The 144,179-nt window shown below is 42.2% G+C and overlaps 2 protein-coding genes and 1 long non-coding RNA gene across 6 annotated transcripts; 1 reads left to right on the top strand and 2 right to left on the bottom strand.

The window, feature by feature from the left end:
- Nucleotides 1-25,567: 25,567 nt before the first annotated feature.
- On the bottom strand, nucleotides 25,568-29,178 carry LOC112545482 (uncharacterized). Of its 3 annotated transcripts, none has more exons than XR_012906725.2 (3): nucleotides 29,104-29,178; nucleotides 27,736-27,948; nucleotides 25,568-26,134 (listed from the first exon to the last, which is right to left on the bottom strand). It is a non-coding gene; the product is annotated as an uncharacterized LOC112545482 (long non-coding RNA). The 3 variants fall into 3 exon arrangements; XR_012906724.2 differs by lacking the exon at nucleotides 29,104-29,178 and adding an exon at nucleotides 28,209-28,314; XR_003088953.3 differs by lacking the exon at nucleotides 29,104-29,178 and adding an exon at nucleotides 28,282-28,314 and having other exon boundaries at nucleotides 25,569-26,134.
- C12H16orf78 (chromosome 12 C16orf78 homolog) lies at nucleotides 28,419-48,351 on the top strand. 2 transcript variants are annotated; one of them, XM_025183676.3, is made up of 5 exons: nucleotides 28,419-28,919; nucleotides 35,769-35,915; nucleotides 40,577-40,727; nucleotides 47,059-47,452; nucleotides 48,095-48,351. In XM_025183676.3, the coding sequence occupies exons 2-5, from the start codon at nucleotides 35,799-35,801 to the stop codon at nucleotides 48,240-48,242; spliced, it is 810 nt and encodes a 269-aa protein (XP_025039461.1). In that variant the 5' UTR covers nucleotides 28,419-28,919; nucleotides 35,769-35,798; the 3' UTR covers nucleotides 48,243-48,351. The 2 variants fall into 2 exon arrangements, with proteins under 2 accessions (XP_025039461.1, XP_025039460.1); XM_025183675.3 differs by lacking the exon at nucleotides 28,419-28,919 and adding an exon at nucleotides 35,167-35,442 and having other exon boundaries at nucleotides 48,095-48,350.
- Nucleotides 48,352-51,416: 3,065 nt separating this feature from the next.
- On the bottom strand, nucleotides 51,417-137,833 carry LOC102453654 (plasmanylethanolamine desaturase 1-like). The gene is made up of 6 exons (XM_075940231.2): nucleotides 137,563-137,833; nucleotides 98,861-98,980; nucleotides 86,455-86,546; nucleotides 71,196-71,340; nucleotides 53,593-53,805; nucleotides 51,417-52,444 (listed from the first exon to the last, which is right to left on the bottom strand). Exons 1-6 carry the CDS (start codon nucleotides 137,711-137,713, stop codon nucleotides 52,323-52,325), a joined length of 843 nt encoding a protein of 280 aa, XP_075796346.2. The 5' UTR covers nucleotides 137,714-137,833; the 3' UTR covers nucleotides 51,417-52,322.
- Nucleotides 137,834-144,179: the final 6,346 nt, after the last annotated feature.

Below are 144,179 nucleotides of genomic sequence, written 5' to 3'. Positions count from 1 at the left end.
TGAGATCCGGGGCAGGCTGCTCCTTTCCCTCCTCCGCAGTAGTAACAGGAGCCTGTGGCACACTGCTGCGGGAGTCATCACCATCCCTCTCCCCTTGGCTGGGCCCCTGCCCTGGTTACCCCCCACCTGGTGTCTGAGCCAAGTTGTTGCTGTTTGCACGGGGCAGCAGAGCAGCAGCAGGACAAGCGGCAGGTAGCACTGTGTGGGCTGCTGTGGGCCCAGGTGCTGAGCAGGCCACATGTCCCTTCCCCTCAGGAAAGCTCTGCACCACCTCCCGCCCCCAGGCCGAAGGGAAAGGCCACTCACTCGAGGGCTGGGGTGAAGGCCTCATGTTTCCAGTGCCGCTCTGCTGGTGACGACGGCAGAAGAACGGCAGCCTGATCCCCCACTGCAGCAGTTACCTGGCAACCCTATGCCGCACCATGGCCCAGCCCCCGGAGTAACCACACCGCAGCCCCATGGACTGCCCTGGGAACAGCTACCAGCCTCTCCCCAGGCTCCACACAGTCCCAGCCCCAACCACCGGAAGAGCAGCCCCCGTAGCCACATGGTCCCGATTCCAGCTGCCAGAGGAGCAGCCACCACATCCATGTGGTCCCAACCCCACCATATACCATGTGGCCCTAGCCCCGATCCTTAGAGCAGCTGGACAGTTATTACGTGGCCCTGGCTGCAGCCCTAGGGAGTCAGGGACAGCAAAGAGCTGCCCCACTGAGCTTCCCCCACCCTCCACCAGCAGCACAGCAGTGGAAGCACCTCTCCTTCCATCAGTACTTTGCTGCGCAGCTCTGCAAAGGAGGTGGGTGGACGGAGAATGTTTTGTGCCTAGCTGCGCAGGTGCACACTTTAGGGGGAACGATGGTCCCACCCCTTCTGGGAGCTGCTCCCCCACCTTGCCATGGGCCCCTCAGAGGCATACCGAATTTGGTGGTCCTAGCTCTTACCATTTAGGATGAGTTCTTGAACAGACAGAGGCTACATCTAGACTTCAAGACTCTTTCGAAAAGCTTCTTTCGAAAGAGAGCATCTAGACTACAAGCAGATTTTTCGAAAAAGTGAGCCGCTCTTTCAAAAGAGAGTCTAGATGCTCTCTTTGGAAAAAGCACAGTTTGCATTCAACAGCGCCTTTTCAAAAGAGTACTTTAAAAAAAAGACGTTATTCCTCGTAAAATGAGGTTCACTGCGATCAAAAAATCTGCTGCATTTTTTCGAAAGAATACACTTTCGAAAGAATGTGGCTGCAATCTAGACACAGGTGAAGTTTTTTCAAAAAAGGCTACTTTTATGAAAAAACCCTGTAGTCTAGGCATACCCAGATAGACAGACAAACTAATTCTCTTAAACATATTTGTTCATTTTTTTTAATTGTATCCTTTGGTATATATGGTTGTGACTACTTTCTTCCACTATTTGATCTGAGGAAGTGGGTCTGGCCCACGAAAGCTCATCATCTAATAAACCATCTTGTTAGTCTTTAAAGTGCTACATTGTCCTGCATTTTTCTTAAATACATAGTAGACAATGTATCTGAATAATATCACAACATTCCTGAAATAAGTTATTTGATTATTTGAACACTTTTTATTAGCAAGAGCTTTGATAAGGCCATACTGCCATTCCATAGGAGCCTGAGTACCTGTGCCTTCATTTTCTGACCATCTGATAAAAGAAGGAAATTATATGCAAAAAGAGCTTTCTCCCTGTACTGTTTTTCATAGCCTGCTTCTGTGTGCAACCTCCACAACTCCCCTTATTCATCCTGCATTAGAAATAAAGAACCCAAACATTGTTTTATGTGAGTGGGCAAAATACATAATGTCTGGTCCAGCATGTTAACAATCTCACATCGTCGGTGCACAAACATGTGTCTAAATGCCTTCATTTATAAGCACCAAAACCTGCCATGTCCTTAACCATCTTGGACAGTGCATCAAAATAAAGACTGCGCTGGCAGGTGTGCCCTGTGCAAAAAGAACCCTACTGGCCCAGGGAAGATGTCTAAAGGGAAATCTGGGGATGATCACCATTGGGCACCGTTTGCTACTTCTCTGAGCAGAAGCAACATATACCCACTATTTGCTACCTAGTACTCCCTGAGGACATCAGCTTGCATAATCCCCCAGGGCTGTGACATGTGGACTAGGCGTCTTGCCCAGCAGCCTCTCGATTATTATGAGATTATTTGGCCCAGCATCTAAAAACTCTCACACTGCTGTCGACACAGGACTTTGTGGCTGCCTAAATCCTTTATTTCCTTCTGCATCAGTTCAAAGGTAAGATATTAAGCCCTGTATAATTTCACTGGATCTGTGTACGAGCCACTGCATAATGAATGTCCTATGGATAGATAACAGTGCTGGGAGGAACACAGCTTGATGAGCATGCTGCGTGACTGGGTATACTAATGCATAGTAATTGGGCAACAAGTGTTATTCTGCTCATCCCAAATTCCAAAGAAGATCTTTAGAAACAGTTAGCAACATATTTTTACTGTACTAATATATCAGTTTTGATTTCTTTGCATATTCCATGCTGGGCAAACTGATGCCCACTGTATTTGCGATCACAGATCGCTTGCAATTCTGTAAAGCAAGTAATACAACTCCATAGCCACCCCCTACCCAATCCATGTGTACAACCCTCCCAATCACATCTCACCTTGCCCACATAGGAAAATATTTTGAGCCATCTGTCTGAAAAGTGGAGCAGAAATGCAAATTGTTGTTAGCATCCTTTATAAGGAATGATTCACAGTTCATTGACTAGAAGAGCAGTCAATGGTATCAAATAGAGCCTAGGAAAGTGCTCTCCCTTCATTTTATGTCCTGATGTGCACTGACTGGAAACTGCCCATATAATCTAAGGGTAAATCCCAGCAGCATCCTAAAACCATGTTAGGCAACATGCAGTTGAAAATAAAACCTCTATTGTATCAGTATATGGGCCTGCAATGTAAAATAGGGGAGGCATTAAACAAACACAGTGAAGCAACACAAACCCCTCATTGTGTTGGCCTATTTTTGATTGCATGTATCTCACCAAAACTGAACAACCCAGACTAACATAACCTCCACCCAAAATCATAACAATTCCATGCCTCTGTGAGGCCTGGTTTAACCTACGCCAGGCAGGTCAATTTAAGGTACACAGCTACACCTACACAAAATGCAGAACTGGAGTTGGGTTACCTTAAACCAAACTATGGTAGCGTCTACACAGCTGGATGCCAATGGGCGCATATTACCATCAGCGTCCCTCACTCCTCAAAGGAGGAGGACTACTGGATGCCAGCAAGGGCTGCCCCTAGTGTTCAATTTACGGGTTTACATTAGCTAAATCGAATGCAAGAAGATCGACCTCTTGTCCCTAGTGTAAACATGCCCAGTGTTCCCTCACCTGTCTACCTAGCACTTCAACAAATGCTCAGGAAAACAGATGAGCTTTGCAGTGGGGCCCATTAATTAACTGAGGGACAAGCACCCCACCCCCAGCCAGTCATCTCTGTGCGTGGCAGTCCTAAGCCCCTGGGCAGGGTTCATTAAGCAGCTGTGGGACCATGCAGCAGTGCATCTTAGAGGAAATCTTGCTTAACAGGATTAAGCCATTGCTTGCTAGACAATAAAAAGTCCTAAAACCCAAAGCATCTTTCAGAGTCACCATCACTTCACCATAACTGCACACAGCAATTCAAGATCAAGAGCAGTGGATGGATGGTAGAGTCAGAGAGAATATTTCCCATAAAAAGACCTGGTGATAGGGCTACAGTGCTAACTAGACTTTGAGGGTCACATTTTCTAACATCAGTGGCTAAGTTGTACTGGAAACTCAACACACATCAGTGTACAAACCTCTGGCTTAGCATGTGTAAATGCAATTAGTTATTAACTGTCAGTGGAAACACTTATTTGGCAGCCACAAATTAGGCTCCTGATTTGGAGATGTTGCCCCTATCATTGAAAGTGGATATTATTTTTCTACATCCTAGAAGCAGCTAGTAGCATCAGGAGACTATGGGCATTTATTCTCTTTGCCACCAAATCACCCTTACAAAATGACTAATGCTGTGCTCATTGATAGTACTCAATATAGAACCAGTTCTCACAGGGCCGCATTGTGACAGGTGAGAACGTGTAACTGCTCTTCCACCCTGTCGTGCAGTCCAAGTATGACCTCTCAGATGGCAGTCTCCTGGTGCACCCCAAGGAACTGCGGGGGTGGGGTGACATCACAACCCCAAACATTGACCTGAAAAGTCCTCATGGGAAGCAGGTTAATTGTGTCTCCTCAAGAACTTTCTCTCCCTGGAGTGCCCGTAGTGCATGGCAGCTCTGAACACACTGATCTCCAAATAGCTGACCAGAATCAGGCACCCAGTTTGGGAGACTGCCCTGGAATCCTTAAAACAGAGGAACATTATAATATGGACAATGTCATGTCAGACTGCCAGTTGGCTGAGTTCCCAGGCAAGCTCTTTTGAAGTGAACACGAAGAGCAAGTAGTTGTATGTTCAAATTGAAATTTTGTATTAAACTATCAGCTCATGTTCCATGGCCTGAGAGTGTGTCACTGCAAACCCAGGGAGTGTCTGATATACTTCATCACATTCAACCACGTGGAAAGAACTTAAGAAAAACGCTTAGCACAAGATAAAGGAAAATTGGTGCTTCAGTTGCAGTTGCTAAACAACACACAAACCAAGTCAAGTCAACATGTCCTTATCACATCTCCTTTAGTAGATAAATATAAACATACTTGTTGGCTAAAAGTCTGCCTGTGTCATGTAGGGTGGAGCCTTCCAGCTCTTGTGTAATGTGCATGCTACACTTTATTACACCCCAACAATCCCTTCTGATCAAGAGCTGTCGGCAATGAGTTCCTTTAGCAGAGCTGTTTCTGAAATCTCACAAAGATTGAAGTACTTTCAAACAGGAGGCACACGCTGACCCAAAATGAGCTAGGTTCGTACTTTGCTTCCACTGTCACTGCCGCAGGAGTAACACCATGTCCCCAGCTGTATCAAATCCCAGGTCTCAAAGCACCAATTCCTTCAAAAAGGGGCTTCCAGACATGATTTTTCTGTGCCAATTTTAGCGTGCTCAGGCATCCTCTCTGGAAATACAGCCTTCCTGCTGCAGTTCTGCGCACCCGAAGAAGTAATTTTACAACCTGTTGCATCTCTTGCATAGTTATATTATAGCTTAACATATCTATTTATCAGCAGTAGCGTGGTCCAGTGGACAGAGCATTGGATTGGCTCTCTGAAGACTTGTGCACTGTTCACAGCTCTCTCTGCCACCCGCCTATGTGACTGAGTAGTCAAATGCCCCCTCTGTTTCCCCTCCCATCCTTTCTCAGTCCTGTCTAAGTAGTTTGTAAGTTCTTGAGGGCAGGGGCTGTCTTTTTCTGTATGATCGGACAGTGCCTAGCACAACAGAGTCCTGATTACAGCCGGGATCTCTAGGCACTACTGTAATACAAATACTAGAAAAAAAATTTACCCATCATATAGTTGCTGAGGAGAGTTCAACAGGCCCAATGGGGTGGCATCTAGGACTCCACTTGATACATACAGAGAATCTTTGCTCCCTAAGGTAGCTCCAAGACATCATCTCCAGGCTGGGCTTGTGTTCCAGTGGGCAAGAGAAAGTGAGACCGCACTGGATGTTCACAGCATGATCATCTTGCATCAGTTTGTACAGTAGTCTGCTAAAGCAACTTCCCAGTCAGAGATGGAGGGCCATGTTTCCAGTTGCCTAGAATAAAACAGGGGAAAAGCTATGGTCAATGAATGAAGAAGTAGAGCTCCACAGGCCCCATCCTAAAAGATGGCCCTGGAGCCAATGACCAAGCACTCTCACAATCCTGGAGGAGAGTGGTCTTACCCCTAAAACACCAGGAATACATTCACAAAGTTAATGCCTGTGTGCTAAGAGCGGCGTCCTCACCACAAGGTTTCTCTTCCACCTACAAAGAGGCCAACACATTTGTCTTGGTCTCAGATATGAATCACCGTGTATAGAAAAATTGCTCAATACTTGTCTGAATCATGCTCTCATCAGTAAAACAGGTGAGAAACGGAGTAGTTTGCATTTCTGAAGACAAACACTTGAGCTATGTAGGTGCTTGTGCACACATGAAGGTCCATTCAAGAAGCTAAACAACAGATGACGAAATCAGCCAGTGGGAAGATGGACTGACACATTGATTTATTTATCTACAAATTAATTAAAAGCAGGTGAACAATGAGCTACCACTTTTCTTCCCTACACATTTTTTCTGAGAAATAATAATTACCAGCATCAGTTCAGCAATTGCCTGCACACAGCAGGTAGTTCAATGAATTATTTGGCACATTGCACATTCAGTGACACACAATCTCTTTTAGGCTGGGATTTTCAAAACAGCCTTAGGGCACTAGGCACCCAGAAATCTATTGAATATCCAGTCAGAGTTTTCCTTAGGATGTTTTGGAAACCCCAGCCTTAGCTGGTAGAAGGAGTATTTTCACAATGGCTGTGCCTACACTGGCCCCTTTTCCGAAAGGGGCATGCTAATTTTAAACTTTGTAATAGGGAAATCCACGGGGCATTTAAATAAAGATGTCCGCCGCTTTTTTCCAGCTTGTAGAAAAGCCGGAAAAGAGCGTCTAGACTGGCCCGATCCTCCGGAATAAAGCCCTTTTCCGGAGGATCTCTTATACCTACCTTCAGGTAGGATGCTCTTTTCCGGCTTTTCTACAAGCCAGAAAAAGGCGGTGGACATCTTTATTTAAATCCTGCGGGGGATATTTAAATCCCCCGCGGATTTCCCTATTACGAAGTTTAAAATTAGCATGCTCCTTTCAGAAAAGGGGCCAGTGTAGACACAGCCAATGAATGGTACCGTAAGTACCCACCTTCTCACATGGGAAGAGTCAGGCTCTGCCTAGCTGTGTCATTTATATGCAGCTGATGATATAATTTGCAAAAAACACATCTGACCTGTTCATACCATAGGAACTGTTCATGATTCTCCTTCAGTGGATAGGAAATCTTTTTGCTCATGTTCTGCCCTCAGATACATCTCAGTTAGTCCTTTGTATTGCTTTAGCATAAATAAAAAATTGAAACCTATTTTGTTTTTGTTTTTCCATTTGACAATATATTAAATTCTGTCAGCATATTAAAAGGACAAACACCAATGTGGTGGTAGCAAAAAAGAAAATTTTTAATTGTTATTTATTTTGGTGCTACAGGACACTAACAAGCACGTGCTACACTGGAAAGGTGATGAAAGCAACCCTGCTTTTAAGCCATTTCCATTTGCTTTAATTTCCTAATTCTTTTTACAGGATTTGTTATACGTTTCAAATGTTCCCTGTGTGACCAGGGCCCCTCTTACACAAGACACTGCTCAGCCCAGCCTTTCGCCCCTTTCCTCAGGGGTTGGGGCTTGCAGCTGGTTTTTTCGAGTGGGAATCCCTAGCTACTCCTCCTGGGAATCCCTCCTCTGCTATTTCTGTTCTAGAGCTGTTCTGGTTTACTGACAAGCTCCGGCTCTCTGACTCTCCTCTACCTCTGCTTCCGTCCTCTCACTCTCTCTCTCACCTTCCAATTGTGGCAGCTTTTAAAGGCCTCCTGCAAGTCAGCAGTGGAGTCAGCTAGCCCCAATCTGCCTGAGCCAGCTCCCTATGGCTACGGCTACGCGGCTGTTTTGTTGCAGAAGATATGCAAATTGCACTCACATTTGCATATCTTCTTCCGATTCTTTTTGCAGAAGAGGTTTTGCCGCTATTTTGCCCCATGTAGAATATTGGGGAAAAAACCCTCTTTCACAAGACCCTGTAAACATCAATATACAAGGAATAAGGGATCTTGTGAAAGACTTCCCAGCATTTTTTCTATTTAGTTTTGCTCCTAAATTATTTTGATGAATACTATAAACAGAGAAGAATGTCATGCCCAGCTACATCTCACACTGTAAGTACTTAAGAAAATAGTTTACTGTCTTTGGGAGAGTAAATGAGAAATAAAAGTATTCAAATAATGTTCAAAGAGAAAAAAATTAGAGATTGGCTCAAGCCACAAAGTTCAGATCATGATCCAGACATTCCCAAAGTTCAGAGACATTCAGATCTACACCATATGGACTTGGGTCTATCTAGGAAAAAAAAGAAGAAACAATTTCACTACCAGGGATGGGTAATGTAGGCTAGCAAGTGGGCTGCATGCATGGCCCTTCATCTCAGTAGGCCACAAGATTGTCGTAATCAAGATGTTCTCCTGGGATAGGGTAGTTTTGCCACTGTGCATGGTAACCTAGAATTTGTGGGGTGTGCTGATTGAACCATAGCAGAGATTTGATTGGATGCAGAGGGAGCGCACAGCTCCCACAGCCAATATTGTGTGCAATCAGCATGCACTTCACTTCATGTGCCCTTGTTTTACATGCCCCTTTAATGTCACTTTAATAATAACAGAGGGGAAAAAAACTAGCTAGACAGAAACTAATGGAATCTGGCAACTCTGCATGTGGGCAATGGCAAACAAGATATCTCACGGGCCACACACAGAATGCAGGCCACCCATTATTGCAATACACTGAAACACTCTTCAAAACATAACATGAAAGCATTTTATATTTAGAAATCTATAAACCAGATTCACTGCCCATTGAAGGAAACCCTCCACTGATTTCAATGGGCTTTGGTTCAAGACATGGTCTTCCCCAACCTCTAACTCCTTCCCCCAACTAACAGACACAGAAAATTATATGAATTGGTTCCTCCTTCCCTGCAATACCCCTCTCCAGGCTCCAGGCCAAAGCAATATCCACCAAAGTCTCCTTGCATCTTCTCCCATGTTCTTCTCTGATGGGCACTCTATTAAACCTTCCTCACTGATATTGCACATGGTGAGTTCAGGCAGATTTGATTTTATGGGTCTGATTATCGACAGTTTAATAACAGTGTTTACTTTCAAGCACTTTTCAGTTTTTCTAGGTTTTTTTATTTATATGATGAAGTAGAAAAAAAATAAATAAAAAGGCTTGAATGTTCCTTTTTAATCCATAAATCTACAAAAAGTGAGCTGTCAAAATTTACAGCAGTTTTGAAATAAAGCCATAATATTGAATGACCCTGTCTCAGAATATCAGTTTAATAACTGAGCACCAGATAGAACTGAGCATGAAAGAGTGTAATGGTTTTCCTGTATTCATCATCATAAAGATGATAAATATCACAGCGGCTGCCCTTACATTTTTAAAAGTTTCAGTAAACAGTGCAAGAAGTTGATGACTATCGCATGGGACAATTAAAAGCAACTCCTTCCCAAACCTATCTGTGTGATACTGTGGGGAAAATCTGCACACGGGGGATCATTTTGAGGCATGAGAACCCAAATATGTGAGATTAAATGTATAACTCTGGGAGAAGTTTTCAATACAGATTTCCTGTGTCACCATGGATTCATTTTGTTTGATCAGATCCATAGCAAAATGTCTCAACAGTGTCTTCTAATGTATTTGCCAGGCAGGCTGGATGAAAACAAGAAATGATGTTTTTTAGGAATAGAGAATAGAAAAATCATGTAAGGGTTTTAAAAGCTATGGAGGGATAGGCAGGGAAATTATCCATTCCTGCGGCAATTTTCCTTCTTTAACTCTGCAAGGCTTTGTCCCTTTGGATAACGACAACCAGTAAAAATGGAGGCAGTCATCCATGATGACACAGTGGCCTTTGTTTTCTTTAAAACACTTGGGCATTTCCAGAATTCTAAATTGGTAGAAGCCAAAGTTTATCACGCTGTCATATTTGTACAGAAGGCGCAAAGAAACTGCTCTTTGTTTTCCTGCTACCAGAAAAACTTTAGTATGATTAAAATATAAAATGGTGCCTGGAATAGCCCTATAAAAAAGTCCACTCTCATCAGCATTAGACATGTTTTCAGATCAAATTTATTTGATCAACTGGAACAACTGCGTCAAACCAGGCTTTCACTGATCTTTTCTCATCATCATGGGACTTACCACTAGCTCCATTTCCATGCTTTGGCCATTTCTGTAACACTAATCCAACCCTCTGTTGCTTGAAATACCTCCCTTCCCAACTGCTCAGCCAAATGCTCCATTCTCTCTCTTTTGCACCATTTCACCTGTAAGTGCGTCCAGCCCTTTGCTTTTCTTTAGGACTGCTACTGCAGCTGCTAACATATTTGAGGAGCAGTGTCACTGCATTTTGCAGGAGAGAAGAGAGTGCAGAGTGGTCAGCTATTACTGATTAAACTTTGGTTGGTTTCTTAAGAGACTGTGTACTGTTACGTGCTTTACAGACAGCCCCTTATTACTAGAATTTCTAAACAGGGAGGCAAATACACAGACAGCATGCGAATTTGTAAAAAGATAGGCTTTTTCTGGTAAACAAATGTACCAGGCAGATAATTCAAGCATATACAGCTTAAGCAGCTGGGTGGAACAGGATGGTACTTGATGGTACTTTAGGCAAAAAATACTGGAGACCTTCACACAATTTAAAAAATAAATCTGCTTTGGAAACTGTGGAATGTTACACGGCATTTCTCTTACCTCCCACCAATACTGCACTATTTACGATGATACATTTCAATGAACTGAAATCTTTTCCATTCTTCAGCATTAGAGAAACCTGGCTCTTTGATGAAGAGTGGAGGCTTTCCTTTAATGTCAGTGTTCATTGGATCAGGTCCTAAAGGATTAGCTGGATTTTTATTTGGTGGAGTACAGCAAGAAAGGAAAACTCTGCCCTCAGTTACACTGAAGTGAATGGAGCTATTCTGCATTTACACTGCAGCATAACTGAGAAGAGACTGCCTCTCCCATTTAGAAAGTAGTCACAGAAGGAAGTTATGGATTGTTTTTGAAGCTTGTGCTAACTCGTAAGAAGGGCGTCACACACAGAGGTGGGCAGGAAACTTCTCTCATGAAATTAGGAGATTTCAAAAATTGCCCCGTTCTGCAGGAAGAACTCAAGACCTCACAGAACATATTAGAAAAACAGAGTGTGCCTGAGACCCACCTGACAACTGGGTAGCGCTTAGGGGAGGGGAGCCCTGCTGCAAGTTCCTGCTCTGCCTGGTTTAGAACAGGACTTGCCCCCAGACCTACAGTCAAGAAAAGCACCAGAACCACTGCCCTATTGGCTAATCTAGGAGGGTGAAGTAGGAGGGTCTCTCTCTCTCTCCTCCTCCTTCTGCACTTTCCTAATGAACATTTTATTTCAACTGACCTTGTGGACAGGTGCAATTTGAAAAATTTGAAAAATTATGCAACCCTTAATAAAATTGCCAGGATTCTGTCCTATTTCCTCTGGGGAAATGTGCAGGAAACGTCACTGTATTGACCATGAATTGTTCTCTTGTTGCCAATTATTTCCTAACAGGCTATTTTATTATTAGATACATCACCTTCATTGAACACTATTTTATATTTGCCCTTTTCACACATGAAGCCCTGGACCGCACTAACATGAAGACGGAACCATGCGTTCTCTTTTCGAATCCTCACTAAGTTCCGCCATAGGGCAAGCACAGATACAGTTTACTCTGCATCTGACTTGCTTGCATATACAGTACCTGGTGGCATGCATTAACAAAACTGACATGTCCTAATATCTCTTAGCTAAAACACTGCAGTTACTGCCACCTAAGGGAACTAAATAAGAATAGGACTGGAAAATAAGAGATTGTACAAAGCAAGCTACGATGTTGCGAACATTTGAATGAAACTTTCCCATTTGCCATTTTGAAATAACTTGTTTTGAAATACTTAAAAAGCAACAAATAGACTAGTAGCAACCTGAAAGACTAACAAAACATGTAGATGGTTTCATGAGCTTTTGTGGGCACAGCCCACGATGTCAGATGGCTGTGCCCATGAAAGCTCATGATACCATCTACATGTTTTGTTAGTCTTTAAGGTGCTATTAGCCTAGTTGTTGTTTTTTAAGTTTTTCCTGTTACAGATTAACTCGGCTACCCCTCTGAAGCTCCTTTTGAAATGTATTTTATTTTATATCATTTTATAAAAGATACGATCAAAATAAAATAAATAAGAAGTTAAAATCCTAACAAAACCTGCATTTATTTGACCTAATAAGAATTGTATTTATTTTTTGAAATGTCATTTAGTAGGAAATCTCAACTGTGTTTTGATTCAGAAGAATTTTTTTAAATGTCAAAATTGCCTCAGAATGGAAATTCCCAGTTTTCGACCAGCTCTAATTGTGTGACACAAACCTTCTTTGATTTCTATTGAGGCGGTAGCACATGGGGTCTCACGTGGTGCTGTACAGCTCAGTTCAGTTTCAATAACTGTATCAGAATGGCACTTGTTGCTAAAGATGCTACATCATGGATGGCCACAATGTAGCCCCCTCTCATGCTTTTTACATGTTTGGGGCCAGATGCTCCCATGTTAGGACAACTTTACACAACTCTGATGACCCAAAGCTACATTAAAGCTGGGTGAAGCTGCCAATGACAGGATTGCCTCATAGCAGTTCCTACACCACTACAGAGTTGCAGTTTTGGTTGGATGTACATCAGTGAAATGTTTCAGTTGGCAGAAATCTTCATTTCTGGTTAAAAAAAAAGTTGCAGCTGAAAAATTTCAAACATCCCATGTCCAAGACAATTCTAACTCATCATGCCGAAACCCTGGCTCTGCTCCTCATAGTCTACATCTGCTTTACAGTCCCTGAGAAGCAGGCTATGTACTGGGTTTTATGCACTTCACTTTCCTTTGGCATCAAAGGAAAGGAGATTTAAATTTGCAGAATGCTTACATTAGTAAACAAGCTCTTTGCCAAAGTCAACAGCAGGGGGCCTTTGCAACTGATAAATCTGCAATCACAGTTCATTGTTACATCAGAAAAAACAAATTTCAGTGCATAGTCTGGACACAGAAAATATATTCCCCTTAATGATTGCTTAACATCAGAGAGGCCTCTAGATTAGCGTTAAGATCCAGAGATAAATCTCTCATCATCAGCCACTGAAATACTGTCAACATATAGAAGTGCATGGCTTATTTAAATAAGGTAGCATACATGTTAATATTACTATATGACACAAGGATGAACAGGCCCATTTCATATATATTTGACCTAATCCTTTTTCCACCTCTTTTGGTGTAGCTCAACAAACTTTATTTAAATCATTTGAATCACATTGATGTAAATCAGATATTTAGTTAGGAAGGGAAGAATCATGCTCACTGTATGTGATCACTGACGATAAGGTATCCAAATTAAACTTACCTTCTACCATGTGTCTAGATTTTTCCCCGGCAATTTTTTTCAGGCCCCTGTAGTTTTATTAATTTAGCAGGTAAAATCTAACTTTGTATGTCACCATTAGGTATGAGAAAAATGCATGGAAAGGAGTATTCAAATTCAGCTGAATCACAGCTGCTCAAGTCCACAAGCTACACATATATGCTGCAAAGATCAGATGCAACGTTAGCTGTCAAAGATAATTAAGCATCATGGGTGGGCTAATTCATGCAGGTCAAGTACTGCATCAAAGAAGCCTCAATTGAAAATGAAGCCTGAAGTTACAATAGACAGAGAAGCGTACAAAGGTCTGTGAATGAAGATATCAGTCATCTATGGAGAAAGTTCTTGAAACTTTTTAGCATGTAGTTAAAAGAAGCCAAAAGTTTAATACAGACGTAACCATTAGGGTCCTCCCCAGGACTGTTCGCATCCACAGTCATTGTACCTGCCAGCTCAAAATAGGCAAATACCACCCTGTGGGTGAAATTTACAGTTTCTGTGACCAGTCTATAATCTCTTAAATCCTAGTATTTTAAGATATTATGCAGAGCATATGCCTCTTATTGGATGAATTCACACTAGAGTGAATTTTACACTTTGTATGTTCAGATTGGTATATCTAGATGGTGTGTGGTCCTGCCATAGGTGCAGGGGACTTAATGACCTCTCAAAGTCCCTTCGAGTTTTAGCATTCTGTGATTACTGGCATTAAAACTGTATGCTCTTTCAGAGGTGGGAATGATATTCTTTAGAGGCACTGGAATGTATAGTGTTTTTCCCAATGGAATAAGCACAGGGGAGAATATATGTCTAGCTAATGTGCACACCTGCCAAACCTCTTTCAATTCAGGTTGTAACTGTTTTTCACAGATGTGACTGACATAATATTCCATATGGTTTATGAAAATATGCTTATGACTGACATAACTGAGATACACTTTGTGCAAAATGGCTCAAACAAAATAGCGTTGGAAGGATGGTGACTTACTGCATATGATTATCCCATTCGTATGCATGCCTCCTTTCTGAGGAAGATAAGAATATTGACTTGTGTAGCTTTAATTTCATATTTACTGTTTTGTGTTATACGCCCTGCTGACACTTCACAGACTACAATGGGAAATCCAGATAGGGCTTTGTGGCCCATCAATGGGGATAATGATTGTAAATAGGCTGGGCCTTCCGGCAGACATGCCATCCTGCTACTGACTCAAGGACTCAGGGGTGCTACAGAGTCAGGTGATCGGATCACCTGATACTGGAACCCATCTGGAATTCTGCACTTTTCCAGAAAGCGTTGAGGAATCACACAAAGGTTTCCCGCCTTATGTAAATTCTATATAAGGCAGAGGAAGAGAACAATAATGGTCTTCAGCTTGCTACACCTCAGAGAGACACTTGGAATCACCTGGAAACAAAAGAACTGTAACTGAAAGGGGTAAAAGGAAGAAAACTAATAGGCCCAGATCAGAAGACACACCTCTGGTCTGTGAAGGATTTTACCGGAAATAATATCTAAGGTGAGAAATTATTAATTGTAACCAATTTTTTAGAGAATCTAGCAAAGATAGTATGTTTTGTACTTTCTTAGCAACCTACTTTGCTGTGTTTGTTACCACTTCGACAAGTTAAAAATACACTTTATTTAGTTAATAAAATTATTTTTGGTTTATAGTAAAGTCCTGTTTATGTAATTGCTAACTGTGTGGGAGGAGGGGAGAGGCTGTGCATACCTTCCTCCACATTGAGGAAGGAGGCAAACTTCATTTAACTTTGGGTTTGTACCCCCAGGAGTAAAGAGTGAAAATCTGGGTGCTGGAGTAAATCCCTTAAGCTGAATCTTCCCAGTACTGATCTCAGGGTCTGTATATACAGCTGGAAGTGTATATACACTTCCTGTGGGTTTTGCTAAATGTGGTTGGAGAGCCCGGCTCAGCAAGGCCAGATAAAAGGAGTCAGTGGTGTCTAAGAACCTCAGGTGACATCCGAGGGGTCTGACCCATCAGTGATCTCATCAAGGAATTTTGCTTTACTAAAGACCCTGGAATCAGGCCCTTTGCTGAGATTCAAATTGACAATCCAAAAGTTACTTACATATTTATAGTAATTAAAAAAAACTCCACTCACATCTACAAATACCTTATTAAAGCTTGTCCACATTCAGTAGGCTCTCTTCTCTCCCAGCCTCTTGAAAACCATTTGACAAACTGATTGCTAGAGAACAGTACCTTTCACATACCTTTCCTCTAAAAAAAAAAAATAGAGGAAACCCCATATAACAAGCAGATACTCCAAAACAATTGAGGATCAGAATTCTACATGACGCAAAGATGCTGTCCACACAGATTGAAGACCAAGTCACATTCATATTTTTAAAAAAATAAGACTTACACAACTCAAAATATTGTTAAATAATTTTAAGCTAAGCATATTGAGTTTGGATTTTTAAAGAGCTAAGAGAATCCATGGAATGAAGAGAATTCGAGCCATGTGGTGGAAAGTACAGCTAAAGTGCAATTGAAGGTTGGCATTCCCTCCCCACCCTGGGCTCCATTTGAGTGGCTTTTCTTTTAAGCTGTCCCTTCTGCTCGCCTCTCAAATCCTTTTGAAGAAGTGGGGGAGGGAGGAGTACTTGACAGTGCTATTAAGGAGCACAGCTCATGCTTCCTTCCCTTCTCTTTGTGTCTGAATAACCTGGCTTGGAGAAAAACAAACACACACACACACACACACACACACACACACACACACAGAGAGAGAGAGAGAGAGAGAGAACACACACACACACACACACACACACACACACACACACACACACACACACAGAGAGAGAGAGAGAGAGAGAGAGAGAGAGAGAGAAAGAACAAGGTTTCAGTGTGTGCTCCCCTCATAGTAGGTACTTCTGTCTATAGGCTAGCCCCCATCACTGTAATACCTGAGTGCCTTACAGTCATTCATGCAGTCATCTTCACGATAGCCCTAGTAGGTAGGGAAGTACTTTAATACTAGATGTTAGGCATGAAATGATGGCAGAATGAATGGAGTGAGGAGGAGGAAAAAATGAGGCTCAATGTGTCTTGCCTTAGATTTATATTGTAAGGGGAATGGTCTGTATGGTACAGCACCTATCACATTGGGGTCCCTACCTGCTAGGGTATGCTACTAAATAATAATAATGATGAAACAAAAATGATAATTTATAAGAAGTGTCAATATTTCAGACCAGAACTGGTCTAGACAGATGAAAAGTATGATACACTCAAGAGACACTCCTCAGAATAACAAATAATGGAGATAGACATTTACTGAATGTCCCTCATGTGACCATAGACTTATAGGCTGTGTCTAGACTGGCCAGTTTTTCCGGAAAATCAGCCAGTTTTCCAGAAAAACTTGCCAGCTGTCTACACTGGCTGCTTGAATTTCCGCAAAAGCACTGACTTCCTACTATAAGAAATCAGTGCATTTTGCGGAAATACTATGCTGCTCCCGTTCGGGCAAAAGTCCTTTTGCGCAAAAGGGCCAGTGTAGACAGCTCAGATTTGTTTTCCACAAAAAAGCCCCGATCGCGAAAATGGCGATTGGGGCTATTTTGCGCAAAAGCGCGTCTAGATTGGCACGGATGCTTTTCTGCAAAAAGTGCTTTTGCGGAAAAGTGTCCATGCCAATCTAGATGCTCTTTTCCAAAAGTGCTTTTAACGGAAAACTTTTCTGTTAAAAGCATTTCCGGAAAATCATGCCACTATAGACATAGACATAGACTTTAAGGTCAGAAGGGACCATTATGATCATCTAGTCTGACCCCCTGCACAATGCAGGCCACAGAATCTCACCCACCCACTCCTGGAATAATCCTCTCAACTATATCTCAGATATTTAAGTCCTCAAATGATGGTTTAAACACCCCAAGATGCAGAGAATCCTCCAGTAAGTGATCCGTGCCCCATGCTACAGAGGAAGGCGAAAAACCTCCAGGGCCTCAGCCAATCTACCCTGGAGGAAAATTTCTTCCCAACCCCAAATATGGCGATCAGCTGAACCCTGAGCATGTGGGCAAGACCAGAAATGCTATTGTCAAAATAATTGTCACATCATTATACACCCTGGTTAATATTAAATGGATTTTTTTCCAACCAACTCAGAGGTTTTCTTTTAGTTCTGTGTGTAATTATTTAATTACTTATGTAATAAATTAGTGAAAATCCAAAAAACTGCCTGTACTTAGAAAACCAGCTTAATTTGGCATGCTCTGCTGAATGCTTCCAAATGCTCCAGTTCTTTCAGGCCCTGCTTCAACCAGCAGCCTCCTTCCTCTTTGTGCAAGTAATCTTTATAAATTGCAAATTGAATTTAGTATTAAGCGAGATGTGAAATTCTTAAGTAAGACCCTAAAAAAGAAGCATCAGGGTCATGCAGGATCTACCATCATGTATCCTACAAGCACAGGAACCGTATTTGGGAAAGAAGTCAATTACACAAGAACACAGCACCACACAAATCCCTGATCTCTGTACTGGCCACAGTATGTTTTTTTAACTGTTGTTTTAAAATCAATCCATAATGTAGATTATGCTGGTTCTATCTGGCTATTTTGGCTCATCAATGTCATGTGACAGATCCATTCTTTAGCATGGCACCAATGGAGCTATGCTGATTTACACCCGGTGAGGATCTGGCCTGGTGATTTGTTTACCATTGCCCAGAAGATCATTCTACAATGCTCTCAAAATGTCAATTCTGGAAACAGAGAACATTTTCCATTCTGAACTCTCCACTGGTTTAATTTTACTAAATATTTCCCACATACTCCTCCTCCAATTCTATAGCCATTAAAGGAGACTCAAGTATGGAACTTCCAACCCCTTGGTCTATCACCTGTATCTCCTGTATGCTTTACTGGCATACAGGATATGCTATAAGGCCATTATGCTTTCTCAGGCTTTTCCAGGCCAGGAGGTAGATGTTGAGTGGGATTCCTTTGACAGTTATCCTGACTGCTAGGAGAATCCTTTGTAAACAAGGAGCCAGTTGGCAAATGGTACATTTGTTTCGTATTTTGTTAATATTCTAGAATATGATTCATTAGTATCTTTTAATTTTTGAAGTAAATATTCAGAGTCTGTTGGTTCTTAAAGCATTTGCTGCATACATCTCAAGACCAATGTAGGAAAACGAAAACAGTTAAAGCTTTTTTGGATGCTCAAAGCCTAATGAAATATTGCAGTTATAGTTAAAGTCTGCACTGCCATTTTTTTCCCGCAAAAGATATGCAAATTGCACTCTCATTTGCATATCTTCTGCCCATCCTTTTTGCGGAAGAGGTTTTACTGCTAAAAAGCCCTGTGTAGATGGGGCCATTTGTCAGGAAAAAAAAACATTTTTTGCAAGATCCTGCAAACCTCATTTTTTGAGGAATAAAGGATCTTGTGAAAAAGGATTTTTTTCCCCAACAAATTGGCCCATATTGACTGACATTTCAGACCACGATGAATATCTCCTTGGAGCCTGGAATCAGCCATCTGTCTCCCCAGAGGTTTTCTCATTTGGTTTTGGTTTTGCTTACAGTAGTTAAGTACATGAAAACTAGTGTCTGGGTCAGCATGTCCACTGCATTTTTGAAGGAGTCTGACAGAGGAGTATCAGGGTATGTCTACACTGCATTCCTCTTTCGAGAGAGGAATGCAAATGCAGGTGAACGAAATTGCAAATGAAGCGCGGATTTGAATTTCCCGTGCTTCATTTACATAATCTCATCCAGGCGCTATTTCGAAATACCCTATTTTGAAAAAAGAAATGCTGTGTAGATGCGGTTATTTTGAAAGAAAACCCTGCTTTCGAAATTACCTTTACTCGTTATAAAATGAGGTTTAAGGGTAATTTTAAAAGAAGGTTTTTCTTTTGAAATAACTGCATCTACACAGCGTTTCTTTTTTTGAAATAGGGTATTTTGAAATAGCGCCCGGACGGGATTAAGCAAATGAAGCATGGGAAATTCAAATCTGCGCTTCATTTGCAATTTCGTTCTTCTGCATTTGCATTCCTCTCTGGAAAGAGGAATGTAGTGTAGACATACCCTCCATTAAATAATGGAACACACATCTGGCAGGCAACTGCTGACGTTGGCTAAGTTTATACCAGGTCAATTCCAGCTCTACATTTCTTTGTTATTTTAAAAATTAAGTAATAAGATTACATTTCATGTAACTGGAAACATCTCAGGGGGGTTGTTTCAATCAGAGTGACCTTTTTTGGAGTTTTTTAGTATTGAAAAAGTAAGCACGTTTTAATGATATCAATTGAGATACTTTCACTTCAGAACATGCCATTAGCTGGTGTGTGTTTACTGTAGAATATGGTGACATTTCTTTTATAAAGAGGATGGATACACTGTAAGATAACATATAATGGAAAACAAAGTAATGTTCCCTCCTTTAAAAAGGTACATCCAGTTCTGTGTCTCTCAAATTAAGGGCCTGATTATTCAAGTCCTCTATGTGGAAGATTCCCTAATGGGACTACTGTAGGATTAGGATATATATATGGGGGTTTTCTACTTAGTTCCTTCCTGTCACTTGATTTTATGAAAGGACAATACTTTACAATGTTGAAAACAATGTCCAGGCCTTGAGTGCTCCATTATCTTCTTCCCAAATACAATTGCTTTTAGTAGGATTAAAAGCCCATATCTTACTTGATAGGTACAGCTACACGTTAAAATAATTGCATGATAATATTTTTATAAGCAGACACCCTGAGAAATGTCATGATAAATCAGAATGATTTAGTGAAAATTTCATTTATGAAGTTCCAAAATCAGCTTAATCCATAGTATGAAAAAGTAACAGCAGGGGGAAATCCCAAAATCCTAAATCTGCTTCATTCAAATGAGGCATACCTTTGTCAGTTTTCATACATCTATCCAAAATATATTTTCTGTGGCAGAGTTGGAAATCAACACCAGATATCCCTAGTCCTGGTTCAGTGCTTTCAGTACAAGACAATTTTCCTTTCCTTTGAGTCTTCAGAATTTAAAAGGGAAACTCAAATACTTTTTACAATTTATTTTATTCTCCATTGTTAAAAGATTTAAGCTATAAATATCCTTTTGCTGCTACTTGGGTGGTTTTCAGTTTCTCCACTTGGCAAACATTGATTTTCTATTAGTGTTTCTTTCAGAACACAAGCCAGCTGCTATGTCTGATGAAGTGAGTAGAGCAAAAAAGAAAGACGCAGCACTCAGAAGGATGGAAAAACAAACACACAATCATCAGCAGGAACAGCAGCCCACGTTCAGACTCTCAGCTCCTGCTAGTTCATCCCACTTCAGATAGTCCTATCGGACCCCTTTAGTTAATAGCTATTTGACACTGTCATAGCTCTGTTGTGTTTTTGTTCCATAGTTGGGAATTAACTTCATCAATGATCATGCAAGCGGAGATCAAGGAGAGAACAAGTTTTGCTAGTTAAGTAATGCTCTTTTGGCCAGCTGGGTGGGTACTTCCCCAGCAGAGCATGAAACATTTTAGTTACCACAGACAGGGCCCTCGGTTCTCATTGTTTATTGGCATCAAAGTGGTGGAAGCCTTTTGTGGCATGGTTGGGTTTTGTTTTTTTAAAAAGAGACTTAAAATCCATCCAGAGGACAATCCTAATAGATATCAACATTAAAGTACAGGGAAATCCAAATGGAGACCAACCAAAACTTTACTTGACAGAATCCATTGTTTTGCTCTTCCCACATCAACAGTGCATCTCATCAGCCAATTTACAGTTCTACCGTGGAGGAAGATCAGTCTCCTTTGTGCCTTTGAGGCAGTCTCCTTTGTGCCTTTGGGGCATCTGGCATTGGCCACTGTTGGCAGACAGGGTACTGGGCTGGATGGACCTTTGGTCTGACCCAGTATGGCCCTTCTTATGTGCCAATGATACCGTAATGAGGAATCTAGTTCCTCCCTTCACCAATAATAACTGTTGGTCTCTGCACCAATCAGCAACTGCCCAGATAACTGCCTCCAACCCAGCCCTTTTGTCCTCTGATTTAATTACTCTTTAACAATGTAAAGACCAAAGTAAACACACCTTTGTAGACGCAGTGGAAAACACTGCTAGACTTGAAATAAGATTAGTTACCAAGTATTGAAATAGAACCTGTATGTTCTCAGAATAAAGAAAACAATTCTCTCACATATAATCTGAACTAAAGTGACCTCTCTCTGTGTTCAGTCACACCTCCCGAGATGTGCATTGAGAGTCAGGGAAGACCCAGCTTTCATGTGGGAACTTGAGAACATTCGGGACATCTCATAACAGAAACGTTTTCCACGATTCAAACAATATGTTGCCATGGAGAACAATCACCTTCACGCATTGTTCACCTTACACTTCTTCCATTTGTGTGTCTGGCCTTGAGGCATTCTTCTGCATTTGGAAAGCACTAGGATATTCATTTATAAGTATCACTTTTCAGGAAATTTCTTCTGTTCTAAATGTAAGAGAATATTCTCTAGCAGTACCAACCAGTTCATCACATTTGCACCAACACTTAGCCACTGCCCTTCGAACTCAGCCAGTCAGTGGGTCCAAAACTTTAAGGCTGCTCCCTAAGGCTGAGAGGCATAACTTAATCCACCTTGTTCTATGCTGGCTCTCTGCAGACCAACTGCTGCCAGGCCCATAATGCAGGCTTCCTTACAGAATCCTCCAGCCTATAAGCAGGATGAAGGAAAAAAACCCATTGCATTTAAAGTCACAGTTTACTATTTTAAAACAGTTTTCAGTACACAACAGAAAGCGAATTTCAAGCTTAGAACAGCAATGTGTGTAACATGGAATCAAAGATTTTCTTAGCGTTATATTTTAATTTACAAGATGTTCTGAATATAACCTGAGGTGGTAACAGACAGGCAACTCCCTTCTGTGGATACCTCAGGTCAAGTGCAGCTGGCCTCCTGTCCCTAGAAACAGCTGCCTTGCTCCTCACTCTCTCTCCTGGGTTTCTCATAAAAACCTGCTGTTTACAGCACAGCCTCTTCTTCCTACCCCCATCCCAGAATGTTACACCCGAGAAACTCATAGTCCAAGGTTGCTCACTGAGCTCACATGGTCTGGAACGGAGAGCCTGGAGAGCTTCCCTTCTTTTATGTAGCGGCTTTGCTGTACAAAGCAAGCTGAAAGCCTTCACTGCAAGGGCTCTTTAACTCACACAATATCCTTAACAACTCGCTGGCAGTCGGTACCACATGACATCTTGAGTATTTACGAAGAGTTTAATCCTTCGTGCCTACAGATCAATGACCCCCTAGTGGACAAGAAAAAATGTGGCAAGTAGAATTAGAACGTGAAAACTGGACCTGCCTGTACAGGCCCTTTAATTATAATTATTTTAAAAACAAAAATGATATTTCAGTCTGGGGTAGCTCCCAAAACACTGCTTTTATATACTTACAAAGAGACTGAGGAGAGCACACCTGCAGGTTATCAGTGTGTGATCAGAAGGATGAAGATAAACAATAACCCAAGGGACAATGTATATGCTGAATTTATTAAGCTTACCTAAAGTCAGTCTGACTAGCTCTCTGAAGCAGCAGTTGTCCAATAAATGCTGCATCAGACGTAGACGCCAAGAGCAAGGGATGAAGCCACAGATCCTAATCTAGTTTCTGATCGGAGTTATTTCAGTAAAAAAGTCCTTTCACTGGCACAACCAGGCACACTGGGCGTGTGCACCTGCAGGCATGTGCACAAAGGAAATATAACCATTGCACTACAACCTCCATCCTGGAACGCTCATGCAGACAAAATTCTCCTAGCAATCAATAAGAGCTTTGCCTGGATTGGGGCTACCCAGGCAAACCGAGGCTCACCATGTTACCAAAATCACTATGGATCTATCTTCATGACCTCGCCACAATGTCATGGCCCTGCTGCCACTTGGAGGAGCAGTGGCAGGGGTCTCCCTCCCTTCCCCATGCTGCAGTGGCAGTGACATTGGGTCCCAAAGGAGTGGCAGCAAAGACCCTGTACTGAAAGTAAGAACAGTGCTTTACACCCCTCTATCACCTTCTCTCAGCTTTTCCTTGGAAATACTTCCAGGCTGTGTCTACACCGGGCCATTTATTCTGGAAAAGCAGCCGCTTTTCTGGAATAACTTGCCAGCTGTCTACACTGGCTACTTGCTTTTCCGGAAAAGCAATGACGATCTACTGTAAAATTGTCAGTGTTATTCCTGAAAAACTATGCTGCTCCTGTTCGGGCAAAAGTCCTTTTCCGGAAAAACTGTTCCGGAAAGGGGCCAGTGTAGACAGCACAGTAGTCTTTTCCACAAAAAAGCCCCGATTGCGAAAATGATCGGGGCTTTTTTCCGGAAAAGCGCATCTACATTGGCCACGGACGCTTTTCCGGAAAAAGTGCTTTTCCAGAAAAGCATCCTGCCAATGTAGACGCGCTTTTCCCAGAAATACTTATAATGGAAAACTGTTCCGTTTTAAGCATTTCCGGAAAAGGGTGCCAGTGTAGATGTAGCCCCATAAGTTTTAGCTTCTCCAAGCAAATGCACCTTAGAATGCATACCTGCAGGAGCAAAAAGATCCCTTCTTCTTTGGAGAAGTCAGACCCTGCACTCTCTTCTGCACCCATGTCTCCTGCCCCAGGTGACAACCTCCTCCTTCACCCAAACTCCGTCCTAGATCCTGCACCCCAGTGTCTTACTCCAAGCTCCCTTCTGCACCCAACCTCCATCACAGACCCCAGCCTCTTCCACTAGTATCATGGAAGAGCGCAGCCCTCAACCACATACTGAATTCTTGGTGTGGTCCCCCAACAAAAATTATTGCCCACCACTGCTGAGTTAGGGTGACACTGACCATGAGAAACTCACCTAGTTGAGCTGCAGGATGGTTACCAAAAGCATCTCAGGTGCTATATGAGTTGCACAGGGCCATATGTCATACCCAGAATGTGGCACCACAACTCTGCTGAATCTAGTTAGAGCGCTGTGACCATCAGGCACAACAGAACAAACGTCATTCTATCTGCAACAGAGTCAGCAAATTACACTAATAGCAAACAGACACAAGAAATAAACCCCTCTCCTCCACTGTCAGGCTATTTTGGACAGACCTAAAAAGACTGGAACGTTATTGTACATTGCTTCTCATACTAATATTGACAAATAGAATCATTATCCAGCTGGTCACGTTAGGTTTCGAATATGACACTGCAATTAGGTGGCATGGAGGGTCTATCCCTGCGTGGGTATTTCAGGGGGATGCTGGCTGGATGAGAATTGCTTTTCCAGCTCATCTCTCAGGAGAGCAAGAATGAGCAGAGCCATGGGTCTCAACCCACGACCCAATCAGGACACAGCCACAGCCCACACAGCAGTCTCAGGGCCATACAGGTAGCCCAGATATTGTGTGGCTGCAGCCCACATAACACACAGAATGCTCCACATGTGACCCACAATGGTAAATAGGTAGAGAAGCTCTGGAGCAGAGGAACAAAAGGAAGTGCAGGGGATTAGCAAGTGTGGATGAAGGCATCATCATGCTGTTATATAGGGAAGCATGCAGAATGCAGACCACCACCACAGGGACTTTCGCCAGCACTGCAGTTCTCGCTTTCAGAAGCACAGCATTCATATTTTTCTCTCTTCCTTCCAGGAAAGTGCCATTTAACAAAAAGCTCATTTTACACAGAGATTCAGTGTGGGCAGCCCAGCTGGCCATGACAATACTGCTAAAGGAGGTAATAGATGCTATTTCTCCAAAATTGGACTTGTCTACCTGAAGGGAATAATTTTTTTAAAATGTAGCAGAACAATAGGCATTATAGCCTGCATCTGGAGGTTTGGTTTAGAATGATAGGCTGCTCCATCCAAGGAGTTCTAAGTACTTTACCAATAGGAGTTAATTATTCCTTACCTGACAGCCCTGACAAACAGGTGTTTTCCCCATGTATCAAACTGGGAAACTGAGGGGGCCTACAGACTTTCTGGGCCCCTAGGTAAGGTGGCCCAGGGGTCAGTTCTACACTCCTGAAAGGGGCAGAGCCTTGGGAATAAGGGGTGGGGCTGGTGCAGCCAGCCCTCCGTGCTGCCTGGAGCATGCTACACTGTCCCCCCACCACCACCAGCCAGCCCTGAGAGACACCCAGAGCATCTTTTCAATTGCCCAGCCCAAGAGCAACTGCCCCCTTTGCTCCTCCCCATCCATGGGCCTTCTAGAGACTGAGAATCAGAAGACTCTGCTATGCCATAGATGCATATGAATATGAATTTAAGCAAGCAATTTAGCCTGTCTGAATTTACTCACTGGCACAATGAAAACATTCACATAACTCATCTGTATAGCTTAATTAAATGTCTGTAAAGTGCTTTGAAATCCTTGTAAGGAAGATTTTACTGAAGGGCTATGGATTGTCATTCTAAAGGACAAACATTCTGGTATTTATGGCTCATAGTTGACTCATCCTTCCCATTTTTAAAGTTTTAACTAAGCAATGGTTAATGAAAATTGCTAGACTAACTGCTTGTGTTGTCTCTGCTGGTAATGCAAAAGCAAACTGCTGTAAGTACGGTACCCTGAAGGCACACATTAGGAGTTTCTCTGTTGAATCCAGCAGAGAAGTTTCTTGCATCTCTGTTGAATGCCATCATGCTGTGATTAGTTAATCATTAAGTACATGGTGCTTTTAATTAACTGCCAATGCTGCTTGGGCATCTGTTCTAAAAATCACATCCGATGATGCATTTCCCATTCTGTGGTTATAGAGCTCTTCAGTAACACAATTGTTGCACTGTTCTTCAGCTCTCCCTGCTGCAAGAGATCTCATGGCCAGAGAACACTGCATGGAATTAAAATGGAAATTAGTAATAGCAAAAAGGTTTCTTTGACAGGAAAAAACAGTAAATTAAAATATTTTTTTCAATAAATACGAGAAAATAATTTTAAAAATTGGAAAGGTTCAAATTTTTGCTGTTGGAAAATAAAGGAATGAATGAAACAACACCTTTATATTTTACTCTCATTAATTAACTTTTGTAAAGACTAGACTTTTTTTAAATTAGAGGAAATCTCTGTTTTTTCAGAGAAAACTGATCACAGCTAACAACCTCTGAGCCATTTCACTGGACTCAAAGCAAAGAATCGATATATGAGTTCCACACACATACACCGTTTACTCCTCATGGTTCAGCTGATTTAGCTGAATTCGGCAACCACACTTCTCCTGCAGCTTCAGTTACATATTTGTACACTTCACTCTTTTAAAAGAGATACATTTTGAGGGTATATTTTAAAATGACGAGACTGTTTCTAACAAACACCACAACAAACCTGGTGTAAACACCAAGAAGAATTTTTTTTAAAAGAAAGAATGTTTTAGTTTAAAGGTAATGTGAAAACTGCAAAACTTGAAGAATGAAAAAGCATTAGGTTTGGGAAAAATAACAAGAGTTTCACTGCTAGTGTAGGTTTGGTTCAAATCTGTCCCCAAGTAATAATGTAAGAGCTGGCTGTGGCTAGTTAGTGGCATTTCTGAAATGGGCAAGGGGTTAGTCCATTTTTGTGTGAGCTGGCACCCAGATTACAACTGGTCCTTAATAGAAGTTGCAAAGGCTATGTCTACACAGCTGCATGATTTCAGAATAATGTCGAGCTAGAGAACATCTTACTCTAACTCCCATAACCCTCATTTTACACGGAGTAAGGGAAGTCGAAAGAAGAGTTTTCTTCCTTCGACTTCCTGCTGTGTAGATAGCATCAAAAGTCTTTGGAGCTATTTCACTTCAGCTACGCACTTGGGCTACGTCTACACTGGCCCCATAAAACGGAATAGTCATGCAAAGCAGGTAAGTCGGAATAGGGAAATCCGCGGGGGATTTAAATATCCCCCGCAGATTTAAATAAACATGTCCGCCACTTTTTTTCCAGCTTGGGGAAAAGCCGGAAAAAAGCGTCTAGACTGGAGCGATCCTCCGGAATAAAGCCTACTTTCAAGTAGGAATAAGAGATCCTTCAGAAAAGGGCTTTATTCCGGAGGATCGCGCCAGTCTAGACGCTTTTTTCCGGCTTTTCCCCAAGCCGGAAAAAAAGCGGCGGACATGTTTATTTAAATCCGCGGGGGATATTTAAATCCCCCACGGATTTCCCTATTCTGACTTACCTGCTTTGCATGACTATTCCATTTTATGGGGCCAGTGTAGACGTAGCCTTGATGTAGCTGAAGTTGCGTAGCTTAATTCGACTTTTGCCCTGCTGTGTAGGTGTGACCAAAGGGATTTGTGTGAACATAATCTAAAGTCTCCCTCTCTCCCCTAGAAATAATGGGCCACGTACAGGTGGTGAAAAGGCAGCAGAAATTGTTCCCACCTGCCTTGCTGAGGGATTCCCTCAGTGTGGGTCATGGTTAGTGCAGAACCAGCCAGAAAATCTGTAGGTGCCTACCTGCTGTCACTGGACTCCTCCCATGACTCCCTCCCTCCAGCTCATAGTTGATACAGCTCTGCTCTGAACTTGGTCTGATAAGAAGTGTAATTCCATTAAGCACCACTTTCTCCAGCGCTGAGCTTGGCCCAAAGAAAGGGCTCACAATCTCCATTGTTGCTTCTCCCCATATTTATCAGAGGCACAAGACAGATTGATATGGCATCCCAAGCACTAAGAACAGGCAGAAGGGAAAACATTATTAAGCTTTAAAGAAGAGATATTTAAGGAGTGGAGTTTCACTGGGTCTATCTGCTGCAACATATAGTAAAACAGGTAATTAGGGCCCTGTGTAAAGGCAACATTTTGGATACTGTGACTTAAATGATTGCATTTGAAGCTATTTTTACAGAAATTGAGAACGGCCCTTGAGAACAGCAGTTCAAAGAATTCTATCTTTTTTAAATTCTTTTTAAAAAGGGTGAAAGTGTTACATTTCACAGAGAAAAGTCTTTAGGAATTGCATTGCCAACATGGTTTTCTCATTGTTTCCCATCTGAACTATACCAGGACGCAGCACTTTCATACACGGAGTTCAAGATGTTTACTGGAACTGATTGTTTGCTGATGACATCATAAGAATATTGTCACTTAGGCAACTGAAAGTGTTACTATAGTAACTACATCTTTTACAGCTCTGAAGGACGCTAACTGAGATGTTAAAAACGTGAGCTGTAGCTTTGCTAGTTAAATGTTTGCTGGTACTGAGCAAACAGAAGTAACAAGCCCATTTCAGATATACAGGGGAGAAAACCACATTAGACCTTCTGGAGAGTTTGAAAATAGTTACCCTTGAATGGATAACACAGTGCTGCCTTCAAAAACTGTAATGTTCTCAGAATATGCCAGGACGTCCAGCAGTGGCATTATACACTACAGCGATTTGAGATAGGACTAAGTCTTGACCTTTCCCACTGCACAAGGTTGCTAGGATCTGGGAGATTGCTTCAGAAAAAGAAAAGAACAACTATGTGTGCAACAAGATTTCCCCAACACGTTCAAGTTGTGAGATCTAGAATTTTGATTCTCTCATAGCTAGGGAGAGCCCATTGGCATGTGAGGACAGCAATTTACATTCAGCTTGGTAGCATACCAGGATAAAGCTTTGGAAAAGAAGAGTGTCTGATGTGAAGAGTTATTGGGAGGTAAAAGGGGTGTAGAAGGGAAGCTTCTGGCTTTGGCACCAATAGAGCTGTCCACACTGGGATTGGGTAAAACCCTGCAGTTTCATACTACATATAGTTCAATTAAACCAAAAGTGCTAGATTTGGGGCAAATGGGTTTACACTTCTTACTAGGTCCAATCAAATCTCAAATCTACAAAAGAACCTGAGAATGAAGCCACTGAGTTTCACCACCTCCTTTCCTCTGCAGGACCCGAAATCATTTGCTAACATTTGCTATTCTAATTATTCTGGTTAGCTGTGTAAGCCATATGGCAATGTTTCTGATACCTGATTGGCTGACATCTGCAACTAGCCAACACAGCATGTACTGTAAAGTTTGTACAGTCAAGAGCGCAGTCAGACAGCTCTTCTTTGGCAAGTATCCAGGCTTAAAATTTGCCATTTGTGGATATTTGTGCTAATAAAACCTGAGTGCTCAAATATTAGAGGAAAATATATGGGAAAGGTCACGAACACAGTCAGATGAAAAGTCACTCCTGAATCTGAATGAACGCTGGCATTATATTTCTCTTCACAGTGCCATTGCACTATAAGCTAGTGTTATGGGTGATCTACTGGACACAACATATGGTGATTAAGAATTGGGAGAAACTATGCAGAGTAGTTTGTGGAATTCTTGTTAATGGCCATGTGGTGGGGTTATTCTGAGGCCAGTTGAATTAAATTGTGTAGTAAAAAGTTAATGTGAGTGTGAATGTACAAGATGAGGAATGAAATTCTTCATAGTGAATCTGCTGCCATGTTTTGCACTAATTAACCTACTTGTTGGCAGTCTCAGCAGAGAGGTTAGAACCAAATTACACACTTACCTCTGGAGGTGGTCTCTCAACAACAGGACAATGAGATGCAATGTTATAATAAGCCTATGTTGTGCCTTTCTGGGGACAATGAAAAACTCCTTTTTCCAGGGCTATAAATCTGCCACCTTGCCAAAGCACCCATTTAGCTACATTGATCTGAAAGAGCTTTCTTTTAAATGTATCCTGATAGGTATTTCACAAGGCTCAGGTCATTTTCTTTTTATTGCCAAAAAAGAAGAAGAAGAGAGATTAAGGCCAATGCTAATTTTCATTTCTCCATATTACACTGCAAATCTATCTCCTGTTGGCAGCACTGTGCCTTCCTCAGCAAAAATCTACAACTACCCCCATCATCAGTAAGAACAGGGATGTAGAAAAGGCCAATTACTTTTTGGAGAAAAGGAAATTACATGCTTATAATTGAGTTCTCTGAATATTGTGTCCGCTATTAAGAGCCACACTCATCCTCCCACCAGCCCTTGAGAGTTAGGGTTTTATTCCTATTTAAGTTATAATTATTATAATTAGTCTGAAAAGGATCTGGGAGTTGGGGGCTATCATATACCATATAGACCCCTCAAGGCATCTTTTTGCACTAACTCATTATGACCAGTTCTAAACTTTACCATTTAATCTAGTTATTCAGTACCCAAGGTCACACCACTTTGACCCATGAGCACAAATCCTTAGAGGCTCCCACCTTCAGAGAACTACAATTAAAAGGTAAATAATTCCCAAGTTGCGCTCTCAGGGAAGCAATGAGACAAGTCAGGGAACGAGATCTAACCACATCCTAATTATTACTCTAGTAACGTGCCTAATTGCAATGGTTACAATTTACCAAAACAGAAATGCAGGAGAAGTTACCATTAATTTAGAACTGGAGTTGGCAAGATTCAGTCTTCAGTTAACTGGAGGGGGGTGGGTAAGTATGGGTGGGGTGTCACACAAACTCCAAAGCAAATCTAAAGAGCTAAACCCTAAGAAATCAAATTAATCGCCATTTCACGGTTTGCACTGAAACTAGGTCACTGTCTTATCCATAATATAGCCCATTTGTTTGTCAGTTTCATAAGATGTTATATTGATTCAATAATGATTTTAAGTTTCAAAGTATTCCAAACAAAGCTTGGGGTATGTCTAGACTGCAAGCTTCTTTCGGAAGAAGCTTTAAAAGAGCTCTTTCAAAAAGCTTCTCTCGAAAGAGAGTATCCACACATCAAAACCGGACCCGAAAAGCAATCTGCTTTTTTGGACCTGCTCTCGAAAGAAAGCCCTGATTCCTATTCATAGAATGGCCACCAGGGCACCTGTGCTTTTTTCAATTGACTCTTCTTTTGAAAAATGTCCCTGCTGTGCGTCCACACGCACCTTTTTTCGAAAGAACTCTTTCGAAAAAGGTATTCTTCCTTTTAATTTGAGGTTTACCAATGTTGAAAAAACCCCTGCATTCTTTTAATTTTAAAAGAACACGATTGCAGTGTGGACGCAGGTTAAGTTTTTTTGATACAGGGCAGTTTTTTGAAAAAACAATGTAGTCTAGACATACCGTTGGAGTCAAAGTGGATAGTTATCTGAAAACATCCACTCAATGTGCAGCAGCAGTCAAAGAAGCAAATAGAATGTTAGGAATCATTTAAAAAGGGATAGAGAATAAGACAGAAAATATCTTAATGCCTCTATATAAAAGCATGGTATGTCCACATCTTGAATACTGTGTACAGATGTGATCACCTCATCTCAAAAAAGATATATTGGCATTGGAAAAGGTTCAACAAAAATTATTAGGGGTTTGGAACGAGTCCTATGTGAAGATAGATTAAAAAGACTTGGATTTTTCATTTTAGGAAAGAGCAGACTAAGGGGGGGATATGCTAGAGGTCTATAAAATCATAACTGATGTGGAAAAAGTGAATAAGGAAAAGTTATTCTTATTCCCACAATATAAGAACTTGGTCACCAAATGAAATTAATAGGCAGCAGGTTTTAAACAAACAAAAGGAAGTTTTTCTTCATTTAGCGCACAGTCAACCTCTGGAACTCCTTGCCAGAGGATGTAATGAAGGCTAGGACTTTAACAGGGTTCAAAACAAAACTAAATAGATTCATAGAGGTTAGGTCCATCAATGGCTATGATCCATGATGGGTAGGAATGGTGTCCCTAGCCTCTGTTACTCTGCAGGTGGGTGACAAGGGAGAGAATCACGTGAGGAATATCTGTTGTGTTCCTTCCATCTGGGGCATCTGATATTGGCCACTGTCAGCAGACAGAATACTGGGCTAGATGGACCATTGGTCTGACCTAGTGTGGCCATTCTTATGTTAAAAAGGGGTTCAGACAATCGTATAGTCTGTTAGCAGTTACATAAACTCAGTTTCTATGGGTATGTCTACACTAGCCCCCTAGATGGTTCTAGGGAGGCTAATGAGGGTGACCGAAATTGCAAATGAAGCATGGGATTTAAATATCCCTCGCTTGATTTGCATGTTCCTGGCCGGTCGCCATTTTAGAAATTGACTAGCCCGAAGTAACTGCCCGTGTCTACATGCGGCAGTGAAACGGGATTCTGAAATAAAGCCCTAAATCGAATTAGCTGGTAAACCTCATTCCAGGAGGAATACCAGCTAATTCGGTTTAGGGCTTTATTTCGGAGGGTGTGTCAGTCTGGCTGGAAGCGAAATGGTCCCGTGAATTGGAGAGAGCTCCATGTGGCAGCAGGACAGGCAAGAGGGAGGGGTCCAGCTGGGGATTGAGGGGGCGCAAATTTTGCCTTTGCCCCATGTGCATAACACCCTCGCTATGCCACTGCTCTCGAGTGGCCACACAAATGCTCAGCTTGCAGGGGACTGTGATGGGGGGAGAGGGGAGAAGCAATAATTTCAGATATTGGAGTCTTAATTTGAACACTTAAGTGCTGATCTGAATGTAGAGGCTTGGGATATGGGTATGTGATGGGTTCTCAGGGGTTCAGACTATGTGCAGAGATGCAGAGCTATTCTGAGGATTCACCCTGGTAGTCAGATCAGGTGAATCTCAAAGTTAATGTCTTAAGCTCTTGTCCATGGCCATTAAGCTTTTCTCACAAGATCCATTGACTTGTGGCCCTGAGAGTAACACCATGTATGGGAGAAGACTACTTAGTCTTTACCCTTTTGATAGACTCTTAAGGATGCACTGTCCACACAAGGTTCCTTCATTACCTATTAGAAGTTGTTTCATTACCAGGCAGTTCAAGTGGTTTAATTATCAGGCAGATTTATTAAGGTGCCAGATACCAGTACAGATACTATTTGTGTTCATTCCGGCAAATGGTCAATAGCACATCTACATGGCAATTTGAGAGTAACAGTATGGAATTGTGAATACAACTGTAACTGAATCTTCAGCTCTTCTAGATGTTTTTTACAAATCAGAAAATATTGTAGGCATATTTCATACTGAAATTTCCTTATGGTGAGTTTCCTCAAGATGATCTATGCTTATATTTAAAGCCAGACCTACAGAAATTCATGTGTAGATCTTCTCACTCATACTACCTAGAAAAAGTGATACCATCTTATATTCTGAAACACTGAGCATCTTCGAAAATGTGATTAAATCCTTACTTAAATCCTTACATTACTTAATGTCCTAGTCTAGCACATCCTCTAATTGTAAAAAAGTTTCTCCATTAAGCCTGCTTTCAGTAAACTGCATCACCAACCATTAGTTAATTTCTTCATCTAATAGTTTTAATTCAGGCAGTTGCTATCAATATCCATCTCTCGATGGAAACACTTTTCTTTGAGTACCATGTTTCATCAAACTATTAGATGTCCTAAAACCCCTTGGAGTCGTAGATTAGTGAATGAGAATTTCTTTGGGTGGGAGCTTAGTCTTGACTTTCACCCTTCTCTGAGGTGTTAGCAGGCGAATGATTTCTCTGTAGTTTTCAAAGATGTATTGGAGCTCGGAAAGCAGACTTGGACTCTTTCCTTTCCTAAAACAGTTACCATGTATGAACATGACTTAAGTTCCTACCTTTCTCTTGTTACCCACATTCCCCTCTCTCGCCTCCTCCCGGTCAAATCTCACACACAGTATAATCAATTTGTAGCTATGAATTCAACACTGAAGGGTAGAAGGTTAGAATTTTGTAGGACTAACTGCAGATGCATCTTTCCTGTACTTTGTCATTACAACAATAAAAGTGACTGTGCTCTAGTGATTGGAGCAGGTGGCTGGGTTCTGTTCCAGGATCTACTGCTGCCTCGCTCTGTGGCCTTCCACAAATCATTTAACGTCTCAGTCTGCTCTTCTGGAGTACTACCTGCCTCATTCACAGGGATATTTTGGAACAGGTTAGAGTTCTTGAAGTTCCATAAAAAGTGACATGTGCAAACACAGTGAGCATAATACATTGGAATCTAGACAGGCTGGATCTAGATTAATCTGGGGGCATTTAGACCTGAGATTTTTATTCAGGCCCATTTCCATTGACAGCAATACAATTTCTCCCCTCTCCCCAGCATGTGTGTACTCAGGTACTCACCCCTACCTTTTTCCAATGAATACATCATACAATTGGGTTAATTTCACTATTCTTGCCAATAAGAATTCATTTCTGATGCAATAGTTTCTCTAGTTTGGATTTTGGTCCCAACATCAACATTTGAAATGGGTCTCCAAAGCTGCACCTGGAAACTTGGCATTCACAGCCAACTGCATATGTTCAGCTCTTTGGCTAAGCAAATGCCCATATAAGTGCCCAGATGTGCAATTTTTAAAACCTCTCCAAAAACTGGACCTGAAAAATGCAGAAAGTAGCATATTTATCACATCCAATGGACAAATGGACAAGCTATAGGAAAGAAAGCATATATGTCAGATTCCCATGGAGGGAGATAATACTCTTCTGCCAAAATGATGATTTATAGTAATTCAGCTGCATGTAGGGACTAAATGCTTCTAATTTTGTGTATACATTGGGAAGAAATGTTTTCCAGACTTACAGTGACTCAGCAAGAGATGAGAGGTAAGAGAAAGGATCCACAGTGTTAATGCTTTTTGAAAAAAAATGTTATGATGATATAAACACACTGATGTCCTTAATAGTGCCTCAAGTTTTCAGTCTGTAAAACACATACTAATGCCCTTTATCAAACAATAGAGTCAGTATTGTTCTACAAAATATTCCCTTTTTTAGAATGCTTGTCTTGAACTGCCTTCAGCGTTTATGACAATACCAATCAAATGAACAAGAATACATTACAAAATTCTAATTGAGCAAGCCAGCTTTGCTTTTTGATTGAGGTCAGTGTCCATTTCATGTTTTCCTTATGGTTGCCAGGACATCATTCCAACGCATTGTGCAAGAAAACCCACATTGTCACCTCACAGTTCTGTTCCTGTTATTCTGCATACTCATTAATGTGGGCCAGCAGGAGGTTCATTTACATAGACTTACTGATATAATAAAATGTAGGGCAGAAATGTAAACTTTTGCCATTAAAAGTAGGAGTCTCTTTGCATTAGCAAGCCCAGTTCCTTTGAAACTACATTAGGGAGCTCCTTCCTCCCACCAACAAGATAAAAAATGGCTGATTCAAGCTGGAAGACCATGGACAGTGGTATTATGGATTGGCTAGACAACAAAAGAGCTAAGACCTTGAGGGTCTCCAATGACAGGGAGTCATTTCAGGTACGTAGAAAGAAAATAAAATACTTATTTCCCATAAATGCCCAGGCAGTTTGTGGTACAAATTTATAACAGAAAAAATATTAAGGAAGAGTGCTCTCTAAAGTAGAGCCATCGCAGGAATTCAACAACAATATTCTTATTCTCCTAGACACCTAAGAAAGCTACTGTGGATTCCTTACCTCTATGAAATAAAATAAAATATTTAACCTCTCCAGTGAGTCATACAATTTTGCAGTGGTTCAGCTCTTCTCCCTAAATGTACATAAACTGCTAATTGTAGAAAACAAACTTGTTAAGGGTTGTGCAATTTTTCTCTTGTCATTCAGCTGAAAAAGATTCGGCGATCACTTGAGACTATGAAGAGCATGAATGAAAATCTCATGAAACAAGAAGAAAGAAAAGTGAAGCGGTGGCTAGCAAAACAAGCCGAATTATCACCATCACCATCATTATCATATAAGAACTTATACAAGGTAATGACTTCTTTTCCAATGGACATCATGCAGTACAGGGGAAAAAAAAACTATACAACAAGATTTGTGGTTTCTTTATGCTGCAGATGTAAGCAGGGCATGATGTTGAGAGGGGGTATTTCATGCCTGGGAAAAGAGTAGGACAAGTTAGATCTCGCTTCCAACTCCAAAAATTCTATCCCACCACAGCAACTTGAGTACCCACCACCAAAAATCTTTTGGGCCCCTGGGCTTGGCCACTGTCAATTATCATGGCTCCATCAATGTAACTTCTTTCAATATAGCCCCATAACAATTGGCACCAGCTGAGCATCGCCTCTCTGAAAACAGCCAGTCCTCGAGACATGACCACATTTGGGCATTTCACCAATTTCCAAATAAATGGAAATTCCATGAGCATATGCCTCCAAATTCATAGTTGCTAAAACACTGTAAAAAAACTGCCACACTTGGAGAAAGCCAACGCTAATGAATTTTGGCTTCCCATAAGCTTGGCTTGGACATACATTTCTGGCAATTGTCACAATTTTTGGTATTCCACCACATGAGAGAAATGTTTCTTAAATTTTACAGTATTAACATGACCATTTGGCAGAAAAAGCAAGACCTGAAACCAGAAAACGTTTGCAAATGTTAAAAAGAAAAACAGAACACACCCCTTGGCCTCGTAGGAGTTGCTCATTCATCATTGATGAGGGCGCAACTGGGGCTGTGCTAAGTAAAGAAGGTTTACAAGAGATGTTGTTATTTTGTGGAGGGACACTTGGAGGAATTATTTATATGCACCTATAGCCAATTGGCTGTGTTTTGGTAGCATTTGTGAGGGGTTTTGTGGTGTTTATTGTAAGACACCTGAAAAATAAGACTGGTGCATGAAAACTGGATATAAATCATCAACCGCCCCTTTGGCATCTGAAGATATGCACAAGAACTACTGATGATTACCTGTTCTGTTCATTCCCTCTGGGGCACCTGGTATTGGCCACTATTGGCAGACATGATACTGGGCTAGATGGACCTTTAGTCTGCCCCAGTGTGGCCGTTCTTATGTTCTTAAGAAAGGTTGGAGAAGACTATTTTAAAAGCAAAATCTATCATTCACTAGCTTCACCATCAGCCAATAGGGGGGCTAAGGCAGGTTATTAAAAGTATCAATTAAAATAAATTGACACTTCTTTTTTCTTCATATCCCTAATCTTCCACCCCCAACTGTAACTAGGTCCATCCTTCTTGGGAAAGAGTTAAAGAAACAGCTTTTTGGCCACTTCATTCCAATTTGTAAGTTGGATTTCATCTGGCTCTAGAGTTTCTCACACTTCAGACCCTGGTGTCCTTACACAGTAGCTTGGCATCCCTTGGGAATGGTTCTGGCATCTGTCTCCTGCACTCTCTTGTGAACACAGAAGCAAAGAACTTTGTGGTGGTTGTTAAGCAATATGCTTACCCACCTTCTGTCAATGAAAGGAAGAACATGCCAATAAGCTACATAGCTTTGCAGGGCCTATTTATTCTGCTTTTCAATTTAAAATGCATACTAATAAGGATTATACATCTGTTACACTTCTGTTTCTCTTAGTTGATATTGGCAAGTTTAGCACAATCACTGTGTACCAGATTGTATATTATAGATACCCACTGTATACATTATATCATCATTTAAACCAGCCCCATTATTAAGCTGTGTCTGCCTGGGATGAGTTTTCATTAAGGAAAAAATAAGTAGCCTAATCAGAGACAGGCTATCCCTAGTCCTGAAAAATTACAACTTCAACTGGGTACCATATAAATCTCCTGTGGAGCCCAACCCCTTTGCCACACACAGGGCTGCATGTAGCATTATAAAAATAGTGCCAGATAACACTGCATTAAATTGGAGTTCAGGCTGAGCACATATCTGTAATTTAAGAATGAAGGCTATAGGGATGTTATAATTATGTAATAAACCAAACATTAAGATAAGCTTAAAGTTAAAACAAAAATCCAAACATCTTACATAAGGGAATGTTCAATGTAGGCAACCAGTCATCCTTATTTCTACCTTGGAGTGACATCATACACGAACCATACAGTTATGATTTAGTACATAATAATATCAGCATACGGGATGAGGCAGCTTCTTTCCACTGGCAGTAGCAACAGTAGGAGGGACTGATCATTCAGAAAGAAGGCATCTTTGCTGGTCATTAGTCTCACTCCCAATGAGGACAATAGGAGATGGCAGAAAGAGGGTACCTCTTCATGGAATTTTGAAAGAGGGTAATTCTTCATGGAATTCTGCATGGAAGAAAATTATTTGCCAACCTCTGAAGGAAAAAAAATCTTTTAGTTATTAAGAATAATGGCAAAATACTTTTTAACACACACCTTACAATGTTGCCAGTGAGTTTGCCAATATTGAAAGATCTTAGTGAGTTTTAGCTGCATGGAAGATTTGAAGTTTCTATATTAGACTACTATTAAGACCATTAGAAACAAAAAAAATGATCTGACATACAGTGCTACTTTTCTTAAAGGAACCATTTGAAATTAATTTTAACTTATAAACTACATTCACGTTATGCTCAAGAGTAAGTGCTGTAATGTGCGGCAGGAAGCACTGTAAGCTTTATACATAACAATGGGTTGAGAATCCCTGTTTTAAGTGCAGAACTCAACCCACCCTTAACTAAGGGCCAGCTTTTCCATAAGAAAATTTTTAAAAGTAGGTTACACCCCTCAAAAATTGGCTTCTACTTGAGATTCCTCCTTGGTAGGCGAAAGTGAACCACTCTTTGTTTGGCAATTAAAATGTGGTTATCACTCAAATACCACAGTAATGAAGATACATACAGGCAGTCCCCGGGTTACGTACAAGATAGGGACTATAGGTTTGTTCTTAGGTTGAATTTGTATGTAAGTCGGAACTGGCTCCAGATTCAGCCGCTGCTGCTGAAACTGACCAGGGGCTGACTACAGGAAGCTGGAGGCAGAATTGCTCTGCCCGCAGCTTCCTGGAATCAGCCACTGATCAGTTTCAACAGCGGCTGAATCTCGAGCCTGGGACAGAACAGCTGGGCTGCCAGGTAGGTCCCTGCAGGACCAACCTGGCAGCACCCCAGCTGCTCTACCCCAGGGTCCACAACAAAAGCCTGGTCTGCTGGGGGGAGGGTGGGGGCGCACTAGCTGCGCCCCCCCCCCCCCAGCAGTCCAGGGACACCGGGAGCAAAGCCGCAGCGGCGGCGGGGTGCCGTGCCTCTGAGGCTTTGCCAGAGCAAAGCCTCAGAGGCACGGGACCCCTCCGCCTCCCCGGCTTTGCTCCAGGTGTCCCTGGTCTGCTGGGGACCGTCTCCAGCAGACCAGGGACACCTGGAGGAAAGCCGGGGAGGCGGAGGGGTCCCGCGCCTCTGAGGCTTTGCTCTGGCGCGGGACCCCTCCGCCTCCCCGGCGCGTCTGGTCTGCTGGGGACCATCTCCAGCAGACCAGGGACACCGGGAGCAAAGCCGCAGCGGCGGCGGAGTCCCGCGCCTCCCTGGCTTTGCCAGAGCAAAGCCTCAGAGGCGCGGGACCCCTCCGCCTCCCCGGCGCGTCTGGTCTGCTGGGGACCATCTCCAGCAGACCAGGGACACCGGGAGCAAAGCCGCAGCGGCGGCGGAGTCCCGCGCCTCCCTGGCTTTGCCAGAGCAAAGCCTCAGAGGCGCGGGACCCCTCCGCCTCCCCGGCTTTGCTCCAGGTGTCCTTGGTCTGCTGGAGACGGTCCCCAGCAGACCAGGGGCACCCGGAGCAGCTTTTCTCGCCCCAGAGGTCGAGGTGGCAGGACCGCTGCACACTGGGCGGTCCCGCTGCCTGCGAGCTCCGGGGTGAGAAAGCCCCGTTCGTAAGTGCGGATCCGACATAAGTCGGATCCGCGTAACTTGGGGACTGCCTGTATATTAAAGATACACATAAAGAAAATAGCATATATTGCATCTCTGGTTTGTCCTGAACATAAGCTATAGAGATGCCTATAATTTGGCTAATCATTCAGGGTATGTCTACACTACCCCGCTAGTTCGAACTAGCGGGGTAATGTATGCATACCGCACTTGCTAATGAAGCCCGGGATTTGAATTTCCCGGGCTTCATTAGCATAAGCGGGGAGCCGCCATTTTTAAATCCCCGCTGCTTCGAACCCCGTGTAGCGCGGCTACACGGGGCTCGAACTAGGTAGTTCGGACTAGGGTCCTATTCCGAACTACCGGTACTCCTCGTGAAACGAGGTGTACCGGTAGTTCGGAATAGGCACCCTAGTCCGAACTACCTAGTTCGAGCCCCGTGTAGCCGCGCTACACGGGGTTCGAAGCAGCGGGGATTTAAAAATGGCGGCTCCCCGCTTATGCTAATGAAGCCCGGGAAATTCAAATCCCGGGCTTCATTAGCAAGTGCGGTATGCATACATTACCCCGCTAGTTCGAACTAGCGGGGTAGTGTAGACATACCCTCAGCACCTCTGGTCTACACCAGTGTGCTTGACAGAAATCCAAAATTGTTTCCAATCTGCTTTTTAATTCCTTTGAACAGCAGTATCCAAAGCGCTTGTGTTGGGTTTGTAACTCCATGCTTTGGTAAAACACAACCACCTTTTACATATATACATATTACTTGTACCAGCAATTAATATGAATAGTGAACATTTATTTTACAAGGTACCATCCAGTGAAGTGAACCAAGCGGCAAACCAAGAAGTGCAACAAGTCTGTGAGAGAGGCTCCATTGAAACTCCCTGGAGCCAGTTTGGTGACCATTTGCCCAACTTTGTCAGCTTTCTGCGACTACCAACAAAAAGACCAGGTTGTGGTAAGGGAGAGAACATTCATACCTTTTTTAACGAGGATTGATTTACTTTCCAGGTTTTAAACAGCATACTCTGTTTTTCTTATTGCAATAATTAATGTTTCTCTGAGTCTGCTAAAAAGAGAACACCGTCCCTGCTTTATTGAAACAGCAAATGGCTGTTTTAGAAATACATTCCTGAGCAGTAGAGTATTAGTTTTTCTTCTTTCTGTCATTTAATATATTGAAGAGATAATGTCAATGGAATAGTACCTGGTCACAGGAGAATGATTTCCTGCAGATAAACAAATGGCAAAGTGAAAAGGCATGTAGTAAAAATTATATTTTATATATATATTGTATGAATTAAATTACTATTATACCTACTGATTATCATCCACCCCATAACAGACAGGTGCAGCAAAGTCAAAGCTGCTGCCAGTAAGCAGTGTTCAAAGAGAAAAATGACACTTTCTTTGTCTTTGAAAATAAGCTTCCTTGATGCTCTAGCCAATGAGAAATCTTTCCCCATAAATGTAGTGCTTTACTTTTATTAATAAACAGGCCAATGGTTTGAAATTGCACTTAGTTAACATCTAAACATCAAGCAAATCCCAATTGTGTGTGTTCTATAATCCGAAAGGAGAGAGAGACATCAAGACGATAGGTGCCTGAGGCCTTGTCTACACAGGGAAGTAGACATATCACATGCTGAATGACTAACCTGTTAACTGTATTTGCAGGATCACAATCTTTATACAACATTCACAAGTAACTGAAGCAGCACGGATCTGAACGCTTCTGAAATCCATTTTTTTCTTTCTAAGTTTGTATCTATTTTTTGCCCTTGAGTTTTGCTGAAAATTATGAGGCCTTCTATTCACATGTTGTTTGGATGCCCCTTTTATTATTCAATACACCTAAGCACATCTGACAGCTGATTTTGTCACAAACTCATTTCATTCACCATGTACCATCACTCCAACTGCTGTATTCAACTTGTAAAGAACTTCCCGTACTCTTATAAAAGCTGTTCAGTATGTGTGTTCCAATTGTGTTCTCTCTCTCTTACTGGATTACCCACCTGTGAGTACAGTACAAAATGCTGCAGGTCCCTTGATGAAACCTGCCATTCAAACCCAATAAAGGAACTCCTACCCTGTTGTTCACTGTCACTTAAGTCAGTGCTCTCAGACGGTCTGATCCTGCAAGATGACAAGTGCTCTTAATACTTCGTGTTTGTGTGTTCCAATATCTGAATGGAGAAAAGATTCCCACAGTGATAGGAGCTGTAGACATGTCACAGCAGGATTGAACCTATAGTGCTCATATTCAAATGCCATTCAGTGGAATCAACTGGATCAGGCCCAATGGGGCACTAGGGGGACAAAAGGAGCAACTGACCCGGGGCTCCTGACCACAACAGTGGCACCCAAGCTCCTGACCTTTAGATTGCCACTAGAGCGCTACGCTGCACGCTCCAGGCAGCGCTGAGGGCAGGGATGGGCCACTATGGTAAGGGCAGCACTGAGAGCCGGCTGCCTTCGGCCCTGCCCCTGCTGCCCAAGGCCCCGCCCCTTCTGAGAGTGCAGAGCCTGCACCTGCCGTTCCTCCTCTTGCCCAGGGGCTCAGTGAGGCTGTCAGCTCCCCTGCACCGGATTAAAAAAAGGATTTATGAGCAAGGCTCACCTTCTTCATCTGGCCGCCTTTTGTGCCCTTGTAATGTAGCTCATACTTACATCTGCACATACATGTTTCAAGCAGTAACACCAGAGAAAGCAGTAGAAATAGTTAACACCTCCCTGCAGGGTTTATATATGCAAGTTTCCTCACTTGCATTTTTCAGCTGCCTGTGGGTGACAGCATCCACCACACAGGTAATTTCTGACAACTGGCTCAGAGTGTCCATCTTATAGCTAAATGGAGCAGAGGTATCTTCTGCAGACTGCATATTTATTGGGCATATTATTTTTATGGTGGTTATCATCAACCACCCAGCAGGTAATACACAGTCAACCATGGTCAAGCTGGCCAGACGCCTAAATCTGAGGGCTAGCCAAATCACTGGAGAGCATACCAAACAGCAAAGGGACGTGTTAAGTCAAGAATTGTGTGCAGTAAGCAACAAGCTGAAACTCTATTTAAAATAGAAGTTACAGCTTTAAGGAGTGGAACTTGTGCAGCAGTGGAAGGTTCTGATAAAGGCAACAATAAAAGTCTGATGATAGATTATAGATGGCAAATTTAGAATTTACAACATAATATCAGTGGGCTAGGGGTGGAGCCAGTGCAGATCTTGGATGACTATATTGGGGAATTGAATGCAGATCTTGGATGACTATATTGGGGAATTGAATGCAGATCTTGGATGACTATATTGGGGAACTGAATGTAAAGTAGGGTGATAATACAATGAGGAGTCCTATGGCACCTTAGAGACTAACATTAATTAGGGCATAAGCTTTTGTGGGCAAAACCCAATTTACCTGCTTCTCTATGTGGTGCTCTAGGATCTAGACCCTGTATTTGATTCAGATAATTGAGGGTTTCGGAGAGACAATTCAAAGGGCAACAAAAGTGATAGAAGAATTATACAATAAGAGATATGAGAGACAGCAGGAACTAAACTTATATGGTCTCAAAAAGGGAAGACTCAGGGGAACTTGATCACAGTCTATAAATACCTTCAAGATAGTAATATAAATGAAGGAAGGGAATTCTCCAGTCTCAGAAGATAGCAGGACAAGGAGCAATGGCCTGAAGCTAAGGAAGGAAAAGTGTAAGAGATTAAAGCAAAGAGTTCTTAACTCTGGCCTCAGCCTCAGTAGATGAATTCATTTTGGTAGGGAGCAAATGTTCTCTTTCTGTCGACCGAAATGCACGTTACCCCCCATTCTCACATGCCTCTCAATTTGTCAAGGGAGGGAATAAACACTGCAAAGTGCTCTCTGACTTTACCCGTTGCCAGAGTGCAGAGCCCGGTTCATCTTTTACATAATGTTGACTAATTTTTCTCCAGATGAGCAAGCAAATATTTGATTTTTACTAAGAACTAAAAGAATGAAGGCATTGTCTATAGAGTATCACTGCCTCCTCCCTGCTAGCATCCTTGTCCCCAACTTTTCCCCTTCTCACACATGCTTATATTTCTCTCCTCCTAACAGTATTATTTCATAGGATATTTTTGCATTCTCTCAAAAAATGAAGACCCATCCCACAGATTTAGCCAGTGCACTTGGTTGTTTGTCTTCCATACATTTGCTTGATTCAACAGGGAATGAAAACTAAGGGGAGCTGCTCCAAATGAAACTCCTTGTCACATGAGCACTCATTTGCTATCTGTTTCAGAAGGCTTATCCTCAGGTAATATCAATGAGAATATATTCCACCTCCTTACATTAGTTATAATTTTACAAGGGAAAGTTCTTTGACATAAAATCAGCCCTTTGTCCTGAAAAAAACCTAGATGAGAAGGATTCTATTCATGCTGCACTACAGATCAAATATCACATTTCAGGCACTTGTGCCATCTTTTTGTCTTTGTAAAGACCTGGCAATGGATCTGCTGGAGAGATCTCAGTGGAAAAGGGAACCTGGGGGCACTAGTAAAGGCAATCCTCCCCCCCCCTGCTCTCCCCGTTAATGATGGGGAAAAGCAAGGGAGGGTTACCTGCACTGTATATGTTATTTCTGGAGTAGTCTCAGACATCTAATAAAGTTGTGGCCTGATTAAACCCATATCAAATGCCTCCTCTCCTTCTTTCAGCATAGCCTGACAAAAGCACCCTCTTTTGCTAATGAGATCATTCTAGCTTGCCAAAGTCTGTATGATCCTTTAAAAGCCCATCACATTTCCACTTGTCTCACCTCAGTCACCTGCTTAAGCCCCTCATTCTGCTCAGGTTACAAGGCTCTGTTCCAGTATTCTGCCAGGTCACAGGCAAGATTTTAAGTAGACAAACTGGAATTTGACCAGGACATTGGGGGAGATAACAATGTGTAAATGTGGCCTGCAATCTTTACTGAAGAGTGGTTTTGCAATTCTTCCAAAATTCCACCTGCAGGATCATTGATGCTGGTTAGCCCACTAACATGCCCATTCAGAGAACAAGTTGCCACCTACTGAAATACCATTGTTTCAAACTGTACAGATGTCTTCCAGACCAATCCTGCTTAAATTAGAGTAAATCACCGCAGAACGTGGTTTTGTTGCAGGCTATCTGTGTCACGGCTTTAGATTTACACTTTAACTGAAGTTTGATTTCTTGCTGTATTTTGGGACTTTTTAAAAAAAAAAAAAAAAATCCTCCACTGTTAGGCCTCAACCAAGAAAATGGCTGGAATTGTTAAATAATAATAATTTTTTTAAAACACTATCCAAACTGGTTAAGATACAATAGCCTAAAATTGTTAAAAATAAGGCCAGAAATTACATATTTGAGAGCTCTTAAAATCAGACTTTTTATTGAGGTCATGGAATCAAGGTGTGTGTTTATAGGCAGACAAGTTTGAAATTGTTGATCTATTTAAGACTCACCACCTTGTAAATTTTAAATAGATAAAAAATTCCACTTGGTAAGCAATTAATTTACAGAATGATCCAATTTAGTTTCTTGTAAACCATTTAGATGACACAGTAAAAAAAAATCAAGATTTATACTGTATATTTTGCCTACCAGCTTTAAAAGGTGTTTTATGGTTAGTATGGCCCCTCAATAAATTATTGCATAAAAGAGCTGAACAACATCTTAACTATGTTCAGTATTTCACCTGAAAGACATATAGCAATTTTGGCCCCTTAACAAAACAACATACCTGCTTAATAACTTTAAAATAATGTCTAATGATATTTTCGGAAATAGGACAATAAAAATGTCATATGGCTCCAGTCTGAGACAGGTTACAACTAAGTCTTGAATTTGCACTGCAAAGGCTCTTGAGAATTGGGTAACTGCTCATTTAACTCCCTGATTTGCATTCAGAATGTTCACAGCTGGTAGGAAAAAACGGCCCCAATGTTTTTCCCAAAGCTAACTTCTATGGTCCCCTTAACTTTATGAACCATGGGCCTTATCCTGAAGACCTCCCTCAGGCAAAGAGTTCCACTAACGTCAATGGAACTACTTGTGTGACTAAAGTCTTCTCGCATAAATAACTTTTACAAGATGAGCTCCTGTGAGAATTCAGATGGCAACATTACCCTTAGCACTGAATTTGCTTCTGTAGCTTCCATTGTTTTCCTACCACAAATATTATTTTAGAAGGAAAAGCTTTGTAGTTAATGTACTCAACATGAATCAGAGAATAATCTCCCTCTTATATATAATTATGATTATAGAAAAACATACTGTTCTTATTTACAAACTAACAGTTTATAAAAAGCGGTTACCATTCAAACCTCAGCATTTGCTATCGGATACCAGAGCTTGTCAAATGTAGAACAGTAAATAGCCAGTGATAGACACTGATGTTTTTAACAACAGCCACAGTACCTACTGCTGTTTAACTTAGCAACAGCAGAAAGATTATTTAAAAAATCCAATAGAAAATATTTGCCATTATAGCTGTATGGAAGTTTCATCCTTCATTAGCTCCATTCCTAAGTAACACAGATTCAGAAGACCAGGTCCGAAACGTGCAAAAGTGGATTCACTGAAGTCAACTTCACCCTGGAGATAGTACATTTCAAACATCCAGATTTGTATTGTATTTTCAAAATACTTAATAATAGTCAACAGGCATCTATTGCCAGGAAATCTATATTTCTACAGCTTTCCACAGCAATTAACATATAATTGTCTTAAAATGGATAATATTTATTAAGCAATAAATGAGAAAAGATAATTGGAGTGTTTATCTAGGACTAAGCAGCCCCAGTTTAAATTCCTTGTTCCACAACAGATTTTGTATGGCCTTGGGCACATCATATCATTTTTCTATGTCTCCATTTTACAGGTGAGAAATTGAGGCAATCTCACTTCCGTACCTCAGAAGGGTGTTGAAAGGATAAATACAGCAAAGATTGCTGGGCTCTGTTTACATTTAAAAGTTTAAAGCACAGTCACAGAAGCACTTTAAACTGAAAGTGTGTCCAGAGCATGAGTGCTGGCTGCTCTATGTGAACCACCTCCACGAGGGGAATGCCTAACAGCACTGGGAATATGGCTCCCAGCCTTCACCCTACCACTTTACAGCACTAAAACTTGCTGCGCTTGGGGTGTGTTTTTACAGTTACAACACTGTAAAGTGACAGTGTAGATTTTGGCTTAGGTGCTCCGATTCTATGGTCCCTCCCTTCAGAGGGAGAGGGAAGGAGAGGAGAGAAGCCATTTAATATTTCCAATTTTTTTTTCAGACCAAAAACACTCCAAGGATTTCACACCCTTTAGTGGAACTGACGTGTCCATGCAGATAGGATCTGCTAGAACTTACGGTCCAAGAGGCAGCTTTTATAATCCTCACCCAACTGCTAGTGTCTCCAAGAAGGATAGCAGTGCAAGACAGCTTTACATGGATAACAACATTTTCTCCATGCAAGAGGCAATATCCATGTTTCCCTCTTTGCAAAAGCTATCGGTGACAGGAGAGAAATTCTCCTTTTCTAAGCTTCCACTCAATGAAAGTGTCTCTGGATCCCCAGCATTTGAAAGAAGGATGAAGAGCATGCTTGAAAGAGCTTGGGAAGAGGAAAAATTCAAACAAACAGTTACTCTGCCACAGATCAGACCGGAAGAATTTTTGAGCTGCAGGTTAGAAAATGTTTTGTGAAAATAGTGAACAGAACTTCCCCATAGTTTATAGCTATATGAAAATAAGTATAATGGGTGTAATTGAGAAGTCACCATCTCACAACAACAGCTAGCATACAATGCTCCCAAATTATTTATTTTCTAGAGCTTGCACAGAAAATAACTGCATGTAGCATTGTATGTTAACTTTTGGCAAATGACCTTTTAATGGAGACTAGTAACGAGGGTTGGTTCAAAATGATGAATGATCATAAAAAGCATACTTCTATTTTGAACCATTTGAAATATCAAATATACTTACTGCTATACAGCACCATTGAGACAAAAAATAATTTGTAGATGCACAGCGTAACCAATTTCACCTTGAAAATTCTGCAGTTTGCAAATTGTTTCATTTGTATATAAAAATACAGAGCAACATTTTGAAACACAAATGCTTAAAATCGGGAACTTAATAGCTGTTCTGATTTTCAGTGATGCTGAGCACCCGCAAATTCCCACTGATTTAAAACAATTTTTACCTTGTTTTCTAAAGACAGATTTGTTGTCCCTACAGCTATACATCATGTATGGAAATTTTGGCCATAAAGTCTTTGAGACATTTTCGAGATACTTTTGCTCTCTCTCTCTTCTTTTATGCAGATACCTACGTTTGTCACAGAGCAATATTAACACATTGCTACAGTTGTGTAAGGAATCAGGAGTTCACATAGAGATTCATCCCCATATGAAGGAATCTGAAATCGACATCAGTACTGTTCTCTCCTCAAACCTCAGTAGGGCACTGTAGAGCTTAAATTCTCTACCCTAAATTTAGATCAGTTTGTAATGATCTGAAGTTATGACAACAGCACATTAAATGAATTCCCATCTGTTGCTATCCTTTAAAGTTTCTCATGTTTTGATTTTTTGGAAAAGAGAAGAGAAAACAACTTACACAGATTTTCAAAATATTATGGTGATTAGTTAAAAAAAGACTATTTGGAATCAAAAGATGCTATTTGAATAACCAAAATTAGGCCTACTGATTGTAATATTGTATTTCACTTACTCCCACTGGCTCAGACTTGATTGCAATTGGTTGTCATTACATCTAACCTTTTAGTACACTCAAAACTCTTATCAACACATTAGTAATAAACAAAATTGTATTAGCAACACCAAACCATAAGAGGGAACCCTAAAGATAGCTTTTCTAACCCAGCCATTAGTGGTATGCTACAGCACACATTCACAAAGGGAGTACAACATGCCCATGGACTCATCAGGAAAGGTTCTGAATAGCTGCAGCTCCCTGGTTCTTTAAGCCTCCAGACTTGACCCTACTAATACAGAGAAACTAGTCTGCTCACAAAACAGGTTTTTTAAAATTCTAACTTTTCTTTTCCTCAGAAATGTGAGTTATAATTTCTGTTACACACTACGTTCACTCTCCTACATGTACACACACACACTCACAAACCAGCAACGTGTCTGAACTCTTGAATGTGAAAATTTTGCTAACATAGTAGATAAGTAACTAAAGACAATAAAACAAACTGTATAAAACTATGGTACGCCCACATCTCGAATACTGTGTACAGATGTGGTCTCCTCACCTCAAAAAAGATATTTTGGCCTTGGAAAGGGTTCAGAAAAGGGCAACTAAAATGATTAGGGGTTTGGAACGGACCCTATATGAGGAGAGGTTAAAGCGACTGGGACTTTTCAGTTTAGAAAAGAAGAGACAGAGGGGATATGATAGAGGTATATAAAATCATGAGTGGTGTGGAGAGGGAGGATAAAGAAAAGTTATTTATTAGTTCCCTAAATAGAAGAACTAGAGGACACCAAATGAAATTAATGGGTAGCAGGTTTAAAAAGTTCTTCTTCACACAGCGTGTAGCCATCCCGTGGAACTCCTTGCCAGAGTAGGCTGTGAAGGCTAGGACTATAATAGATTTTAAAGAGAAGCTAGATAATTTCATGGAGGTTAGGTCCATAAATGGCTATTAGCCAGGGGATAAAATGGTGTCCTTGGCCTCTGTTTGTCAGAGGCTGGAGAGGGATGGCAGGAGATAAATCTTGATCATTGTCTTCGGTCCACCCTCTCTGGGGCACCTGGTGCTGGCCACTGTCGGCTGCCGGGATACTGGGCTAGATGGACCTTTGGTCTGACCCAGTACGGCCGTTCTTATGTTCTTATGTAAACCACCCTGTGGTTACATCTAGACTACAGGGGTTTTTTTTAGCAAAAACCCTGTCGCGTCCAAGGAACACATTTGCTCTTCCGCCTTTTTTTGTGGAAGAGCAAACGTGCTCTTTCAGGGAGCCCTGTATACCTTGTTTCAAGAGGCATAAGGGCTCTGCTGAAAGAGGAGGCTTTTCTGCCATTTGGCCCCATCTAGACGGAGCCAAATGGTGGAAAAGCCTCTTCCAGAAAAAAAAGCAGAAAAAATTATGCAACATGTGGAAAGCATGTTGCGTAGCTTTTTCCATAAAAACTTCACAGTCTAGACCTAGCCTGAGTGTGTCACAAGGACAACATTCTGTTACCCTCCAAGGGCCCGTCTCAGGAATCATGGGTGTTCCACATCTCCCTACAGTTGTGTCAACCAACCACAATCAGCATTCCTAAATCCTAGTGACTGGTTTCCTGGTTTTGCCAGAGTGGTTGTTCTGCTGTTTGGCAGAAAGAAAAACAAACACTCCATCAGGAATCCCAGAACCTCTCCTACCCCACCTTTTCCTCTGAGGCTCCGCCCCATCTACTCCTCTTCTCCCCACCCTCTGTAACATGCTGTTTCCCTTTCACCATCTCCCAGGTCACGAGGGACTAACCTGTGAAGCTGAACGAGGCTTTGGTTGAGTAGGGCTGACACAGATGATGACCCAACAGCTCCTCCATCTGTAGTAACTGGATTTGAGTATTCAGTCAGTAGATGTGACTGGACACTATCAGGTGCCCTTTTGGACCAGACTTACTGGTTAGAAACCTAGCATATGGGACTGTTTGTCAGTTAACACTTTTAACTTCATCTACATAGGTTGAGCCTGTCCACTTGTTCACAGTAGGTAACATTTTCCCAAAGCAATATAAGTGCCTAAGTGTCACTAATTTTCAAAGGGAACTTAATTACTTTTGAAAATTGTTCCTAGCATTCAGAACGAGTTCACAGTCTATATGGGACCATTTTCCAGGAGAAAAATATTTCAGGACAACAGGAATAAACAACAGGCATTTTTGTTCAGTCTGAAACTTGGCTGCAGACATGATCATGGCTGGCTGATGCCTAAAATGAACAGCTGAATTATTACCATAAAACTGTATTGCTGATAATTAACCTTAAAAGAGATGCAAAGTTCTTAGATGTTCAGAACTGTTAACCTAGCACTGTACCATTTTGCAGATGAATGCTATTCAGGATTCTGCAAATGAAAAATCCCCTACTCTTTTCTCTTAATGAACTGAACACATGCATGAGTGCCCCTTTCCAATCAGTAAATCTCTGCAAATCTGTGGATATCTGCTTTATAACCGTGGTCTCTACAGACCATGTTTGCAGATCACAGATCAGATGTGGAGGGACGCTATCAATTAGCTTAGCTAGGCAGACACACTTACATTTCAGCTCTGACCATAAATTCTGCTCCATTTCCCAAACATATAAAAAACCTTTTTTTTTTTTTTATTGGGACAGCAGTTGAAAGAGAGATTCCAAGTTAAAGAAACAGGGACTGATTTTTCTTTCATTTCTTCATCAGTCAGATAAAATTCCATAGAAATCAATGACATTACAGGCATCTAAAATTGTGAAACCAGAATCAGGTCATAAAGACATATGTTAAATATGCTTCTTATTATTAATCCCCCTTCCCCTCCCCACACACACAATGTGCCCCATTCTAGCAAGTTAGTAAGCGGTTTTCATTTTATAAGTATATTACAAATGGCTCCTGGATGCAAATATTTCTCTCACTGAAATATGCCTTTCAAAATCAAAACATTTAATTAAATTAAGATTTCATTCATTATGAAGAATTTCAAACCCTAGTTCATACCCCATTATCTACATGTTGCTTGTCTATTCAGATCATAAGATCATTGAGGTAGGCACTATGTTCCTGCACAGTGGCTACAAAATGAAATTGGACTAGAGCCTCTGAAATAAAAACCTTTAACAACAAGAAGAACAGTAGTGAAGACTTCCTAGCACTGAACAGGACCAACGGCATAATTTTCAAACTTGAGCTTCATTTCTATTGGTGCGATTTTGTGTCAATAGTAGATTGCCTCCACATTTTATACCTAAAGGAAAACTGATGAACAAATCATTAGGGGTTGTAGAGCTGTGGCAACAAAAATGGAGTCTCAGCTTAAAAATCATGAGCAAAACACAGTTTAAAATTTGGCTGTTTAAAAATAAAGACCTAGTCAATGATATTTTCTCTTTAGCCCTAGACTAAAGCATGCAAATTAAACAATACAAACTCTTCAGTATAATGGCACAACGCCAATGTATATATCTTTTTTATACTGAAGCCAAACAGTACTTTATGTTAATTAACGTTTCTATTTATTTCTTGGTGCATTTATGAAGTCAGATGCATTGTGAGTATCCACCCACGTACAGTAATAGGATACAGAAGTCCTAACAAATACAACATCAGGCATAATAGTCTCTTAAAACCAATCAAGATTAGCAATTACATTCAATGGTTGAAATCCAAGCTGGCAAATCATCAAATTCTTCAGTCAACATTACAAACAATGCTCTGTAGAATTTTGAAGTTTTCATAAACTCATTGTGCCAGAGATTGGAATCCATTGTGCTAAAAAGAAGCTTGTTTCCTGTAGATACATATTAGTTCTTTATTTTCTGATAGTGCTTTATTGCATTTTCCATGCCCACTGTAAATCATCAGTTCGAGGCTTTTGACCTGTTAAGGCTTCAATAATATTTTCCATTTTCCTCCAAAATCCTATTCTGTCCAAGGGATAATTTAGCCAGCCTGGAAGGGAAAAGAGTTGTTTGTTAAAAATATTTTTCCAATCATGTCTTCTTTTTGTCTTTCCTCTTATTACAAATATTATAACTTGTTGATTACTGCTCTTCTTAAGCACAACATAAGCCACTGCCAACCCATACATTAATGATAATGTTTAAAGTACATGTTGAAGAGTTGTTGCAAAGCAATGTTAATGCCCTCTGCCTGCAGTCTCTTTCTCCTACCCCCACCATTCCTACTTACAGTACTTCTGTATCACATCCTTAAGACGACAAGCTTTTAGTAGCCTGGGAATCATATTCTCCTGAGCTTCATTCACAATCTTTTATGCACCACTAGATCACTGTACTTTTAGTTCAGTGCCACCATCTCAGTACTCGTTCTGTGGGCATTCTACACATTTTCCACTTAAAGTACCCTATTTAAGATCTATCTTTAAATTAGGGCTAGCAAAACAAATTTTCAAAGGTATCATCAATAATGAAATAAATAAAAAAAAACTTAGCAGATGATTATGGATACATTTAAAATAGTATCAAAGAATCCAGAACACATAATTGCTGCAAACTAGCTTCACTAAATTATATGCAGCTGCTATCCTTGAAGCCATTAGCAATCTAAAAACATGATTTCCTTTTATAGAATGTCTAGTCAATTTAAAATTACAGCTAACAATTTACAGAGAACACGTGTTAATAAAAGCATAGGTATGTTACATATTTTTTGCATAACTGCAATATTTGATTGCCAATTATATATTGCATTAAGTTATACAAATACACTACCATCTGTGGTATGCACGTAATAGTTGAAAGATTGAATGCTACTACATAAAACCATTCCTGTAATATGACAATACTGTGTTACACTGAAACATCTCCTTCATTTATGAGTAGTTTCTAACAATCTAACTTTGCATGAAAGAGAAAGAATTCTAGGCATCGCATTCTAGAAAGCACCAGATTTATAATATATTTCTTTTTTGATAATTCTCGTTTTAAAGCAAACACATCTTATTAGAAAGCAGCACCAAACAAAATATCCAGTTTAGAATAATCCATTCAATAGGAATGCATTTTTTTTTAACTTTCCAAATTCTTCCTCTTCTCCATACGCCACAGTATCAGACATTTCTCTAAGGTTTTATTTACCTGTGGTGATGCAAAAATAAGTTTCATGGGGTGCTACATGATGGATTCTGTGGTGGTTCCTCGGTAAAATGATGTGCATATCTTGCAAAACTGTGACCCATAGAGGCAGCCCAAAGTAGGAATGGGACCACTTATGAATCTGATTAGTCATTGTGACAAAAATAGCTAGTGCAAACATAAAGCAGTCCCAAGCATATGTCTCATGTATATATTCTATTTGGGGAAAAAAACATTTGACTATTAAGCAGTTTGTAAGACTATGCAAACACAATACATTTTAAAAGCAAATTTTGCATGTGAAAGTTAGATTATACCATTCAGTAATACAGGGAAATAGTAATAGGCAACTGAACAGTTCAGACTTCAATAGCTACCCTTATAAAATAGCTGCAATGACTAAACAATGCTTATGACATAAACCATGACCTGTTTTGGTTTTTTTCTGAATATGGCTAAACCAGAGGTGGACTACAGTCAGACTTGCACATACAACCAACCTACATTAGTAAGCAGGCATAATCACTCGGGATGTTAAAATTTGTTTAATCAACGAGTCAATGGATTTTCCATTGACTAGTCAATAAGCAGGGGAGTCACAGCGGAGTTACCTCCCAGCCCCAGGAGCTAACCCTGCTTTGGTTCTGCCTTTTAAATGTAGGAAGAGGCTGCTGGTTCTTAATACTTTTAAAAGGCTGAAACGCAGCAGGGGGGACCCTGCACAAGCCAGGACAGCTGATTCCTGGCCCACGCCTGGTCCTTCCGCTGTGCTTGTGATATTTAAATGTATTTAGAGCAGGCAGGCTCTTAATACATTTAAAAAGCAGAGGTGCAGCATCTGGGACTGGGTGCAAGCCAGGGTCATGCCCAGTCCCTGCTACCCCCATGCGATCTCTTCCAGGGGCTGGAGAGAACCAGTTTTTTAAGGCAGCAAGGAGGGGAAGCTTACATCCCTAATAACCACACAGGCATAATAGCAGTCATAATGATTACAAATGTTTTTATACAAAAACACCACTTATTAACTTACACTAATCATAATAAAAAGCACTACAGTCCAAACAGCTGGGAGGGAAAAAAAGTTGAACTCTGGCATGGAAATAGGTCTCATGGAGAAGTGTTGAGGGCTGCAGTGGAAAACAATTTCAATCTTACTTACAATCCACCAAAACTCTCACTGCACAAATAGTCGATATTACATGGGGTTTGTCCTAAGCTTCTAAAAACTGAGCAGCTACTGCTGCATTACATCCCAAGGAACAGAAAACAGTGCACCTCTCCCCCGCCTTTTCGCAAAGTGGTAGGGACACAAAGGGTGTAACAACTGTGCATTGCAGGTCTATGCTATTGTGTGGATCCTCCTTTTCCTACCACTTCAACGGGAAGTTGCACTAGTTCCCCATATAAACTACTTCAGCCACTCCTCTTCATAATGTAGCCTCTGTGAAATCACTCAGCAGTTGCTGAATAGCACACGGGTATTGTTCCCTTTCGCCTTCCTTATGCACTGGATAAGAAGATATACCACCTAGTTCTTATCTACTCGTGAGGGCTGGATAGAAAGTGCACTGTGTGCACACAACAACTTTGTCATATATTCAAGTTCTTAGTCCCCTGAACGAACTGGATCTACTTCCCAATGGCTCTGGTAAAAGAAATCTACATCCTGCTCCATTCTCCCCAAAAGCCCATTTCAAAGGGAACATGCACAAGAGTAGGAGACAGGAATGCCTAACTTCCATTCCCACACCTGCCATTCTTTGCGCGTCACGAATTTCATTCATGCATTTACCTTTTACTGCGCCTATTTCATATGCCACAGCTTAGCACTAAAAGGCAATATTTTCCATTCTGTGATAACAATTTTTCTGTATAAATTAGAACAGAAAGGTACTGTGGAATCCCAGACCTCACTGTAGAAATTGTTGACTCTAATAGGCCACAAGTGGATGTATGCCCACGTGTATATACTGTGTGTGCATGCACATATGCACAGAGCGCTGGCCTTGATGTCAGGTCAGCCTAGATTAGGGATGTAACCAAGTAGTTGAGTAGTTGACTACCCAACAACACTAAGCAACTATTCGACTACTCGTTCCCCCACCCTTGCTGCCTCTGTATCAGCCCGTTCCTCCTACCCCATCTCTGTGATGCCACCTCTCCAGTCCCACGGTACTTGCATGCTCGGCTCTTACTACATTTAAGCTGCAGAGCTGCAGCAGGAGTAGTTCCTGGACTGGTGCGACCTGGGACAGAGCAACTTCCCTTCTTGACTAATTGTGTAGTGGATACAAATTGTATTGACTACATCATTAGCCAATTACCTGCCTCTTAACATCATTAACCTACATTAAGTAAGATGGAGACACCCAGCTATTTGCTTGTAAACATTTATGCCCTGGGCATATGTTCCATTTTACGGCCGTACTTTGTTCTTTTTATTCCCAGTGGCTACACACTGTAACCATGTTGCGTAATAATAACTGAAGCACATTATGTTGACCCTGAGGTCTTCATAGAGGACTGCTGCCTACTATCCTTCAGCAGCCAACTCAGGAGACAGTGAGATGCACATTTTTTGTGTGTTTAGGGGAAAAAGTCCCATGAAAGCAAAAGTTTAGCTAGGAGCAAAAATTGTGCTAACCAAGCTTGGTCTATTACATTAATGAGTCCACACAAACAAGTCAATCTTTTTTCTACAATAGATAGTAATTTGTTGAGTCTTTGTTTGGATCAGAGAGCACAAAAAGGCTTTCTAGTCAAAGCAGCACAGGCAAGCAATTCTACTTATGACACAATTTATATTTATTACAGAAGAGATTGTATTCACAAACCCTCAAGACACACATAAACAAAAATAAAGACAAATGTTTTAAGGTATGAGTATTAGAAAGGAATATTATGATTAAAAGGAATACCATATAATTAGCTTCACATTTATTAAGACTTAAGTCTTTTTTGGGGGAAAAAAGGTTTGCACTCTTATGTGAACAATCTCTCTGCCATTGCAATAATTTATCAGTTGGTCCCTCATATCACCACCAGATGGGGCTCAATTATAGCTGAATTAGTTTATCATTATACAATTTTATGTTATACACACACAACACTGATATTACATCGATTATTTTAAAATATATCACAGGTGCATACTCTGTCTTCTAACCAAAATGCATATTTTAATTATCAACATGATCAATTATTATACCTACAATACACTCAAAACTATGTAAATTGCATGCCCTATTTGGATTAAGTTTCCTTTAATAAGAAGAGCAAGTATGAGCAAGAATTACAGTGCGAGTTTTATAGCAGGCTTCTGCCTTGCTGGAATTTACAACATATGGAGATTTCACTGCCTGTTGTGAAATCACGACGAGTACTTTAAAGCTTGTTCTCATGCCAGTGTCTTGTTTAGTTCCAGGTTAAATGGTAGCATCAGGATAAAATGCAGTTATATTAATTGGAGGTTGAAATCAATTACAATCAACCCAGGATTATTTTTGCTTTATACAAAGCAATTTTTACCTCTAAAAAAAAAAATAAAAGAAAAAAACCTCATGTCATAGAGCTTCAAAATTCAGTAAGGGAAATGTCCTATTTTTATCACTTACTTCCTTGCTTCCTGGAGGCTTTTCTTATTTTTTTTTAAACTTTCCCCTTCACAGTTGACACAAGCAATTATTCCCATAGAAAATAACTGTGCTTCCATTTTAGATACTCAACTGTTTCAGGACAGATTTTGGGGGGAAAGAGAGAGCGAGCGAGAGAAAAACAGAGAGCGCATTCACCCATTTTCTCAGCCTAGGCAAAGCAATGCTGCGCACTCTAGTCCATGTCAATCAGCAGAACTTTGTGCTTAGGATCATCAGCAGCTGGGACCTCAAATGTCTGTTTGATAAAGAGGTGGCATAATGGCAACCAAGAACTCATAGACTCATAGACTTTAAGGTCAGAAGGGACCATTATGATCATCTAGTCTGACCCCCTGCACAGTGCAGGCCACAGAATCTCGCCCACCCCTCTTAGAATAATCCTCTCACCTATGTCTCAGATATTGAAGCCTTCCAATACTTTGAAGGCCCCAACATGCAGAGAGTCCTTCAGCTGTGATCTGTGCCCAATGCTACAGAGGAAGGCGAAAAACCTCCAGGGCCTCTGCCAATCTACCCTGGAGGAAAATTCCTTCCTGACCCCAAATATGGCGATCAGCTAAACCCTGAGCATGTGGGCAAGACTCACCAGCCAGACACCCAGAAAGTTCCCTATAGCAACTCCTATCATCCCTCCATTGACCTATTTCCAACTGGAAATGAATGGTCAATTAGTTACCAAGATCATGTTATTTCATCCAACCATCCCCTTATCATAGAATCAGAACTGGAAGAGACCTCAGAAGGTCGTCAAGTCCAGCCCTCCACTCTAGGCAGGACCAATCCCATCTAAATCAACCCGGCCAGGGCTTTGTCAAGCCGAGACTTAAACACCTCTAGGGATGGAGACTCCACTACTTCCCTAGGTAACCCATTCCAATGCTTCACTACCCTCCTAGTAAAATAGTTTTTCCTAATATCCAATCTGGACCTCTCCCACCACAACTTGAGACCATTGCTCCTTGTTCTGCCATCTGTCACTACTGAGAACAGCCTCTCTCCATCCTCTTTGGAACCTCCCTTCAGGAAGTTGAAGGCTGCTATCAAGTCCCCCCTCACTCTTCGCTTCTGCAGACTAAACAGACCCAAGTCCCTCAGCCTCTCCTCGTAGGTCATATGCTCCAGACCCCTACGAGGGATAAAAATCACAAAATGGTAGAAAACACGACCAGTCTGACTGACACTTCACAAGAGTGACAGGACGGTCAAGTTAACATGAAGGTGCATGTCTGTAAATCCACTCCCTTACTAATAGCTTAGAGCCATATTCAATATTTTTAAAAATGAATTTCTATGGCTTCAGCTCTGAAGATGTCAGGGGACTTATTGGACCTGGCTCCTCATCCCAAATCTACAGCAAAAGCAACACATCTCCCTCACAGAACATCTCTCACTCAGCGGTATGGCAGCACCCAGTTGAATCATACAGAGCCTTCCTTCCATCGTAGCTCTACATCCATATTTCTCGAGAGATGTGATCCCAGAGTCATTTTCTCAAAGACTGACCTAGCAATTGATTAGTCTTCAAGATACACTGGGTTTTAAATAAAATCTGAACGCAAAAAGAAGCGACCAAAATGATTAGGGGGCTGGAGCCCCCTATGAGAAGAGACTGAAGGATCTGGGTTTGTTTAGTCTGCAGAAGAGAAGAGTGAAGGGGGATATGATAGCAGCCTTCAACTTCCTGAAGGGAGGTTGCAAAAAGGAAGGAGAAAGGCTGTTCACAGTAGTCACAGATGGCAGAACAATGAGCAAATGGTCTCAAGTTACAGTGGGAGAGGTCTAGGTTGGACATTAGGAAAAAACTATTTCACTAGGAGGATGGTGAAGTACTGGAATGGGTTACCTAGGGAGGTGGTGGAATCTCCATCCCTAGAGGTTTTTAATTCTTGGCTTGACAAAGCCCTGGCTGGATTGATTTAGTTGGGATTGGTCCTGCCTTGGGCAGGGAGCTGGACTTAATGACCACCTGAGGTCTCTTCCAGCTCTATGATTCTATGAAGTCAGTCAAACACTGATAACATGGTATTTTATGTCACAATTTTTTTTCAAAAAGGGGAGGAGTGCCTAAAAATGGGCTTTTAAAAAAAATTGTAATGACTCCTGGCAAGCAGATGGGGACAGAGGTGGGGGGAAGGTTTTGAAATGGGATTAACTTAAAGTCGGGGTGCTAATTTATAACATGAAAGTTGACAAAGAATCCTTCTTTATGGTTGTAAACAAAACACCCTTTCCTTTTGTGAACCAGGTCATTTATTGAGGAGTCTAACTTTAGGCACCCGTTTTTGAAAATCTTAGTTTGCATCTGTAAAACTTTCAAGTAAGGAACACAGGACTGCTTCCATGGCATTATGATTATGGTGTTATACCAACATATTAGTATAAAAAAGAACCTAAGCACACTGCAACACAGAAAGTTAAGATGAAACAATCTCTGAAACACAGCAGAGTGCATTCCAATTTCTGTCTTTTGCCTAGCATTGCTAGAGTGGTTTGGTTTTTTACATCTTCACTTCCAGTTCCAGGTGCTTTTCTGAGACAGAGAGGGGGTCAGCTACACTGTTCTCTAAAACTAGCAGAGCGCCCACAGAGCAGCATGTGTTTCTACTGGTGGTGCACATCTACACGTACTGCAGTGGAAGTTATTCCACACGTGAATGGAAAAAAATTAGAAGAAACATTGGTCAACTATCTTCTCTAGCCAGCTCCTCAGACACATGTTGCCTCCATACTTGCTCTGCAGAGTCACAGCAGAGAGGAACATGGGCAGCGAGAGTAAAGTAAACAGAGGCTACCAGGGAAAGGAGGCAGACAGCGACGCCAGATATCTAGTGGCATTAGTACCCACCCTTCCTCAAAATTTGTCCGAGACAGGCTTCCCTAATGTAGACGTGCTACCTTGATTTAGAACCCCAGGAGGCACTGGGGAGGAATAACTAAGGGTATGTCTACACGGACGTTAGTTCGAATTAACTTTGATAGGCACTACACTAGCGCTATGCTAGTTCGAACTTAATTCGAACTAGCGGAGCACTTAGTTCAAACTAGGTAAACTTCATTGTACGAGGATTAAGCCTAGTTCGAACTTACTAGTTCGAATTAAGGGGTGTGTAGCCCCTTAATTCGAACTAGTGGGAGGCTAGCCACTCTGGCCAACACCAGGGAAACTCTATTGCCCCCCTCCCGGCCCCGGACCCCTAAAGGGGCACGGGCTGGCTACGGTGCCGGTGCCGGTGCCAGTGCCAGGTGCAAGCCTGCCAGCACCCAGCTAGCAGACCCTGCACCTGGCACGGCTCGAGCCAGCCACCCGATGCCCCCCAGCCCTCCCCCTCTTCCCGGGACCAGGCTGGCGGCTCCCGGGAGCTTGCCTGGGACCACAAGAGGTGGGCACCCGCCTGGTCCAGTGCAGACATCGTGGACCTCATCCACAACCTCCGCACTAGGCACAGGAAAGTGGCCGTCTAGGGCAGGATAGCTGCCAGCCTGGCCACCCAGGAGCAGGGGTGCATGAAAATCAAGGTGGTCCACTGAGACCCCCAACCCTGAGCCCTGAGCTTACAATGGCCGTACTGAGTCAGACCAAAGGTCCATCTAGCCCAGTAGCCTGTCTGCCGACAGCGGCCAACCCTAGGGACCCTGGAGGGGATGAAACGAAGACAGTGACCAAGCAATTTGTCTCGTGCCATCCCTCTCCAGCCTTCCACAAACTTTGGGCAGGGACACCACTCCTACCCCCTGGCTAATACCACTCCATGGACCCAACCTCCATCACTTTATCTCACTTCTCTTTAAACTCTGTTGTAGTTCTAGCCTTCACAGCCTCCTGCAGCAAGGAGTTCCACAGGTTGACTCTTTGCTTTGTGAAGAACAACTTTCTGTTACTAGTTTGAAGCCTGCTACCCATTCCTTTCCTTTGGTGTCCTCTAGTCCTTCTATTATGGGAACTAATGAAGAACTTTTCTTGATGCACCCTCTCCACCCCACTCCTGCTTTTATAGACCTCTATCCTATCCCCCCTCAGTCTCCTCTTTTCTAAACTGAAAAGTCCCAGTCTCTTTAGCCTCTCTTCATATGGGAGCTCTTCCAAACCTCTGAACATTTTAGTTGCCCTCCCCTCTCCCACCCTCTCTCTTCCCCTCTCCCACCTCCTTTTCCCAGTCTCCCCAAGTTTTGTTCAATAAAGAGAGATTCTATTTTTGACCACACATTTTCTTTATTTTGTACATCAGGAAGGGGGGCTAGGGAAGGGTAAGTGGAAGGAGGTGAGGGAGGACTGGGGTACAAGCCCCCGATGGAGAGGACTGGGCTGGCTCTGCGGGCTTCTGGGGGTGGAAGCTCTCCTGCAGCCCCCCAATTGCCCCCTCTCCCCAGATGGCAGCCTGTGGCAAGTGCAGCCGGGCTGATGGCCGAGTGCTCTGATGTGCCGAGTGTGGGCACTCCAAGCCAGGACTGGTTTTCAAGCGGGGCACCCCTGAGAACTGTCTGTCAGGGGTGGGGGTCAGGTCCCTTTAAGCACAGCCCTCGGCTAGCCTGAGGCAGCAGCTCCACGCTCTAAGTCCTCATCTGATGCCCTGCCGGCACTGCTTCCGGCCATCCTTAACCCCGGTTCAGGGTCCACTTAATGTGGACATGCTAGTTCGAATTAGCAAAATGCTAATTCGAACTAGTTTTTTAGTCTGGATGCGTTAGTTCGAATTAGCTTAGTTCGAATTAACTAATTCGAACTAAGTTAGTTCGAATTAGTGCTGTAGTGTAGACATACCCTAAGAATGGCCCTGGTGAGGGCTATTTCGAAATAGCAGAAGTGGAGCATCCACACACACCTTATTTCAAAATAGCTATTTCGGAATAGGCGTTATTCCTCGTGGAATGAGATTTACAGAAGTTGGAATAAGCCGTCCATTATTGTGAATTTATTTAGAAATAACGGAATTGCTGTGTAGATGCTCACATTGTTTTTTCGAAATACAGGCAGTCCCCGGGTTACATGGATCCGACTTATATCCGATCCCTACTTACAAACGGGGTGAGGCAACCCCGCACTAGCTGCTTCCCCCCAGCAGACCAGCGAGACATGAAGCTAGCAGCTCCCTCCCCCTCCACAGCAGACCAGGGAGACGCGGAGCGGCTTTTCTCAGCAGACACCTCAGCTTGAGAATAAAGGACTGAGGGAAGTGAGGTGTGGGAGAATAAAACTGAGCTCTGGAGAAATGTTTGGCTAGAGTTTCCCCTACAATATGTACCAGTTCCGACTTACATACAAATTCAATTTAAGAACAAACCTACAGTCCCTATCTTGTACGTAACACGGGGACTGCCTGTAATGCTAATTATCTCAAAATCATGTTGCAGTGTAGACGCATCCTTGATGTCTCTGGGTGATGGTCAGGGGAAGGGCAGAAAGGCTCGCAGATGTGAAGGGAAAACGAGGAACAGAAGAAGAGAGGAGGGAAGTCATGATTTCAGACAGAAAGTTGCTGGGAGCGCTGGGAGAAAGCAAAGGAGATACCTCCTGCTGTCTGACCCCAAATATGTTCCCAAGTGGCAGACCTGGCTACTAGTTCCACACCAGGGGAGAACAAAGGACAGAAGAGGTCTATTGCAGGACTGTGTATAAGTGGAGTATCACAATAGTGCATGTGATAGGTTGGCCAGATTCAGAACACTTGGGTAAGCTTGGTTTAAAACTTTTTAGTGCTTATCCTACCAGGCCTCGTCGCCAAACCTTTTGAGCTTCTCAGCTTTTATGATAAATCATTTTGCACATTCTTAGAGGTATTTTGGTAAAACTGAGTAGCTTGTGATTTTAATATCACTAGCCCTAGAGGCTGGGCAAGAACTATTTAAAAGGGGAAAATTGGAGGGGTTTGGTTATTTGTTTTTACTCTCAACCAGAAAAACACTAGTTTTAAGGGTAAAACTGAAGAGTGCTATATAAATTCCTAGAAAGGCCAATCTGTCTGGGGTATTTCAATTTCTCACTGTCAGCAGAAATGGACAGTCAATACTTATGATTGACCTTCCTCACTAACATTGTTTTATGTACTGGCATCACAATGGAATTTGGAGGCAGTAGGATAGGTAAGCCTGTGGTAAGCACACAGCAGCATTACAATGGCAGAACAATAGCAATACAATACAGGCAGTCCCCGAGTTACGCGGATCCGACTTATGTCGGATCCGCAGTTACGAACGGGGTTTGCTGCCCGTCTCCCTGGTCTGCTGAGACGGGGAGCAAAGCCTCTGAGGACGCCGGCAGCGGGACAGCCGCGGCGCGTCTGGGATCTCCGCTGCCTGCGTGCTCCCCGGGTTTGCTCCCCGTCTCCCTGGTCTGTTGGTCTCCAGACCAGGGAGACGGGGAGCAAAGTCTCTGAGGACGCCAGCAGTGGGACAGCCGCGGCCCGTCTGGGCTGTCCGCTGCCCCGTGTGCTCCCTGGCTTTGCTCCCCGTCTCCCTGGTCTGCTGGTCAAACAAATCATGTCAAACCAATCTGATAGCTTTCTCTGATAGGATATCAAGTCTTGTGGATAAGGGAGAATAGGTGGACGTAGTATACCTACACTTTAGTAAGGCATTTGATATGGTCTTGCATAATCTTCTTATCAATAAACTAGGCAAATATAGACAGGGCTACTATAAGGTGGGTGCATAACTAGCTGGATAACTGCTCTCAGGCTATGTCTACACGACGAGTTTTGCCGGAAGAGGCAATGCAAATGAAGCGCAGATTAGCATTTTCTTGCACTTCATTTGCATAATCTCTTCCGATCTGTTTGCACAAGGGGTTTTTGTGCAAAAACAAGAAGTGTGGACATTTCCTTTTTGTGCAAATGCAAATTACTCCACTTAGGAACAATCTGTTTCACACAAAAAGAATGGGAAGTGACTGTCTAGAAAGGAGTACTGCAGAAAGGGATCTAGGGGTCATAGTGGACCACAAGCTAAATAGGAGTCAACAGTGTGATGCTCCTGCAAAAAAGCAAACATGATTCTGGGATGCATTAACAGGAGTATTGTGAGCAAGACACAAGGGCTACGTCTACATTGGCACCCTTTTCCGGAAATGCTTAAAACGGAACAGTTTTCAGTTATAAGTACTTCCGGAAAAAGCACGTCTACATTGGCAGGATGCTTTTCTGGAAAAGCACTTTTTCCGGAAAAGCGTCCGTGGCCAATGTAGACGCACTTTTCTGGAAAAAAGCCCCGGTCATCATTTCGCGATCGGGGCTTTTTTGCGGAAAAGACTACTGTGCTGTCTACATTGGCCCTTTCCGGAACAATTTTTCCGGAAAAGGACTTTTGCCCGAACGGGAGCAGCATAGTTTTTCCAGAAAAGCACTGACAATTTTACAGTAGATCATCATTGCTTTTCCGGAAAAGCAAGAGGCCAGTGTAGACATCTCGCAGCTTATTCCGGAAAAACAGCTGCTTTTCCGGAATAAGTGGCTCAGTGTAGACACAGCCAAGAAGTCATTCTTCTGCTCTACTCTGTGCTGATTAGGCCTCAATTGGAGTACTGTGTCCAGTTCTGGGCACCAGATTTCAAGACAGATGTGGAGAAATTGGAGAAGGGCCAGAGAAGAGCAACAAGAATGATTAAAGATCTAGAGAACATGACCTATGAAGGAAGACTGAAAGAACTGTACTTGTTTAGTTGGGAAAGGAGAAGACTAATAGGCGACATGACAGTAGTTTTCAGGTATCTAAAAGGCTGTCACAAGGAGAAGGGAGAAAAATTGTTCTCCTTGGCCTCTAAGGACAGGACAAGAAGCAATGGGCTTAAACTGCAGCAAGAGAGGTTTAGGTTGGACATTAGGAAAAACTTCCTAACTGTCAGGGTAGTTAAACACTGGAATAAATAGCCTACGGAGGTTGTGGAATCTCCATCTGTGGAGATATTTAAGAGCAGGTTAGATAGACATCTATTAGGGATGGTCTAGATGGTACTGGGGTCTTGTCATGAGAGCAGGGGACTGGACTTGATGACCTCTCGAGGTCACTTCCGGTTCTATTGTTCTATGATTCTATTAAAATGTTAATGGCAGACAAGACAGTCATGAACAATGTGGAGGGAGGAGGGTGTATGGAATCAGGTAGAAGATGAGAGGCAGGGAAGAGTCACAATTACAGGATCACAAGGTAACTTCATTTTGGCACCTGCACAGCTTGTTATAGTCCATGTGATTTTTTTTTATTTTAAATTACCACACCTGATCTTGGGTTAACTGCCAGGGTAATCAAACACTGGAATCAATTGTCCAGGGAGGTTGTGGAATCCCCATCTCTGGAGATATTTAAGAATAGGCTAGATAAGTGTCTATCAGAGATGGTCTAGACAGTATTTGGTCCTGCCATGAGGGCAGGGGACTGGACTCGATGACCTCTCAAGGTCCCTTCCAGTCCTAGTATTCTATGATTCTATAAGGCAGAAGTGAGTTCAATTAAATGGCGGAAGAGAAATTAAATGGTGGCTCAGTCAATGAGGATTCAGAGAGCATGTTTCATGCACAGGAAAGAGGTGAAGCTGGGAGAAGGAAACAGAAGGGGAAAGAGGGAAGAAAATACAATGGGTCAGAGAACTAGTCCAGGGCCAGGAGCTGGACAGCTTCACAGAAGTGCGAGTGAGCAACAGGATAACTACCAAAAAAGGGGATAGAAAGGTAAATTTGGGAAGTCATAATAAATAAAGTACTCAAGAGCCAAGCACTGAAATATGGCCTTTTGTACTGAACCCAAATGTCATAAAAATTGAACATTTTAGTCTGAACAGATGCTTAATTGTAGGCATTTAGTGAAACATCATAAACCAAAAAAAATCTGATATGGTTGTAAGCCAGGTACTATATTGTATAATAGCAGGGATAAATCAAGGCACCTCAGCCTGATGTTTTGGTGGTCACAATGATACAGTAGAAATAAAACAATGTGCTAAATTCCAAACCAATTAATTCTAAGTGCTTAATTTTAAAAAAGTAAATTCTATTTAAAAAATAAATACACAAAAAATTATCCCTGTGAAAGAAGAGCGAGGACAAAAAGTTGAGCAGCCTTTAGTGAGAATTGCAGAGATAAAAATTGGGCTTTATGTTAAGCTGCTACAGAATCCAATGATAATACTGAAGTAACACAGAGGGTCACAAAACCATGAATCCTTAGTGGGGATTTTTAATTTTCTAATAATGAAGTTCTGGTCTCATCTACTCCCTCAATCACAAAGCAAAACATAAAAAAAAAGGTGAGCTCTGGGGTTGTTCAAAGTACAGTAGGCTCAGCATTCAAAACTGTTTCATAACATAATGCACACAGGCTTCTTTTCATTTGCCCTAAACATGGAAAGGAGAGGGAGTTACTTTGGTTACCAAAAACACTCCCCGCCCCCCGAAGGCTTGACAGGTTCTTTCCAAAGTCTCCACAGTGTCTCTAAACATTCCTTAAGCCAAAGAGCTGGGCCTGACTTACAACATTCTAATCTAGTTCTGTCCATCCTCACAGATGATGAGAGAGTTTGAATCTGATGCTTTTATTTAAATTAATCTCTATCAAATATCCCTTGGAGAATGTGAGGGTAAATGCCTCTTCTTTGTTTACACCCATCTCACGCTGTCCCTTGTAGCTCAGTGGGCCAGCTTACCTGTGATATATTCACTGTTTTACAATATAGTTGGCTTTATTATATTCAGCGGTACTTCAAGGAACCTACAGGTTTGAATCCTGTAAGGCACTGGCTTTAACAGTTAACATGAGGCTTAAGATCGGTAAACTTTGGCATAGATAAATTTAAGTAGCTCATTAGAAGGAACTGGAAATAGATGTAAGGGGGAGTCTTGGCCATATGACATCAACTGATCACAGAACAGGAGTTCAAACCAGCTTCTGGATGGAACATCCAACTGCAAATGTGCCATGACAACTAATTGATGTATATTATAATGGGTTAAAATCACTAGCCTATAAAAAAAGGACACCTTAGCACTGGTAAGGGGAGGAAACATAAATAAAGAATAACGGTAACCCCCTATTAAATATGAATTAGAAATGGTAACGTTAGCGTAACATATTATAAAAGCAGCATCCCAAGGCAGCAAAGGTAGAAATGTAGACCTTGGGAATGGCCAGAATGAAGGTGACGGTAATGAGGAAAATAAGGGCTAACATCCAGGATGTTCTGCAAGACATGGTGTAAATATGAATGTTCCGATCTGTATTATTTCTAGCTATGTTGCTGATTTAGTGTGTATAATAGTAAATAAATTACTCATTTGTAAATATAAAAAATAGTTTCTATAGTATGAATGTTGCATCTGTGCACACTGAGGTTCCCAGCTATAAAATAATTGAAATAATAATTTTACTGGGCCTGATCTTGGGACAAGGACTGGTCACCTTGTAATATGTGGTAATCTTCGGATCAGGCTACACCATTGTTCAGATTTTGGACTGGTCTGCCAACAAAGTAACATGATAGGTTAGGAAGGTTTTTAATGATTGGTAGATGATCCTAATATTGCTGCCCAGGTTCACATTTATAGAGAACCTGTATAAATGTGAATCAAGGATAGTCAGAAGTTAACTCTTCCACTTGGAGCTGCAGCTGCTCCATCAGTTGGCTAAAACATGGCAAAAGAAGGACAATTGTTGAAAATCTCCTGAAATGACCAACAAGAATCCCCAGGAGTGTGATGTCACTTGTAAAGGCCAGAGTTAGTTATGGGCCCTTAGCTCCTTGTTCGAGGGCTCAACACTTTGCAGGAGCAAACCCTCGAACACATTACTTACATCTGCAAACCAGATGTACATTCTAAAATACAAGGCTGATGTAGAGACCTGAACTGATTATTCAGTTAGGGTTGTGTACACTTCACAGTTTAAAGCGCTGCTGCAGCAGTGCATTAAACTGAAAGTGTAGCCATGACACAAACACTGGGAGAGAGTTCTCCCAGCATTCTTTGTAAACTATGTCTGTGAGAGGTGCACTGTAGCGCTGGTTCACACTGGCACTTTACAGCGCTATAACTTGTGCACTCCCGGTATGTTTTTTCACATCCCTGAGCCAGAAAGTTATAGCGCTGAAAGTGCCAATATAAACTAGGCCTAAGTGTCTGTTTCCCTAATACCAGATTACAGAAGTTAACCTTGCTATGGTAAGGAAATATGCCCATTGTGGATAGCTTTGCAAATTATTTGAAGGAACACTAATAGGAAATCATTACACTACATTTATTACTTTGTTAAGTGCAATATGCTTGGCGCTGTACTAAACAAAATCCAGAGAGCTCCTGCCACAAAACACTTTCAATTTAAGCATTATAAAGGACATAATTCTCAAGGTACTATCATTTCTCTCACTTGAAAAGTTATCTATCTGTGTATTTTCTGAAACCTTTTATTCCATTTTTTAAAAAGGATTCAACTATGGAATCACATTTTGTCAAAGTGCTCTTGATCTGCATGTTTCTTCCCCCTCTTAAATGAGTTGTTAGTGGGCACTGAAGCATCTGTTCAACCTAGAATACGTTAAAAAAATATATATAAAGCTAACTTGTGACATGCACTTTAAGAAACGGTTACTCTGCATGTTTCCCAGCTTCTAGCTCCTTGATGCTCTCTGCCATGCTGTAGGTGGCATCCAATCAGAGAGACCGCCACTGAGGGCCAGGGAGAAGGGCTGCAGTTTTTTTATTTTATATTCCAGTTAAGTACAGGGAATGTAAGGCACTAAGGTGTGTATAGCACGAATAATGAGTTGTACTAATTCACAGAAATTCATTTTTTGCCATCACACACTGCTCCTTTTTCTATAGACCAACACTTTGAAAGTTCGTTTTTATATGTCATTTACTTCCCTGGGGTGTAATGCTTCCGAAAAATATTGCCATCTTTTAGGCTTTGATAGAAAATTATTTATGTTAAAGCAGATTCATTATTCTGGACACACTGGAAGTTGAAGGTTCTTTTTCTTTTTCTTTTTTAATTAAGGTGATTTCAAAGATACACATTTGGAACATACAGAAAAGACCAACATTGTCAGCAGACGCTGAACCTCACACATGAGTTTTCTGAGCACAGAAGGGATATCAGGAGGTTTATTAAATGAGGGAACGCTATTCTCAATTGGACGGGTCACTTGATTTTAAAGCACAAAAGGAAAATTAAGATAACGAGGTTGCTGTAAGCAGTTACCACATGGAATCCCAAAGAAAACAAAAATCTGATCTTTGTAGTGTAAAAAAAAAATTGCAGTAGCAATTAAAATCACATAGAAAATATGATTGTGGGGGAAAGCCTGACAACTGACATCAAGAGGTTAACTTTTCTATTCTTTTTAATCACTAACTAGTTCTGTCATCTTTCGGTTCAGCGCAAAACCTCCCCAGAGAAGCGCCTCCATTCTTTGAATGTCCATAAGGCAATTAGGTTTTACATTTTTAAAACTGAAGGGTTTTACAGGATGAGCCAATTTATATGTTTCCATAATAAGAAAAGACTCAGGGCTACTGAAGGATCTATTACAAAATGGCTTAGGTGGTGCATTATTGAATCATACAAAGCCAAGGGGCTTCCAGGCCCCAGAGTCTGTAACAATCATTTTGTGGGAACTACCTGGGCAGAATACAGAACAGTTTCATTTTTGGAAACCTGTAAAGAAGCCATTTGCTATTTGGAGTTCCTTGAACATGTGCAGTACAAAGTGCTATAAATCACAGGGTCAGGCTCTAGCACAGGCTGCGCTGGATAGAAGGGTGCAGCAATAGCAGTGGGGTAGTTAGGTTTTTTCGTTCCTGAACCTTTTTATTGTCTTAATAATGCTGGTCAAGTCCCGGTCATAGAAACAGTTGGGTGAATATAGCTGTGAGCAAAAATGGGTGATAGCTTTCAAAATGGAAAATTGCAACAGCTATATCTACCAATTAAAGCTGTTCTGTGAACAAATCTGATGATTAACTGGATATGTAATTAAGCCTTTATTATTAGTCTAATTGGATGGTTAGGGGAATTATTAAGGCTGTTAAGATTCTGTGCAGCAAGCTGGCTGTGCAGTACAGGCAATATGAAATTTAGCTCATTATTAGCAGGGCCAGGTGAACATGTGAATGGAAATTCGAGCCAGCCACACCCAACCCTTTCAAACCGAACCCAAATGAACCTGAATAGAGTTCAGTTCAGCAGAGACTGTTATGATATTCTACTGGTTGACCAAGTGAAGACTTATCACAGGGAGGCAAACTAAAGGGAGGAGATTCCCAGACACTGGTCTAGGATAATCTCAGTCTCGGACACCAGGTCCTTGAAACCTAAGTGGTAAGTAGTTCTTGCAACACAGAGATATGGTCAGTTAAGAAGCAGCTTGCAGTACAGTAGTTGTTCTTTCTGAAGCATGGAGAGAGTGGACTGATTCCCAGAAAAGTCTGGCACTCCAAGGCTCAGTGCTTGGAGAACAAAGCAAAGGAATGAGATTGGTTTTGGAGTCTGCAAGTTTACCTGCTGCCTGCATAACCTGAACTTTCCCAGGCTCGCTTCCTCATGATCCTTAGATCAACATTCTACTTGCTCCATGCCTACCCCAATCAGTGCACACCAGCATAGACTCTAGGTAAAAGGAAGAGCAAGAGACAAGCTGGGCCTTGATAAAACGTATCTCCACCCCACGCTTTTACCTGCCATAGTTTGTGAACAATGGACTACACTTTGGAAAAAAGACAATCCTTATATTTAGAATCTCTTAGTGGTAAAAATCATGGCATTGATTTTCAATCACCCCACACCTTTTTTCATCACGTACACCTCGGCAGAGTGAGTGGAGAATTCCAATTTGCAAACATTAAAACTTGGCAGTGGTGTCAATGACAATACAAGTTGCAAGGCATTAGAGAACAAAGCCTCAGAAGTCCCTCAACAATGACAAGACGTGCTCTCCCCTCTTTGGAAAAAAATAATTAAAAAAATTGAGCTTACCTGGGGTTTGAGAGAGGAACTGATATAACATGTAGGCCAGTGGAATTATGGTTATCAAACAGTTATCTCCATTAGTCTCAATGAAGTCATGCCTGGTTATTGCTGTTGGATCAATATGATGCTCTCTAAATGGTCTGATAAATGCCTGTTGGTAGAAAAAACAAGAATAATGTTAATTATGTTTTCCATGGTCCCACAGACTTTTCCCCAAGTTTGTGTGTTTCCCACCAATATGAAAAATCTTGAATTTAACAGAGGTCACTAAAAGTGTGATCTTATCAAGCAACCTAGCATGAAAGCATTAAAAAAAAGCATAATCATCACCAGAACTCAAATTGTTCATAGTGTAGAGGCCTCAGGAAGCCCAAGGACTGTGACTGGGTAACAGTGCAGGACATTTTCCTAGTTTGCATACCCATCCAGAACCAGCCACAAGCTAGCCAAGAGAACAAGGAACCCTTTAGTGTTATAACCAACACCGTAAATGAAGCAGATGCTATGTCAAATACAGCAAACAGCGGTATATAAGTAGGCAGTGGTAGAACCAGTCTAAAGAACAAAACAGGTGAGTTTTAAAAGACCAGTTCTAATTGTTGGGTCCATAATTAATGTCTGTGAAGAAAAATAGTAACTACAGTTAAGCAGGTAAAAATGCTACCCATGGAAAACGAGTCACAAGTTACTAATGGTGTAACACTGAAATGGCATGTGTGTGCAGAACATGTATGAATTCCCAAAGGGTTGGCTGTTGGGCTGATATCAAAATAAATATTTTGGATGACATCACAAATCTTCAAGTGACACAAAGTTACAAGTTACAAAAATCACAGACGTTAGTGCTTTTGTTTGGATGTAAATGCTAGCATTCCTGTATGAGAGTTAGGTGTTGTTATTACTGAACAAGAACACCCTGATGACCATTTGCTATTGGAGCAATGCCTTGTGACCATTTAACATCCCAAATTTCCACATGGATGTATTCTGTTCAAGACACTGACACATCCAATGTCTGGAATGAAAACAAATATGGGATATTATTAATTGACGAGGCTGCAAGAACTTAATCTACACTGCTACTGTTACAGGAATTCCCTATAACCACAGAACTGAAACTAACATTTAGAAAAAACGTTTGCTTTGACAACTGATTGTGTTTTTGTAATTATATCAATCCACATGCTAGATTAGCTGCTTGTAGGTTCATTTTTCTTACTGCAGCAAACTAAGAAAGTAAAATTGTGGAATAAAAACAACCATTTAAAAATACACCGTAAAAATTATTTTGGATCCCAGTTCCACAAAGGAAATTCTTATACAACTGTGTAAATGACAACAGGAGTTTTACAATTCAGAACAGAGAGTTCCCCCTAGAAAGACTTTCAAAAACTTATTTTTCTTAATAAAATATGTCATAGGATTACAACTCAAATTTTCACAATGAATGGCATAATTTAATGTTCAGAATAAGCAAATTAAAGTAAGCCAAACTCCACAAAAAAACCTAAGGTTTACTTAAAACAATTGCAAAGAATTTTAGAGTCTTCACAATTACAGCTTTTGCATTTGAATTTTCAGACCAAATGACTTAATATCACACTATCTACAGCTACAAGATTTTAGATTCTGTGCGTATATGGATATTGACTGAGACTATGGAACAAAAAGAGAGGAATTTATTGGAGAAAATAGAAGAAAGAAAAATTCTGGTACAGAAACTATAATATTAAAAAACAAGTTAACCAAACCAGAATTAGTACAATTCAAAGCAAAGTGTATTTCCAACATAAACTTGACCTGCAACTACATTACCTAGGCCTTGTCTACACTGGCAGCATAATGCAGGTTATGTATAGCTATGCTTTACAGAAGGCTGCAACCTTACTGCAGTATGCAGTTGGGGAGAGGTATCTCGAACAAGCTCTGGCAGTTCCCAGCTGTGAAGCCTTTCCCTGTGGCGGGAAAAGGCTCTAGCAGCAGGACGCTACATTCTAAAAATAACCATGCAGACAGGAGAGGCACTGCTGACTGTAGAGAGCCATATTCAACACATACCCTAAGATTCTTAGCTCTGCCCACCTAGCAGTGTGGATGGGGCTTATTTATACCCACGCTTGGAGGGCGCACAGTCTGTATTCTTCATACCACCATAAGTGTAGACGTAACCTCAGCCAGCTACAGAACATCAATATATCTCATTGTATTGATGCCCATGAAAAAAAGACACACTAATATCTTCATATTAATTCTCCTTGTCTAGCATACACCTAGTACACGTTTGAGGCTGACTAGTGAACAAATAACCACCAACGGAAGGCTGTCCTAATAAAGGTGAGTTAATATGTGCTCCAAGTACTTAACTGTACCTTGAATCAGTTTTCCCAGAAAGTATTGTAAGTTTCCTCTAATTGTTGCTAATCATTCAATTTATTTTAATTGCTATATATTTTTAAAACCTCTTAGACTCTTGTACACAAAATATAAAATAGATTTGTGTGACAGTCATTGTCATCAAGTTAATTCTGTGTACCGACTTCTCCCAAAGTAACTTGTTTTCATTACTAGCAGACTCTAAAAGAAAAACGGCAGGTGAACAAATGCAGCTTATTACTTTTTAATACCCTGATCTAGCAACTGGTGGCACGCATGCACAGCTGTGTGCCTACATGGAACCCGCCAGTTGCAACAGAACTCAGAGAAACATAGCTGCAGTCAATTGCAAGATCAGGGTCTTAGCTTGTAGGAAAAAATTCTAATGGGATGAAAGACAATTTTTACATTTTAATGACAAATTTATCATCTCATAGCAAATGTATTTCTTGTATCAACTTTTCAGGACACAAAAGGGAATTTCAAAACTGCTATGTATCCTTACAAGATGGAACATGACTTCAGAAAAAAGAAAATGATCCCAAGAACCTTGAAAGAAGGAAATACCACTGATTTAAAGATGACTTATGGAATATGTTGTAAAATTTCTCAGGAGAAAGGGAATCAAAGCTGCTTTTCCCCCCTATGAAAAAGGATGAAAACCAGGCATTCATCAAAATGGGCTGCTGAAAGAAAGAAAAAGCAAGCTAGAAAGAAACCCTGTAACATATAAAAGATTGCAAACATTGCTGAACATCAGAAATATCATCAAATGTATAGTTCAGCACAAATAACACACATATATATGCATAAGGATAAAAGCAAATGGAAAGGAATAGCTCCATGTTGAGGTTCTTTCATGGAAGTGGGACTGCACACATGTCCAACTATAAGAGACAAATCCCATGCTTTCATACCAAATGGGAGCACTGCACATGTAAGGAGCTACTTGCTTTCAGGAGGATCTAAGAGAAGAATTTTACATGGTATTTCAATCATCTGTATCCACAAATGCTTGCAAAGGGATTCTATAAATGGTGGAACTCCATGATGAACTGAAAATATCATCAAGCGGCAAAAAGTGACTTGTTAAGTAGCACCATAGTTACCAGCTCATTAACATACAAGATAATGAATATTACTTGCACAAAGAATATTTTATATTATTTAAGAATACTATATGAAAGAAAGGTACATAATTTCACAACACGCATTCTGATACTAAGCATTGTTCCATGTAAAATAAAACATGATGTATATCTGACCAGTTACCAAATTCTAATCTACATGTATCCAGATGATGCAAAAGGTCACTTTAAGACGGAAGGCCAAGGTGAACATTGTGCTGAGTTTGACAAAGCACTGTTTGCCCACAGACTGGTGTGAGGGCATGAGAGAGAGGAGGGGAAATCTCCAACCTTGGATCTGAGGTGGGGCAGAAGCAGCACTCCATCATAAAACCTCCTCAGCTTAATCTCCCTTTTCTTCCTGGACCTGCTTTAAGGTTAAACAGAAAAACTGAACTTCTGTGTAACACGTGTTTCTCCTAGACAACGAACAAAGCTGGAATGTCAGTCAGAACACCAGTGATCCTGGCGTATCCCCCTGTGAGGAGGGAGCACCTCCAAGAAGAAAAGGTGGGGAGGAGGAATCAAGATGACAAGGCACAATCCTCCTACAAAACCCAACAAATTAAACTACACACCTGAGCCTCTTTAATCTGGCAACCCTGGGAAACAGGGTTTGATGGATTAAAGATTTTGCCAGGCCAGGGAGGGCGTGACGGGGATGAGAGTAAGGCACTTACCTGGTACTCCATGCCCTCTGCTGCTATGGAAGCAATGGGGAAAAGCCTCTGGCTGAGCACGTCACCGCACTGCCGTTTCCCCAGATGGCAGTGGCACACAGAGCCGCTTCTGCCAGCCAATGGCCGTACTACAGGTGTTCCCAAATCAGAGACACCCAGGGTACATAGGCTGTAGTGTACAAAACACGAAAGTAATAAAACTAACAACTAAATAAAGACTAGTTGAAGCAAGCTTGACTGATTGAAGTGGGCATGCTGAATGCACCGTCTCAGGCCAAGGTGGTTAAGAAGGAATGGAAGGTGATTCATCCAGGCAGCTCTATCTAGCCTTATGTATAACACAAGAATTTGTAGAGTGAATGAATGCACCAAATAGGCACTACTACCAAAAATCTCCAATTGAAAGCATATACACATACTTGACATGGAGCATCCACAGGAACACAACTCAAAGAACTGTAACTTTTGGAAACTGTGTCCCTTTCTGGTAACTCATGCTTTGAAAACATAAGACAGTTTAGCATGGGGCCTAGAAAGATCTTACATTACTAAGAAATTATGGCATTAAGAGGTTGTGTTATCTGGTGCATAAGAAGCAAGGAATTTCTCAAAGAACTTAAAAAAAAACAAACAACAAAAACCTAGAACATTTAAGTGGAGAAAGGTGTCGATTTTCTTTCCTGGTACAGCTAACAGGGTGGCAGCACTTTTTGCTCTAGCAAATGTCTGTATTCATTATGCTCAGGAAGAACAGAAATCAATCTGAGAAAAAGAGAATGAAAAGTATTCAATTAAGCACCAGTCACCATGAAAGAGCACATTTTGAAAAGATTGCTTTAATACAAGAGCAATTATGCTGATATGCAGAGCCCTGCACGGTTACAAAAACGTGGATCTTCATCCGATCCACATCCGCCAGGCTCAGTTCATCATCCAATCCACAGCCCACAATCTGGATTTTATGTGCATCCATCTGGAGAGGAGGGAAGATAGATGAGCAAGGAGGGGGGCAGGGTCATGCAGGGAAGAGGCAGACAGTACAAAAGTAGGGACTGGGGCTAAGGGACAGCAGCAGTTGGGACTAAGCAGCAACAGGGACCCAGGGCCAAAGTTCTAGGTTGGTGCACACTAGGGGAAGGAAGTGGGGGGAGGGTAGCAGGGCTGGCACTCAGCCTCTCCTGCAGAGAGATTTAGGATGGAGCTTCTTGCATCCTTTCCCTAGCCTGGTGCCTCCCTCCCAACATGGTTGCCGAACTGAGGGGGTGGGGGAAAGCCCTGCATGGGTATCCATTCCACTTGCCGTGAATATGAAGCGGATATCCATAGATATACAGGGCCCTCCTGACGTGAAGTCCTGCGAGTTAGAAGCAAACTCTGATATATTTTCAAGTGACCTTTATGGGTGGATTTCAGAATTCTTACACTTTCAAAATTACCTAGGGGGGGTTGTGGAATCTCCATCACTGGAGAAGGGCTGATTAGACAGACACCTGTCAGGGATGATCTAGACAGTGCCTGGTCCTGCCATGAGAGCAGGGGACTGAACTCGATGACCGCTCAAGATCCCTTCCAGTTCTAGTGTTCTATGATTCTATGAAAAGGAGGCATGAAAAAAGTGAGCAATAAGAACACAAAGGAAACCATAACAAAAGAGTATTCATTTGTCTGAATAAAATAATCTGCAGAAAACTGCAGACAAAATTGATTTACACCAGGTAATTATCTGGAAATATACAATAAAAATTTTAAAATACTCATATGCTCCACAGCTCCTGCAATGTATTTATTGCAATGCTATTTATATAAAGAAAGTAAGTAGTAGCCACTGTAGCAAAAGAAAATAATTGCTGCAAAAGGAAAATTATGTACTAAGGCACAATTAGAATTATACTACCTCCTTCTAAAATAATAGCAATAATACACTGGCTCTGTAAGCATGGAAGGATCCATGGCCAGCACCGATCACCATGCTAGGAATATGTATCACACAGCACATGTTAAAAATGACTGTTAAACTAGAGATGTGAAAGTGTAACTGTGTCACCAGTTAACCAATTAGCCTGGGCTTTTTAGGTTCACAGTTACACGCAGACTACCAGTATGCATGGGGAGCCAGCTTAAAAGCCAGCTTCTGCCGTGCGCTGGCCCACGGGGAACCACCTGCCTCCCTGCGCTTCTGCCTCTACATCAGCTGACCGCCGCCCCATATGTAACCAGGTAACTGCTGATATTTTCAGTGGTTACACGGTTACTTAATTACGGGCATTTTAACATCCCTATTACTAAGACTGTACTCTGAAAAAAATAAATACATTTGGGAATTGTAAACATGGAATCTAAAAAGCTGTTCAGAAGTCAAACTTCAGAAGTAAGTCAACTGACAGTAGTTCTGTGGGAGACATAGTTTCAAACAGTTGAAATAACTAGTAATAGCTTGGCATTTCCTGTGGCCAAAATACATGGGACACACAATGACAATTAGTGGGAAAAGTGTGAGGGCATGATGCTTTCTAGCCATAAAAAAAGGGGGGATTTTAGATTTTAAAAGCTTCTAGAAAGGCCATTCAGGAGGAAGATTTTCAAAACTCCCTAAGAGTCAGGAGTGCAATCCACACTGGTTTTCACTAGGACTTGTTCTCCCAAATCTCTTAGGATAGTCCCTATATTTAAGCCTTCCTGCCAGCGTCCTGACTTTTTCTTAAAGATGGGCAAATTGTCCCATATTTACTACCTCCCCTCATCACTACTGGTGGATCCTGCTGCTGGCCGAACACCTACCAGCAGTGAGTGGGAAGGCCCACTGGCCAAAAAGGGGGGGGAGGAATGCTCAGCTGGTGGCAGGGCAAAACTGCAGCGCCTGGGGCCAGTCACTTCTCCTGCTGGTCCATCAGTGCAGGTTCCACTGCATGCCAGTTCTCAGCTTCCTTCACCCCGTCCCATTTCCGGCTATCACTGTCTGTGTTCGCGCTGTGATGACTGGTGATTGCAGGCAGGTGCCAGACAGCAGTAGGTTACACGTGACCTCGGCTGACCATCCATCAGCCCTTTACATGCTTCCTCTTTTACTGTCCTCTCCCTGCTTTGCCTCTCTGCTCCTGTTACAAGACATGCTCTAGTGGGACACTACTAATTCAAGACAAACTGCTCAGACAGAGCTGCCACAGCCCAAACAGGGATCCTTCACTTACAAGGTATCCCAAAGAACTTCTGTTTCGTCACACAAGCTAACATAAGTCACACACCCAATACTCTTGAATGATCCATTCCCCTATATGATGACTGGTGATGAGACCGTACCACCCCTTGTATGGATGAGTGGTTATGAAACCAATCTCAACAAACATCAGGTTCTTCTGATCTCAAAGGACCAGCCACATGCTCAGGTCAATTTATATTTCAGATCTTACCCAAAAATCACATCATTGCCAATCCTTTAGTATTTAAAATCTAAAAGATTATTTATAAAAAGAAAGGTGAGAATTAGGATTGGTTAAAGGAATCAAACACATACAAATTGCCAAGTTCTTGGTACAGTCTTGTAAGAGTGATAGACTAAACTGATGGCTTGAGACAAGTCTCTGGAGTTCAGTCCTTTGTTTAGAAATTCAGTTGGTAGCAAAGTTCCTTCAGAGGTAAGAAACAGAACTGAAGATAAAAGGGAATGGTTTCCAAGGCCTTCTATACTGTCTCCCACATGGAAGGAATCCCATGGTTCTTGCAGTGGAAAAGTACAGCAATAAGATGGTGTTTGGAAAAATGGGTAAGTCACCTATCCATGCATGACTCAGACCTTTGCAGGTGGATTCCATGTACTAATCTGAACATTCCCAGGAAGGTTCATCAGATGTAGATTGGCATCTCCCAATGTCCGAGAGAAGTTAAACAATTAACCTGTAAGCATGAGGCTTATCAGTATGTTTACTGGTTAATCGGTCCTTACCAGTGAATTCTGGCGATGGCCAGCCACAATGGGAAGGAACAGCTCAGGAGGGGCCTGGAGGCCAGGCAGTGGGACGTCACAGCTGCAGTAGGGCTGGAGGGTGGGCCAAGTGGCAGACTTTAAGTTAAAATGGTTAACTCAGGGCCTGCCACTCGGCCCACCACCCTACAAGGTCTGTTGTGAATCTATCACTCCGCAAAGGGCCATCTAACTTGAGTAGTCCCTTTATAACATGCAGGCCAAATGCTTCACGGGTGCTACTCAGAATCAAATATATAGGCAGTCCCCGAGTTACGCGGATCTGACTTATGTCGGATCCGCAGTTACGAACGGGGATTTTCTTGCCCCGGAGGACTGGAGCGGCGGGACGCCTGTTCCCGCCGCCCGCCTCCTCCGGGGCAAGAAAAGCTGCACCCCGTCTCCCTGGTCTGCTGGGGGAGCCAGCAGACCAGGGAGACGGGGACCAAAGTGGCGGAGTACCCGGGCCGGACCCGCGGCGCTTCCAGCTGATCTGGAAGCACCACGGGTCCGGCCCCGGGTCCTCCGCCGTTTTGCTCCAGCTGATCTGGAAGCACCACGGGTCCGGCCCCGGGTCCTCCGCGGCTTTGCTCCGCGTCTCCCTGGTCTGCTGGGGGGGGTTGGGGACGCAGCTAGTGCCCCCCCCCCAGCAGACCAGGGAGACGTGGAGCAAAGCCCGGGGCCTGTGGTAGAGCAGGTGGGGCACAGCCGGTTGGTCCCGCAGCACCGCTCCTTGGCACTACTGGACCAACCCGGCAGCACCCCAGCTGCTCTGCCCCAGGAGTCCTGATTCAGCCGCTGCTGATCAGTTGCAGCAGCGGCTGAATCAGGACGCCTGGGGCAGAGCAGCTGGGGTGCTGCTGGGTTGGTCCAGTAGCTCCGAGGAGCGGCCGCGCTACTGGATCAACCCAGCAGCATCCAAGCTGCTCTGCCCCAGGCGTCCCCAAGTCAGCCGCTGCTGACTCTGACCAGCGCTGACTACAGGAAGCCCGAGGCAGAGTTGCTCTGCCCCGGGCTTCCTGGAATCAGCTGCTGATCAGTTTCAGCAGCAGCTGACTTGGGGATGCCTGGTGTTCTTAAGTTGAATCTGTATTTAAGTCGGAACTGGTGTCCAGATTCAGCCGCTGTTGAAATTGATCAGTTTCAGCAGCGGCTGAATCTGGATGCCAGTTCCGACTTACATACAGATTCAACTTAAGAACAAACCTACAGTCCCTATCTTGTACGTAACCCGGGGACTGCCTGTACTGAAATACAAGTACATAGTCAAGAGTCATAATTTCAAATACAAAAATGATACATGCATACAAATAGTATAATTATTACCAGATGAGAAACTTTTCATAGACACCTCAGTTGGCACACTTTGTACAAGATCTGATGAAAATATAGAACAGCAACTATGATCTATATGGTCATATTTTGATCAGATATGTGGAAAACTAGCCCCTGGCAGGAGTGCTCAGCTCACCAGCAGTCTGACCAGCATGCTTCTTCCTTCCTCCACTACCTCCAGTACAGTTGATGCTCTAGGAAAGCCCCAAACCCTCCAGCCTGGGGCACTGGCCAGATACTAAATCCTGCGAGTGTCAAAGCCAAGCACAGCACTGGCACAGGGAAGCCTTCTCCCCACTCAGCTAAGCTCTGGAGTAGTGGAAACAAGAATTTGCATCCGTAGCCTGCAGGCTCAACAACAATCCCCTGGAGGGGATTAGCATCCTTTTCACCCACGCACCCTAAGTCCTGCCCTCAGGAAGTGGGGGGCTGCTCTGTTCTCCAGGCACATTCCCCTGCTGAGCCACCTCTCTGGCTGAGTTGCCTGAAGCCCCTATAGTCAGGTTCCCTGGGCCCTGCTGAACAATGCATCTTTAGGCATTAACCCCTTCCTGCCCACATTGTAGCCAGGGGACAGGAGGCAGCTGGGTTCAATTGGTGGCCAGCAGCAGCCTCGAGGTGTTAGTTGCTTTTCAACAGGACAAGCTGCTTCCAGTTACGGGGGAGGAGGAGACGAGGAAAGAGATGAGCATTGCAAAGACATGTCCAGGTCATCCCTTCCCCCTCTCTTCTTCCTCTACAGTCCTTGGTTGGCAGGGGACTGAAATTCCTTGTGAGAGACACAGCGGTGTGACCAAGAGCTGTATTTGTTAAAACACTGAGATTTCCATCCTGGAACCTGTAGGATGGGTATTTCCAGAATGTTTCTGGCTAGACTTCTAGAAAATGACCTAAGGGGTGGACATGAAGAAGCTATGCTGCACAGGGAACCCTGGGAAAAGATTGTGCATCAGCTCCTCTGAAAACTAGCCCCCTAATTTAAAATGATACGTAAGAACATTTTGGCCTCCAAGTCCATCTTCAGGGCCAGATTCGTACCACAATTGCTCATCTCGTTGTTGGCAACTGTGTGTATATCAGCCAATTAGAAGCCTAATTTCCCATCTGCAATGTGAAGTTATTGTCCCTGCATGTGCACTCGTCGGGACAGAATTATGAAATTCTGGCACAGAATCAAAGATCTTCACCCTGGTCTGTGTGTCCGGCATTACTCCCGACTAATCCTTTTCTGTTTCAGGCAGGAGGCAGGGAAGACCTTTTGTCTCTTTGTTCAGTGTGTCTTTCAGAGAAGCTGGAGATCTCTTTCTTTCCTTGTCCCTGTTCTTTGTCAGTTTTACAATCCTATTGTTGCTAAATGATGGCTCCCTTTCTGCACAGTGACTCCCACTGGAGCGGTAGGAACCTAGTACTGCTGGGAATCAGGCCCCTTTTCCTTTAGGTTCCAAAACACAGGTTTAGGGATTAACCTATAAGCAGCCAAGTCTGGAATGTTCTATAGCTAATTGCAGACTTCTAGTTTAAGTAGCCAGTTATTAGCTAGATCTTACATATATTGAATGGGAAAACGGCTCAAAAATAATATCCCATGTCTTACTGAGAATATTGGTATAATATTTCCTGAAATCTGACATATCTCCCCAAAGATATTAGTACAATTAATGGCTGTAATTCTGAAATTATATAGGAGAAAAAGATCCACCCTCAGAAATGGCTGGATTGGCATTTAAGCTTCATGTGTTTGTATAGTCTTAGCATTACAGATTCACTGTAAATTTCTTTGCTATGGAGATTGTTACTAATATGCGAACAACTCTGAGGGTAGGCACGCTATCTTGAAAATGAATAAAATATAAACATTACAGGAAAGAAAGACCTTGCAAGGTCAACTGCAGAGCAAGGGCAAACCCAGACACTACACACAGAAGCATCAGGCTGCAGCATGTGTGGTTCACAGGCAGGACTCTAAGGAAACTCAGAAAACAATGGGTCAAAGGAGAAAAGGGAAGAAGTATTACAGCACCAGATAGGTCATGGTCTTAGCAGCTCAGCAGCAAGAAATATGTGAGGATTGCTGCGAGTATAAGAAAAATCCAGCCACTCTTCCAGCCTCTCAAATACAGTCTCAAACCTGTTGTCGTCTTGTGACTGATTTTTAAAGAAGGAGGTAAAAAGAGCTTAGCAACCACAAGCTCCAAACACAGCCATGAAAGGTCAAGAAAAATGGTATAAAATAATCACCTAAATGTAAGGGGCAAATTCCCACCCCTCAATCAAGAGCAGTTCAAATAAATGCACAGTTCAGACTCAATGATCTAGCCTCAGGCTATTTGAAAATCCAGATTAAATGATATCATAGCTCTTTCACAGAGTTATGCACAATGCATTTCTATCCCTTTTATACAAAAGCTTATCTTCCCAAAGATTTAAGAAAATTTAGGAAGTAATAGGGGAAAATATCAGGATTGAACTGCAGAATTTAGGAACGACACCTTTTTATCTAAGCTTTTCATACTTATCTCAAAGCACTTAAAGACGAAAAGCAAATATAATCTCAATTTTACAAATGGGGAAACGAAGGCTCAGATCAGAAAAGAAACATGCCCAGTGGCAGAAACAGACATAAAACTCAGTTGATCTGATTTTCAATCCAGTGCCCTGATTACACTGCCTCTCAGTTTAACAAAGAAACTGTACATATTACACAGACACTTACCCACACACTTTCAAAATATCTACAGCCTGATTTTGCAAAAGTAGTAAATACCCAACCTCTGCCATTAACTTCAATATTACCTTGGCCTAAGGACTTTTGGGGCTTGAATTCAAGGGGAATTGTGAGTGCTCTGCACTTGCAAATTTTGGCAAATCTCTCTAGCCTTGAAGACACACACATGTATATGTGCCTTCAATACATACAAAATGCAGCTCTTAAAAGTCATCTGTCTTGATCCAGCTGAGGAACATATCACTCCCCAGTATGATTCCCTTCCACTATTGCATCAGATAAACTCATCATCAATGCTATGCCCATTCCTAGATATCCACCAATATCAAGTTTAGTACTACCCCCAGACCATCTGCTCCATAAATATTCCTTCTCATTTACAGCCATTTGCTTCTCAGACCTCCATGACTTCTGTCATGCAGCTATCTATGCAAGGCCTTTAGACTAGTTTGCAAGTGCTCCTGACATGTCCAGAATTATGACCCACTTCTTCCATCCTTCCTGTCATGAATCTAGTTGACTTATATAAACATTCTTATCTCCAACACTTTCTGAATGTGTGGAAAATACACTGGAGAGACAAGATGGATGTGATAATATATTTTACTGAATATATAAATATTCAATAAAACTTCTGATAAAGAAAAGCGTTCAAGCTACGCAGACCTCTTCCTTGGATTTGGGAAAAGAACTCAGTGTCACAATTAAACACAAAGGCTGCGTCTAGATTGGCATGATTTTCCGGAAATGCTTATAACGGAAAAGTTTTCCGTTAAAGGCATTTTCGGAACAGAGCATCTAGATTGGCACGGACACTTTTCCGCAAAAGCCCTTTTGCGGAAAAGCATCCGTGCCAATCTAGACACGCTTTTCTGCAAAAAAGCCCCGATGGTCATTTTCACAATCGGGGCTTTTTTGCAGAAAACAAATCTGAGCTGTCTACACTGGCCCTTTTGCGCAAAAGGGACTTTTGCCTGAACGGGAGCAGAATAGTATTTCCGCAAGAAGCACTGATTTCTTACAGTAGGACGTCAGTGCTTTTGCGGAAATTCAAGTGGCCAGTGTAGAGCAGCTGATTTTCTAGAAAAACTGGCCAGTCTAGACACGGCCAAGGTGCAACAGATTGTTTAGCATTAGTATTTAACACAATATCTGAGGGACTTGCCTCTTCCATCAACAAAAATTGATCCAATAAAAGATATTGCCTCACCACCTGTTTGTCCCTCTAATATCCTGCTGTCAACATGTCTACAATACTGAAAACAGAAAATATATTGTGGGTGTTACCAGGTAACTAAAGTAAATAAATAATATTCACTTAAAAATTCACAAGATAATGTTAGACAGGACTGACTTTAGAAGCAAACTCATAATTAAATGTACCATTTCTACTAAATATGAAGGTAAAATTATTTCAACGTAATTACTTTAACAGTGTTTTGTAATTATTATGTATTGTTTCTGGCTGTTGTAAATTGCAAATAATAATTTTGAGACTAGTCCTTTTGAATATTTTCTTAATGAAAACTAGAAGCATTTATATATCGGCAAATCAGAAGTTAGAGTGGAAAAATGAAAACAAATATGCACACCAAACCTATCACATATATGACCAAAATTGTTGATATCTAAGAAGTGTGTGTACTTATATGTAACACACATACACTTGCATACAAATGCTTACCCTTTATTTGTTTGCATGTATATCAGATGTTACCAGTTTGAGCCCATGCCTCATTTATTTCTATTAATATTTTGTTTTTGTGAAAGGAAGGCATATATGCTATACCACGTACAAAATTAAGTGAGGCTAAGATAAAGCTTTTGTAATGTATATCATACGAATGGTCTCATCAATCAAATTATTTTCATATTACTAAACAGCCTCATATATACTATTTCAATGACCTGATTAAGTGCCAGATCTGGCATGTGTGCGCGCACACACACACACACACACACACACACACACACGAAGATAAGATGGATTCTTTTGTCAAAGATGTATTTGAGATTAACAGCAAACTGGCAGATTGAATGTGTTACACTGCACTGAGGCAATTACTGTAGTAGGTAAAGCAAATGATAAAGATTTATTTAGTACAAGGCTGATATTCATTAATCTCTTTAAACCCCATGTTAAGGTTGTTTAAAGCACTGTAGATCTTCTCTGGGAAGGTCTGTTGAATCTATGACAGAAAAGGCAGACCTGCATAAATGCAGTGCAAGTCTCCATGGACTATGACATTTCTATACCTCCACAGGGAGGCCAGTATTTTAGATTAGTTTGGTTAGCACTGCAGATGCAGCATGCTGATTTACTAAACTCTGATGCAAGTACCAAAAATAATTAGTTTATCAAAGATCACTTTTTCCTTCTCTTTCATTAGTGTGCTAAATATGGCATTGTCACAAGGAAATAACTTATTTCAGTGGTTTTCAGACACTAACTGCAGACATCAACAAAATTGTACATTTCTAATAAGATCTGTGTTTTTCCAGTGATGATTTTTTTTTTAAAGAAGAACATTTTCTACAATTGCACAAAGGTCACTCACTTAAACCTCTCCTTCCACACATCTCACCATAAGATATCAGTAAGCATTTCTAAAAATTAAACATTTACTTTGGTGCTCTAATATCACAGTGATAGGCACAGTAGAAATAACTAGATTTAGTGCATAAGCTTTTTTGAACTGCATTTTGAATGTCACAAATTAAACTTGTTCAATGGATAACCTGACCACTAAAATTTCATGATTTTACAGCAATCACTTTACAAAAAAAAAAAAAATTATTATTGGGTGGGTAGCTAGAAAAATACTCCCTTTGAAACAAGGTAATTTCTTCAGTTTTTAAGTGATATACACTTCTCAATACACAAGAAAGAATTGATATTGTCTCACCAGTTTTGGTCAAGGTTCCCAGTTACTGTGGGTAGATGGGTGTGTAAAACCAGAAAGACACCCACCATCCCTCCTAATTTTTCATCTTCAAAAAGCATATTAAAATTATTATTTATTTCTAGTCTATTGCTCATACTGAATGCAAGTCAACCTTTCCTTACCTTGCCAATGACAGGAATATCAACGGAACCCCAGGTATCAGCTCCCCAGTGAACCATGCCTGAGGCAAAATCAGCTGTAATAATTCCAGCAACTGGAAATAAAAAAGAATGTTAACAGTAGACACTAATCTACACACTGAAGTTACATCAACCACTTACTCTGTGCAGCAGATAAAAATAAAAAAAGAGACTGATTTCCAAATGCCAAAATACTTTTTGAGACCACACATATTTAACAAAATTCAGTTTAATCAATTTCAATTAAAGAAATGTAAAGTCTACATTAAAACGTACTACAAAGCTGCTTTTGGAATCAAGAAGAATCAGAAAATCAATTTTACATATAAAAATGCACCAAGTCAGCAGGTGCCAACTTCATTTTAACAGTAATCCATGAATCAGTTCTTAAAGGTTCCTGTATTGTAGGTGTACTTAACCAAACCTCGCACAAAATAATGGGCTTAACTCAGTGTTTCTCCAACATTTATTCAACCATATTCTTCCTTATCTCTCTCTCTCTCTCCCCCTTTCTCTATGTGGCCTGTACAGATCGTATCTTCATTGAAATGCCTTCCAGAAATGTCTTTTACTCCTGCTACATAAGATAGTTCCATTGTGCTGAGAGCCTTGTCCAAAAGAGAAAATTCTCCAGAGCCTTGGGTTTCCAGATCTGAATGCTTAATTTCATATTCTAGCTCAACAAGGGCAAGGATTCAAAAATACTGGATCAGGATTTACTGTGATCAAAACTACAAGAATTACTTATATTGATCTATTCCCTCATTTTCAAATGCTAGTTCAATATTAACCTCTAGCAAAAATGCTGAAAATGTGTATTAATATTTCATAAGTTTTATATGCTGCATATCACTAACTCAATCTACTGTCCATAAAACTCTATTCTAGCTATTCAAATAGAACAGAAAGGAAAGGATTTTTTAAAATTAGCTAAATATCTACCTTCAAGATTCAGTCATTAATTCAACATAATTACAGTACCAGTTACTTTTCCTCCTATTAATTATTTGCATTGTCCTCCTTAGCTACCATGTAAACAAACTCTCCTTCACAGTAAATATATTCTTCTTGCAAACCATCTATGATCTGAATTTTAAAAAAATATTGAAAGTCAGTATGACATGCTTTCCCAATAACAACTACATTTAATAACCATCCAGAACTTGTATTCATAGATTCCAGAGCAAGAAGGGACCATTGTGACCTCCCATATAACACAAGCCATTTAACTTCCTCAAAATAATTCCTAGAGACTATCTTTTAGAAACACATTCAGTCTCCATTTTAAAATCGTCAGTGTTAGAGAATCCACAGTGATGCTTGGTACATTTTTCCAAAAGTTAATTCTGCGGTTCTCAAACTGTGGGTCCTGACCCCCCTGGGGGGTTGCGAGCAACTTAGAGAGGGGTCACGGTATCACAAAGTTTGAGAACCCCTGAGTTAATTACTTTCATTGGTAAAAATGCATGCTCTATTTCCATTCTAAATTTGTCTAGCTTCAAATTCCAGCATCACATTGTGTGATATCTTCCATTCTTAAAGAAGATATCCAAAGAATCCATTCTTAAATATTTGTTCCCCATGATGACATTTATAGACTTTAATTAAGTCACCCCTAAACCATCACTTTGTTAAACTGAGCTCTTTGAGTCTAACATTATGAAGCATCTCAGGGGGTAGCCATGTTAGTTTGTATTTGCAAAACCAACGGAGTCCCGTGGCACCTTAGACACTAAGGCTATGTCTACACTGCCCCCACTTGCACAAAAAATATGCAAATGAGGTGAAGCATGGATAACACCGCACTTCATTTGTAAAATTAACGAGGCTCCAGTTTTGCGCAAGAAGCTTTTGCGCAAAAAGGAGCTGCCTACATGGCTCTTCTTTGTGCAAAAACCCCCTCTTGCGCAAGAGCCGCTCTTCCTCTTTTTTTCAGGAAGAACAGCTCTTGCATAAGAGGGGGGTTTACGCAAAAGCCTCTTGTGCAAAAATGGAGCCTCATTAATTATGCAAATGAGGTGCAGTGATATTCCACGCTTTGCCTGATTTGCATTTTTTTTTGCGCAAGAGGGACAGTGTAGACATAGTCTAAAATTTATTAGGGCATATGTTTTCATGGGTAAAACCCACTTTATCAGATGAATCGGAGTGGAAGCTACAGAATCAGGAGTATATAAAAGGAAGAAGTTGCTTGTGTTAATGAAGCAAATCAAGTCAGGGTGGAAGTGGGTCATTCACAGCATTTGGTGTGGCTATCCAGAGAGGGGAAAATACCTTTGTAATACATTAACCAGTTGAGATCTTTATTCAATCCTAAGTTGATAGTGTTGAATTTGCAAATAAATTCAAGTTCAGCTGTCTCCCTTTGTAACCATCTTTTAAATTCTTTTGTAAAAGGATGGCTACTTTGAAATCCATAACTGAAAGTCCAGGAAGGTTAAAGTGTTCCCCTTCAGGTTTCTGAGTGTTGTCTGATTTGTGTGCACTTATCCTCTGTTGTAGGGACTGTCCTGTTTGGCCAATATATATGGCAGAGGGGCACTTGATGGCATGTATCGCATTAGTGTACGTGTGGGTGGACAAGTCCCTGATGTTGTGCCTTATGTGGTTAGATTGTGTGATGGTGCCACCTGTATAGATATGTGAACAGAGTTGACAATGGGATTTGTTGCAGGGATAGGTTCCTGGGTAAGTGTTTCGGTGGTGTGGTGTGTTGCTGCTGGTAAGTATTTGTTTCAGGTTGGGGGACTGTCTGTAGGTGAGGACTGGCCTGTTTTCCAAGGTATGGCTGTAGATTGTCAATGATGCACTATAGGGGTTTTAAGCTGGGGGCTGTAGGTGGTGACCAGTGATGTTCTGTTATTTACCTTTTTGGGCCTGTCCTGAAGCAGGTGATTTCTGGGTACTCATCTGGTTCTGAAAATCTGTTTCTTAAAACTTAAATACCCACCTGGGGAAGTAAAGAAAGCTTGATAAAGATCCTGTAGGTGTCTGTCTCTGTCTGAGGGATTGGAGCAGATACGATTGTATCTTAGGGCTTGGCTATAGACAACAGATCATGTGATGTGCCCTGAATAGAAGCTAGAAGCAATGAAGGATAAGACTAGCACTCAGTAGGTTTCTGATACAGGGTGGTATTTATGTGACCATCATTTATTTATACTGTAGTGTCCAAGAAGTAGTTTTCTTGTGTGTTTTTTTCCAGGCTAAGCTTGCTATACGGTAGGGCCATGCAGGTACCCACAGTAAAATTCATATTGATGAAGCATGTTAGTATTTGGACTAACGGATTTTCCTAAAGTCAGCCACACTTATCCATTAATTTAATCAAATCTATTTTAAAGGAAAAATTCCAAAGTCTGATGGATTTCCATAGGGGTTTACTTGAGCATGGGGATGCATAAAAACACAATGAAAACTTTAATGTTTTGGCTTCTAATAACATCCTCCGTCTACTATATATTTGAGAGCATTTGTCTGTGTGTCTGTCTACCTGGCTGTTTGTTTAAGAACTCTCCTAAACAGTAAGAGCTAGGACCATGAAATTTGGTATACAGCTTCCTCTTTATCGTAACTTAAAGCAAGGTAAGTGTACGGCTGTGCCAGGAAAATGGGATGTGACTGCAATGGGATTGCGTCTCATAAAACCAAGTGAAAAAGAGACAATCATCAGACAGGTGAAACGGGTCATCTCCAGCCCTGAGCCTCCCACCCCCCCAACTCCTCAGCTGACGACGGCAAAGTCTATATAATGATTCTTCCTTTCCCCCATATTTATATGGCAACCTTGCTGGCTGTTCCCCTTTGTCATGGAGCAAGGGGAAAGTGCACAGTTTACTGCATTCCTCACTCTGGCTGGGGAGCACAGGGGGCAGATGAACCTGGACCTGCCCCAGCTGTGGGAAGTGCACCTCTCCCCCAGCTGTGCCAGGTGGAGTTGTAGCAGCCATGGAGAGGTGCTTCTCACCTGGTCCAAAACTACTGCAGTGAGAGAGGCTGGAGCAATTCTCTCTCCAGGGGGCAGCCTGCATGGTGAACCCCTCAACCCCAGCCCCACCCCAAGCAAAGATTCAAATAAAGCATGCACATTTTCATATTATTTTCCAAAAGCAAAATTTGAGTTAAGGACCCAAGCAATACTGGGTCAATCTTCTAATGTAATATAAAATATTTCTCCCTCCCTCTCTCTGGAGGAATCTGACTTGTCAAATGCTACAAATTCAGGAGGAGTTCAGGATCTTTCGAAAAAGGTTTTTTTCCCCCCGAAAGAAGCGCGTCTAGACAGCAGTTTCACTTTCGAAATACCCTTTTTCTAAAGAAAACTGTGATGCGATTATGCAAATGAAGCATGGGATATTTAAATCCCTGCTTCATTTGCACTTTTGATCTGCCTAATTTACATCCCTCTTTCGAAAGAGGGATGTAGTTTAAACATGCCCCTAGAAGTGGTAAACTCCCATGAACATTATTCAAATACATCAAAAGTGCTGGTAAAAAAACTGTATACCACATTGTCACATATCCTATGAATTCGAAATCCTTCACAGAAAACCCATTTTAGAAATATTTTGAAGGAATTTTCAAAACATTTTCTCTCTCCCCACTTGTAAAGTCAGGTTCCCTTAGTGCCTTTACTCCAATGATACAGGTTTCAGATTGATTTTCTCAACTACATTTTAGAAATCTCTAAAGCATGATTAGTGTCAACTTTCCATGCAAAATAACGTGGTGTTATAAAGGTTTGATCTTAAAGGAGTCAAAGCAAGTTTTAAGATTTGGTATCTTAGTGCTAAAAGCCCATGGCTCACGAACTGAAAAGCTGGTAATGTACCAATTACATTGGCTAATAATACTGTTTCTAGCCTGACTTCAAGCTAGATATCTGACTTTAAACTTGTCACTGTTCTTAATTTGTTCCTAGGCTTCAGGACAGTGTAATTTGTGGGAAATTCCACATTTGTGAAACAGGAGAAAACAGGCAAGTTGTTTAAAAATAGAAACAAATGGCCACTGTCTGGAGAAGTCTGAATGATCAAAGTAGTCCTAAATTAGACTAACTGTGGTGGGGAGGTGGCCAAAGGTGTCAGATAACCATTATCACAGAGCCTTTCAATTTACCACCAACACGTGTTACAGAAGGTATTTTCATAATTAGGTTTTGATACTCTTTAAATCTTGCACTATGCATTTTTATTGCGAAACACATTACTTGGAGGTTTATAAGTGCCTGAAAAAATTGTAGCTTGGAAATTTTATATATATATATATAATATATATATATTTATATATATATATATAAAATAAAGAGAGATAAATAGAAATAAATATTGACAACAGTGCAACAAACTTTAAAAAACACACAGGCTTTTAGGTTTAACTCTCAAGGTCAACTGATATCATTAGACTTACATGACCTCACTTCAAGTTGCAGCAGGGAAATCATGTTAGGAAATATAGATCAAGTCATCAAGCAGTAATAAAGCCGTTACCTCCAGATTTAGTATTTGAAATATTCTTTGAAACCTGTCATAGTTTAATATTTCCATTATTAAAATGACAATGACAATGAAATGCATCAAACGAGTTTAAAAAACGAAAGACCGCTTAAAATTAATCTCATTTCAAATGTACCCAAAAAAAATGTACAATCAAATAGTGTCACATTTCATTTAGCCCATATCATTTTTGTCCCTATTCACGAATGAAAAAAACTGGAGAAGGCTTCTTAAGATACAGGATTAATGAAATAACTATTTAGAATTTAGACCTAAATATGCTATTTAGAAAACTTCATAAAGATATCTGTATGGCTACTGATATGGGCCTCCATTGATACAGCATGAGTACCAAAGAGATACAAAGAATAAATTATATGTAAATACTAGAAAACTGTGCACTTACCCCTCACTCCCTGATGAAGGGGAACAACGTTCCCACAAGAACCGAGAGGGAGTGAGGAGCATCAGCCCTTGCCCCTATCCTAAAGGGTGGCAGGGGAGTGGAAGGCTCAGGGCTTGGGCTGTCCCAGATGGTCGGGGGCACACCCCCAGCCAGTCCTTTTCACCTGCCTGGTGACTCAGTATCTCTTTTCGGTATGGTTTTATGACAAGCAATCCCATTCCAGGCACATCTCATTTTCCTGGCACAACCAAAATTTTACCTTGTTTTAAGTTATAAGAAGAGGAAGCTGTAAACTGAATGTGATGGTCCTTGCTCTTGCCATTTAGGAGGAGTTCTTGAACAGACAGATAGATGGTTGGATAGACAAACTCTCCCAAATATATAGGAGATGAACTACCATGGCAAATCTATATCAAGTGGAAAAAGTGGCATCATCAAGCAGATGTGACAAATTTAAGTCATATAGCAGTCATAAGCTGAGTATAAAAATTTAGGTTGTGATATATTCCAATGTATATTCGCATTCAGTTTAGGGAAAGATTTTCAAAATTGTTCAGCTTTTGACTGACTAATTTTGCACCCAGTTAAGCCAATCAGAGCTTTATAATTGATTTCAAAGGGAGTTGGGTTAGGCCAACACCAAATGCTTTTCAAAATCCCACCCTAAATTGTTTTAATGAAAAGAATGTGGGTTTGTGTGACCGCTATGTTCGAAGTATCTCCAAATGTTTCAAAAAAGAAAAGATTAGAGATAAAATTCAATTCTCATACTTGCACAAACCTTTGGCAATAGAACTTGTTTAACTAAGCACAAGAATGGATGCAACAATGAACAATTTATTCTTTTTCAGAAACTGCCAGTGGTTCAGACAAACTGATAAAGACAATCACCAAGCACCGATGGAGGGGATTAAAAGGTCAAATGCCCATCCCTGTCAACTCCTGATTTTGTGCCTCCTGTCTGCCCATCTTTAGCACATGATTTCATAATCCAAGTACCTCTCAGTGCTTCCTGATGGATCATTCTTGCATGGATCATTATTAAATGCCAGCAACCCTGTTACCTTCTAGTCCTTGCACAGAATTAGACAGAGCTACTACAGAGGTAGCTGTGCAGAAAAGAAGGGGACAACCAAAGCAGATCTCTGTGGCTGCTAGCAGGAATAGGTACATCCATGCTAGACCAGCCATATTCCTTGTATGTTGTCTTGGTCACTAGCGACTTCAACACTTTTTAAGGGGCCAAGAGGAAGCTTCGGAATATCTTTAAACACAGTTTTATCATACAATGTATATATTGTTTCAAACATAAGAATCAACCAAACTGACATTGCTTTTTGTACATAGCTTTCTTTCTGTATTTTTAAATTACAGGCAGTCCCCGGGTTACGTACAAGATAGGGACTATAAGTTTGTTCTTAAGTTGAATTTGTATGTAAGTCGGAACTGGTACATATTGTAGGGGAAACTCTAGCCAAACATTTCTCCAGAGCTCAGTTTTATTCTCCGACACCTCACTTCCCTCAGTCCTTTATTCTCAAGCTGAGGTGTCTGCTGAGAAAAGCCGCTCCGCGTCTCCCTGGTCTGCTGGGGGGGGGCGCTAGCTTCACGTCTCCCTGGTCTGCTGGGGGGAAGCAGCTAGTGCAGGGTTGCCTCACCCCGTTTGTAAGTAGGGATCTGATGTAAGTCGGATCCATGTAACCCGGGGACTGCCTGTACATTGAATTCTATAAATGTTTTACATTTCATATATATAGGCATTCCATACATACTAAATAAGAGACATTAAATTCAGGGCTAAAAATATAAATGTTTGAGTGTCCTTTTAAAGAGCTAAGTAGAGCAGAGTACAGTTTAAATGAATATTTTTTTTAAATGGAACAAAGTAATGTAAGTGGGGTGCATTAATTCCCAAGGACATGAAATATATTGTCATGTAGGTGCCCTTTGGGAATAACTTATGTATCTTCTATTTAGAAAATAATTTAATTTAAACTTGCACATTTTTCTCATTCGGACTAACTCAACCTTTTTGGAGGTATCTAGCCCGGACTTTATTAAGAGCATCTACTTAGCAAGAAAAATAGTGAAACTCTTAAGATGTGTGTTTTCCATCCCGGGTTTCTTCTATCATCTTTGTAAACTCAGCTTGCGAGTCTGCATTCCAGTTTACAGGAGTCTTATTTTGTCTTGTATAATCAAAGCCACATAAAGCTCACTAGCTCTTGTTTAAGAACCTTTTCACTCAAATGCATTAAACAAAACAAAACCAATGATAGTGTATTCAATTACAAAACAAGAAAATTGCACAACTACAAATTACCTGCTTCAAATTGAAAGGAAAGCAGCGTTCACTTACAATACATGCAATATTCCTAATAATCTAATCTCTCCCCATCATTTCTTATTACAATGGAATTCAAACACAAACAAAGAGCTCCAGGAAATGTATTTCAGTCATCACAGGTCTTTGTGAGAAGCTCAACCATTGTGAAATTCTAAGATACATAAAACTTAATGGATTTTTAAATAATTATTTCTTAAACATAGCTGAAGTCGATCTTAAACATTCACTCTCAAACATTCAAAAGAACTGATGCTTCCACAATGTTAATAAAGCAATTCCATTCAGATCACAGTAGCTTGCCTCACCAGCACTAAAAGCATGACCCCAAGACAGACTCAAATGCTCCCTTCGCCTCCTGCTATGGAGCATGGAAGGGAGCACAGGTCACAAAAACTGCTGCTGGGCTATGCATAGAAGATACGATAGCTGTAGTGGAACTGATGTGCCAAAGGCCAAGTGGACTTTCCAATACAAATCTTTTATTAGTTTTTCAATCATTTCAAAACAAGTCAGTTGTATTACCGCTTATTTCATAGGAAGCATTGCCAATCTTTGAGGGAAATGGGTGAGGTTGCCAGGTGTCCGGTTTTAAACAAATTGAGAAAATATAAATGAGAAAATATAAATGTCCAGTACCTTCTAAATAAGATGTAATGTAGATTGTGATGTAATATCAAGTGTGTCTGGTATTTTTGTTGAAACCATCTTGCAACCCCAGAAATGGGTGGGAAGGACATTTTTTAACAGCCTGGAAAAGCTGCTGAAGAGTAATATAAGTACAGGCAGTTCTACACTACTGCTTAAGTTGATCTAACTTATGTTGTTCAGGGTTGTAGAAAAGGCCCTCTGTCTAGGGTTGCCAGGTGTCTGGTTTTCGCCAGACTGTCCGTTATTTGGGTCCCCTGTCCAGTAAAAAAAAAAAAAAAAAAAAAAAGAAAATACCAGACATGTGAAATGTCCAGTATTTCCTGTTTCCTTCGGATGGAAGCCCAGCGGGGACAATTTTCCCCTGCCGCATCTGGCGGGGGCATGAGGAGTGCAGGACCATTTAATGGCGTAGCGCCCCTCCCCCCCCTTTTTTTTGCTTAACAACTTTGGTCTCCTCCTCCTCCCCCTTTTTTCCCCTCAACAGAATTTTTTCCAGGGTTTTTTTTTTTTTTTTTTTTTTTTAAGGTGGGAGGGGTTCGGTATTTTTTTTTAAACCATCTGGCAACACTACCTCTGTCCCGCAAGTGACACAAGTTTCTCACTGTCTATGTTTCTCTCCCACAGATATCGCTTCCACTTCTTGTGGAGGTGCAGCAATAGGAGAGTGCTCCCCCACTGGCCTAATGCTTCTTCACCTGCCAAGCTACAGCCACATGGCTGTGCTGATGTAGTGCTCTAGTGTAGACTTGCCCTCAGTGGCATGTAATACAATTCCACATACCACCGCACTCAACTTGATTACATGAGACTGAGTGAGTCAGTCTCAATTGCAGAGTGAGTGGAAAAAATTCATTTTTAATTTATATTTGCAAGGTTAGGCCCTGATCCTACTCTTGAACCCATGGAGCTGTGCCCCTGTAGCTGCCTGGAGACCCAGCAAAATAACTGAAGTTCTGTAGCAAGGCTCAGATTGCTTTAGTCTGAGCAAGCAAACAAGTGTCTTCAGAATAGTTAGGTAAATAAAAACTGAAAATAAAATCAAGAATGCCATTACAGATATTTGAGAATTAGGTGAAGAGACTGCAGCTGAGCTTTTAAAATATCTGTATTATGGTTGCAATAATATGTCCATAAGGTATTCATCAGAAAGTATTAATCACTCTCCCACAGGGCAGTCCTTACCCATACGCACAATACACAATTGCACAGGGCACCTGAAAATTTGGGGCACCACTGGGTCTTAATGTCCACCCACATACCTCTTCTTATTCATGTTCTGTAGCTCTGCTTCCTTCTGAGAGGAGCTAATTAAATTAAAAGTGAAGAAACCTGCCAGATCTATAAGCAGAACACTTAACCTGTGAAAAAGAGATTCAAGTGGCAATGAAGCTGTTGAACAGACATGTGCCAACCCCAGGTATATACGGTCAGTTTTTTTAATTTACTGTGTTAGTTGACAGGACCTTAGTTTAAAATTTGCTTTAAATATTTCATTAGTATATTGCTGAATATTATAAAATCACATCTCTGAAAACTGTCACCCCCTTCGCCACCAAGCTGTTGTGGGTATATGGGCACCAGTTTAACAGCACTGTGTAGGGCCCCATGTATCCTAAGGATGGCCCTGCTCTCCCTGTATAATACTCATGTAGATGGTGGAACCAAACTTTTGTACAAGTTCCCCTGTTGAATTAAATTGATACCAGCAAATCAGGGGCATTACATTACATCCATTAGGTTGTCCATTATCCTGGACAACCTAATGCTGCAACTGCAAAGCAATGTGGCTTTGCTAGGGGGGAAAATCTCACTGGTCTAACTGGACACTTGAAATGAAATCTGTATAGCACCTGGCAAATGTCTGTTTGTACATCAGATTCCCATTTACAGCTGAGACAATAAAACTAACTTCAGGGGTAATTGGTCTTCAAAACCAATGAAATTAGGAAATCTAAGTACCTCAGTATTTAGAATATGATAGAGCAGATAATACAGATGGCAAAACAAATGATATTGATATAAATAGATTGCGATAAATCATTTTATTTTTCAATGCAAGTTTTGAGTTTGCACAGCTACAGACAGACTTGCCATAGATTTGTTGCTGCATTTATATTTAATATGTTTAAAAGAGGGATGAAATAGACTTTAGAAATGCTGATGAAATATTTATAAAACCACGCAGAGCTATGTAACTGGAAGGGAGGAAAATAAAACAACTCACACACGGGATCAGCTATACAAGTATAGCTTTTAACCTGACAGTTTCCTCACAATACAATTGAATACACTGTCAGCATGTCATAGATGTGGAACACCTTAGCTGACACAGGGGGAAAAAGTAATTAAAAAGAGGATGCAATAATGTAATTCTATCCTTAACACATTCATCCCAAAATACTCCCACACATCTGTTTCACAAGAGGCATTCTTAACCATACAGTTTTCCTCCACTACAAAAGGGTTTAACAAGTTTCTCCTCTTCAAAAATCAGCAAAACACTTTTTCAAAGATGGCACTAAAGTTCAGGATTTCTTCCTTCCCTTTCTCTTTAAATATATTTAAGTACCACAGATGAAAATGTCATAAACCATATGTGACAAAGAGCAGCTTAGATGTGGCATTAAAACAATGTCCAGAAAGTTTATAAGCCCATGAAAACATCACCAAGTGAATGCAAATTATGGTGGAAAAGATACTAGACAGACACCAATTCATCTGAATAGTAAATGTGGTAACAGAATGCACTGATCCTTTCTCAGTGTTCTCTCTTTTTTAAATAGTCATACACATAAGTTAATAAGTACATAAGTGCTTTGCTGGTTGGGGCCTATAATTCTATAATCTGCTATGTCAAAAACTCAAAAATTAGGAATTTATTGAAATCCTCTGGCATAAAACAATATCACACTATTGCCAGTGCATGGGGTAGTTATCCCTTTGTGGTCTGGGAGACAAGTGGGCATAAGCCCATCCAAATCTAAAAGACCCTCCCCCCAGCCTATGGGGGATAGGGAATCCACAGAACTCTGAACACCAAATAATTATGGGGGAGGAGGGGACAAATCAAAGAAAAAACAGGGATGGGTGTGGAGGACAAAGGGCTAAAATGAGGGAACCAGACAGGGACACTCAGCAGAGATCCCCAGACAGCGCCCACTGACCCTTGAAAGCAGACTGTGCCCAATGGAACTCTGCCTGGATGCGAGAATGGATACAGGAGCAGAAATAGGCCCCACAGTTGCAGGCCCCTCCCTCAACCAACCTCTGCTCCCTGGTCTTGTAAAATGGCCAACTTGGCCATGTATGGGGTAGTTGTAGTAACCACCTTATTTCTGAATTTCTCTACATTTCTGATTTTGACATTCTTACAGCTAAATTAAAAACACCTTTACAAGAACATCTGCCACACTGCTGCAAAACATAAAGATCTGAACTGTGCATATTGATAATTTTAAAAAAATGCTGAGGGTTAAAGACTGAAATACTTACCTATGCCTGCTATTATTTTATAAAGATGATTTGCTGAAAAATGGATTAACAGGATCAGAAAGTCAACTGTGACCAAGCTCATGCAAAGGATAACAGAAATCCATTCTTGCAACCGTTTACCTAAAATGAGAAAAAAATAATTTTAGTGTAAACTGAATGGAGAGAAAGGAGGAGGAAATCATGGAAAGAGGCAGTGGGAAAAAAAGTGAAAAATTAAAAGAATAAACTACAAATATGTTACAAGTACAATTCATCCTACTAAAAATTATTTGTCCTTCTGATGCAAGTCCCTAGTAAAATTTGCCCAGAACATAGGTGTTAAAGATGTGCAAGTGAGTGGATCAGAAGAAAAAGAAATAACCCATTGCAGTTAGCAAAGTCTTCTTCTTGAGATGTAATGTTTATAATGAGAAAAATAATGCTTAGTTATGAGGCCTGAACTCTCCCATCTTGAAAGCTATCATTTCCTGCGGGCACCTACATAAAGGAAGGATTAAGCAAAGCTGAAGTTAACTTGTTGTCCACTGAGGGGCAAGTTAGTGCTCAAGCAATCTTTCAGATTAAGATGATGTAGTACGTATAAGGCTTTAGTCTTGCTCTGGGTTCCACTGCACTTTTCTATCTCCTCAATATGTGTTTTCCTAGATGCGGTGAAAAGAGACATAGCTTGTTGGTCTGGTCCATTATATCTCAAGAATCCCTCAATTTATCATCTTTCTCATGAGGTCATGGGAGGAAATTGCTAGGACACAGTCATTAAAACTGTGTTTTATACTCCTTCAAAATAATTTAAATCCTAAATAAGTCAAATTTAGCATACTAGGGATGTAAAATCCCGTTTAATCAGTTAACCAATTAAAATTACATTTAACTGGTTAACTGATTAAGTATGATCCCGTGGCCCTGCAGGGCAGCTGGTTAATTAGTTACCGATAATCAGGGCTCGACAAATTATACAATCTACTTGCCCGGGGCGAGTAGATTGTAACCCGGAAGAGCCAGGTTCCGGTGATCTGCGCATGCGCAGATCGCCAGACAGTGCAGCTGGCGAGCAGGGCTCGCCGCGGTTTGGCGAGCCCTGCCTATAATCATTACCCGATGAGGTGATCCCTACTGTGAACCCAAGTATAAATGTCAGCCACACATAGGATATTTCGCAGAGTCATGGTATCACATCTTGTCTTCCCACAGTCTAGTATCACTTCAGATTACAGGCAGTCCCCGGGTTACGTACAAGATAGGGACTGTAAGTTTGTTCTTAAGTTGAATTTGTAAGTAAGTCGGAACTGGTACATATTGTAGGGGAAACTCTAGCCAAACATTTCTCCAGAGCTCAGTTTTATTCTCCCACACCTCACTTCCCTCAGTCCTTTATTCTCAAGCTGAGGTGTCTGCTGAGAAAAGCCGCTCCGCGTCTCCCTGGTCTGCTGGGAGGGGGGGGGGACCTAGCTTCGCGTCTCCCTGGTCTGCTGCGGGGAAGCCTCACCCCGTCTGTAAGTAGGGATCCGATGTAAGTCGGATCCATGTAACCCGGGGACTGCCTGTACTCACAGCAGAGGCCAGGGCCACAAGCTTCAGCCGCAAAGGCTCTCGCACCTGGTGGGTCCTAATATATACTCTCCAATTGCCTTCAACTCCACATTCTTCCCCAGGTCACAGATAATCCTGCTGAAATCCATTTCTCTCACCTGGCCTCCTAACTGCTATAGAATCTCCTTCTGGGTTTGTGGCCTATTTTCCTCCTAAGCTGGAGGATTAGAGCTCCAGAACTATCACCCTGAGCTGTCTCCTCACCAGTCACTGCTCATCTGATTCATCGCATTATTCCCCAGGAGGATCACAGCTCTGGTTGGCTGCGAATCACCGTTTGCGACCAATGTGAGCAGTGGGAAGCTTCATAGACCGAAACACCACTTCCTGCTGCTCACATTGGTTGGAATGGCGATTCACGGCCAAGGAGAGCTGTGATCCTCCAATGCCTGCGGAAGCACAGGTAAACATGGAGGTGGGGGCCCACCAGGGACTAATCCTACAGATCAGATCCAGCCCACGGGCTGAAATTTGCCCATCTCTGTGATAGTCCATTACTTATTCGGATTATTTATGAACTAATGGCCTCAACTAACAAAAACATCTCTTCTGGCACTTTCTGGAAAATCACCTCATATGATAAGAGTACGGGAAAAGTGAAACTATTAACTAAAATCAGTACTATTAACTAAAATCAGTAAGTTAGTTAACTCTTTTCAAAGGGTCTTTACAGTAAGTCCTATATTGATTTTCTAAAAACTAAAGCATCCTAATAGCCATCTCTCCTTATTACTTGCATGCCACCAGCTGACTGTACGACTCCAGTTACTGAATTCAGGCGAGACTGTTTTACTGAATTTAAAGAACTCTTCATAGAAACCAAGAACTTGATTCTGCTCCCATTGACTTCAATGGTGAATGACTGAGCCTTTTAAGATAGCACTACACCAAGTTAAAATGTCAATGTTATAGATACCTATTAAGAAATTTAGAAGCTTTTAATTGCATAAGAAACCACAAGCACTTTAGCGTAGAAACCCAGTACCATAAATGGGCTAACCACAGCATAGTAGAATCAACCTTCAAATGCACATTACATTAGTTGGTAGACTTAGATTAAAGTTCCACAATCACATATAGCATGTTATTAAATCACACACAGTGCAATAGAAGCAATTCTCTATTGCTGAATCTACTAAACTGATTTATACTCAGAAAGTTTAACTGAACAGCTGGGAGACTGCCACACATTTGCTCCTTCTCAAAGAACTCTTGCCATGCAAGTCACTGATATAAATGCCATTTGGGCAGGTTTTAGACAGGTAAAAGGTTTAGAGTTTTAAAAAGAAACTTCAGTGTGATAGGACAACAAGCATACTATAGGGAGTGTATCCCACTTCTTATGCACAAATATATTTTATTACAGTCACATCACAAAAAAAAGCCCAACAGCATTAGATTAGACATGTGCAATAACACAACCTGTCACTGTTCACTGTGATTAGAATATGATTTCACCATTCTGAAGCACATTCTCTACCTTGCAGTCAGCGGCACCTTTCCTTCTCACTGTATTAATGATGTTTGTTTTAACAAATTACCTGCACAGCTGTCAATATGTTGATGAACAAATATAGGAGCACTTATGATGAAAATGCTTCTATTCTACTACACACACACAAAAAAAATACTTACAAGGTTTGTTCTAGTTTCTGATTTATGTTTCATTTCCGAAAAGCACATACAAATACTGAAAACATTTTTGTGTTTCCTACTTGCCAATATAGACAAACTTGCTTGAAAGGCCTGATTCTCCCAGCTCAAAACATCTAACTGATTAAGTATGTTAAGGACTAGTCGAGTAGTCAATGATCCAATAAGCAAATGAAAATGCTTATTGGACAGTCGACTCAACTAGTCGATCCCCCCCCCCCCCTTGCTGCCTCTATAATATAACAGAAGCAGCAAGGAATGGGGGGAAAGAGGGTACTTCAAAGCGACAGAGCCACACACCTGATCCCGGGCTCTGTGCGTCACTACCCCTTTGAAACACTACCTCGGTGTTTCAAAGCGGCAGTGCCACACGAAGCTGACCCTGGGCTCCTTCCAGCGCTGCCCCTTTGAAACGCTGAAGAGACATTTCAAAGGGGCAGCGCCGCAGAGAGCCTGGGATCAGCTGTGCAGCACTGCCCCTTTGAAATGCTGCTGCGGCGTTTCAAAGGAGCAGTGCCAAGTGGAGCCCGGGGTCAGCTGGGGAGTCCCCAGCTGATCCTAGGCTTCTTGCAGAGTTGCCGCTTTGAAATGCTGAGCGGAGCCCTGATGAGCTGGGAAGTCCCTAGGGGTATGTCTACACTACCATCCTAGTTCGAACTAGGGTGGTTAATGTAGGCATTCGAAGTTGCAGATGAAGCCTAATTAGAAAGCCTAATTCGAACTACCTACTCCATGCCGCATGTAGCCGCGGGCACGGAGTCCGCACTAACGGGGATTTAAAAATGGCGGCACCCAGCAAGATGCAAATGAAGCCCAGGGTATTTAAATCCTGGGCTTCATTTGCAACTTCGAATGCCTACATTAACCACCCTAGTTCGACCTAGCTGACTGTGGGCTCCACATGGCCTTGCCGCTTTGAAACGACTTCCCGCTGGCTCCAGGCTGCAGCCGGAGTTCTGCATTCCTCCTCCAGTGGGGGCTCTTGTACATTTCAAAGGTGGAATGCAGAAGTATCTATCAACTAGTCAAGTAGTCAATGGAAATTTCATCGACTACTCGACTAGTAAATTACTCGTTAGTTAACATCCTTATTATTGATGTCCTGATAAGATACACCAAGGGTGGACTAAAGCCTTTCAGCGGGCCCAGCCCGTATAGTTCTTTGATCTGGCCTGTGCAGCAGTTTCTGGCCCCACCCTCTAACGTGTTGCCTTGGAGCTGGGGATGCGAGAGCCCTTTCAACTGCTTTTATTTAAAGGGCCTGCACCTTCCCCAGAGCTGCCAGGAAATGGTTGAAAGAGCTCACATGTCCAGGCTCCCAAGCAACGGGCCAGCGGTGCCGGGGACATGGTGAGTCCTTAAAATAGAAGCAGGTGAAAGGGCTCTCACATCCCAGCTCCCAGTTAGCGGCGGCGCCAGGAGCAGCGAGCCCTTTAAATAGCAGGAGTTGAAAGGGCTCGCAGCTCCTGTCCCCTGATAACATGATGCCTGGGAACGCAGGGAAGGCAGGAGCCCTTTCAACTCCTACTATTTAAAGGCCCCACCCCATCCACTCGAGGCCCACAACCACTTCAAAAAATTTTGAAGTGCCCCCCCCCTTGCAAAATTATTGCCCACTCCTGAGTTACACACTATTTATATGACTATTTATGGCTGTATTATAAATTGAAGAAACATTGCTAGAATAAGCAGATATGAAAAATATGGAGTTGTTTGTTAGCAAGTAAAATTTATACCAATGAAGAAACTATATTCCATTAACTTTAAAATTAGACTCTGTCAAGAGATTTTTCATTTTATTTGTTTAAGAATGTGTTTCTCTTATTTTAGGGTTTCCACCTATTTTCGTAGTTTTCAACAAAAATGATTTTGTTTACGCTATAAAATAGGGTCACAAACCCACAATTTAAAGCTCACAAACTAACAAAATTATATGGGATTCCAACATAGCAATGAAAAAGGGACTGCGTAATTTGCTACCAAGCTCCATTTTCTCACCCTCTCCAATCCTGTACCCTTTTAACCCTCAGCATCCACCTTCTCCCCTGTTGAAATCAAGAATGCAGAGTAGATATTGAAATTAACTCGTACAGTAAGTGAACTGAAGAATTAGTGCCAGTCTAGCAAATTAAACAGGGGAATAACCTAATTTTTTCCCCATTTTTTCCTTTTTTATTACCAACAAATTAGAGGGCTCCAGTAGATTTTATCAAATACTGAGCTCTCCACTCTCTCTCTCAGCTGCATAAATGCCTTGAACTCCCAAAAGAACATCACCATTCCTTAGCTCCATGTAGCTCCCTTTCATTTACCCACTTCCACAGCACCATTTTCAAAGATGTATTACAGCCAAAGGGAACAAAGTGGAAATCCTGAAAGGATCTCTGCAGATTTTTCCAGAATTTTTACTCTGCCCCCTCCACCAACTGTCCACAAGACCTCAAGTCCCCTGCTGCTTATATCCTTTATGGATGACTCCTAAGATACTTAAAGATTAAAACAAAGGACAAGCCTCACAAGTCTTCTACAGAAATGCCAGCCATAATAGTTTAGTCACACTATCTGAACACAAAAGGAAGCCTAACCTTACCTTTGAAGTTGCAAGCCTTAGTCAATTCCAGAAAACAGAAGATAGGAACGACACAAAACATTATATAATTTATTTCATTAACTACACTCATGCAGACTCATGCTATACAAGCTGAGCAGACACATTAAATACAAAAACAGATCTCATTTGTTATGTTCAATATATGTAAAAATAGTATTAAGCTATTCTGAAGTAAAATTTATAAACATTTTAATGGAGAACACAGCAAACATGTAGGAAATAAGAAAAATGTGTCTTTAATGCACATGCCATTCAAAACTGGGCCCCAAGTGTTGTGAGAGGCTAGCTACAATAGATAGCCTGCAGGCTCCTTTAGAACTGTACAGGCACTGAATGTAAAAAGGAACTACAGTGCTTCTGTGGTGGCATCAAATCCAATTCAAGCAAAATAATAGGAAAGAGCACAATATTCTTCACTTGTCTCACAAAAGGCTAAATCTTAAATATTTGTGTATGGTACACAGCCAGATGCTAAAAAAATAAGCAACAGGTATTTTTTAAAATATGATCAATTTTTGCAAACTGCAGGTTTCTAATTCATACATGCAATTGTCTAAATGATGGCAATTCCTCCTCCTCCCCCACCCCCTTTTAAGTTACCATTTGCTTTGCTTTCAAATAAGTCATAATTTCAGACTATTCCCACAGTGCATTTTAACCTAAATAAATCTATGCAAGCATATTTTGGATACGCTTATTTTGAAGGGTACTAAGTTCCATTGTGCACTGATAGGAGATTTTTGGGTATATACATAACTGGCTGAATTCAGCGATAAAAGTCTCATCTCCTGTGAATTAAAAACGTCGTGTGCGGTCTCTGCTTCTAGTCCTTGGAGGTTCTGGCACAGAACTGTTTTCTTTGAGTGCCTACAGTGCCATCTCTGTAAGGGTTCACCATGGTCAAATGCTGTGGTCAACAGCAACAAAAATCATACCCATTACTTGTCCATGAGTTATACCACAAATACACCAGATTGAATCAGGTGGGGGAGGGCGGAGAAACTGACACCAGCCCGCAGCTGGGGGAGGGGGGACACAGCACTTTCTGCACTGTGCAAAAGCCTCAGGGGCCAGCTGCTGCTCCTGCCACCCCCGGGACCACTGCTCTGGCTGGTCCACACTGCTCCAACAGCAGCTGGTGCGGCTGGAAGTGGGACTGACTGAGCAGCTAGCTGCAGAGCTGCTCTAGCAGTGTTCATTGTGGCTGTCCACAAGGATGCCTGGAGGGGCTGACCCTGGGAACAGCTGCTTGGGTGGCCCTGGAGTCAGCCACATTCACCACTGCAGAATTCAGAGAGGTCACAGGAAGTCACAGAACCCCCAGCACAGAGAGCCTAATCACAAAATGAGGTGCTCCTAAACAATGCACTTACAAATGCACTGAGATCAGAAGGCAGCATGCGAAGTCACAGGGATGCAAGTCTCATTAAAATGACTGGTCAAAGCCAATTAAGTCCCAGAGTCATTTTTTAGAGAGCCCAACTAAGGGCTAGACACATTAAGTAACTTCTCAAATTATGAAAGCACCAAAATTGCTTAAGATTTAGTCTCATTCTCATCTGTGTGAGGTAAGCGAGCATGAATGACTTTGTAGGAGGATCACTGAAAGCAGGAGAAACCTGGGACAAGGCCCAAGGCACCAAAGATTGTCGCTAAACCTCAATCTATAGTACAGAAAAGTTTGTGTGTTTTTTCTCTCTCTCCGTTTATACTTCAGTTTTTTTCAGTCTACTTTACATCATTCCAGGGTGTGATGCATTTGCTGTGCAGACATGGCTTCTCTCCCTCTCCCTCGCACCCACCAACTCACCCACAACCCAATGCTTTTCCCAGGGCATTTGAGAATGCTAAGGAACAAGATACCTGAATACAACAAAGTAGACTATGGTAGGATCCCTTGCACTTCTGAATACATATTCACAAATGCTGAGGTCAGAAGGGATGATCATCTAGTATGAACTCCTGCATAACACAGAGCACAGAATTTTACTTAGCAATTCCTGCACCAAGTTCAACTTTTGGGTGAATTAGAGTATCTTTGTAAAAGGCATCCAGTCTTTAAATCAAAACTTCAAGTGACATCACCAGGTAAGATGATAATAATGGCTAATTATCCTATGTTTATTACATGGTTTGCAGGGGAAAACTATTCTGCTCAGGAGAGATACAGAACTAATACAAAACATTCTAATCGGCAAGTTCCAACTGACTACAGGCAGTCCTCGGGTTACGTACAAGATAGGGACTGTAAAGTTTGTTCTTAAGTTGAATTTGTATGTAAGTCGGAACTGGCGCCCAGATTCAGCCGCTGCTGAAACTGACCAGTGGCTGACTACAGGAAGCCCGAGGCAGAGTTGCTCAGCCCTGGGCTTCCTGGAATCAGCCGCTGATCAGTTTCAGCAGCGGCTGAATCTGGACGCCTGGGACAGAGCAGCTGGGGCGCTGCCGGGTACGTCCCCGCAGTGCCACACCTCAGCGCTGCGGGGACCAACCCGGCAGCACCCCAGCAGCTCTACCCCAGGTGTCCCCAAGGGTACGTCTAGACTACATGCCTCTGGCGACAGAGGCATGTAGATTAGGCTACCCGACAGAGTAAAATGAAGCGGCGATTTAAATAATCGCCGCTTCATTTACATTTACATGGCTGCCGCGTTGAGCCGACAAACAGCTGATCAGCTGTTTGTCGGCTCAGCGCGATAGTCTGGACGCTCCCCTGCCGACATCAAAGGGAGCTGTCGACAACCCAGGTATGCCTCCTGGGATGAGGCATACCTGGGTTGTCGACAGCTCCCTTTGATGTCGGCAGGGAAGCGTCCAGACTATCGCGCTGAGCCGACAAACAGCTGATCAGCTGTTTGTCGGCTCAACGCGGCAGCCATGTAAATGTAAATGAAGCGGCGATTATTTAAATCGCCGCTTCATTTTACTCTGTCGGGTAGCCTAATCTACATGCCTCTGTCGCCAGAGGCATGTAGTCTAGACGTACCCCAAGTCAGCCGCTGCTGAAACTGATCAGCGGATGATTCCAGGAAGCCCGGGGCAGAGCAACTCTGCCTCGGGCTTCCTGTACTCAGCCGCTGGTCAGTTTCAGCAGCGGCTGACTTGGGGATGCCTGGGGCAGAGCAGCTGGGGTGCTGCCGGGTTGGTCCCCGCAGCGCTGAGGTGTGGCACTGCGGGGACCTACCCGGCAGCACCCCAGCTACTCTGCCCCAGGCATCCTGATTCAGCCACTGCTGAAACTGACCAGCAGCGGCTGAATCAGGACGCCTGAGGCAGAGCAGCTGGGGTGCTTCCAGGTTGGTCCAGTAGCGCCGAGGAGCAGCGCTGTGGGACCAACCCGGCAGCACCCCAGCGGCTCTACCCCAGGCGTCGGCGAGAAAAGCCTGGTCTGCTGGGGGGAAGGTGCACACTAGCTGCCCCCCCCCCAGCAGACCAGGGAGACGCCGGCAGCGGGATCGCCGAGACGCGCCGCGGTCCCGCCCGCGTCCTCCGCGGCTTTGCTCTGCATCTCCCTGGTCTGCCCCAGCAGCAAAGCAAAGCCGCGGAGGACGCAGGCAGCGGAACAGCCCAGACGCGTGGCGGTCTCGCTGCCCATAGCTTTGCTCCACGTCTCCCTGGGCTGCTGGAGGGATCCCCCAGCAGACCAGGGAGACACGGAGCAAAGCCGCGGAGGATGCGGGCGGGACCGCGGCGCGTCTCGGCGGTCCCGCCGCCGGCATCTCCCTGGTCTGCTGGTGCGCCCTCTCTCCCCCAGCTTTTCTCGCCGACGCCTGGGGTAGAGCAGCTGGGGCGCTGCCGGGTTGGTCTCGCAGCGCTGCTCCTCGGCGCTACTGGATCAACCCGGCAGCACCCCAGCTCTCTGCCCCCCCCCCCAGGAGACCAGGGAGACGCGGAGCAAAGCCGCAGAGGACGTGGGCAGCGGCGCATCTGGGCGCTCCCGCTGCCCGTGTCCTCGGAGGCTTTGCTCCGCATCTCCCTAGTCTGCTGGTCCCCTCCCACCCCCAGCAGACCAGGGAGATGCGGAGCAGCTTTTCTCACTCCGGAGGACGCGGACGGCGGGACCGTGGCGCGTCTGGGCAGTCCTGCCGCCCGCGTCCTCCGGGGCAAGAAAAGCCCCGTTTGTAACTCCGGATCCGACATAAGTCGGATCCGCGTAACTCGGGGACTGCCTGTATGATAAACTTATACTAAGGAGGCAGGGCACATACTCTCTTCCATAAGAGTAGGAAATGATATACAGTATAATATGGGTGAATGATATTACCTATTTCTCTTTCTGGATTCTTAAACCCAATATTGCATCATAGTCTATGATTACTTAAAATAGGTGCTCATGCCCTCTCTGATAGACATCAGCCACTTAACCCAATACAAAGTCTCAAGTTTGGAAAGAGTACTTTTACACGTGTATGTATTGGGTGTCACAGTGAGCTGAGACATAAGCAACAACAAGAACATGCTAACAAATGAAGCCAGACCCCAAGTGGCATGCTGTACAATACACAAACAAAATCCGTAAATTAATGGTGGTGTGACTAGGATATTCTGCACATAAATAAACTAAAATAAGTTTAAAAAACATGAATTTCCAAGCAAGTCTTTTAAGATGACAACTGGATGACACTACCACTACACAAAATAATACAACAACTTGGACCCCTTAAACTCCATTCATCAGAAGAAGTGGGTTGCGCTCACGAAATCTCACGATACCATCTATATTCTTTGTTAGTGTCTAAGGTGCTACAAGACTATTGGTTTAAGTTTTTTCTAACAAACCCCTGTTAATTGATTTATTCCCTTTAATCCTTTTACACTGGACAATGCAATGAATAATACATTCAAAAGTTGTTATACTTTTCATTCCAAATTGGTACTTTAGAAACATTGATGATTGTAAAAAAAATGACTGACTAGCAAGAATAATTTAACCCAACTGAAATACAGGCAGCTATGAAGTGAAACACAGCAGCTAACAGCATTTAGTAACACATAATGGGTTAGGACAAGATGTAAAGAATATTCCACCTAAATGAATTTTACTGGGAACTTTGATAAGAAGAATGTAATTTCCCAAACTGGATATTGGCCAAGACACAGGTAAAGGGTAACACCCTTTTTTTGAGCGAGCGAGAGAGAGAAATATATTGAAATTTATGATTATCACACATGGTTAAAATTTTAGTTTTCTCTCTCATCTGACAGTCAGCACCTTCAGCAACACAGCACCAAACAGCATCATTGTAGTGAACTGCCTGGAGGAAGAGGTACCATTCAGTTCAATCTTAAGTATCACCTTAAATGCTCCCTAGAGTATTCTTATCCAAATAAGCCAGGTCAGCTTGGATGCCTGGCTTGTAAAACCTGTCAAAATTAGATCAGAAGATAGAAAGGCTGCACAATACAAATGAAGGGAAGCTCACATTTCATCTTTACTCTCTCTGAGTATATGTTAAATGAGATCCGCATGTAATGTACATAATTAGAATCTATCCATTGTGTAAGGCACTTCAGGTCACAGCGGAACTGAATTCATTTGAGTTTAGACTTAGAAATACTGGACTTCTGAAACAAAATCCCCTAATGAAAATATAGTCCCATATTAGAAATGGGTGAACTGTGGTTTTAAATGGAGATTGGATGTTGGCATGGATAATTGGCTCAAAACACGTGACCAAAAAAGAATGAACTCATGAGAAAGGAGGATTATTTGTGTTAAACTTGTAGTGACTCTGGGAATATCAGGTATTCCAAAATATCAATGTAAATATATACTTTATTCTAGTTACACTAATGTTTCCAAGTACTGGCCAAAATAGTTGCAACAGGCGGTGGCCTGGGAGATACCCTCCCATCATGGTGTGATTCCAAAGGAATGAGGAAAATCTCTGACAAAGAAACCTCTAGAAAGCCTTGCTTTTTATACATTACAACAACCAATATCATCATTATCAAGCCTGGGCTAAGACCAGATGAAACAGTTTAATAGTGATATCTACTCTCCTCATGGTTTTCTTGTGTTCTAACTTTGCCGCATTTTTCTCTGGATATGGACTAAATAGTTCTTTATAATAACTTAAGCAAACCAATTATTTACAGCACTATTTTATCAATTTTGTCAACACAAACCTTAAATAATGCTGATATTCCCAGGGTCTCTACAAGTTTGACACGAATAATGGCAAATCTTAATAAAATCAGGAAAATTATTTCCAACTTATAATTTGTATTTAGAACTTGAATTGAAAGACTAATATGTTTGAAGACATAATTGAGCAAAGTCTGCAATGTGCAAATTGACTTAGATCAGGTAGATTGGAAGGCACAATTACTTATACAAAGCTAGTCCCTGTAATTTTTAGATAGACTTTCAAATTACTAATTCATCTCTTTCCTCCAAAGAAAAGCAACCAGATTTCAAAGAAAATAATAATATATTTTCTGACAAGACTTAACTGGATACCTTCATGTCAGTTAAATAGAAAGTTTAAGTATATTTGAAAAAGATATTTGGTTAATTTATAGATACTAATGAGCACCCACAATATATGTCTGTATCTCCAGAATGGTTAACCAAAATGTTAAGAGCTGATTAAATGTTTCACTGATAATCAGTTAAAATATTTTAGATTTCCACATTAAGTCTGAATCTTTGTCTACATTAAAGAAATTTGTAATGGTGCAATTGTCAATGTAGTTACACTAATGCCCATTCCTAAATTAGATTTTATATTAGTGAAACATGTCTATGATGATTTCCATTAGCATAACTGCATCATATTAGCTACAGAAGTGCAAATTTCCCTAATATAGACTGGGCCTTATTTATTCCTCCCAGGGGGAAAAAAACAGGGAAAAATAAAATCCACCACATAACAAAATACGTTATTACACAAGTATGCATCATTGCCTGGTGTACATTTTTATTCAACATTCAATATTGAATAAAATGTAGTGTTCGATATTGATCTTAGATACAGGGTGGCATGTCTCAAAGCATCATCTAAATCTGTAGTAACTGCTGCTATAGTAGCTGATTTTGCAAACTACAGATATGCACCTGTATCTGAAGGCAATATTACACAATGTACTTTTACGTATTTGCCTCCCTCTTTATATACTACTTTTTTCTCAATTAAAAAGATTTTAATCCAGAATTTAGTAGCTTTGCACTCATCATGATTCAAAGCTCTCATTAAAAAAAATCTCTTTAAGCACATGTTCTTTATAACATGTTCTAATAACTCTGTTTTCCCACACAGCAGACAGCTGAATTGGCAGACAAGATATTTTTGTGAAATAAGACTATTCCAAAAGAACTCAGATCTGAGTGAATGCCACAATTGATTAACTCAGACTATGAAACATTACATTTATCGTTCTTTTAGCAACACGGAGCTGTTCCATAAAGGTAAATTTGGAATTTGAAAGTGGTGTTTTTAAAAAGGCAGCTGAAGTAAATTTAACAAAGTAAAATATGTTTACTCAATTCCAAAGACTTTCAAATTTACTTCAGGAAAAAAAAGAAAACAAAATAACCTCCTCCCATGCTTCGGCATCCATCTTTAACATTATCAATCTAAACATTAAATAAAAATATATATTTGAAAGATTTTCTTACAACTGGCCAGTAAGGAGCTCAGTGAACCTTGCTGGCTTTCAAATGATATTTAAGTCTTGGAGAGAAAAAAAACTCTTTCAAAGAATAATAGATTTTTTTTATTTTATCTTCAATGGTCATATTTCCATAATATGAACTGCTTGATAGTCACTTTCCCTTTAAATTATTTTTTAACCATACAGGCAGTCACATCTGATTTCTGATTTTCCTTACCTTACTTTTCCTTTCAATTACTTCAGTTCTTAATACGAACAATAAGAGTGCTCATTGCATGTCCTCTGTGGGACTCCTGGAACTTAGATACTCTATAGACAGGTGCATAGACAAGGATTCAAAGTCTTTGTTCCACTGTCCAGACAGAATATGTTTAATCTTTTTCCTACCTTTTCTATGCCATTTAAACTTTAACCTAGTAGTAAGTTTTACTGCCTTGATTCACAATTCAAAGGTTTAAAGATGAAAAGTCCTTGCCTTGGAACATAGCTTGAAAACTTCATTCTTAGTCTTTATTTCTTTTGAACTTCTTCTTGCAGTTTTTGTCTTTATTTTTCCAGGGTTCCAACTTTACAGTATAGGACTTTCCAAACCTAGCAGCAGGGCTACTCAGAGGGAAGAAAAGTAGAGCAAAAGTCACTGGAATCAGCTCACCCTACTGGAAAAATATTTAAATTGCTGACTGGGGCTACATCGTTTCTGATTTGGAGGGTTAGTCCATGTGGGGATTTTTGTACCACGAGCTACATCAAGTCCCTTATATGACAATTGTTGACATACATCTTAATCCGCTAAGGCATCAGTGTGGGACAAGGACAAATACAAAGTAGTAGCCAGGCTTTGCAACATGCCCAAATTTTCCCCAAAAACTCATATTTTATGATTCACAATTTCAAAATAATAATCACTCGCAAATGTGAGAGAACAGCAAGTTTATATGTGCCAAGATATTTGGGTGTCAGAAATGAAATATCCTGTAGGATGAGGAACCCTTTAGAGAGTGATTAAAATATAATTGCATACAGAGCAGCTAAATCGTCCAGGTTCTGGAAAATTCAATAACCTTCCTAAGGTATAAATGGTGTCTATGGATAAGTGCGTCTAGGATGAATGCAGTACCTGCTTGTGGACCTGAAAGCAGCCAAGTGCATGTCTGTTCTTGTGGGACATGTAAGGTAAAGAGACTGAGCACAGAGTCATATGCTTTCTATTTACTATTAATGTGCACAAATAATTCAACATCAACAACCCGTTACATGATCAGCAGCCGAGATCTTATATATAAACCTCCCAAACCACCAAAACAGCCCTATTCCCATTCTTCTGCCCGTGTTGGGACTGCACAGGGAATGGTGTTACAGCAGCCCTAGGCACTATTACTACTACTCACTACAGTTGTAGATAGGGTCTCTCTAGGAATGGGATGCTTCACTACTTTTCCCCAACTCGAGTATCCGCTGAACATTGGTTTAGGGAAGATGAGGTGCTGACAACTGTATATTGCCTGCTTGCTATCCCACTATCAGCTGGGATACCTCAGTTTAAGGCTCCTTAACAGACAGTCAGCTATGTAAAGCAGCATTCCCTCCCACACTGCTGGGAAATCTGCAAGGCCTGGAAACAGCTTTATATAGCAAGAGCCATGGGGCTGCATGTGCTCTGGAGTAAGGAGCAGCTCCAGAACTGGTGATCCAAGGCAGGTCAAAGGTTGTAGAGCCCTTGAAAACTCCATGAAGATAGAGCCCCGTGATGATCAAAATTGTTTAGGCTCTAACACAAACAGCATTCACATCCCATCACAGACTGAACACATATTGACATCAAACAATTAAAAAGGTATTTCTAACCATGCTAGTGCCATTCAATTTTCACACTGGATCATTTAAAAAAATATTTTCTTAAAGGTAAAAATGTAACATTTTCAACTTGCCTCTAACTTATACCACACATTTTATCAAAATTACCCTCATCCATGGGTACTTCAAGATCAAGAATTCAGTGGCAGTCATAAGTCACTTCAAAAAAAAAAACAACAACATTGCTTGTAGATGCTGTTACATTTTCTCACATCATTCAAGTTAGTGTTCCTATGCACTCTTCTTTGATTAAATTATCATTATAAGTTAAAAGGGAGACCTAATGAATGTCCTCTTCAACAAGGTGAAAGCCATCATGAAGACAGTATTACAGCACACAGACTGTCAGGCTGCAATGGCATACAGCTATTATTTCAAGCACAAATCCTGAAGTTATAAAAAGCATTTGAAGTAATTATGTAAAGGATATGCCCTCACATTCTGCCATTTAAATACCATTTAACTCATCATTTAAATTTACTAACAGATGTAAACTCTGATCAAACCCCAAAATTATGTCAATTAATGCATTCTGTTCTTTTTAAGAATTTTCTGTTTTAATTTATACAGCCAGCACAACCTTCTAAAGTACTCCATTCACTATTAAATTTAGATTTACAGCCAGACAATTAACAATTTAAAGGGCATATGTACACTACACTTAATCATAGCATTTTTTAAAGTGGAAAACTTTGTAAAGGTCTTTCTCACTGTAAAGAAGGAGGCCATGAGTGATGTGGAGGACTAGAAGTACATGCAATAGGATTGCACTTTGGGAGGGTGAGTCAAAGTTGCTGTCCAAACTAGATTAAAATAATAGAATCATAGAACCATAGAGCTGGAAGAGACCTCAAAAGGTCATCAAGTCCAGCCCTCTGCTCTAGGCAGGACCAATCCCAACTAAATCAACTCAGCCAGGGCTTTGTCACCTCTAGGGATGGAGACTCCTCTACTTCCCTAGGTAACCCATTTCAGTGCTTCACCATCCTCCTAGTGAAATAGTTTTTCCTAATATCCAACCTGGACCTCACCCACCACAACTTGAGACCATTGCTCCTTGTTCTGCCATCTGTCACTACTGAGAACAGCCTTTCTCCATCTTCTCTGGAAGTTGAAGGCTACTATCAAATCCCCCCTCACTCTTCGTTTGTGTAGACTGAACAGACTCAACTCCCTCAGCCTCTCCTCATAGGTCATATGCTCCAGCCCCCTAATCATTTTGGTCGCCCTCTGCTGGACCCTCTCCAATGCATCCACATCCTATGGGTCATAAATATTTTTAACTTTAACTTTTTTTATATTATCCACACACAGAGGCTGTGTCTAGACTGGCCAGTTTTTCCAGAAAATCAGCCACTTTTCCGGAAAAACTTGCCAGCTGTCTACACTGGCCGCTTGAATTTCCACAAAAGCACTGACGATCTCATGTAAGATTGTCAGTGTTCTTGCGGAAATACTATGCTGCTCCCGTTCGGGCAAAAGTCCTTTTGCGCAAAACTTTTGTGCAAAAGGGCCAGGGTAAACAGCTCAGATTTGTTTTCCGCAAAAAAGCCCCAATTGCAAAAATGGCGATCGGGGTTTTTTTGCGGAAAAGCGCGTCTAGATTGGCACGGACGCTTTTCCACAAAAAGTGCTTTTGCGGAAAAGCGTCCGTGCCAATCTAGATGATCTGTTCTGAAAATGCTTTTAACGGAAACTTTTCTGTTAAAAGCATTTCCAGAAAATCATGCCAGTCTAGACGTAGCCAGAAAGTTTTAGCACGGTGATTTACAATTTCTTTCCCCTTTCATTTACTATGGTTTCCCACTTTTGGCTCTTGTGTTGTCAACCTTTCACTAGTTCTCTAGTCATCACAAAGTTTTCCAAACACATGACCCACATTTCTAATGTAAGAAACAAGTAGTTAACAAACCTTTCAAGCACCATCTACATCTACTTTATTATTAAAGCAATAATAATAGGCATATTATTTTTCCCACCTTGTAGGTCATGTTTTGACAAAAACGCTAGTTGAATAGTGAATGATGGAGGCATGATGTTAGAGTTTTAATAGTATTTAAGGATTTTCTCATCTTGTTGCTCTGGAGAGGAGGAGATGATATACAGAACTCACTACACAAGAGGGAGAAGTCACCTACCTTGTAAAGTAACTACAGTTGTTTGAGATACATGCCAATATAAGTACTCCACTTCAGGAGTACAACACACGTCTCTGAAGAGTTCCGACAGCAATGCCCATTTGACCTAAGCATGTGCCCAATTCACCCTCATGGTTTCCACTAAAGACTGATGGGGCTTACTAGCTCTTTCTTTTCTTTGAGAAGCACCAAAGATTTGCTGTTGCTGAAGGAATTCTGGTTTCTTTTCTAAGAATAACTGGTTTACTAAATGAGTTCTTTGGGATTCCTTCACATATGTAACAGCCATTCCTTTAATGCATGTACTACAAAATCTGTGATGAGACTGCTCCAGGGTATGTCTAGACCAGTGGTTCCCAAACTTTTTGGCATCACGCCCCCTTTTTGATTTTTGAGAAACTCTCACGCCCCTCTTCCCTCCAAAAAAGCAGGAAAACTTGTTGAAAAAAAAAGGGGAACAACAAAGGGCCGAAAAACAAAAACAATAGTAAAATTTGTGAGGGAGATTTATGGGGGGGGGGGGGGAAACCTGGGTCACCTCACCCACCCCCACACGCACCCCCCTGCACCTGGAGGAGGACGAAGAGGAAGCAGCAGGGACCCTCTCCCAGGAGTTGATCCTCCAGGTGTCCAGCAGCACACTTCTATCTGTGCCACTATGCGGGAGGTCCTAGCCTTGCCTGCCCCTTTCACGGGCACCACTCCTCCTGCACTCCAGGCTCCTTCTCCTTCAGCCCCCCATCCCGCCTTCTCCCCCAGCTCCTGAGCCCTCACAGGCCCAACAGCTGCCTCCTACCCCACCCCCGCCCAGGCCAGGACTGGCTCTCGCTCCACCTCAGCCCAAGGCTGTGGCAGTGCCAGGATGAAGGAAGGTGGCAGGACCCTGTGATCAGGGAAGCAGCGGCCTACTTGAGCCCCCTCCCCACTCCAGGTTTTCAGTCCCCTACTACCCGAGTTAAAGGACATTTCAGTTATGTAATAAAATCTTTATTTTTGAGTGACAGATTTACTTTTTTTTATAAACAGCTGAAGAAGAGAAAGGTGGTTTATACACAGTTAGCACATTTTCTGTACTGCTAGTGTTTCTACTAAAAAACCAATGTGTGTTTACAAAGAAAACCGGGTGTGTATGTATTCTTTATGGGAAGAGAGTGAAGGCTGTGGAGGGAAAGGTAGGGGTGAGCCAAGCCAAGCCCGCCACGGGGGGGACCTTGGGGAGAGTCAGTGGGTTCCTTCTGAGAATCTCACCCTCAGGGCCTCGGATTCGGACACCAGACTGGTGAGCCTGGTGGATGGCAGCCGTCTGGGGCTGCTCAAATGGCCTCTCCTCGCCATCAGCACCTATCCCCCACCCTGGCAGGAAGGCCTCCTGTTTCCTCTCCACCAGGTTATGGAGGGTGCAACATGCAGCCACTACCTCCGGGATGTGGAGTTCGCCCATCTCCAGCCATGTGAGGAGGCAATGGAATCTCCCTTTCAGACGACCAAACACGCATTCCACCTGGATGTGAGCTTGGCCAAGATGCGTGTTGAAAAGTTCCTTGCTCTCATCCAGGTGGCCAGTGTAGGGCTTCATGAGTCACGGCATCAGGGGGTAGGCCGCATCGGCTACTATGCACACTGGCATCTGCATGTCCCCATCTGTGAGATGCTGCTGGGGGAAAAATGTTCCTGCCTGCAACCTGCGGTACAGGTAGGAGTTGCGGAATATGCGGGCATCATGTGCCCACCCTGACCACACAACACAAATGTCCATAAAATGTCCCCGGTGGTCGACCAGGGCCTGCAGCACCATGGAATAGTAGCCCTTCCTGTTGACAAATTGGGCTGCTCGATATGGTGGTGCGCAGATTGGGATGTTTGTCCCATCAAGGGCTCCTGCGCAGTTTGGGAAGCCAAAGGCGGCAAACCCAAAAAGGATGTTGTCCAGGTCCCCGAGACAGACGAGCCTCTTCGGCAGCTCCATATTGATGGTGCTCACCACTTGCAGCAACAGACAAATAGACAAGACAGAAACCAGGGAGTTAGACAGGTTACCTAAGAGCTTGGGAGGAGAACCCTTCTCCCCCCTCCCCCCCGCCCCAATCCACCCATCTCCTTGTCAAGACGTCCCCCTCCCCCGTATCAGCACAGGGTTGGCCAAGGAGCCATCTCCAAGTGCTACTCCATCCCCCACTCTCTCTTGCCCTTCCTGGAAATCCCCCTCTCTCAATCCCTGCACTCAGCAGGGCCTGTACCCCGAAAGTGACTTACCTCCATCAAAAAGGCCCCAACGGTAGACCTCCCCATGCCAAACTGGTGTCCCACGGAGCAGTAGCTGTGAGGCGGGGGGCAGCTTCCAAAGGGAGATTGCGACCCGCTTCTGCAGGGGGATGACGGGCCGCAGGTGGGTGTCCTGGTGTTCCGGAGCAGGGGCGAGCCAGGAACACAGCTCCTGGAATGTAGCCTTCTGCATCCAGAAGTTGTGGAGCCAGCGGTTGTCGTCCCAGAGCTCCATGACGAGCTGGTCCCACCAGTCCGAACTCATCTCATCCCTCCAAATCCGCCTGCCCTCCAAAAAGTTTGGGGGTAAGGGCAGAGCTCCTGCATCCTGGACAAAGGTCTCAAAGGTCTGGTCGGGGTCCACAAGGGGCAGGAGATTCATGACAGAGTTATAAAGATGCAGCAGAATCTGCAGTATGGCAGCATGGGGCCATCGCCTGCCCAGGGGCAACTCAGGCTCCATGGCCGAAAACACAGTGAAAAGCAGAAAAAAAAACCCCAGAAAATAAACTGCTATGGTGTCCAAGAAAGCAGGGCAACCGGAGCAAGCACTGCAGCAGCTTTGCTTTCCCTCTAAGAGGTAGGCAAGCCAGAAGCAGGAGCAGAGCAACAGCTGTCCAGGGGGATCCCTTTAAGCACGCGTCTCTGCAACGGGCATACTGCAGCACCGGGAAGTAAAGGCTGCCCCCATGCCTTGCCAGAAGCAGTTCCGGGTGCCTTTTCTGTCGAAAGAGCATCCAGCAGTCTGGACGCCCTTTTCGAAAAAGCGGATCTATTTTTCAATCCACGTAATGCAATCTAGACACTCTTTTTCGAAAGAGGCTTTTTCAAAAGTATCTTTAAAAAAAGCCTCTTTCGAAAAAGGCGTGTAGTCTAGACATAGCCCCAGTGTCATTTATTTCAAAAGCATATATGCCCATTGATCAACTGAATAAATGCTTTCTGTCTGTGCCTATACAAGAGGAATTATCTGACTCAGGAGTCTCTTCTAATGTTGGCTTCTCCTACATTTTAGGACCTAATTCAAAACCCAAAGCACCTTGAACTCAGGGTCTGTCTACACTGTGGAGGTTTTCCGGGATACCAGAGGTATCCCAGAAAAACTCTGCCACATCCAAGGAATGCGTTTGCTCTTCCACTTTTTTTTTGGGATGGGGGGGGGGAGCAAAAGCGCTCTTTCAGGGAGCCCTGTATACCTCACTCTACGAGGGATAAGGGCTCCGCCAAAAGAGGCTTTTCCACCATTTGGCCCTGTCTAGACAGGGCCAAATGGCAGAAAAGCCTCTTCCAGAAAAGCAACAGGAAAAAGCTACGCAAATTGCAGAGAGCAATTTGCATAGCTCTTTCCAACAAAGGACTGTAGTCTAGACCTAACCTCAGTGGAAAGACTCCAACTGGCTTCCATCTGCTTTGGATCAAGTCCTCAGAGAGAGAGAGAGGAACTTTGAAAACTACAAATTCTCCCATTGGACCTGCATTATGTGTCAAAGAGACCACAAAAGTGGAATCATTGGGCCTGTGGCACCATACATCAGCGTCACTTTCTCTCTCACACACACACGCACACACAGAGCATTCCACAAGACTAGACTGTTTCCCTCATTAAAACAATACAATTAACTTGCAAGGACATGATAAAAGCACAACAAAGAATCTCCAGTGGTCTGTGTAGATTTGTGAAGATCATCTTTCCTTTGGTGCAAAGCCCCAACATTCACATTTTTCCACTCCCCGCTCCCCCCATCTAATATATGGATACTTCTACTTTATACCTCCCTATTCCTGTTGCAACCACTACGGCTCCCTCTTTCTATTTCTGCTTCCCCCAACTATTAGAGATGTCAATATGTAGTCAGCTACACAACGAATTGATAAGCCTCGTCTTATCAGTTAATTTTGTTGACTACAAGCCCCCCCTTTGCTGCCTCTGTATCAGGTATAAAGTAGAACTGTATCAGAGGTAGCTGGGGAGCGGGGAGCAGGAGCTGGTGCCCATGAGCAGCTGGTTTTAAGAAGGCTCCCCCCAAGCACCAGTTCAGCCTGCCCCCTCACCACCACTGAGGCAGTAGCACAGAGGGTGGAGGCTGGCTTTCAAGTAGGCTCCTTGCCAGCTCTGTGGATCCACCTCCCCTCCCTTGCTGCCTCATACAGAAATGGGGAGGGAGGCAGGCAAGAGCTGTTGCTGGGAAGAGCCAGCTTAAAAGCCTGTTCCCCGCCCCCAGCACCAACTTTGTGGTGCTGCCTCTCCCCCTCCCCCCACACTGCTGCCTCTATCAGAGGAAGCAGCTTGAGGTGGGGGCAGAGGAGACGGCCACAAAGCAGCCTCTGTCTGCAACAGCCCAGACTCCCCGTGGACAGATGCTGCTTCGCATCCCAGGAAGCTCTGTGGGGAGCTCAGCCCCCCCTGCAGGCAGAAGCTGCTGCCACCTCACGCAGTTGCCTCTGTATCAGAGGCAGCAGCACAGGGTGAGAGGTCTGCATGGGGAGCTGGTTTTTAAATTGGTTCCCCCGGTGGACCAGCTCCAGCCTGCCTCCGATACAAAGGTAACAGCCTCTGTCCACAGGGGATCCAAGCTCACTGCAGACAAAGGCTGCTTCCTGGGATGCGGAGCAGCCTCTGTCCACGAGGAGTCTGGGCTGTTGTACCAGAGGCAGCAGCATGGGGTAGCAGGGGACTCCCTGGGACTGGGGCTGGGAGCGCACTGGCTGCTGGCCCCGCCCCCAGGGACTATCAAATAGTCACATAACCACTAAGATTTCATGTGGTTAGCATGTAATTGAATAGTCATATATCTAACATCCTTACCAACTATCTGACTAGCTTACTAAAGATGTCTTGCCATTTTCTTTAATAGCCACTGACTTCCCTAGCACTCCAACACACTTCCTTGAGCACTGGAGGCAATACCTATCCTTCTGTTGAGAGAAGAATATGTCTTTTTTCTTCAGATTTGCAACTAAGCTTTCCTCTTGAACCCACAGATGCCCTGGATACAGAGTGTGCAACTATGGCCAAATATGCTTTTTCAAGCTAAAGTTGGCAGGAGACCTTTCCTTTCAGATGTGGACCTAGTCATCAATATCCATGTCCTTGTCATCTCCAGAATAAGTCACTTAAATGCATTCTATATTGGGGTATGCTTGGAAGCAGAATGTAGTAGCCATCTTATTTTGAGGGCTGTCATAAGAGGAGAGATTAATAAGACTGGGATTTTTTCAGCTTGGAAATTTACTTCTCGCAAGAACTAGGGGTCACCACATGAAATTAAGAGAGAACAGGTTTAAAGCAAAGTGAAGTATTTTTGCACACAATGCAAACTCAACTTGTGGAACTCCTTGCCTGAGAATGTCATGAAGATCAAGGCTCTAGCAGGGTTCAAAAAAAGAAGTAGGGAAGTTCATGGAAGATAGGTCCATCAATGGCTATTGGCCAGGGTGGGCAAGGGTGTCCCTAGCCTCTGTTTGCCAAAATCTGGGAATGGGCAATGAGAAATGGATCTAGTGATGTTAGTGACTGGTCAACTTTCCAGTAAGCAAATGTTTATCAGATAGTGGAGTAGCCACTTGATTAGTCACTTCCTTCCCCCCACCCCCAATTGCTGCATCTATCAGAGAGAGGCAGCCAGGGGAGGAGGGAAGAGCAGGAGTCAGTGCTGGGGGGGAACCAGCTTTAATTGGTTCCCCCCAGCACTGTCTCAGCAGGGAGCAGGGGAGACAGGGGCACAGCAGGGAAACAGCATGAGCAGCCCCCACTAGCCCTGCTTCAGTCCCTGCTAGCACCAGTTTCCACTGCTGGTGCTTCTAATTTTGAAATGTACAAGAGCCCCTGAGGACTCAAATTGTATCGACTATACGATTAGCCAGATAATCGCATTTTAACATCCTTAAATGGATCACCTGATGATTGCTTGTTCTGTTAATTTCCTCTGGGGCACCTGGGACTAGCCATTGTCATAAGACAGGATACTGGGCTAAATGGACCATTGGCCTGACCCACTATGGCCACTATGTCGTATGTTATGTATTTACACCCATGCGTCAGAAGATGCGTTGGCTGATGCTTTCTATCCAGGGGCAATTCAAACTGCTACCTTTATCGATAAAACCCTTTCATTTGGACACTCAGTATCTGTGACACCACCCAGAAAGAGGAGGTATCTCAACTCTTGAAATCAGCTGGATACACGTTCATCCGGGAGCTGTGGGCAAGTCATTCTCAGTAGAGGGCCCTTCATTTGGAATCTGATTCCTGACTTAGTGTGCTAGAGCTTGAATGTATTGACCTTCAGGACACATTACAAGGTATTAACATTTTTTTCCTTGAAAGGGATGAAATTGGAAGGGGAAGGCTTTAATTTGATGGAAAATTATATTTTGGGCTGAAAGATTGTAATATCAGCATGAATCTGATCACTGCACATGTTTTTAAAAGTCTGAATAGTGCCTAGGAAGTTAGAGATCATTGCAGAGTAAAAACCAAAAGTATAAATGAATAATAATAATCACCCAATCACTTCTGCTTTAAACACACCCCAAGCAGCAACTGTATGAATTGAAGCCCGATAAAGCAAGCTTCCAACTGGCTGAGTCTTATCACTCACAGGTGGAACCTCAACCATGTGAAATCCAACCTAGGTCACCATCAGAGTTAACATTGCAGACTGTTATATTAACAATACATCGCTTTTTGCCAGAAGGAAAGAGCCAGTCACAAAAACTGCACATAAAAGGGGAACTCCCTCTATTGTTCATCGAATTGAAAGAAAATTCAAATCAATACTTCTGTATTTCTCCAGCCACTCATCCATCAGTGAATCCCAAGGCTCTTTGCAAATGTTTATTAATTAAGTCTCACATTGCTCCTGTAGTGGTAGGTAAGGCACCAGATACATGAATCTTTTACTTCATCCACAACTGAATTTCAGCTATCCCTGGGGTGGAATATCGCAGCTGTTTAATCGCATGCGTGCATACACACACAGAGCAGTACTACACAACTGTTGAGAGCAGAAAGTGAACAATACCCAATCAAAATTTCACTGGGGATTCAAATAGGTAACATGTAATTATCCCAGTTGTAATTTGGCCAAGACCCATACTCTTGCAAGAAATCCCATAGGATCTTTAATGATCAGACTATCTCTTCTGTGTCCCATCTGAAACAGGACACTTCCAGAAGCACAAAGAAAACCCACATCTTAGGAATCACCAATAGCTTCCTAGAGCACCTGTTTCTTAGAGGTCTCCTCTGCAACTACTGACCTATTTCTGAGATGTGGTATAGCAAAAATGGCTAAAATTACACAAGAATGTTTTTTCTAAAGAATAGCTAGGAAGACAATCCAGATTAGTTGATGATTAGATTTTATTTTTAGAAATTTGCATTTAGTTTGCTATGCTTTAATTCCAGTCATCTGATCTCTACCAGTTTTACAGAGGGCAAGCCTTGAGATGTTGTGAATTGAAAAAGAAACGTAATAAAATTCCTTCACGCTAATTAGCAAGAAATGGAATAAAATGAAGCAAGGAAGAGACTTTATTGAAGCAGGTGATGCTTTAAATTAAGGGGGGGAGAAAGAGTGTAGACCTAGAAAGTAGGGAGACGAAAGCTAATCTTAGGGGGGAAAAGAGAAAAATTCTAAAACATTTAGAAAGCTAAAACAATCATATATAAGAGATAACTGAAAAGATGAATAAAAAATGGCAATATAAAAGCTTAGGCAAAGATGACAAAAGATGGTAAAAGATCAAAAACTAAGTCAGACCTCAAACAAAGACACTAAAGATAAAGAAAAGAGTTTGTATAAGAGCTAGTAAGTGTTCTTCAAAAGAATTGTGTTTTAACTTTAAGGAAAATTTTGCCTTCTTAGGTGGGAAGCCTTTTATGTGATGCTCCATTACTAAGAATCATCAAGAGAATTATAGTAAAAAGCTAGGATCTTTCCATTACATGAAAAAATTAATCTAGCACATTTATTTAAAAAACTACTAAAAGAGCTTTCATGAAAGCACAAAAAAAGCCACAAAACGGTATTTGGATAACTGGAAGCATAAAGGAATAAACGGGACTTAAGTTAAATTAAACCTGTTTTTCTTAAAAACATAAGACATGATCATGTAGTTAGGATCTAACATTTAGGTATTGTATTTAAAAAAATCCAATCACATGAACATTAGAAACCACAAGATAATAACTGCTTTTGTTGTTTATATTTAAGTATTCCCCTCGTGTTTGCAGCCAAAACACATCAGTGTATTACAGGTTGAACCTCTGTGGTCCAGGACTCTCGGCAGGACCACGGCTGTTGTCATGACCACGTATGCTGCAGGACTAGAGAGTCCCAGCGGCCGGGGTTGTTGGCAGCTCAGAGCAGAACAAGCTGGTGGAGCCAGCCAGGCACCAGAGCTAGCAGCAGGCTAGGTGTGGGGTAGGGGAGCTCACAGGACAATGGAGCCCACAGCCTGGGGAACCGCTAGGAACTCTGGTGCGGTGGCAGGGCTTCCTCGACGCCAACGGGGCCGCGGGAACTCTGGTGGGGCTTCTGCAGCTTGCAAAACCAGAATCTCCAGCAGGGCTGCTGCTACGGTTACCAGGCAGTCATAAAAAAAATACCGGACACGCTGGAGGGGGCGGAGGGACCAGCCAGGAGGGGAGCAGTGCTGGCCGGGAGGAGGGGGGCGGGAAGCAGAGCTAACGGTGGGGGGCAACGGGGCTGGCCAGGGGAGATAGGGGGGCCCGACGGGAAACAGGGCTAGTCTGTGGGGGGAGGGGTCAGGTGGAATGGGTCTGGCCGGGGGATATCGGGGTGAGGGGGCAGCCAGCAGGGGCAGAGCTGGCCGGGGGAGCTCAGGAGGAGGAGGAGGAGGAGGGGAGAACTGGCTGTTGGGGGGGGGGGGGGAGACAGGGACTGGCCAGAGAAGACCAGGAGAACTCAGAGAGAATCAACCAACCGGCCAGCTAGGAGGGGGTGGGGGAGTGAATCAGCTGGCGAGGAGCAGGACTGACCCAGGCTGTGCAGATCTCAGGGCTCTCCCGTCCCGCGCAAGTCAGTCCGGGCTGCCCCTCCTCCTCCTCACACGCAACCAGGGCTCCCAGCGCCGATCGCGCCCCGCCTCCCAGTCACTCCCTCTACCCCCACCAGGCTTCCATTTGGCACCCAGCCGGAAAACCAGGAAATACCAGACATTGCACATGTCTGGTATTTTCTGGATTTTTTTTACTGGGCAGAGGGCCCAAAAACTGGACACCTAGCAACTCTAGTGGCTGCTGCTTGTGGGGCTAGGAAGAGGAGCCCAGCACCAAGGCTGGCGCCCCCCCTTCCCATGCCTCCCCTAGTCTGGAAAACTCCCTTGTCTGGGACCAGTCAAGTCCCAAGGGTGCTGGACGAGGGAGATCCAACCTGTAGTATCAGAATACTTGAATATTTTTCAAATATCCCATTTATGTGAGGAGTAAGTACACTGGAAGAGACAACTTCTTCAAATCCATACATTTAATTCATATGGGATAAGGGAACAAAGACTATTTAGCTGTTCACTTAGGAAACTCTTTCCTTCACAAAATAATGCTAACAGTATTTGTGACGGATGGGTGGGGTGCTGCCCTTTTCTAAACATCCCAGCATTCAGTAACTAAAGGGTAATCCCAAGGGGATCCAAGAAATGTTGGAAGGGAGCCAGGAGAACCAATGGGGAAGAAAGTGTTGAGATTTGAATTGAAAGGGAACCTACCTTCTGCAGTTTTTTGTGGGAGCTTACACCAGGAGCTTGGGGGAGAAGGTTAATTGGATCAGTCAAGAATATCCATGTCTAAAAAAGGACTGTGTTGGGGTGTATAAGAGTTAAATAATGGGTCATGGTAATTACAACGATGGTAAGGGGGCATGGCTCAGGCCAATCATGCTTCTATTGATTGATGCACTTGTTTTGATTCCTCCTTCCCTGCTCACATGGGATAGATAGAATGCAGCCATACTCAAGAAATAACTTTAACGAATGGCCTGTCGGTTACCCCTTATCCGCTGTGAATTATACATTCAGGGTCACATATCCTGTACTCCTTGTAAGTTGCTGATGCTAGGAGTTTTGTGATGTGAAATCTGCCAACATCAGCTAAAAAGCTGTGAACAGTAAACAGGGATGGATAGAATTATATTCACCACATGGTTATGATTATGTATTATATGGGTGTTCACACTACTAAATTAGGGCCTAAAGAGTGATATAATTGATTAGTGTTTATTTACATACTAACTAAGATAAAAAGGTGTATTTGGGTAAATTCATTACTCACTCCCATCCCCGGTAGACAGGATCCAAGACTGAACGAGTATCAGCAATAAAGGTGCCCTGTTACCTCATCCTCCTCTGGGTCAGCCTGTTCTTTTCTAACAGACTAGACCTTGAAGTTACGGATATATAAGTGACAGGGAATGTTTAATTACATGCAGTCAGGTTATTGTCTTTGTTTTGTAGTTTGGTTAAATCCCTCTGTGCTGAGTCCCTGTACCCCCCACGCTGTAACTAAGGTGAATCACAGGGAAGCAATTCTCTGTGTTTTAATCTGTTTTTTCTCAGTTGCTCTATAACACTAAGCAACTAAGTATACTTTTCTAAGTACACTTTTTGTTTTGTTAATAAAATCACCTTTTTAAAGACTATGATGATCTGATTCTTGTTCCCTGGAAAGTAACAGGAGGTCTGTGTATGCATGCCTAAGTAGGGTTGACATGGTGTCTGGTTTTTGAACTGGACAATCCAGTATTTGATCTTTCTGTTCGGGATATAAATGAGAAAATATAAATGTCTGGAATTTTCTAAATAAGATGTAATGTAGATTGTGATGTACTGTCAAGTGTGTCCGGTACTTTTGTTGAAACCATCTGGCAACCCTATGCCTAAGACTGAGAAACAAGCTATCATAGATTAGTTTGGTTTTTTCAAGCTCTCCTGTGGTAAAAGATCTTGGGGTACCCCACTGGAAGAAGTTGCCAAGTGAATCTTGCTCGGTTTGAAAGTTTGGGTTTTTTCCCCCACTTGGGTGGGGACAGCATACCATCCAAGGTCAGGGAATCTGTGACCTTGGGGAGTTTTTAAGCAGAAGCCTAAAGTCTCTTGTGGGCCCTCTCCTTCTGCACTTGAAGAGCCTGAGTGGGAAACAACCTGGGCAAGATTATTTTATGGCTACTGTATTCTTCTCACACCCTCAACAATGCCTAATCCTCCTCTTCATTTCAGGGTTTGCCACAATGAATACAGAGCTCTTCACTGAGGTCCACTATTTACCAGGGAAGGAAAGCTATTAGTGGGAACATCAGAAAGACTGAAATGGTCAGTGTCTGCTTTGCTTCCGTTTTCACTAAAAAGGTTAAACTTTGACCAGCTGCTTAAAACAATATTAGCAACAAGGGTGCAGAAATACAAGCTCAAAACAGGAAAAGAATAGGTTAAAGTATATTTAGATAAATGTGAATTTCAAGTCAGTAGGGCACAATGAAATTCATCCTAAGATACTTAAGCAACAAACAGAAGCAATCTTGAAAACATCAGCAATATCTTCAATAATTCATGCAGAATGAGTGAGGTCCAAGAAAACTAGAGAAGGGCAAACATAGTACCTATTTTTAAAAAGGGAAATAAAGGGTCAAGTCAACCTGATTTCAATTACTTGGATAATGAACTGGTGTAAATGCTCATAACATCTGTGGATGACCACAATCTGTGAGGGCTGCAAGCACCCTGCATCCTTCCAGATGTAATGAAGGCCACTAGCCCAACTGGTGGAATTCATAGGAATTTAACTTTGTCCTTTGTGATGGGAAACCACCTCTCCTGTCATCAGTGGTGATGGTGCCACCTAATCGAGGACAGTATGGCAAGGGTTACTGTACCACTTAAAAAATACATCATTGTACATTTTTAATGGATTTCTTCTTTATCAATAGCTTGTCTGTCGCAATAACAACCCAAATGAACAGCTGTAGCAAATAACTTCTACTGGAAGCTGGAATGCAGCATGAAGTTAGGTAGAAATAGCAGGGCTTACCTTGGGTTATAAAGATGGCTTGGTTACAACAGTCTGTCTGCAGCTTTGCTATGTAACTGCAGAGGAGGAGGTGATAAAATACTAAAAATTGTTACAAAAATACTAAAAATTAAACCTTAAAAACTCTATTATCCCATTTTACAGATGGAAAGAAGTAGTTATCTGGCCCATAGGAGTTACTCTCCCAAAGTCACCCAGGGAGCCTGTAAAACAGCTGACAGCAAAAAACGTACTCTCCCAATTCTTTATGTCCTACATTAATCATAATCCCACATTACAAAGATCATGAGATAATAATGTCAAAGTCATTATTTCTCAATTGCCCACATTGTACAAACAAAGTGCATTATTTTGCAGATACTCAAAACTACAGTTCCTATTTGTTACACTGTTCTTTTAGTCAATAAAAGTGTTAGATACATTATTTGGAAAGCATTCACAAAACCAGCATGAGTGTACTGTATTGATTGCTTTGCTTGTCTCTTCTCACAAACGTCTATTGCCCAACCTCACTATCTAGGAATTTTTATCACTGTGGTATCTGAGTGATCCATTGTCAACTTTTCTGGCAATGTCAGGGAATTATAACAGGCTACATAGTGCTGTTTACTCAGAAAAAACAAATGTAAAACATTAACTCAATTGTTATTTTAACAAAAATACCACTAATACTCCTGCTTTTATGTAAATGACCCACACCAATCAAGGTGGGTATATTTTACATGAAATATAAAGACTATTGCAAGTTTTCCCCTCAACTGTTTAACAGTTGGAAGTAGGTTCTGGAGATGTTCTTTTATTAAATTTACCATGAAAAAGTGTTTTAAATTAAGGGGAAGGGAAGAGTTTAAAAAACTAAGAAATTAGTAGAATCCATTGTTCTTTTGGATTCCATGTATCTGGTATTCTAAAATCAAATTCAGGCACTGTGATAATAATACAATATACATAGTCAGCTATCCTGGGGATGAAAATAATAGAATTACCTAGAATAGCCAGACATTATGTACAAACAGAATTTATTTTACAGGCTGTTTTACAAGGAACAGTGTGTGAGGGGGGAGAAGGTCACATAGATTGTACGAAAGCTTGATGAGCTAATTTTGCTAAGAGATTTCAGTGCTCCAATTAAAGAGAATTGTGTCATGTGGGAAAATCTCCTGGGAAACCTGGCCTTAGGAAAGAGAATGCCAGTAGGTTAAGATTGTTAAAACTATGCAACTGGAAGCTCAAGGTAATACACAACATGCTGTCAGCATACTCTTAGTGAAGCACACTTGGAACATACCACATTAAAAACCCGAGATACTAAAGTTACATGGTAGTAACCCTCAGTTAACTTCATCATACTGAAATCACAATTTGTAAAACACACTGGCATGGATTCTTGTTATTCCTTGATAGTTTCAGAAATATACATGTAATGGGAGGGAAGTAATACAGATGTGAGGGACTGAAGATTGTTAAGAAAAACTACAGGAAGTAAAAAAAAAAGAAAGAAAGAAAGCTAACACATAAAAACCCCACCAGTTCACTTTAGTTGTTAGAGGACATTTTCAAAAGTCTTAGGAAAAAAATTAGAAAAGCTGTTGGAAATGTTAAAAAAAAAAAAAAAGGCTTGACAGAATCAGTTGGGGATGCTCTGAAACTAATGAGAAAATGCAGGCAAGCAAGAGAGGTAGATCAGGTCAGAAATGCCAGATATGATGGAAGAACTGTATGATGTGACAGTGGAGGCCCTGGAGACAACAGACAAAGACAGAAAAGCAGAGAAAGAGACAGTGCTCAAGGGATGGTGCTGAGAGAGAAAGAAGCAGGTTTTCTAGCAGACGGGGGAAAAAACCTTGAGAACCCAGAGAAAGCCAGTGTACAAGAACCAAAACTGTTTGCCAACCCTATTTATTCTGAATTAATCATGCAGAGTGATAGATCTCGAATGGGGGCAGGGGGAAGAGATACTGAAGATAAGAATAGGCGAGACGATAGATTGGTAGGTTGCTTAAGTTCCTGAAAGAGTGATTGCATAAGCTGTTTTAAAGAAAGGTGGCCACCATATGCAGCAGAGATCTTCTGAAGGATGAAAGAGAGAACGAGCAAAGCTGCAGATCATGCTGATGCCAAACAGACAATGAACATGGAGAGAGCAGCAGCTTCCAAAAAGCTAGAGAAAGCATAAATCCAAAAGAAGGGGTGAGATAAGAAAGGCCACCCAAGAACATGTGGAATCAAAGTGGAGATACTAAAAGGACAACGGATTAGAGGAAGAAGAGGCACAGCAGATCAGTGGTCAGAAGCAGAGAAATCTGATTTTATAATCTGTGCAACCTGAAGGGGGGGAGGGGGGGAAGGTAGCACGGGACTGGAAAAAAACAGTTACCAAGCCATACAACGGAAATCATAAAGAAGGGTTAAGAATGTCCATGAAACAAACCTGTCGAGGGTTCCAAGGAAACACAGTCACTTCAAATAAGTAAGAAACTGAATAAAGTTAGCACCAGGAAAGGAAAAAAAGTACTTTGTTAAATTTCCACCTATAACAAATAACAGAAGTACTAGAAATTTGGACCTGACCTGCAGGTGTGTTTTCTGGACTTAAAACATTTATGATTTTCTTTGGTGAGCGGAAGATTTTGGAGCTAAATGGGGTACCATGGAAAATCACAAGGTTACTCACAGAGTTAAACAAGGTCACTAAAACCTACATTAGGATTAGAGAATAGAAAGTGCTGAATCTCGCTTACTTACTCTTTTCAACATTAATGAATCATGCACTGAGCTCATTGGGGAACACAGAATAAAGTAGGAAGGAGCATCTGTTAGTTGATCTTTATTATGAAGATTATGATACTATATCTTGTCAGGAGAGATGTTAATTGACAGAAGAAACAAAGCAAGGAAAGAATATAAGAAAAAATTAACACTTGGGGAAAGAGTAGGCTGAGATTCAAGTAGCTCTCTCCCTCAGACCAAAAATTATTAGATTATTGGATTCATTTTAAAATCATACATCAAGGAACAGGACCTCAGTGAGAAGGATGCAAAGTAAACAGCTCTTTCATGGACCATGTTATATGGATTTTAATCTGTTCTCTTATACTTTCAAACTTTTGAGGAACTGAGAGTATAATTGCCTTGATCGTGAATTGCGGTGAGTTGAGCAGGAGTAACATCGTATCTGGATTTTAGGAATATCACTGTAAGGCAGACAGGAGTAAACCCACGAGTGGTACAAGAAAGAAAGCCAGTATTTGGTTTCCTGTTGAGCAGCAAGTGGCAAGAGAGTTTGAGCAATTAATGCCAAAGGTACTTTTAACAGAACCCATGCCACTCAATACCAAGGTCCAGAGAATCTGTAACCTTTGTTGTTACACTGAAGATCACTTAACACCTAGGCTGTGTCTAGACTGGCAAGTTTTTCCGCAAAATCATCTGCTTTTGCGGAAAAGCTTGCCAGCTGTCTACCCTGGCTGCTTGAATTTCCGGAAAAGCACTGATGATCTCATGTAAGATCGTCAGTGCTTTTCCAGAAATATTATGCTGCTCCCGTTCGGGCAAAAGTCTTTTTCCAAAAGACTTTTGCGCAAAAGGGCCAGTGTAGACCGCATAGTACTGTTTTCCGCAAAAAAGCCCCAATCTCGAAAATGGCGATCGGGGCTTTTTTTGCGGAAAACCACATCTAGATTGGCCATGGAAGCTTTTCTGCAAAAGCACTTTTGCGGAAAAGCGTCCTGCCAATCTAGACGTGCTTTTCCGAAAATGCTTTTAACGGAAAACTTTTCTGTTAAAAGCATTTTCGGAAAATCATGCCAATGTAGACGTAGCCCTACAGTTTAGTTTATGGAACTAGTTTTGTACAGGAGAATTACTCAGAGTGTAACAATCAGATCCTCACTGAATATGGGGTCATATTTAAGCTCCACTATTGAAGAATTTGCAGTGAATATTCAGAGGTAAATACAAAAACCAAGTTGAACGAGTTATTTCAACAAGGTATATAAAAATACATGCAAGAGGAAATCAGGATAAGGTGCTGGTAATACCTATGCCTCTGCTCTGTTTATAACTGACTAAAACAGATAGGTACAGAGCTCTCTCAGGGAGTAGCCACGCAGGATTTTCTCGGTATAGCCACACAGGATTTTCTCGGTATGGAGATTTAAACAAAAAACAGACTATTTTTTGCACAAATTGAGTCTTTGTGTAATGTGTATGTGATCATTTCTGAGCAACATTCAACCAGACTCAAAATGCCAATAGATCATTTCCTGAAATTATTTACATGCTTAAGGATCATCACTTTCTTTATGTGATGCAACAAAGCAGTGCAACAGTTTTTAATAGATGAAAACAGACAGAAAGGTAACTTTGAAGCACAGACACTAGAAGCTCATTTGATAATTATGCTGACATCCTTTATAAAGTGTTTTCAGATCTACCGATGAAAGGTGCTATATAAAGGAGAACTGTAGTAATTATTTGTGTTTGCACATGGAGGAAGGCGTGAGGGCGGAAAAGCCAGCTACATCTCGTCTGTCATAGTGACAGCAGCAGAAACTTCTCCAGCATGAGGAGAATTCTCTGCTTGTTGGCTATGTCCAGAAGTCTTTCATTTGATATCATCTGAGCAACGCAAAGTAAACTTCTAGTGGACCAGACATTCCAAATAAAGTATCAAAGCTTTGTTATACTGGTTTTGAACATAATTACTTGAATTAGTATCTTCTTCTATAACTGCAGTACTATGCACGCTGAAAATGAATTTGGGTCAGTCATCGGGGCCCACAAAGCTTGCATCCCAAGCTTCCACAGATTGACAGAAAGCGAGTACATATGTGTGTCGTGTTCTGCATGCACAACAGACCTTGATTCCATAAAAAGGTGTACTGACTAACAGAACTTAAGCTGGTATAAAGATCTGTACCACTTGTCCATTCGCAGGCTAAAAGCCTGCATTTGTAAACTGGATCCCAGCTCTGTGAAGTGCTGCACCTTTTCATTGAGAATTGCCGTTGGAATGGCTTCCGGAACTAAGAAAACTCGCCCTCTCCACTGAGCCAAACATCATTTTCCAAGGTGTACCATCATCATCTAGGTTATATATATAACAGTGGTATTACACAAAAATGTAAGTCACACCAACTTCTTCAATATGCAAAAAAAGACTGCAAACAGAATTTTTTCCTTATATTTATTTAGATGCACACTCTCCTAGTTTGGACATACACTGACACAGATTTTTAGCTGCAGAGAGAACTTATCACTCTTCTGTTCTGGTGACAAACATATTGAAATTACAATTGTATTGTTTTAAACTGATACACCAATTGGCTGCCACTCGGAAGCCTAGAAATGTCATTGTTCAAAGCCAATTAAGAATGATTTTACTATTATATAATTACATCTAAAGAAATTTTTAGGGAAACGGACACAGATTTAGCTATTTCCATTTAACATTAATGGAAGTCATGTGGCTCAATCCACGGCACACTGTGCCAAAAATATACCCCCTAACGTCCATCTACAAACATGACCTTTTCACTGTAAAATACAAATTTCAAAACCGGATGAAATATTAACTCTTCAGACATCTTCCTCATTAAAACTACAAATATCTTTATTTGCTTTTCATGAAATAAACATATGGATACCCCCAACAGATGGGACCTCTTTTCAATGAGCAACATACAAAACACATAAATCTCTTCAGATGTTGGCAACAATGTCAAATTCAAGGCTTTTGTTCTCTCTATATTACTGAAAGTGTCATCATTAACGTCTCCAATGATCAATTCTAGCCATATCCAAAGGTCTCTTCTTTGTATGCATTCTCCTTGATCTCCCACCTACTTTAACATCATGAATTGTCCCCTTTACAAAGACACTCCCCACTCCCTGTTCTTCCAACACAGCATGCTTTCATTCTACTTCATGACTATTCCTTCAGCATCACCTCTAGCTATGTCTCATCTTCCCATCTCATCACATATTTAGATAGCCCATAGGGTTCTCACTTTGGTCTCCTTTAACGTTCATTTCTAATCTGACATATACACTCCCACAGCTAAAACACAGATTTAATATTTCAGTGTTGTCTTCAAGTCGTCATTGTCAAGTCCAAGTCAAGTCTCAAGTAACTACAGTTCAAGTCTCAAGTCTTAATTTAAAAAAATGTCAGGTCACTTTTGTACAAGCCATCAATATCAGCATTTCTGGACAATTTTTTCACTAAGTCGATTTAACAAAATTAGCAAGTCTCAAGTCACAAACAATGAACCCGAGTCAAGTCTCAAGTCGAGTCACCTAGGCAACTTAAGTCAGACTCGAGTTCAAGTTGTGGGACTTGAGTCAACAATTCTGTAATATTTACACCACCAACTCCATCTTACCCCATGGGTCAAGGCTTGCATCACTGACATCTTTCTGGATGTCCCACCATTATCTTGACTCACTAAGATAAAAGCCAGATTTCTTCACCTCCATCCAAAACCCTCTTCCTTACTGCACAACCTACTGCAGAGCTACTCAACACATGGCCCACAGGCCTCATGCAGCCCACAGCCCGTTTGTTTGTGCTTCAGAGTGGCAGCCAATTTGTGTATCATCTTAAAACAATACAATTGTAATTTGATCTGCCAGAATGCACAATCATCTGCTAGTAGAATCCTACTGAGGCCAAAGCAGTGTGTATGTCAAATTCATTGCTTGATCAAGGCTGGAGTATGCCACTACATCAAGAGGCCTCACCCATGACTCCTGAGGCAGACCACCTCGAGACCACAGTTCAAGCTCCATTCAACCCCATTCTCTGTGTGAAGGAGATCAATCAGTGCTAGATTTTGTCATGAGGAGTCTCATCAAAATAAACTGAGATCGCTAACTCATTTTACGTAAGCCACTGAACAACCTGACGATAATTCACATTTAAAGTGGCAAAAAGAGGGCCTGTTGACAGTTGGTAAGAAAAAGGAAATGGTAGCCAAAACACCATCTGAAGACAATCTACAACATTTGTGTCACATCAGGTTGATCTGAATCATCAACATTCTATAGAAGATACAGTGGTAGCAACAGTGATACTTACATCATTCCTCAAACCAAAATAACTGCCAGACCAAGAATGGAAAAAAAATGCCCTAAATTCTCCATGTAAATTCAGTCAAGTGGTTAACACACTAACATTACAGCCAGTCCCTGAGTTGCGAACGGTCAACTTACGACCATTCGTAGTTATGACCAAAGCTGTTGTAAATGGCGGACTCCGAGTTACAAACGCGATCCTCGCTTGCGAAAAGCACTGTCGCGTGTAACTCTATGGGGTCCGACTTAGGAACGAACCGAGTTACGACCAATTGCTTGGTCCGTAACCGGTTTGTATGCTGGGAAGATGCTGTACTCCACTGCCTGTCTAGTCAAAATTTTCAAAAGCGATTAGTAATATTGGGTTTGCATGCCCTATCTAAACTGAGAATGTGATCATCAAAAATAGGACTATCCGTTTGGACACCCAAAATTACTGGTTATTTTAGAAATCACTATCTGTGGCAAAACCAGGGGTGGGCAATAATTTTTTGCCAGGGCCACTTCGGAAATTTTTGAAGTGGGCCCAGGCCACACAGGAAGGGGCAGGGCACCAAGCGGAAGGGGCGGGGCCAAGATATTTCTGGGTTCCCTGCCCCCAGACAATGATTGGTGTGGGAGTGAGGGAGTGCCTTTGCCCTCCCCCCCATACAACCTAGGTGCCCATGCCTCTTAAAGCTCCACGTGCTCCTGGCAGGGAGGGAGGAGGCTTTCCATGCTCCCTGCCTCCAGGTCCTGGAGGCGGGGAGCAGTAGGGCCTCCACGGGCTGGATCCACCCTCTTGGCAAGCTGGATCCAACCCACAGAGGCCCTTTTGCCCACCCCTGGGCTAAACACCAAAGGTTACTATCACTGAATGAGATTACAGAGTGAAAAATATGTTAAATTTATTTTCCAAGTTAGTTTACTTTGTTCATTTGTTAGCACTTTGAAGACATTCAGTTTCCTCTCTAGTTGCCTTGGCCTTTCAGACAGCACAGAAAAATAGGGTTGCCTGATGGTTTCAACAAAAATACTGGACACACTAGACATAACATTGCAATCTACATTACATCTTATTTAGAAAATACTAGACATTCATATTTTCTCAATTTGTTTCCTGAACAGAAAGCTCAAATACTGGACTGTCGGGTTCAAAACTGGACACCTGGAAACCCTACAGAAAAATGTTTTTACAATCACGGTTTTCCAGCCTTGAAAACACCAAAGTTATCCAGGGAATCAGAGGCAGCAACAGTACCCAACTCTTTTAACGCTTGATATTTAATTAGATTTGGCTTCCCTCTCTCCCAGAGCAGAACATCCAACCCTCACCCCATTTTTAAAGTCTTCACCTTGACACTGTCACTTCTCCATATGGTGTTCTAGGATATTTTACAGTGCAGATGCAGTCACGCAGCCCTGCCCATCCAGCTGCCATGTGAGACTTTCGCTTACTCCACTGAACTAAAAACGCAGCCACAGCCAGCTAGCCAGGTCTGGAGAGAAAGCAGGGCTATCAGATTACCAAGCTAAAATGGACCAGGATGAAGAACACCAGCTTGGGCTCACGGAATGGCTGGACCTCTACTAGAGTCAGAGAGCAGCCGCTGGGGCTAACAGCGCCAGGCAAGGACCCGCCACTGTCCGCAGCTGTGTGATGGGCGCATGGCCCCATCGCTGCGTGGCTCTGTGCCACTTGGCGCGGCGTTCGCCTGCGAAGTGTCTGAAGCAGCAGGAGGACGGGGGGAGGCTGGCGAGGATTAAAGGGCATCGGAAAGCAGGGGGCACGATGGCATTAGCCCCTCCCTCCGCGCTGGGTCCCTGCGGCGGCGGGCCGGGCGCCCAGCCTCCCACGCGGCCCCTCCCGGCTTACCGGGCGAGTAGAGCTGCGCCAGCTGGCAGGCCCCGGCGTGCTGCGGGCCCCAGCGCGGCGCGGTGCTGCTGCGGGCCGCCGCGCCGTGCTGGTCGCCGCTGGGATCCTCCTCGGCCGTGGAGCGGCGCTTGAGCTGCAGCGCCGCCGCCATGCTCCCTGCGCCGGCCGGCGGAGCGCGGCACTGCGGGAAGGGGGCGGCGGCGCAGCCAGGCGAGCGCACCTGAGGAGGCCGGGCGAGGAGCGCAGCGCGGGGGGGAAAACCCCTCCCGGGAGCAGCGAGGGGCGTGGGAGCCGGCTCCCTACGCCCCCCCCCCCGGGGGAGCCGGCTCCCTACGGGCCCCCCCCGGGGAGCCCCAAAGTTTCCCCCAGGGGGCGTCCCCGCAGCCCCCCACTCAGCCAGTGACGGGATTACCCCTCCCGGGCTCGGCCCGCGCCTTACGCCCCCCGTCCCTGCTGGGAGCGGTGCAGGCAGGTCAATCGGTGCCAGGGTAGAGGCAGGCTCGACCTGCCCGGCGTCCCCCTGCCCTATGCGGGCGGTACAAAGCTGCCGGCGCCGGGCCGCTCACTAGCCCGCCTTCGCTGGCTCCCCCTCCTCGACATCTCCCCCTCCAGATGCTGCTGCGAGCCCGGCCCCTGCCCTTCGCTGCCCACGACAGCGCCCGGACTAGTTGGCTGCTGCTCCCCGCAGCTTGCCTGCGCTTTCTTGCCGGGCTCCGGGCCCGCTTGCTGCTCTTGGTTGCTCGAACTTCCCGTCCTCCTGTGGCTGCTCCTAGTAACCCTGCGGGCAGCCTGGCCAGGCCCCTGGGGTCAGTGTTGGCTTGGTTGGGAAACGCCTTCTTGGAGGTTCTGCTCGGCTGGGCGTGCGAGCAGGTTGGGGCAACGCCCTGGCTAGGGAAGAAGAGAGGGGAGCCTGCAGGGTCCCCTGTACTGGGTTACCCAGCCTGTTCCATTCTGAAGTTCTTGAGAACATATCCTGTACTTCTTTCCTGCACAGTTTGCAGCAGGCCTCTGAAATATGGCATTGAGGTGAAGGGAGGGAGATAACAGCTGTAGAGGTGATCAACAGAAGCTCAGACTTGAGAGAGTGATTATACTGTTAAAACAGTTCTCTTGTTGGTAGGTACCACAGGTCTCCTTCATCTGTAATATCCTACAGGTACTGATTTAATTCATGAAATCAAAACAATTGCATTTTTCCATGCCAAAGCCTGAAAATGCAAACTTTTCTCTCCTTGACATGGTTCTTTGCTGTGATTACTAGGACTTATGTAACTAAACCAAAATCAGTGTTTATTTATACTACTTTACATGGACTTCTTCCAGCTCTGTACTACAATACAAATATGAACCAGTTAGCAGATTTACCCGATGTTGCCTGAGTCTATAATTTGGGAATGCTATCAAATGTATTTTGTTTCTTCAGCCCTATAAACTCTTATTCACTGTGTTTTAACAAAAGGGCTATAGTCACTTTGCTTTCCAATAACATGTTCTTGTTTTTAAACGCTCAGCATTAGGTTAGGTGTCCCAAAACAGAGCACTACTCCAAATTTCTTGGTCTTATATCTTTTTCCTCTAAGGCAGGGCTACTCAACATGCAGCCCATGGTGTGGTTTAGGTTGACATGAGGCTCAACATGCAGCCCACAGGTGGGATCCTTTGAACATAGTCTCCACTAGGAACACGCTTCACACCCGTGAGGCATGTCACAGGCAGGGTGAGCATTGAAAGATGCAAGTGAAGGGGCTGGCTGGAACAGACAGGTACAGGGTGTTGGCATTTCTAGCTCCTAGGGAGGTGGTGCTGGGAGCACTGGGGCATTGTGGGAAGTGCTTTGTATTCATGACTGACTGTGTGAAAGAAGCTGTTTGAATATATATTTGTATGTATATGCAACCACACTTAAGTTGCGGCCCTCGGCATGTGCTGTGAGTATTATTGTGGGCCCTGGGGCTTCCAAAGTTGAGGGGCTCTGCTCTTAGTTTTATTGAGAAGTAATCCAGTTCCAGGTTCATCCTATTTGTCTGGCTCATCTTGGTTCAGTCTCTTTCAATGTTCACTCAGGTCAATTTTGAGGACCGTACTTTCAGATAGGGTTGCCAGGTATCTGGTTTTGTACTGGACAGTCCAGTATTTGAGCTTTCTGTTCCGGGAAACAAATTGAGAAAATATAAATGTCTGGTATTTTCCTAAATAAGATGTAATGTAGATTGTGATCTGTCAAGTGTGTCCAGTATTTTTGTTGAAACCATCTGGCAACCCTACAGAAAAGCTTTAGGCTTCAAGATGTCTAACATAAACCTTAAGGGCATATCTAAACTCTGCTAGACTTTCGAAAGAGGATATGCAAGCCACGTAAACCTCATTTTTTAAAGGAAAAGCAGCTTGTCAACAAATGGGAGGATTCGCTGACAAAACCACATCTTAATTACTTTCACTTTCGAAAGTTCCACTTTTGAAAGTGAGCTCGAAAGATATGCAAATTCCCGCAGAATTTGCATATCCTCTTTCAAAAGTCTAGCATAGTCTAGATATGCCCCAAGAATCTCCTCTACTTAGGGATTTTGTAAGCTCCAGTGTAGCCCTGTAGCTAGGGTTCACAGCAGTTCTGCTTCACTGCAAGAACCTGCTTTCAGCTCTTAGCACAGCCCACAGTCCTATTCTCCATAGGACCAGCTCACTGCAATTTTTCCTTCTGCAGGAATCACCTTTCCCTGGTCCACTTGTGCCACCTCTGCCATCAGTCTGACAACGGATGGGATATTTACTTAATTTGTGAAGCATCCTGCCAGAGATAAAGTCCACATTACAAGTAATGGTGACCAATACTGAGGTCCAGGTGAGTTCTCAGATCCACAGCAGCTGAACAATATGGACAAATTGGTTTGAACTTGACCTTTTGCCTAAAATTAACTGTAGTAACTATACTGAAGTGTAGTATTAAAGTGTCACCTTAATAATTTTTTTCCTATCTAGTATCAAGGGATTAGATTTTATAATCTATTGTATTCTGTAGGATATTTCCATACAGAAATCAGCTGAGGGTGACCTTTTAAACCAAGTCATTTCTTCTCTTACTCTACCTTTATACATCGGGCATTCCTTTTTATTACTTTGCCCTTGCACTGTAGGGTTTCATCCTCCTTTTCTTTGCATTGTATGTCCCAGATTGCAGTACTCTAACCTACATTTAAAACATTTTAACCACATCTGTTTGTGCTTCTTGTTCACATATTACATTCCATTTTCCCCCTCCTCCTAGTGGACAGTAATACATCACAGATGATCAAATATTTTCAGATTCATTAAGCGCTCATCTCTTCTGAAAAGATAGCACTCAATCCTCAAGTCAAGGAGATTTAGTCATTTGATGCCCACAGGAACCAATAGCCATTTTAGTGTTTACATCGTGTGACTCAAGAGCCCAATGCTCCTGCCAGGTTCATATGCATTACTTTTGTTGCCTTCAGCGGGAATTGCACACACTCAACTAATGGAATAATCGGGCCCCTGAAAATTTGCTATGTCCCCAAGCACAACTACAGTATTTTTAACTCATTCAGTGCAAGATTGGTCTGTGGCCTCAGAGCAATAGCTAGAAGTGCATGTTGGAACTCACAAAGGACTTTCTCCTACCTGGTGCTCTGTTTCAAATGGGATCTACACCAGTCTGTAACCTTCATTGCCTGTATTTAAAACATAAGCTTAGCTATAAGGTGAGAATTTCTGTTACCATGACATCAAGCAAGAAAATAAACATTACTCTTAATTGAAAATGAAATGTGTGGCAACAGAACATTTTAGTAAGTCTAACAACAGAACTCAGAGCCATCATAACAGATAGGAGACAAAAGGGTTGCTTTCGATGGACTGAAATGGAAAAAAGATTATTTTGCATATAGGAGAGAAACCAGTTTTAGATCTGTCTTTTTCCAAGCAAATATCAGAAATGGACTAATTTAGGTTTTTTTACTTTAATTTCAAGCTGCCTTTTTGTGCCTTGTCATGGGGTGGGTACACGCAGCACTCTCAGAGACAGAGCATTAGGCCTCTATAGCCTTTCAAAGACTGCTTCACCCTGTGTGCATCTCATTCCCTATGGCTCAGGGACAATAACTACACCCCATCCCAATGAGGGAGTCCAGCCTAGCAGCCACAGTAAATAACCACACACCCTTCTTGAAGGGTAGTAAGGCCTAGTAACTCGAGTCAATAATGACAGTACGCCTTTCCCTTGGGACAGTGAGACCTAGCGGCTACAGTCAATATCAACAGTTGTAGCACCCCCTTTGGGGGCTTATAGGGACAGTGTAGGGGGACCCAGTCCCACCCTCTCCATCAGCTCCCAGCCCAGGGCTCTATCGGTGGGGTGGCCACTGGCCCACCACTAGATTGGCAGGGAATCCACCCAAAACACACCAAACTCTTTGGGATCTAAATCCCCACCCTGGGCTACTTCTTACCAAACTTACCAAAGCAGCCTTCTTTGTAACTTTCCTCTAGACTTCTCTGGCCATTCCTCACTGACTGGCCTCCATCGTTCAGTCCATCTGCAGCTCTTCCTCTAGAGCTGTAGCAGCACCTCCTTCCCCAGTGGCAATTCGCCTAGATAGAGCTGCTCCACCTACCTTTATAGTTGGCCTCCAGCTGGAGCACACCCAGCAGGGCTGTAGGGGAGGGGCTCTCAGCCAGGTAACCCTGGTTAACCATTGCAGGTTCAGTATGGGGTTGGTCCTAGGGATGTAAGCCCCTAGTCTAGTCACTACTTAACTAGTCGCTTCTCTCCTCCTATCCACCCCTTGCTGCTTCTAGGACAGGAGCTGGTGCTGGGAGGATCTGGCTTAAAATCTGGTTCCCCCCAGCACTGTCTCTGCAGGGGGGTAGGGTAGGCAGAGGCACAGCGAGGGACCAGGCATGAGCTGGGACAGCTAAGTCCTGGCTTACGCCCAGTCCCCCGCTGCACCTCTGCTTTTTAAAAAGCAGAGGCACATATTGCATCTGGGACCGGGCGCTAGCCTGGACAGCTGAATCCTGGCTTGCACCCTGTCCCCTGCTGTGACTCTGTAGTTTTCCCCCTTATCAACTAATCAAATAGTTGATGGAATTTTCATTGACTTCTTGATTAGCTGATTAAATGCAATTTAACATCCTTAGCTGGTACATCCCATCACATTCCTGAATAGTGCTGGAAGAGAAACTCTCTAGATATGTCCTACAAATCAGGTTATTTCTTGAAATACAGGAACAAAGGATTCAGAATACAGTTATTGTTTATTAGTAGTAAAATATGTACTATTGTAGTTCTCAGGAAAGAGAATGTTAAATATTTCATATGTGATATTCTTAGGTATTTTAAACTCCAGTCCTTCAAGTTGGGTTTACTCAGCCACCCATATGGAACAGAATATATAAGAATAAATATAGTCCTGCACAGATACAAAATTTGTATCCACATCTTATCCACAAATGTGGTCTATGGCTATCAAATAGATAGTTGAAGATTTTCAAGGCTCTAGATACAAAATTAGGATCCACATTCCTTCATGATCTGCAAACTTGGTCTGCAGATAGCTGCATCCATGGATATAAAGCAAATGACCACAGATTTGCAGGGCTCTAAAAATAAAATATTTTTGCCTAAAAGCTAAAGGTTGACCACATTTGTGATTAAAATTAGATAAATGCATATGATTCAGTGTAAAAAAAAACCCCACCCCTATAAACCAGTTATCAAAATGGACTCACGTGATAATAGAAATCAGATATTTCAGAGGTATACCCTAAAGCAAGCTAGGCATTCCAAAATCAATCTATCAACGTATCTTATGTTAGAGCAGATGAGATAAAGTAATTGATTTTCAACTAAAGAGATTCTAATTCTAGTCCTAGCTCATGTACTTATTTGTAACATGTTAAATAACTTCTAAGAATAATTCAGTAGCAATCCTGCCATTAGATGGATGGGAATAAATGAAGTATCTTAGGCCCTGATTCAGAAAAGCACTAAATAAGTACATCTCTATTCAGGACAGCAATTAGGCTCCATTTCAGCAAGATATTTAAGCATGTGCCTATCCTTAAATACAGGACCTTGCTGAATCTGGGCCTTAAATATGTGCTTCACTTTAAGCATGTGCTTAAGTCCCATTATCTATAATTAGGCATATATGTAAGTGCTCTCCTAAATAGAGATTCTCTCTTGAATTGAGGACTCCCAGCACTAAACAATTCCATGATTTTTCCTCACCCTGCTCACTTGTAACTACATTGAGCAGGACTTTCCAAGCGTTTTTGGTCTCATTTTGTAAAAGCCTCCCCTAGGCAGGCAAGAGTCAGAGAGATTATTTTTAATGAGTCCCTTCTCCCCCACCCAAATTCTGTCCAGTGCAACAAAGTAAAATAAACTCAACCCACACAAGCTGATTTTAATTATTTATTTATCTAAGTTGTCCATCTTAGAGCTGAATTAGTGAAATGAGTCTTTAACTTAGCCAGGAGTCTGGACTGTCATGTTGACGTTCTCATTGGGGAAATGATGCTGTAAACACCCATACTTGATTCACATGCATGGTCTCTTGGTTGCCTTGAGTAATGCCCATCTGTTCACATGGCATTGT

Source organism: Pelodiscus sinensis, chromosome 12, assembly GCF_052426305.1.
Source record: "Pelodiscus sinensis isolate ZL-2025 chromosome 12, ASM5242630v1, whole genome shotgun sequence".
NCBI classification, from domain to species: domain Eukaryota; kingdom Metazoa; phylum Chordata; order Testudines; family Trionychidae; genus Pelodiscus; species Pelodiscus sinensis.
This window is presented reverse-complemented; position numbering and strand designations above follow the sequence as displayed.

What these genes read in the sequence shown, in the direction of transcription:
- LOC102453654 (XM_075940231.2), bottom strand. Translation starts at nt 137,713, where the DNA reads ATGGCGGCGGCGCTGCAGCTCAAGCGCCGCTCCACGGCCGAGGAGGAT. An exon ending in GGCGCAGCTCTACTCGCCCG is followed by an intron (nt 98,981 to 137,562) that starts GTAAGCCGGGAG and finishes TTCTCATTTTAG; the next exon opens with GTAAACGGTTGCAAGAATGG. An exon ending in ATATTCCTGTCATTGGCAAG is followed by an intron (nt 71,341 to 86,454) that starts GTAAGGAAAGGT and finishes TTCTACCAACAG; the next exon opens with GCATTTATCAGACCATTTAG.
- C12H16orf78 (XM_025183675.3), top strand. Translation starts at nt 35,338, where the DNA reads ATGGCTGATTCAAGCTGGAAGACCATGGACAGTGGTATTATGGATTGG. An exon ending in CATATAAGAACTTATACAAG is followed by an intron (nt 35,916 to 40,576) that starts GTAATGACTTCT and finishes TTATTTTACAAG; the next exon opens with GTACCATCCAGTGAAGTGAA. An exon ending in AACAAAAAGACCAGGTTGTG is followed by an intron (nt 40,728 to 47,058) that starts GTAAGGGAGAGA and finishes TTTTTTTTTCAG; the next exon opens with ACCAAAAACACTCCAAGGAT.